General features: G+C 34.5%; 14 protein-coding genes, 1 long non-coding RNA gene and 1 other non-coding gene across 23 annotated transcripts; 8 read left to right on the top strand and 8 right to left on the bottom strand.

The window, feature by feature from the left end:
* Window positions 1-7,830: 7,830 nt before the first annotated feature.
* On the bottom strand, window positions 7,831-9,996 carry LOC109172478 (cyclin-D4-2-like). Its single transcript, XM_019321636.1, has 6 exons — window positions 9,685-9,996; window positions 9,326-9,412; window positions 9,099-9,197; window positions 8,789-8,993; window positions 8,304-8,434; window positions 7,831-8,031 (listed from the first exon to the last, which is right to left on the bottom strand). The coding sequence occupies exons 1-6, from the start codon at window positions 9,994-9,996 to the stop codon at window positions 7,831-7,833; spliced, it is 1,035 nt and encodes a 344-aa protein (XP_019177181.1).
* Window positions 9,997-23,992: 13,996 nt separating this feature from the next.
* On the bottom strand, window positions 23,993-25,498 carry LOC109172621 (putative gamma-glutamylcyclotransferase At3g02910). 2 transcript variants are annotated; one of them, XM_019321818.1, is made up of 2 exons: window positions 24,847-25,498; window positions 23,993-24,594 (listed from the first exon to the last, which is right to left on the bottom strand). In XM_019321818.1, the coding sequence occupies exon 2, from the start codon at window positions 24,541-24,543 to the stop codon at window positions 24,091-24,093; it is 453 nt and encodes a 150-aa protein (XP_019177363.1). In that variant the 5' UTR covers window positions 24,544-24,594; window positions 24,847-25,498; the 3' UTR covers window positions 23,993-24,090. The 2 variants fall into 2 exon arrangements, with proteins under 2 accessions (XP_019177363.1, XP_019177362.1); XM_019321817.1 differs by lacking the exon at window positions 24,847-25,498 and having other exon boundaries at window positions 23,993-24,633.
* A 5,896-nt stretch (window positions 25,499-31,394) lies between these two features.
* LOC109172616 lies at window positions 31,395-39,014 on the top strand. Of its 2 annotated transcripts, XM_019321810.1 has the most exons (23): window positions 31,395-31,676; window positions 31,896-32,363; window positions 32,466-32,677; window positions 32,773-32,829; window positions 32,946-33,080; window positions 33,460-33,578; window positions 33,673-33,978; window positions 34,150-34,237; window positions 34,325-34,430; window positions 34,518-34,631; window positions 34,705-34,868; window positions 35,136-35,256; window positions 35,512-35,736; window positions 35,859-36,046; window positions 36,250-36,417; window positions 36,506-36,611; window positions 36,985-37,122; window positions 37,212-37,373; window positions 37,482-37,682; window positions 37,872-38,066; window positions 38,168-38,239; window positions 38,370-38,559; window positions 38,600-39,014. In XM_019321810.1, the coding sequence occupies exons 2-22, from the start codon at window positions 31,950-31,952 to the stop codon at window positions 38,520-38,522; spliced, it is 3,444 nt and encodes a 1,147-aa protein (XP_019177355.1). In that variant the 5' UTR covers window positions 31,395-31,676; window positions 31,896-31,949; the 3' UTR covers window positions 38,523-38,559; window positions 38,600-39,014. The 2 variants fall into 2 exon arrangements, with proteins under 2 accessions (XP_019177355.1, XP_019177354.1); XM_019321809.1 differs by having other exon boundaries at window positions 38,370-39,014.
* A 271-nt stretch (window positions 39,015-39,285) lies between these two features.
* Window positions 39,286-39,367, bottom strand: TRNAS-GCU. The gene has a single exon. It is a non-coding gene; the product is annotated as a tRNA-Ser (tRNA).
* Window positions 39,368-39,444: 77 nt separating this feature from the next.
* LOC109172620 (IMPACT family member in pol 5'region) lies at window positions 39,445-42,900 on the top strand. 4 transcript variants are annotated; one of them, XR_002052770.1, is made up of 9 exons: window positions 39,445-39,824; window positions 39,932-39,973; window positions 40,311-40,426; window positions 40,579-40,684; window positions 40,828-40,881; window positions 41,135-41,418; window positions 41,569-41,665; window positions 41,947-42,204; window positions 42,489-42,900. XR_002052770.1 is itself a non-coding variant. In XM_019321816.1 (6 exons), the coding sequence occupies exons 1-6, from the start codon at window positions 39,519-39,521 to the stop codon at window positions 41,291-41,293; spliced, it is 783 nt and encodes a 260-aa protein (XP_019177361.1). In that variant the 5' UTR covers window positions 39,445-39,518; the 3' UTR covers window positions 41,294-41,532. The 4 variants fall into 4 exon arrangements, 1 of the variants encoding a protein (XP_019177361.1); XR_002052769.1 differs by having other exon boundaries at window positions 41,572-41,665; XR_002052771.1 differs by lacking the exon at window positions 41,947-42,204 and having other exon boundaries at window positions 41,572-41,665.
* Window positions 42,114-42,775, top strand: LOC109172479. The gene is made up of 2 exons (XM_019321637.1): window positions 42,114-42,204; window positions 42,489-42,775. Exons 1-2 carry the CDS (start codon window positions 42,114-42,116, stop codon window positions 42,773-42,775), a joined length of 378 nt encoding a protein of 125 aa, XP_019177182.1.
* Window positions 42,901-49,194: 6,294 nt separating the features above from the next.
* On the top strand, window positions 49,195-52,380 carry LOC109172480 (peroxidase-like protein 2). The gene is made up of 2 exons (XM_019321638.1): window positions 49,195-49,452; window positions 52,156-52,380. Exons 1-2 carry the CDS (start codon window positions 49,195-49,197, stop codon window positions 52,378-52,380), a joined length of 483 nt encoding a protein of 160 aa, XP_019177183.1.
* Window positions 52,381-56,463: 4,083 nt separating this feature from the next.
* On the bottom strand, window positions 56,464-56,832 carry LOC109172481 (RNA-binding protein 12). The gene has a single exon (XM_019321639.1). It carries the CDS (start codon window positions 56,830-56,832, stop codon window positions 56,464-56,466), a length of 369 nt encoding a protein of 122 aa, XP_019177184.1.
* An 8,537-nt stretch (window positions 56,833-65,369) lies between these two features.
* LOC109172617 (GPI ethanolamine phosphate transferase 2) lies at window positions 65,370-74,131 on the bottom strand. The gene is made up of 18 exons (XM_019321811.1): window positions 73,957-74,131; window positions 73,682-73,775; window positions 73,468-73,512; window positions 73,180-73,347; window positions 73,020-73,104; window positions 72,826-72,932; window positions 71,691-71,771; window positions 71,351-71,403; window positions 71,172-71,274; window positions 69,990-70,127; window positions 69,371-69,467; window positions 68,480-68,699; window positions 68,297-68,390; window positions 66,954-67,937; window positions 66,428-66,520; window positions 65,998-66,284; window positions 65,584-65,909; window positions 65,370-65,545 (listed from the first exon to the last, which is right to left on the bottom strand). The coding sequence occupies exons 1-17, from the start codon at window positions 74,091-74,093 to the stop codon at window positions 65,780-65,782; spliced, it is 2,916 nt and encodes a 971-aa protein (XP_019177356.1). The 5' UTR covers window positions 74,094-74,131; the 3' UTR covers window positions 65,370-65,545; window positions 65,584-65,779.
* On the top strand, window positions 70,136-80,413 carry LOC109172623. Its single transcript, XR_002052772.1, has 3 exons — window positions 70,136-70,789; window positions 72,766-72,772; window positions 80,400-80,413. It is a non-coding gene; the product is annotated as an uncharacterized LOC109172623 (long non-coding RNA).
* On the bottom strand, window positions 74,855-88,436 carry LOC109172614 (kinesin-like protein KIN-14B). Of its 2 annotated transcripts, XM_019321807.1 has the most exons (23): window positions 87,904-88,433; window positions 86,210-86,333; window positions 85,410-85,496; window positions 85,047-85,217; window positions 84,854-84,960; window positions 84,414-84,545; window positions 84,156-84,334; window positions 83,361-83,522; window positions 82,523-82,614; window positions 81,696-81,847; window positions 81,324-81,497; window positions 80,473-80,619; window positions 79,753-79,941; window positions 79,453-79,524; window positions 79,202-79,254; window positions 78,876-79,095; window positions 78,412-78,603; window positions 78,109-78,309; window positions 77,485-77,832; window positions 77,093-77,191; window positions 76,108-76,248; window positions 75,857-76,015; window positions 74,855-75,654 (listed from the first exon to the last, which is right to left on the bottom strand). In XM_019321807.1, exons 1-23 carry the CDS (start codon window positions 88,126-88,128, stop codon window positions 75,196-75,198), a joined length of 3,885 nt encoding a protein of 1,294 aa, XP_019177352.1. In that variant the 5' UTR covers window positions 88,129-88,433; the 3' UTR covers window positions 74,855-75,195. The 2 variants fall into 2 exon arrangements, with proteins under 2 accessions (XP_019177352.1, XP_019177353.1); XM_019321808.1 differs by lacking the exons at window positions 77,093-77,191; window positions 77,485-77,832; window positions 78,109-78,309 and having other exon boundaries at window positions 87,904-88,436.
* Window positions 88,437-96,191: 7,755 nt separating this feature from the next.
* Window positions 96,192-100,782, top strand: LOC109172619 (uncharacterized protein At1g04910-like). Its single transcript, XM_019321815.1, has 10 exons — window positions 96,192-96,533; window positions 97,548-97,610; window positions 97,713-97,794; window positions 97,961-98,031; window positions 98,152-98,240; window positions 98,382-98,585; window positions 99,121-99,385; window positions 99,680-99,907; window positions 100,012-100,209; window positions 100,407-100,782. Exons 1-10 carry the CDS (start codon window positions 96,408-96,410, stop codon window positions 100,614-100,616), a joined length of 1,536 nt encoding a protein of 511 aa, XP_019177360.1. The 5' UTR covers window positions 96,192-96,407; the 3' UTR covers window positions 100,617-100,782.
* Window positions 100,783-100,844: 62 nt separating this feature from the next.
* LOC109172618 (mechanosensitive ion channel protein 2, chloroplastic-like) lies at window positions 100,845-106,629 on the bottom strand. 2 transcript variants are annotated; one of them, XM_019321813.1, is made up of 13 exons: window positions 106,420-106,629; window positions 105,975-106,157; window positions 104,306-104,463; window positions 103,959-104,082; window positions 103,785-103,882; window positions 103,562-103,675; window positions 103,373-103,433; window positions 102,845-102,994; window positions 102,583-102,693; window positions 102,127-102,294; window positions 101,913-102,026; window positions 101,776-101,832; window positions 100,845-101,643 (listed from the first exon to the last, which is right to left on the bottom strand). In XM_019321813.1, exons 2-13 carry the CDS (start codon window positions 106,056-106,058, stop codon window positions 100,999-101,001), a joined length of 1,884 nt encoding a protein of 627 aa, XP_019177358.1. In that variant the 5' UTR covers window positions 106,059-106,157; window positions 106,420-106,629; the 3' UTR covers window positions 100,845-100,998. The 2 variants fall into 2 exon arrangements, with proteins under 2 accessions (XP_019177358.1, XP_019177359.1); XM_019321814.1 differs by having other exon boundaries at window positions 105,975-106,160.
* A 1,489-nt stretch (window positions 106,630-108,118) lies between these two features.
* LOC109172427 lies at window positions 108,119-110,905 on the top strand. Its single transcript, XM_019321578.1, has 2 exons — window positions 108,119-109,445; window positions 110,482-110,905. The coding sequence occupies exons 1-2, from the start codon at window positions 108,998-109,000 to the stop codon at window positions 110,529-110,531; spliced, it is 498 nt and encodes a 165-aa protein (XP_019177123.1). The 5' UTR covers window positions 108,119-108,997; the 3' UTR covers window positions 110,532-110,905.
* A 1,077-nt stretch (window positions 110,906-111,982) lies between these two features.
* LOC109172760 (kinase-interacting protein 1) lies at window positions 111,983-115,805 on the top strand. Its single transcript, XM_019322015.1, has 2 exons — window positions 111,983-112,333; window positions 112,706-115,805. Exons 1-2 carry the CDS (start codon window positions 112,240-112,242, stop codon window positions 115,564-115,566), a joined length of 2,955 nt encoding a protein of 984 aa, XP_019177560.1. The 5' UTR covers window positions 111,983-112,239; the 3' UTR covers window positions 115,567-115,805.
* Window positions 115,806-115,893: 88 nt separating this feature from the next.
* Window positions 115,894-117,889, bottom strand: LOC109172761 (nicotinamidase 1). Its single transcript, XM_019322016.1, has 5 exons — window positions 117,618-117,889; window positions 116,962-117,148; window positions 116,750-116,883; window positions 116,461-116,646; window positions 115,894-116,166 (listed from the first exon to the last, which is right to left on the bottom strand). The coding sequence occupies exons 1-5, from the start codon at window positions 117,780-117,782 to the stop codon at window positions 116,074-116,076; spliced, it is 765 nt and encodes a 254-aa protein (XP_019177561.1). The 5' UTR covers window positions 117,783-117,889; the 3' UTR covers window positions 115,894-116,073.
* Window positions 117,890-127,258: the final 9,369 nt, after the last annotated feature.

Here is a 127,258-nt window from a genome sequence, read left to right on the forward strand (position 1 = left end):
TAATTTTTTCTCTGCGCTTATTTTATTTGATTAATACACCAAATCTCATGGGATTTCACTCCGATATGGAAATAATATTTATTTTTGGACGTGTAATCGGATGTATTTGTAAATTTGTTTTCGACTTGTTAATTAGCAAATATGCATAACAAAGAAATTGCCAAAACAAGGAAATGACACAAAAAATGAATTGAAATTATATGGAGAATGAATAAATTGCATTGGTTAACCGAAAATATAGGTCAAATTATTGGAATTTGTCAAAGCAAATAAAACCAACAAATTAAATATAATATGGTTTTCAATGAATTATGGTTTAAGTAAAATGTCATTATCTACTAAACGCGCTGTTTAGTCTTTAAGTATTTCTGACCACATTTATGTTCATTAGACTTTAATTATAAACTTTAGAAAATGGCCGGATATATGCATGTGAACTTTATCATCATTTCACACGTAAGAAATGATTAAAGAGTTTAAGGCCACGATAACCTTCATTTCCCCGAAAGGACATCCTAGTTGTCAAACTAATTATTACACTATTCAATGTTACTTTGGAATGAGTTCTATTACATTTATTCTCAAATCTTACTCTTTCAATTTTACTTTTTGATGTGGCTGATAAACTATTTTTTTCATATGGGTCTCAATACAAGTGTCATCAATATTTTGTATGTAAGAGTAAAAGTTGAGAGTATAAAGTGAAAGTACACATAGAATTTTCACTTTGCAATAGAGGTTCCGAATTGAAGTATTGTATTAGAGGGTGTTGGGTGTCCATAACATTTTAATTATATATATATATATATATATATATATATATATATATATATATAAGAAGGAAGAAAGCTTTATATACAATGAAAGAGTGATGACAAATAAGAATGGAGTTTATACTTTATAATATACTTGGAAAGCAAATTATATTCCTTTTTGGTAGTAGGTCTTAATCTGAATTTTATCATATAGATTCCACTATTCCCATTAGATGAAAAAACATAAAATTAAATAAAAACAACAGACGATTTCAAGACACAAATATGTGAGATTATGTTCAAAGTGAGCAGATCCTTATGCGCATGACACTGGTATTTTGTCATATTTGCTGAGTCATTGAGTCACAGTGACATACATCCTCTCAAATATTCTATTGGGTCGGAGTGTGGGGACTCTTAACCGTTGGAAATTTAACTTTTTGAAAGAAAAAATTAATGATTATTTTCTCAGGTTTGAATTCCTAATAAGTGATGACTTGGTACCTGCCACAAAAGATTGAGACGTTATAATGGTTAGCATTTAAATATTATGTATATTCCACCCCATTAATTATCTGGATTAGCTGTAACTAGCTAGCTCTCTGGGAGGTAGATTATTGGAAGGACAGAAGTATTGTTATGGTTTATTAAAAAATAATAATTAATATTCATCCATGAAATGTTCTGTCATAACTCATAATAATAATTTAACAAAAGTAGAACATTCTTGTTGGTGGGTTCCCATACTATATTAAATCGTAGAGTTATTATCAAGTTCAGTAATTTTTTTAGATTTAATTATCGACAAATGCTTTCATTACATTTTAACCAAAACTTTTATAATTTTACTTTTTGGTTTTTTAAACGAAAAAAAAAATAAAAAATACTTAACTTAGTTCTTTATCATGTAATTTGTCCCCTTCCGTTAATTTTATAGGCAAATCTATAAATGTTATAAATGCCATCTCCTATATTTGATATAGAATGAGTGATGGTAGAATCCGATCCTTTGCACCATGGTTAGTTATGGAATTTTAAATTATTATTATTATTGGCAATTGGACAATCATTTTGGCCTTGTGTTTAAATATATATAGATCATTATTGATGTATGTTATTAGAGCATAATAACCTGAGGCTGGAGAAGCTGGAAAGAGTTGTCAAACACACCTAACATGAGCTATCTTATAATCATATCATATCATGTATAGGGATCATTATTGGCGTACAATATTCCTCTTTTTTTTTTCTTTAAAAATGATTAAATTGATAAAGTATGATTTTTATACATGTTTTATTGAGTAAAAAAAAATCATATTATGTGCTTTGTGATAAATTTTAATTAATTCTTTTTTTTTTTTTTTTTTTTTTTTTTACATCTGATAATTTTGTACACAATATCAAAGTACTAACCATATTCCTGAAAGGATGGAGCTTGCAAGTCCACATGACAATTTTTTTTTTTAATTTTACTTTATTTTTTGGTCATTTGGCTTGCAACTTGCAAACAAGTATAAAATTGCACCTTTTGTACTTGTTTTCAATTTTTTTTAATTATTATTGTTGTTAAAAAGTGAGTTTTTTTTTTTTTTTTTTTTTTTTTTTTTTTTTTTTTTTTTTTACATTTGATAATTTTGTACACAAGATCAAAGTACTCCATATAACATAATGCTAACTATATTCTTGAAAGGATATCCCACACTAGAGTTCAAACCTGAGACCTCTCATTTAAAAGGTCACAACTATATCGCTCAACCACAAGGCCTTTGACAAATAATTATTTAATTTAAATTTATTAAAACATAAAAACATAATATTTGACTAACTTTAATGAAGGTGGTGCAAATAATAACAAATTGTTCTATTTACACCACCTATAAAGCTAGCAAACTTATCAAAAGGTTGTGTAAATAGCAATTAGGGTGGTGCAAATAAAATTACCACATTAAGTATTGTGCTAGTCATGTGATAAATTTGAGGCAATTTAATAACAAATATTGTAGTTATTTGGCTATAGATCTAAACTCTTCTATAATTTTTTTTTTAATAGTTTAAACAAGCTTATTTTGATACACCAAGTTGGCACGCACGGAGATTGCACGCCCACTAAGAACATTTGTACATGTAACCATTTTTAATTAAAAATCGGAGTTCTCTATCTTATTGTATAACACAAAAAAGGTTTTTTAATCGTTTTTCATGAAAACGATTTTTATTTTCACTACTACATTTGTAAGCTTTTAATTTGGGAGTCCTACACAGCTCGTCATAATCTATCCGGCCCATATTTGCATTACTGTGGAAGGAATATCGATTTTGATTCTAACTACCATTCATTTGAAGTTCAAGTCGGCACTATTTATATAGGCAATGTGGCTTGGAAGTCTAAACTCCAATCATCATATTTTCCTAAAATACTGAAGAATATGAGCAAGGGAATAACAGTATTAACTATTAACTAGTGATGAAGCCATCAAAAATAGTACCCAACAAGTATATTGAATTGTGAAAGAGGAATGAGACTTCGATATAATAAAGCACAAAAGAAAACAAAAAAACATAATTCATCATAAATGTATAGAAGTCTCAATCATGAACTCCAAAAGTCATTGATAATTACATCTTTTGAAAGTAGTGTATGTTAATAAAAGTGACAATCTCTTGATTGAATCGGAATATGATCTTTTTTTTTGGTAGGGAATCGGAATATGATCTAAGAGCATCCATAGTGGTACATATTATTTGGTTTTTACTGATGAAAAAATTGAAGATGGGATTCAAGCTAGTGTGTGAGGATTTTTATTTTTATTTTTATTTTTATTTTTATTTTCATTTTTTTATTCCTGCAAAGGATGTATCTTTGTGGAACCCATTGGCAAAAATTAGGAAAGGCATTAATGAAGGTAAGTGCGCGTTCCGCGCACCTGCCGTGCGCCTAGCTGGCGCGTAAACTGTAAAGTCTGTTCAACATTTTTTTTTAAATGTCAGAATTTTTTTTTTCTTTTTTTTTTTTCTTTTTCTCCCACATCTTTTTTGTCTTTTCTAATCACACTTACAAAAACTATTCATGTGTTTCAATGGTTTTTGGCTATATATTAAGGATTATTGGTGTTGTTTTGTTTCTTGCATATGTATATTTTACTAAAAGAAGACAAAAAATGGAGGAAGGAAGTGGGGCTGGGGAGTGGGGAGGAGGTGTGATTGGAGGGGGGGGGGGGTGGGGGGGATTGTGGGATTGTGACAAAGTTGGAATGAAGATTGAGACAATTATATTGGAAATGGGAAAAAATATTTTGCATTTTAATTAATATGTATTACATAATTCATATGGTGTCACGTCTCACACGTTTTTACTTTCAACTATTGTCCTTAATTGTTTCACTTTTAAAAGTATAGGGACAAATTGAACAAAATTAAGGTAGAATGACTAAATTGAACAAAACATTATAGTACAGGGACCTCATAAATACTTTGACCCATTGTTTTTTATTATTTCAGTTTAACAATATTATAACTTATTTATAAAAATTCAAAGTAATACTTTTAGTACTATTCATGTGAAAATTTGCATAATCTCATGTGCAAATATCATGAATTAGAATATTGATTCCTTAAAATAAGGTTAAAATAATTCATTTATAGCTGCAAATATTGAGAAAATTCATGAAATCTCATGTTCAAATATGTAAATTAGAATATTAATTTCTTACATATTCAAATTATATGAATAGAATAAGAAAATATTCAAAAAATCATTTATATGGAAAATATAGAGATAATAATTTGCGAAATCTCATTTTCAAATTTCGTGAACTAAAATATTTTGATTGCTTAAAATCATGTTACGAATTCAACACAAATGTAATTTTAATAGGTTATTCCATACTAGAATTGTCAACACAAATGTAATTTTAAATCATCAATATTTCTTCTCACATTACTATTTAATTATTTGAAATTGTAAACATATAGGTCAGAAACTTTTGGGTGTTAGCCAAGATTGTGGCTATTGAAACTATTGGAGATTGGTGTTATCTATTCTGTAATAGGTGCAACAAAAAATTAAAACAGACATTGAATCGTTGTCATTGCTTGAAATGCAATAAGTATTGGGCCAATGGTACCTTTAAACATAAAGTTACCATAACAGTCACTGATGCCCGTGGGAATGCACCGTTACCGTTATGGGATTGTGAATGCACTGAGTTATTTGGGAAATCTGAATCTCAATTAAAAAAATCTTATGTGGACGTTAGAAATAATTATTGTATTATATTTAACTTCTTTTACATATATATTGATGTGTGTGTGTCTGTGTGTACGTCTATATATATATATATATATATATATATATATATATATATATATATATATATATATATATATACTATATTTAAAAACAAAATCATATTTATTTAATTTTTCGACCAAACAACAGTAAATACTAAATAGTAAAGGTAAATTAAAAAAGGAATGAAAAAAAAAAGAACAGAAATGTTTCACAATAATATTCTACATCATCAATTAAAAATGGAATGGAAATTAAGTAAATTGAAAAAAGAAATCAATATTAATAATTGACTGAAAATTAAAAATGAAAAAAAAAGGAACATAAATTATGTTAATTGGAAAAGAAAATGAATATTAATAATTGACTGAAAATAAAAAATGATCCATAATTGACTAAAATTAAAAAGGAAATGGTTAGATCATTGCATTTTAATTTTTCACAATAATATTACACAATATAATACATCAAATCACAATTATGTCATAAATCTTTCACAATTTTAAACAATGAAACATAAATTAAAAATGAAAGGAGAATATTTCAATAATAATACTCTACATCATCAAGGTAAATTAAAAATGAAAAGGTGAGTGATTTTTTTGATTGCTGCAAGGGATGTATCTTTGTGGGGCCCATTGGCAAAAGTTAGGAAAAGCATTAATGAAGGTAAGTGCGCGTTCCGCGCACCTGCCGTGCGCCTAGCTGGCGCGTAAACTGTAAAGTCTGTTCAACATTTTTTTTAAATGTCAGAATTTGTTTTTTTTTCTTCTTCTTCTTTTTCTTTTTCTCCTACATCTTTTTTGTCTTTCCTAATCACACTTACACAAACTTTTCATGTGTTTCAATGGTTTTTGGCTATATATTAAGGGTTATTGGTGTTGTTTTGCTTCTTGCATATGTATGTTTTACTAAAAGAAGACAAAAAATGGTGGAAGGAAGTGGGGAGGAGGTGTGATTAGAAGGAGGGAGGGGGGATTGTGACAAAGTTGGAATGAGGATTGAGACAATTATATAGGAAATGGAAAAAAAATATTTTGCATTTTAATTAAAATGTATTACACAATTCATATGGTGTCACGTCTGACACGTTTTCGCATAAAATCAATTCAAAGTCAAATAAAGTCACTAAATTTTACATAAAATGAAATTGAATCATTGAATTATAAAGTGTGATTGATTCTTCAAAGCAAGTAAAAATTATGCAATTACACAAAATAGCTGGTTGCACCATCTATAAGATTGTTGAATTTTTTGTCATTTTTACAATTCCAATGTGATTTACATCTACTTTTGACTAGAGGGTGGTACAAATAGCAACACCCTTGATAAAAGTGACAGTCTCTTGACTGAAATTAAACAGAATATGATCTAAAAGATGTGGGACCAAAATTGATACTCCGTAATATTTGTATTCTATTGTAATCCAATGAAGAAAAATAATGACTTGACAAATCTACCTTTAAATATTCCACATCTACAAATTATGTGACTGTTTTCGATTAAATTTCGTCGTTTAGTTGACTATATCGATAAAAATTGATAAGAGTTTAAAAATTGCGCACTTAAATTAATAAAATTAATAATTGACGACTATTGTAAAAAAAAAAAAAAAAAATACTAAAACTTATAGGATCAAAATGATAATTTTTCATCTAAGTAAATATAAAACGAAATGCAACGTGTTTCAAAAATGAATTAATTTCATTTTTAATATAATAACTTGTGTAGTGACAACCAGGACTATGTGGTCCAATGGTATCTGGGTTGGACTTCCATTTGGAAGATTATAAGTTCGAGCCTCAGTGGAGGCGTTATTGGTTCTTTGTGTTTCAGTAGGTTGAGAAAGTATATGAACAGATACTACAATGTAATAGAGCCAGTAACTTTCAAAAAAAAAAAAAAAAAAAAAAAAACTTGTGTAGTGACAATTTATGCCTAGTCCACAACTTTCAAATTTAACACATTTAATCCTTCACTTTTAAAAGTATTTGATATTTATTCATTATTCCTAAGTGCCTACAAGATCCTTACTTTATGGGCATTACACAAACGCAACCATAAAACATTTTAGACATTTTGAATTTAATATAAAATAATTTTAAACCACAAGATTAAATGAGTCAAAATAAAAATCTTCAAACTAATTTGAAATTGCAACGAACTACTTGAAAATACCAAAACATTTTCCAAAAGTTTACCACAAACTTTAATATAATCTTCTTATCCCTCCAACGCTAATATAATGTAATATAAAAACATTAACTATTTCTAGCTATTTACAATTGCTCTAATGCAAAAAAGCATGGACATATATAGTTCCCCTAGTACACCATCAAACAATGTGCTAGTCATGTGATAAATTTGAGACAGTTCAATGACAAATATTTTAGTTATTTGTTTATAGATTCAAAATCTTTCTATAATAAATATTTTCTTAGTTTAAACAAGTTTATTTTAATTTGATGCACCAAGTTGGCACTTGGCACGTACGACAGTCGCACGGCTATTAGAAACATTTGTACATGTAAGATTTTTTAGTTAAAAATCTTTGCTCATTGCTACCAATTCAACTACCATAACTTATAAAATGAGAATTAAAATTTTTAAAAAAATGCTAAAACTTGTAAGACCAAATGTGATAATTCTTGTTTCAAGTAAAAATAAACGAAAATACAAGTTGTTCCAAAGATGAATTAATTCCATCTTTAGTAAATTGATAAACCTTCCTGTTTTGTCTTTATCAGAGAGCCTCTGACCAAAAGTGATTGGTCATGGAGTCTGAAACTAAGTCTGAGAAAAATCAGTTCCAGGACTTTCTTCTCTGGCCCTCACTCTAGATTTTGTCATATCTGCTCTCCTCCTTTTATTGCATGGATTAGTATGTGAAGAATCTACAGATGAACTTTCATCAGCTTCCAACTCCCAATTTGGACCCAAACTTGAAGCCAAATCTTGGATCAGTTCATAACACTTCATCACTCTTTCCTGCATAAATCCATAAATTAGCTTGGTTCTAGAGTGTTATCTTTGTGGACATCACTTCATATAATACTTCTTTTCGGGAAATTAACGAGGGAAACCCACAGTCACTACTCACTACTTGAGGGTGTACACTGGGTAAATTAAATTCCGTTTTATGACCACAAGAAGATAAACCGTATAATCCTAAGTTACCCAGTCACTTACGGATAGCTAGCTAACTGGTTCAAACAAAAAGACGAATATATATGTAAGTACTTCTTTTTATGAATATATACCTTTAGGGCTTCTTGTGTGAAACAAGAAGAGAGGGCATTATCAAGGTCTATAGTTGATTGCATTTCCTTTGAAACAAACAGTGCTACTGCTGTAGCAACTTCAGATGGCCTGAATTCCAAGAACTCAATACCTGCATTAAAATTTTCCACCTGGATCAATACTAAAAGAAATTCGGGCCAAAATAGTACACTAAAACAAATCAATTCACATCAGTTTGACCTGGACCGACACAGCTGGAAATTATGAAATTTCCGACCATCTGAAAGATCTTAAATCAAGTTGAAAGCAAAAAGTGGTCGGAAATAGCAACAAAGGATTTTCCAGATACCAAAAGTGATCGGAACAAGACTTTCGACTTGATTTAAGATCACTCTCAGATGGTCGGAAATTTCATAATTTCCAATAGTGCGACCCTAACTAGTCATACATTTTCAAGTAGTAGTTCTCTACGTAGTCCCATTATAGGCATGGAATAAAGAAGTACCTTTCATTGTGCATGCAATGAGGTGCATTGATCTTGAAATCAAAGGCCCTGAAGTGATCTGACGATCACCATTAAACTTCTTCAGAAAATAGTCTATGAATGTGCATGGTGTACAAGAGTGCATTCTCCACTTCAATGTACTCATTACATGTAATTCCATTATCTGAATGGATTCACCTTCCAAAAAAACCTTGGGTTCCACCACCTTTTTCCAAGAACTCACATTATATTAAAAATCTAATTGACAAAACATATACACACAAAAATAATAATAATAATAATAATTTAATCATGAACATAAACTTTTCACCTTTAATTCCATAGCCCATGGAATATAAATCTCCTCCATTTTGATTGCCAGTGACAAACATCCCAAAGCTAACACTTGCACCGTCCAAGTTTGACCTCCCTATGAATCCCAAGAAGACAAAAATCAGTCAAAACAATTACCACTCAACATCCAAAAACAGTGTCAGCAGTTATCCCGAGAACCCGGGTCCACCTTACAAGAAATCTTTATAGTACAGAGAAACTTACATTCAGTTCATAAACAGAGAGAAAGCGGTCCAAGTACATTATTGACAAACAAAAGCTTAACACTCCAAAGCCAAAATGGGAATGAACCTGCAAAAACATATATATAATTCATCTATGTTTAGGAATAAACATGGGAGTTTTCTTTTTATAACTTTCTATTTAGGAAAATCATGAAAAATTCAATATTGACATCAAGAAAAAACAAAATTCCATTTTTAGAAAATCCTAGAAAACCAATGACATTAACAAATAACAACTTTAATAAAACGGAAACAAATCTAGTTCACTTTCTAACAAATAAAATAATCAGAAAAAATAGTGGAAACGAAAAAAAAAAAAAAAAAAAAAAATCAAACCACCTTCCAAATCCAATCAAAAGCTTCTATTCTCATACTCAACAACAAGTCAACACTTGTCAGTTTCCTGAGATAATCAGCTTGTGGGGAATGTTGGGTCTCCCTCTCCACCATCATCGCAAAGCTCTCTTCACTGAGACTTGGCAAATCAATGAATGGTTCTGATCTGCCATTGTCAGAGATGAAGTTTTCATCGCTATACGATTGATAGGAATGCTCATCTGTGGGTAGTGAATCATCATCATCAAAGCAAATACTCTTGGTCTCCATACATAGAAGGCTTGTAGAAAAATAATCATGGTTGTTTTCAGCCATTAAAGCAAAAAAAAAAAAAAAAAAAAAAAAAAAAAAAAAAAAAAGAAAGAAAGAGCCTCTTTTAGTGATGTATTCTATCAAAACCTTGTAATTAATTACAAAAAATTTAGTTTTGCTTCATATGTTTCAATGGTTTTTGGCTACAAAAAATGGAGGAAGGAAGTGGGGCCGGGGAGTGGGGAGGAGGTGTGATTGGGGGGAGGGGAGGGGGGATTGTTACAAAGTTGGAATGAGGCCGGATTGAGACAATTATATAGGAAATGGGAAAAAATATTTTGCATTTTAATTAAAATGTATTACACAATTCATATGGTGTCAGGTCTCACACGTTTTCGCATAAAATCTATTCAAAGTCAAATAAAGTCACTAAATTTTACATAAAAATGAAATTGAATCATTGAATTATAAAGTGCGATTGATTCTTCAAATCAGTAAAAATTATACAATTACACAAAATAGCTGGTTGCTATCATTACTATTCCGTTACATTGCTTACATGGCTGATCACGTGAAACAAACAAACTCCTATCTATCGCTAATATAGAATAATCTTAATTATAAATATATTATAAAGTAACCGAATCTCGAATGTGGAGATAAAGGAGGGGACAGAGGCGGCCAACACATACACATTTGTACATGTACGTAACCATTTTTAGTTAAAAATCTCTGCCCGAAGTTCTCTATCTTATTGTATATATTAAAAAAAAAAAAAAAAAAAAAAAACTATATGCAAAAAGTATGGACATACTTCCCTTGATAAATTTGAGATAATTCAATGACACTCTTTCTATAAATATTTCTTAGTTTAAACAAGTTTACTTTGATGCACCAAATTAGCACGCACGACGAACGCACACCTATTAGGAACATTTGTACATGTAACCATTTTTAATTAAAGATCTCTAGTCATTGCTACCAATTCAATTACCATAACTTATAAAATGAGAATTAAAATTTTTTTAAAAAAATGCTAAAACTTGTAAGACCAAATTAAAGGTGATAATTCCTTGTAAGACCAAATTAAAGGTGATAATTCTTGTTTCAAGTAAAAATAAAAGAAAATACAAGTTGTTCCAAATTAAAGATGAATTAATTCCATCTTTAATAAATTGATAAATCTTCCTGTTTTGTCTTTATTAGAGCCTCTGGCCAAAAGTGATTGACCATAGAGTCTGAAACTAAGTCTGATAAAAATCAGTTCCAGGACTTTCTTCTCTGGCCCTCACTATAGATTTTGTCATATCTGCTCTCCTCCTTTTATTGCATGGATTAGTATGTGAAGAATCTACAGATGAACTTTCATCAACTTCCAACTCCCAATTTGGACCCAAACTTGCAGCCAAATCTTGGATCAGTTCATAACACTTAATCACTCTTTCCTGCAAATCCATAAATTAGCTTGGTTAATCTCCACCCAATCAGATATCAATAATTGATGGTTCTAGATAGAGTGTTATCTTTGTGGACATCACTTCATATAATACTTATTTTTGGATAACGAGATAAACCCACAATCACTACCTGAAAGTGTGCACACATAACTAACTGGTTCAAACAAAAAGACGAATATATATATATATATATATATATATATATATATATATATATATATATATATATATATAATACTTCTTTTTATGAATATATACCTTTAGGGCTTCTTGTGTGAAACAAGAAGAGAGTTTCACTTTTAAAAGTATAGGACTAAATAGAACAAAATTAAGGTAAAAGGACTAAATTGAACAAAACATTATATTACAGGGACCTCATATATATTTTGACCCATTATTTTTTATTATTTCAGTTTAACAATATTATAACTTATTTATAAAAATTCAAAGTAATACTTTTAGTACTATTGATGTGAAAATTTGCATAATCTCATCTGCAAATATCGTGAATTAGAATATTGATTCTTTAAAACAAGGTTAGAATAATTCATTTATAGCTGCAAATATTGAGAAAATTCACAAAATCTCATGTTCAAATATGTAAATTAGAATATTAATTTCTTACCGATTCAAATTATATGAATAGAATAAGAAAATATTCAAAAAATCCTTTATATGGAAAATATAGAGATAATTTGCGAAATCTCATTTTCAAATTTCGTGAATTAAAATATTTTGATTGCTTAAAATAATGTTACGAATTCAACACAAATGTAATTTTAATAGGTTATTCCATACTAGAATTGTCAACACAAATGTAATTTTAAATCATCAATATTTCTTCTCACATTACTATTTAATTATTTAAAATTGTAAACACATACGTCATAAACTTTTGGGTGTTAGCCAAGATTGTGGTTATTGAAACTATTGGAGATTGGTGTTATCTATCCTGTAATAGGTGCAACAAAAAATTAGAACAGACATTGAATCGTTTTCATTGCTTGAAATGCAATAAGTATTGGGCCAATGGTACCTTTAAACATAAAGTTACCATAAGTGTCACTGATGCCAGTGGGAATGCACCGTTCCCGTTATGGGATCATTAATGCACTGAGTTATTTGGGAAATCTGAATCTGAATTAAAAAAATCTTATCGGGACGTTAGAAATAATTATTGTATTATATTTCAATTCTTTTACATATATACATATATTGATGTGTCTGTGTCTGTGTGTCTATATATATATATATATATATATATATATATATATATATATATATATAATCTATACTATATTTAAAAACAAAATCCTATTTACTTGATTTTCCGACTAAACAACAGTAAATACTAAATAGTAAAGGTAAATTAAAAAAGGAATGAAAAAAAAGGAACAATAATATTTCACAATAATATTCTACATCATCAATTAAAAATGGAATGGAAATTAGGTAAATTAGAAAAAGAAATGAATATTAATAATTGACTGAAAATTAAAAATGAAAAAAAAAAGAACATAAATTAAGTTAATTGGAAAAGAAAATGAATATTAATAATTGAATGAAAATAAAAAATGATCCATAATTGACTAAAATGGAAAAGGAAATGGTCATATCATTGCATTTTAATTTTTCACAATAATATTACACAGTATAAAACATCAAATCACAATTATGTCATAAATCTTTCACAATTTTAAACAATGAAACATAAATTAAAAATGAAACGGGAATATTTCAATAATAATACTCTACATCATCAAGTAAAGGTAAATTAAAAATGAAAAGGAAATATTTCAATAACACTCCGTAATATTGTAGATCATCAATAGTAAAGGAATAGTTTAAACAATAGTAAAGGTAAATTATAAATGCAACGAAAATTAAAAATGAAACAAAAATATTTCAATAAAAATATTCTACAGCGTCAATTAAAAATGGAACAAAAACTGGGTTAAAATATCACTGCATCTGATATTCTAATTGGCTAATTCACTAATTGATTGAAAATAAAAAAGAATAATTGGTTGATTTTTTGTGTGTGAGATTATGTAAATAATTGGCTGAAAATGAATATAATAGTATTAATTGGCTGAAAATATAAAAGGAAATGAATGTTAATAGTTGACTGCAAATAAAAAATGATCCATACTTGACTAATATGAAAAAATAAAGAGTTAATACCCAAAATCGTCCTCGACTATAGTGGTTTTTCTCAATGTCGTCCTAAACGACTTTGGTGACCTAATATCATCCCAGACTTTTGTGTTTCGCTCAATTTAGTCCTCCATTTGTTATTCCGTCAAATTGGTGTTAAATAAAGAGACAATTCAATAATGTCAATATTGATCTCTCTTTACTTTCAACTTGTGAAGTGCGAAATTCCTCTTTATTGTACGAATTACACCCAAAATTACTCCCGGACCTGCAAATTAAATTTTATATTCGCAGTTTTAGGAGTAATTCTGGGAGTAATTCGTAAAAAAAAAAGGAATTTCGCACTTCACATGTCTATGAGTAAAGAGATGCCAATATTAAAATTACTGAATTGTCTATTTATTTAACACCAAATGGACAGAATAACAAATGAGGGACTAAATTGAGCAAAAACACAAAAGTCTGGGACTAAATTGAGCGAAACACAAAAGTCTGGGACGATATTAGGTCACCAAAGTCGTTTAGGACGAAATTGAGAAAAACCACTATAGTCGAGGACGATTTTGGGTATTAACTCAAAAAATAAATGGTTAGATCATTGCATTTTAATTAAAAATGGAACGTTAACTAAAATTGGACGGAAATATTTCAATAATAATATTTTACATAAAAAATAGTAAATTCATATTTTAAACAATAGTAAAAGTAAATTAAAAATGGAACGGAAATATTTCAATAATAATATTATACATCATCAATTAAAAATGGAATGGAAATTAAGTAAAAATATCACTGCATATGATATTCTAATTGACTAAAAATAAAAAAGAATAATTGACTGAAAATGAATCTGATATTACTAATTGACTTAAAATATAAAAGGATCGCTAATTGAATAATATTTTACTATTATATATTTTCACCCGAGTCAACCATCCTGATGGACTGAAGGTGTTAGCTCTAGACGATGATGGACAAGATTGTGTTGCTACTATCAATGTCGTCTACAAATAGGTTTCAATAATGTGTAAATACAATCGTTGATATTATGTTTTTTTTTTTTTAAATGACAAGATTGCTATATATCTAGACAAAATAAAAATAAAAATATATCTCCCATATAAATGAATTAAGATAGCAATTCATTCCTATAACTGAGTTGCTAGAGAACGAGCACATTTGCCTAATTTATATAATAAAAAAATACTAAACAATGATAAATAAAATCTTCAAAGTTACAGCACCGCATGCGTACATCTACACATTAACTATTAATTTGAGCAATTATTTTGCTCAAATTGAAGCAAGGATAACATAAAAACACATAAATGATAAAAACCATATCTTCAATTGTACTTATATATTTGATGCTCTAATTTAAATAATTATATATCGATCCAAATATTCTTAATATATTACAATAAATCCATTTCGTGCATCGCACGAGCGACAATACTAGTTTTACATAAAAATGAAATTGAATCATTGAATTATAAGTGTGATTGATTCTTCTAATCAGTAAAAATTATGTAATTACACAAAATAGTTGGTTGCTATCATTACTAGCCAGTTACATTGCTTACCTAGCTGATCACGTGAAAAAACAAATTCCTATCTCTCTAATATATAATTATTTTAATTATAAAAAAACTATAAAGTAACGGAGTCTCGAATGTGGAGATAAAGGACGGGACAGAGGCGGCCAACACATACACATAGTTACCTTATCCCTAGATTAAAAATAAATAAATAAACAAATAATAAAATTGAAGGCAATCATGGTGGTGATTATGCAAAACACGGCTTTGAATGAGATCTTATAGGCTTGCTTCATACTCCCAATAGTTGGTACGCACGGCGATTGCACACCCACAATAAACATTTGTACATGTAACCGTTTTTAGTTAAAGATCTCTGTCCGGAGTTCTCTATCTTATTGTATAACACACAAAAATTTTCCAGTTATTCCTCGTGAGAACGATATTTATTTTCACTACTACATTTGTAAGTTTTTTATTTGGGAACCCACAACCGTTCGTGTAATCTATCCCATATTTGCATTACGGTGGGAGGAATATTGATTTTGATTCTAACTGCCATCCATTTCAACATCAAGTCGGCACTATTTATATAGGCAATGTGGTTTCGAAGTCTAAACTAGCTCCAATCATCATATTTTCCTAAAGAATATGAACAAGGGAATAATAGTATTAACTAGTTAATAAAATGGAAACAAATCTAGTTCACTTTTGAACAAATAAAATAATCAGAAAAAATAGTAAAAACGAAAAAAAAAACCATAAATAAATCAAACCACGTCTCATATCCAATCAAAAGCTTTTATTCTCATACTCAACAACAAGTCAACACTTGTCAGTTTTCTGAGATAATCAGCTTGTGGGGAATGTTGGGTCTCCCTCTCCACCATCGTGGCAAAGCTCTCTTCACTGAGACTTGGCAAATCAATGAATGGTTCTGATCTGCCATTGCCAGTGATGAAGTTTTCATCGCTATACGATTGATAGGAATGCTCATCTGTGGGTAGTGAATCATGATCATCAAAGCACATACTCTTGGTCTCCATACATATATAGAAGGTTTGCAGAAAAAGAATCATGGTTGTTTTCATCCATTAAAGCAAACAAAAAGAAAGAGCCTCTTTTAATGATGTATTCTATCAAAACCTTGTAATTACAAAAAATTTAATTTTACTTCATGTGTTCCAATGGTTTTTGCCTATATATTAAGGATTATTGATGTTGTTTTGTTTTTTCCATATGTTTTACTAAAAGAAGACAAAAAATGGAGGAAGGAAGTAGGGCTGGGGCGTGGGGAGGAGGTGTGTTGTGTGGGGGGGAGGGGGTGGTGTTGTTACAAAGTTGGAATGAGGATTGAAACAATTATAAAATGTATTACACAATTCATATGGTGTCACGTCTCACACGTTTTCACATAAAATCTATTCAAAGTCAAATAAAATCACTAAATTAAGGGCATCCTCAATAGTAATGAGCTTGCTGCTATTTTTGAGATGCATACTAGGAGAGAGAGGATTAAGGAAAAAAGAAAAAAAAAAACAAAAGAAATCTGAAAAAATACATATATAAAAAGTTGCACCAAACGCGCCCAGAAGGCGCGTGCATACTGGGCGCAAAAATTGTGCGATACGCGCTTGCTTTCTCATCTTTTCTCTTTGTTTAATATTTGATGGGGCCCACTAGGGTGTGCATTCGGACGATTCGAATGGCGGGGCCGGGAGGGAAATTCGAACGGATTTCAGTTTTATATTTTTGCATCCGAACCGATCACTACAAGTATTATAACCGTCGGATTTCTTAAAGTTCGGATGCGGACGGATATTCTCGGATTTCGGATTAGATTTGGTTTGAAATCAAACACCATCCACTCGCTGCTGATAAATCAGAACTCAAGTAAAGAGAGATGAGAAGAAAACTCAGATAATGAGAGAAATGGGAGAAGGTCGGAACGATGAAGAGAGCAGAGAGTTGAAGTCTAGAAGCTCTGCGACTGCGCTCAAATGAGAATAAGCGAAGCAATAGTTTATCATATATATATATATACAGGTAAAACGACGTCGTATGCAACAATACAAAAACCCTAACCTTATATATTTTCGGGTTTTCGGACGGGTCGGGGATAAAAATAGCCTCCCATATCCTAATTAAATAAACCGACAAACATACATTGATCGGGTCGGTTTTAGTCATTCGGATTTGGATCGAGTCGGGTAGCTGTTCTCCGGTTGTCGGATCAGACGGAAATGTCGGGTGAATCGGATCTTGCACATGCCTAGGGCCCACAAAGAACCCATTTTTGCAGGAGAAAAAACCACTAAAATCCCAACCACCACATTTGTTTAAAACCCAACCTCAAACTTTTACTATTCCAAAACCTATGTAAAATCTCCTTATTGGGGATGCGCTACACAAAAATAAAATTGAATCATTGAATTATAAAGTGTGATTGATTCTTCAAATAAGTAAAAGTTATGCAATTACACAAAATAGTTGGTTGCTATCATTACTAGCCGGTTACATTGCTTACCTGGCTTATCACGTGAAAAATAAATTCCTATCTGTCGACTGTCGCTAATATAAAATTATTTTTTTGAAATCAATATAGAATTATTTTAATTATAAAAAAGTTAAAAAGTAATTGAGTCTCAAATATGAATATAAAGGAGGGGACAGATCGAGGCGGCCAACACATACACATAGTTACCTTTAACCCTAGATTAAAAATAAATAAATAAACAAATAATAAGTTTGAAGGTAATCATGGTGACTACTTTCACCTCTTTCGATATAGACAATGAAGGGGATGAAGGCCGCCGTCATGATTGCCTTGAATCCTAAGAAGTTGATGGTCTCGATCAAAGATCGATATCGTTGTTTTCCAAATGGCAACCATGCTATCTTTATTTTTTTTAATTTTTTATAATTAAAATATTCTACCATACCAATGTTAAAGGCCTTATAATCGAGCAGCATAGCTATAACCCCTCAAATGAGAGGTCTTAGGTTTGAACCCCTCAATAAAGGATATATTGCTACATAAACCAAATCTTTTCACCAAAAAATTCTTCACTATCTGACGTGACAATAATTTTTTTTTTAAAATATTGGTTACCATGATTCGGTGGATCCCATCCAACATTTAAAAAGGAAATTCGTTTAATTATCAAATACGAATCATATCCTGTAACGCCAAATACTAAAAAAAAAATTAGGGTCCATTTGTGTTGGTTGTCTGCTGAATTGGCCGAGTTTAGCCCATGTTCGATTCGAGACGTGGTGTTGTGGCTTACTATTGAGGGATGTGATTAAATGGTTAATGTCCATCTATTTATTACCAATTAGTGATGTGGTTAAATGGCTAATGTCCATCTATTTATTACCAATTAGTTTTAAGCATGGTTGCAGTAGGCGCTAGGCACTAGTCCGGCGCCCGGACAGCGCCTAGTGCCTAGGTGGAATCTAGGCGGGCGCCAAAAAAATAGTGGCAGACTTACAGTTTAACAATTTTAATGAGGCTGTTTTCAACATTCAATCGAATAACACATCCAAATAAATGAAATAATGATAGTTCATAAGTCATAACATCAAAACAATATTAAAAAATAAAAATACTCAAATATTTCAATCATCTAAAGATTCAATGTATCAAACTAGTCTACAAACGCCTGATTTCGCGCTAGGCCAATTTTTACAACAACGGTTTTAAGTAGGATATATCAACCAGATAACTAAAGAACTTTGTGGTTAAGCGTGCTTGACTTACAACATCCAACTGTGCAAGTGAAGTGCACAATTACAAAATGGTGAACTGTGCAAGTTAAGTGCACAATTGCAAAATGGTGAACTGTGCAAGTGAAGTGCACAGTTACATAGTTGCAAAATTACACAGTTAGTTGCAAAATTACACAGTTAGGAGCTAAATCTAAGTCACAAATATTCAATGACTCTGCACAGAGTAGTAGCATATATATATATATATATATATATATATATATATATATATATATATATATATATATATATATATATATATAGATTTTGAATCAGGTGCACACCCCCCCTTTAGTCGAGCACATGGGAACTATTTTTAATCGTTGATCTGTTATTTTGAATGGTCCAGATTATATATAATATCAGTACACGTGCGTTGCTTTTATTTATTGGACAGGGGCGTTTGTGTAATTACATATATGGGGTGATTATTACATACACCAATGTTCGTCGGGTTTGGTGCGTGTGTTGTATTAAAAAGGATATTTTAACCATTCTTTCTCCGCAGTCAATTTTTGCTTACCGTAGACGATTCCTCTCTCGACCCTTCCTCTGTCTTCTCCGTTTCTTCTTCTCTTCGTCTCTCCGGGAGCTCTTCGATCGGCGACTGGTAGACATGGCAGGGTCTTCTAGGAGACTATCCAAGCGGCTTAGGGGGATATCCTCAGCTTCAAGTTCCGGTAATCCTCACTCCGATTCGTTGTCTTTCTTTTTAGTTTTGTTTTGTTTTTTTTTTTTTTTGTTTTTATTATTATTTTTGTGGTTTTCTGCCATGGGTATGTTGTTTAGGATTATTGTGATGAGTACTTCCAATCTAGGGTTTAGGTATGCTTTTGGTCGCAGTTCGATTTTTCTGTTTTTTCTTCGATGTCCGGTGATTCATTGCGGGTTTGGGGGGGGTGCACGGCGTGTGCGTTTGTGGTGTTGTCCGGTTGATGGGGCGGTGCACGGCGTGTGCGTTTGTGGTGTTGTCCGGTTGATGGAATAGGGTTGTTAGTTTTTTTTTTTTTTTTTTTTTTTTTTTTTTTTTTTTTTGGGTAAGTATTGCGGGGGGTGCGGTTGGACTGGTGTGGGTGTGGGGGCGGAGTAAATAATGTTGGGGGGTGGGGTGTGCGATTGATGGGTTAGGGTTTTGTTAGTTTTCCCCCTTTTTTTGTGTTTTTTGTTTTGTTTTTATTTTTTTTTTCTTTTCTGGTTCGCCTTGGGTTGGGGATTTAGATCGTTTATGGTTGGTGGGGGTTTTGGTGGGTTTTGGGTTGATGGTGTGTGTTTGGTTTTTATGGGTTTCGGGTGTTTGTGGGTGTTGTGTTTTTTTATTTTGTTTTTTTTATTTTATTCGTATTTGTGGTGTTTCTTGTTCCAGGTTGGATTTTCATTTGCAGTGGATATTGTGTGGGGTTTCATTTGTTTATCGTGTGTATTTTTTAATTCTTGTGGTGTTGGTTTTGATGCCAAAAGTGTTTTTTTTGTATTGTTTGGTGCCTTTTATTGCCCTTTTTTTTGTTCCGTACCTTTATGGGGTGGGGTGGGGGGGGGGGGGGGCCTTGGTAGGTTGGTTTGTGCGTAATTTGCTGTGTCTGTGTGCTTACCTGTTTGATTGCATATTATATTTGTATATATTGTTTGATTTGTTGCCTTTTGTATGCTTCGTTAGGGGTCAGTGCGTCGTTATACTATCTGTGTGCGTCATACGCTTTTTATTAGTTTTTTTGTGTTGATATCTTAAGTTTGGTATTATAGCTCATTGATGTTTATATTTAGGATGTTTGGGTTCCGGTCTATGCATACGGGTGTCCCACTGTTTGTGTGGGATATAAACGGGTGGCATTTTTACGTTGTTTTGTGGTGATTGGTTAATGTTGGGGTTGTAGATGATGTATGTTTATGATTACGTTGTTTGTGATCCGGTCTATGCGTACATGTGTCTCGTTGTTTGCGTGATAAGTAACGGGGGTGAGTGATATGGGCCTTTTTAAAATTGTGTTCATGGTCTGTGCTTATAAGTTTAACACTGTATGCACGTATGGTATTCTGGTTAGTCGGAAATTGGTGCTCTGCATTGTTGGATGTTTTTGTGTCCTTGATAAAGTTTCAAATGCTGGGTTCCCGGTATATGCGTACATGTTCATTGCGGTGTGCATTTGTATGCATTTGGTTTTTTATTTCTTTTTTTTTTTTTTTTTTTTTTTGTGTCTTGCGTATAATTTTTGGAACCCCCTAGGTGATTTTGTGGAGGAGCCTGTAGGTGTTGCTGTGGGGGAGCCAGAAGTTGTTGGCGATGGCGGGGTACCTGTGATGCCGCCTGAAGTTGCCCAATTGCCGCTGCAGCCAGCACAACCAACTGTGGATGCCGGAGGATCGCCTGAGATTCCCGATCAAGTTGATGAGACACTTTTTCCCCCTCTGAAGATTCGTGCTACTCCAACGCATTTGGTTAAACCGATGAAGAGGTTTTCTGCGTGCCAAAAGAAGGCGGTCGTGGAGTTGGGTTTGGGGGAGTTACTGAATCTGCAAGTCCGGGACATCCCGAAGTCGTTGGCCAGATGGTTGCTTGTCAATTTCAACCCCAAGGATATGTGTTTGCGTCTTGAGGATGGGGTTGTGGTAAAGCTTACGGAGGGTGATGTTCATTCCATCTTGGGACTGCCGGCGGGCGAGACTGTGATTTATAAAAGGGCGAAAGATGATGTCAGCGACGCTTTGAAGGATTGGCGTTCGCAGTTTGACAAGACCAATCATAATGTTATTTATGCTCTTGCTTTCCCACAGAGATTTTGTTTATTTCTATTTTGCACGGCAACATTGCGTTTTACACTTGTAACCCGAATTTTAGTACTACTATGTGGTTTCTTTTTTGTCTCTTCAATTTTTTAAAGTTTGTTCTTTCATGGGGGTCAGTCAGGGCCTAACCTTAGTTGAAATATGCAAGGCACACACTTTATAACCGCTATGCTATTGAAATTATCTGGTTGTTTACCTTCTTTGCTTATGTTGTGGGTTCGATTTGTATGTTTGTGCGCAATGGTCGCTCACTAAATGCGTGTCACGGTTACGGTCCGTGCGTATTTGTGGCCCATCATTACGGTTTGTGCGTCATGGTAATAATTTCTGAGACATGCTTGCCTTTATAATTTTCTGAGCTGGTGTTTACTCTTATCGCTTTATTTGCCTTTATAAATTTAGTTTTCCCAATATATCTTCTACGCTTACATTGTTCAATTGTAATAATCGACTAATAACTCTATTGTGTCAAGACATCTTCTATGCTTAAATTGTTCAATAATAATTTCAAATTATTCCCATTCCCATTTTTTCCCGACGCAGTACTACCCCTGTGCGTCGTCTCGTAACGGTTTGTGCGTCATAGGAATAAGTTGTGCACCATGTTTGCCCTTATAAATTTCCGAGCTAGTATTTAATCTTATCGCTTTACTCGTCTCTATTATTTTAGTTTTCCCAATATATCTTCTACGCTTAAATTGTTCAATACTAATAATCTACTAATAACTATATAATGTCAAGACATATTCTCAGCTTTAATTGTTCGATAATAATACCAAATTATTCCCGTTTCCATGTGTTTCTATACAATACTACCACTGTGCGTCGCCTATTATCAGTCTGTGCGTATGTTTGTATGTATGTCTACTATCACCTCAACTCACGTGTAAACTGTATTTTTTCTGCTTCAGCTGTATACTGGTTCTCGCACATGCATGCTGTTTTTTTTTTTTTTTTTTTTTTTTTAAATCACAATGTAATGGTAAGAATTAAATACATGATCCAGTTGTCCAAATATAATAGTTCGAATTAAATCTTAACGAAATGACTATTTTTTTCAAGTGTAATGCCAACTTTATTTTTGTGGACAACTCCTACTATTGTGGCCGGTTGCTAGTCCACAGGTCTTGCATGTTCGTTTCTTCTTACTTTGCTCATTCATTGCTATCTCTTTAGCAGTCCTCATGCGTTTTCCTGACCCTTTGTTGCTTGAAACGGGTGGTGGGTGCATATTGACTTCCTCAGGTTGTGGGACGCCGCAGTATGACTCCATAATCACTTGTTTGCCTTGGTTGGTGCATCACTAACAACCGGCCCTGTGTTTTTGGTTTCCTTAAAACCTTCACGTGAACAAACCATCTTTTTCCTCAAAATGGCCCCATACCTGTTCTTCTTGTCGGAACTACAACGCACATCAAAGCCAGCTATAGATGCATACTTCATGTAGAATTCAATACCGTCGTCTAACTTTTTAAACATTTGACCTTGTGCCGGCTTAATGTTGGGGTCGCACTCAGTTAACCAAGTCTCGTTGCCGCCTGGTGATACGTCCATAACACATTCTCGCTGCCCGGCATCATCTTCCATGGGTAATGGACCTGACAAACAACATACATTAGTAAACTGGTAGTCTGTTCACGAACCACTGTTAGCCCAATATGCACCAACTACTTATGTACCACGCACACGTCACAATATTCTGAAATCATGGAGTTTCTGACTGCTACGAATACACCTACACGCACACACCTGTTACTACGGTTACTATGCACTCTCACACTTCCTCACGCATTTTATCTCTTACCTGACATATGCACATTTATATGACCTATAATATCTTCCCTAATATCATGCTTAAGATTCCATAAATATAATGTCCATAATTAAACAACTAAATAGAATTACATTATGATCCTTGTGATTTCCAAATCTCATTACTTTATTACAAAATCTCATCTAATCTTGACCATTCATGAAAATGTAATCAATGGATATAAAGAGTTCTCATGTGCCCATATGTCATGGGGTGTGCACCGGATTCAAAGTCTATATATATATATATATATATATATATATATATATATATATATATATATATATATGATCCTACGAATATAATGGTGAACTTTTATCATTAGCCTAAGCTTCGACACCATTAACGCCTTTGTAGTGGCCAAGCTCGATGAGATTATTTCCTTTCGTCAGATCATCAACATCATGCGTTGTGTTGAGTAAACATGGAGGATTTGACCTAAACCTCAACAAGTTTAAGGGTCGGGTCGAGGAGGCGCAATTATGGAGGATTCACTCTCTCTCTCTGTATGTCTTTCAGATGCATGTGTTTTTATGATTTAGGGTCTTTACAAATGAGCATTGATATTGATTGAATACTCTGTATACATTGTTCATACACTAGTCATATCAAATGGAAATGAGAGAATTTAAAAAGTATTTTATTCAACACCAGAAATGAAAAGCTTGAGATCTTTCAGAAAATTGAAACCCGGAGGTCTCTCTTCCTTTCTTTGGTACTCGCTCGCCATTTCCGTCGTGAACTCTCCGGTCCCGACTCCTCCGCACCTCTTCCACAGCCCCTCGCCGAAGCTCCTGTGCGCAAAGTACGCCTCCGCCGCCACCGTACCCTCGGGGCCACCGCCACCGCCGTCGCCGGCCGCAACTATCAGCGGGAGCCTCTCGTAATGGCCAGCCTCGACCCCTTCCAGTTCGTCCATGGGGACAATGCCGCTATCCGTCACCGCGTAGAGCTCGCCCTTGACCCGGACGCCCGATCCGGGAAGATTTATCAGGTACGGGATCCCGTAGGGTCCGCAGACGAGCGGGTAGGCGTCCACGGTGGTGTACTCGCCGCGGAACGTAACGTCGCCAGATCGGATTAGGTTCGCCATTAGAGCGTGGTTTGGGAAGCCACGCTTAAGCGTTCCGTACGTGAAGATGAGGTTCTGATGCTCTTTACTCGCCATACAACTTGGAAGATAAGTTCTCTGAAATACAATAGCAGAAGCAATAAGCCTATAAAGAGATTTTGGATGGGCCTACCTTCTCTCTCTGGCTGTTTTGTATTTTATGGCTATTTGGACTCTTTCACTCTTTCATATCTAGTGTGCAGGTTTAGTTATTATGTCTAAAAAGTATAAAAACAAAACCCTAGCCCACTTCTAGTTATCTTGATCAAATCTATTGGGCTGCAATGAGCAGTATTGCTCCAGAACTATGTAGAGATCCTGTAGCCACACTCACCTCCCAATCTCCCATTGAAATTTTTTCTCCTTGTGGCCACACTCGCCCAGGTATTGAATTCTGCTGGCTTATGCTACAGCCAAAGTATCATTTTCGTCACTTCATCATCATATTAGGAAACCATGAAGTGTTTATGTTTGTTGAATATCTGCTAGAAAAAGGGAAACAGAAATTGATGCTATTTAAATATCTAGTGTCATTGTTGTTCTTTGTTATGATTTCTGCCATCAATGTCCTTATGTTTTTGGGATATGCTCTTTTATTCATGCTATACCGAGAAGATGTGCATATTTTACTAGGGAGGACTAAGGTTCTTGGTTCAAGGGGTACTAAATGCAATGTAAATTAATGTGCTTCATCACTGCAGGAGCTAAATGCAACTTTTAAATTTCTTGGAAGCTTTGTTGAAAAGCCATTTCATGTATTCCTGCTGTGTTTGAGAGGAGTTTCTTGATTCTATGCTGTCATACTGAAAATGAGAATGATGTTTCTTTTAGAAATTGAAACCAGAAAATGTTTCTAACAACTTTTAAGTCCTTTGGGAAATGCAAAGGAAATGATCAAGAATGACTTCAAGTTAAAGAAATCTTTTGGTTATTATTAGTCTCAAAACTGTTGTGGAAGTCACTATTCATAGAGGAAACGATTTAGAAATGATTTTGGTATTATTATTTTCCTTTTAAGGTTTAAGCCACATGTCAAGTAGAGGGAATTAGGTCATTGTTGATTTGTTGGCCATTTGCTTTGCTCCCAACAAAGTCAGCATCAGAGGATTTTGACAGGTTCCCTTTTTCGCTACAGGTGTGGTATACTATGCCAATTGTTTAAAAGATTGGGAACACTATATGAAGAATCTAGTAGTTTTACAAGTGCACATGTTAAAGATTATCGGCTAGCTTTTTTAACTATTATAGATTATAGATAGGTCAAATGACCAATAAAGTTCTTATGAAGTACCCAAGCAAGTAGAAAAATATGATGTTGGTACAAGGGGCCAAGTAGCTTCCCCTATGGACTCTTTATTTTTATTTTTATGTCATCTTAATATAAAGGCTTGGTTTTTATTCTCCATTTTCTTTTGTCTTATGCCTGTGGTTGTTAAATTGCTTTTATATGTAATCATGTCATTATTTTGGACATGATCTTGAGGGAATATGAGGTTTCTTTTAGAATTTACACCATAGTCCATCCATTGGATGCAAGAAGGCTCTAAAAGTTGAACTGTATTATCACGGTTGTTATTTTGTTTACATTTTTTCATATTTATTGGTGCCAAATTAGTCTTGTATGTATTGCTGAGAGTGCTGATAGAGAGAGAGATCGATAGATAGATACCTGATATATTATTCACGCTTGAGAATTGTTCATATGCTCATCTAGTTACTTTCTTGATGAAACTTCCTATTCGAGGTTTTGATAATTTAAAATTGCTGCTATGATGAAGTTAAGAACTTATTGAAAGCTATTGATGCTTGGTGAAACATCGACAGTACTGTTGATCCTGAGCGGTTAACTGAGCAGCTTCGTTCCATTTAACATTCCTGGTATTATTCATAGATTCCAATATTCCATACCACAACCTGAATGTTTTCTCTATTTGTCAGTCAACATAGAGTTCAATACTCTATGAGTGGTTACCTGAGCAACCTAGTATCTGTGTCTGTTAGTGTCAATATAATACACTATGTATGTGTGTCAAGTAGATGATGATATGTTGAATTGTTGATAATAAAATCTTTATAATGCATTTCATTTTGATTCTGGAAGTCCATCCATCCTCTGTTCTTCTCGGTGGTGGTGCTGTTATTCCTCTTTGGTTCAGTTCTGTTGTTGGAGGCGTTAAGTGTATTCCTTTGGTGTGGACATTGGAGTTGGCCTGCTGAGGTTACCTTTTCTGCTTCCCTTCACTGCTGCATAATTTTATGATTTTCAGTTCCCTAAATTGATGGAAGCTTCAAGTCTAGTATATATGATATGGTTCAGCAGCTGCTACCTAGTATTCAAGGCAATGTTCTTATGTTCCAAAGAGTTTTTTTTTTTTTTTTTTTTTTTTTTTTTAACGGAACAATGTTCCAAAGAGTTGTTCCTTTGGGATTTGCAGAAAAACAGAGATGAATCTACAGTTCAGCATTTATGAATTTATAGTTGTTTCAAACGGTTTAGAAATTATGAATCTATAGTATAGATTTTATGGATCTACAGTATAGAAGTTATGAATCTATAGTATAAAGATTATGAATATATAGTATAGTAATTATGAATTGGAACCGTGTGCATTTTGTATGGTAAGGTGGACATGGTCGCACAGCATAAAGTTTCATTAGAGCCTATTTGACCTTATTCTTTTATTTTTTTTTTATGAGGTGGATTAGAAGCGGGCGGTGGTCGGTGGAATTGAAGTGGAACCCACTCTAAACTCTCTTAGCATGTTCTTGTTTGGGTGTTGTATTTATTAAAATACATTATATATGCGCATGGTAATAGGGAGTTTATTTGCAACGTAACATTGGGTCCAATCAATTATTGAATTGAATATTGTATGTGTAATGTATATAGTAGTCTCAAATCTGCCGTTGGAAATGGCTCCGATTGCGTCATAATTTGCCCGTTATTCGCGCTTTGCTTTGTGCATTCCGTATAGTATGGTTGCACCGCCAGCACGCCCATGTAGACAACACAAGGATTGCATTCTTTTTACTACAAAAATAAAATCGAACTGTCTCCCGACAAGATCATTTGACAAATTATGCACAAAGAAATGAATAACTAAAAAGGAAATAAATAATATGTTTATTTTTACATTTATAAAATATAAATATAATTTATTTGTATATATATATATATATATATATATATAGAATTAGGTTCTAGTGCCGTTGTGCGGTTTAATATGGGCCATTTATCTTGCTTAAGTCTAGGATTACCAAAATTTAAAAAAAAAATTGTGGTGGCAATTTTGTAATTCTTGAATCTAGGTCAAAATTAATGTGAGCGGTTCTGTGATTAATGTGTGTGAGTCTTGTGCATAAGGTGCGTGAGTTTTGTGCTTAATGTGCGTGGAGTTGTGCATAATGTGCGTAGTTGGTAAAACTTAAAGTGTGAACTTTTGTTTTTAAGGTGCGTGAGATTTGTTCTTAATGTGAATGGAGTTTGTGCTTAATTTGCGTAGGGTTTGTGCTTAATGTGTGAGGTTAGTGATTAATGTAAGTAATTGTTGAAACTTAAAGTCTGTGAGTTAATACTTAAAGTGCATGGTTTTGTGCTTAATGTGCGTGAAATTGTGCTTAATGTGCGTGTGTTTTGTACTTAATGTGTGTGAGTTTGTGCTTAATGTCAGTAGTTGTTGAAACTTAAGGTTTGTGAGTTAATATTTAAATGCGTGTGTTTTGTGCTTAATGTGCGTGAGATTGTGCTTAATGTGCGTGAATTTTGTACTTAATGTGCGTGAGTTTGTGCTTAATGTCAGTAGTTGTTGAAACTTAAGGTTTGTGAGTTAATACTTAAATGCGCGTATTTCGTGCTTAATGTGCGTGTGTTTTGTTCTTAATGTGCGTGAGTTTGTGCTTAAGATCTAACACTTAAATGTGCGTGGCTTTCTTCCAGACACGCGTTTTTTTTTTTTCCATTGATTTGAGCCGTTGATCTATATTTGATCAACGACTCAAATCTAACCGCACGGGAAGCTATACCCGCACATGAACCCTTCCATATATATATATATATATATATATATATATATATATATATATATATATATATATATATATATATATATATATATATATATATATATATACTAGTATTTGTCCCGTGCGATGCACGGAAAATATGTTATAAAAATATACCCTATATGAGGTTTATTCATATATAAAATTTTTGTTATTTAATAATTATTATGTGTGAATTCCTATTATAAAATTATGAACATAAATATATTTACAGTTAAAATAATATTTAAGGTGGGTGATTACTACAAATCTTAAACTATATTAAAAATTTAGTACATAGTATTTAATATTACAAATTTTTAAGAATTTAGTAAACTACAATAGTAATTGAATTACAATTTTAGAGTCACCACGGATCAAAATTTTTAGACCTTTGAGATTTCTAACTCTAGATGTAGCAACATACAATTGACCTTTAAAGACCAAAATCACAATCTTAGTTCGAACATTGATTTTTTCTTCCAAATACTATCGAATTAAGTGTGTAATCAATAAAAGATGAGAACTAATAATTCGAGAATATAATCTTAATGTTACTAAGCCTACTTCACGTCAATTAAGTTGGAGAGTGTTGTTGGATAGTATCCGATGAATCCACGAATAACGCATCTTTGTCTCCGTAGTCCTCAATATGCACATCAACAATCTTAAATATTAGGCCGCCTAGCTATGCCATATATTAATTTCAAACTTATGAACTTTGGGGTTGCATGCAATAAAAAGTATATTTTAAATATACTAAGGGCACATTATATATGTATGTAAGGTACTTTCAATATAAAAATAATGTATTTTTAATGTATTAAAAATGTATTTGATATTCATGATCCATACAATTATGTAGACCATCGTTCACACAATAATTTGCTAGTAGAAATTGATATATATATATATATATATATATATATATATATTAGAAAGTGGAAATTATTATCATTATTATTATTGCAATTATTATTATTATTGTTATTATTATTATAATTAACAATATTATTATGGTCTTGTGAAAATTAAATGTTGATTATCACCATTTAATTTTCACAAGACCATATAGCTTTATTATATATATATATATATATATATATATATATATATATATATATATATATATAAAAGAATAAAAGAACGAAAATTTGTACAAAAAAAAAGAATAATGCTATTATTAAGAGTAATGTTTCACTTTATTTAATTTATGAATTCGTAATTTGTTTTTATTTACTCTGTATTAAATAAGGTTTCATGAGTTTTTGAAAAAATAAATAAAATACTCCGTAAAAAAAAAGGTAAAATTTAAGAGCGAGCAGTAAATTTATAGGAAGACCTTTCTTAGTCAATAAGGTAGACATTAAGAAAATGAAAAAAAAATGAAAAGATTCCAAAGGTGTTTAGTGTTTACAGATCCCAAGTAGGTTTGACAGTCAGACTATATTAGATTAGGTTTTCCAGTCTACTTCACACATTCCTACTTCGCCAGTGCCCAGTGGACTACTTTATTTTTAATTAATTAATTAATTAAATTGTAGTAGTAACACACAAGTTGTGTGCACCCCAAAGACGCGCCAATAAAACCACCGGCCGCTGCAAAAGACAGATAATAATTCATTTGGCGCCGCATGTGATGACGTGTCACCCCCATCCCATGTTACGCTCCTCTCTCTACTTTCTTTCTGTTTTGTTTTCTACTCACCACTCTGTACTTTTTTTCTCATCTTTTGTCCATTGCAATTAACATTCTATTATATATAATTATAATTAATAATTAATTTACATAAAATGAATCTTTTAAACGAAATTTGGAATGCTGGACATCTAATAACTCCCACTCCCACTATAATTCTTTGAAGAAACAAATAGTTTCTCTATATGGACATAAGAACCGCAATAGAGTTAGACTTAGATAATAAGATCATTAACAATATCAAAGAAGTTTCAGGTTCTCCGAACCAATTCGGTTTCAATCTTGAAAAACAGTCAGAGATTCAAGTTTCGTGTAACATTGAAAATTTATTTCAATGTCTGATTGTAATAATGTTTTATCATTCTATCGATCTTATTGCAAACTTTTTATCGTATAATTAATGAATTAGCTCTTTTATTTAAAAAGAATTATTTTTTCTAATGATTTATAATAAATATTAAATTTATATATTTTTTACTTTTACTTTTAAATATATCAAAATTCACGTTGATATGCATATCTTTCACAATTTAAATTTTCTAGTAGCTAACTTATCGTGTTTGCTTCCTCACCAAATACATGCATAAACCATGATTAAAGGATTGACATAACAAATGCGAAAAAATGCTTAAGCGCCGTGTGATATCCTGTATTTCTAGAAAACTAAAAACATAATAAAATAATGATAATATGTTATTAAATACGATTGAAATATAAACGCCCGTGTTTTAAGAATTCTTAACTCTAATTTGTATTTAAAGCTCCGTGATAAATAGAAAGAGTCAACTTATGTTACTTCATATTTTTATATTCTTAATTTTTAATTGTTATGTAACAATTATTTTTATGTTCAATTAGCACATAAACTTTTCGATTATGTACATATAATTTCAAATTAATTCATGATCGTACAAGTAATAATGACCATATAAAGTATTTTCTTTATATTTTATTTTCTAAAGTAAAAATAGAGATTGAGAAAGGGAAGCGGAGGGGTCTGCCGCTTAGTGCACTACAAGCTGTCCATTGCTGCTTGTACTGCAATTTCCATGCACCAAAAGAACCCAAAAGAAAGATTTATAAGGCTTTTTTAATGTACTTTTCTCATTTGCCAGTTTCCTTTTCTCTCTCTATTTCCTTTCATAAATTCATTTATGTTTAAGTGAAGCTAAATATGGTACAGCATTGAATCTGGGGAGTTTCCGGTGAAATTTTGGGAATCGGATTCACTTAATTGCTTTTACATTGAGTGTGCTTAGATCTTAGTCAATGCCATACGACTCAATTACTCTCTTCGCCTGTTATAGAAGAAATTACAATAGCATTGAAGAATCAAAGCTTTGCTTTTCGCCTTCTCCATCAACTTTTGCACTCTGTAAGTTTCTCGTACTACTGTTCTTGATTCTTTGTGTTTGCCTTGGCGATTTTCTTCACTACTGAGTGTAAAGCTGGATTCTTTGCTGTCAGGGTTTTGAAAGATTTATTTTATTTTGTTGTAATTTTGTTGATTTTGGATTTTGTTAGAACTTTTCATTAGTGTTCTTGTCTGGGGTCTTGGATTTACAAAAAAAAAGTTGTTTGATTTGGGTTTCAGGAAGGAGGGTTTTAGGGTAGTTCAAAGAAGAAGGAGAGGGCTTTGTTTTTGACAATGGCTACTCAGAGAAGGGCTTATGATCCTGTCATTGGGCAAAGAAATAGAGGCCGGAGTGGCGGCATGTCATCTCAGTTTAAATTTCAGAATGGTCATCTGCCATCTGGGTTATTCTCCGTTCCAAAGACTCATGTCACTACTGGCATTAACTATGAGGGTGAATCCGACATGGATACCGGTTCTGAATCTGATGAGGGTGGAAGGTATTCACTGGAAACTTCGCCCCAGGATGATAAGATTCCGAATGGGAGGCGAAAGGGTCATGCTAATGGCCCTTCTCGTCCTCGCTCAATTTTTAGTGATGGTGAATTGTCCGACTCAACCATGAGCTCAGAAGCAAATTCCTCTCTTCGTTTTGGGGCTCATCGATATGGCACAAATGTACAAACGAATGGGGGCAGTGATAAAAAGGTTTGTTAATGTTAAATTGTGTTGTGGGGAGGCTTAGGGCTGAACCTACTTTTAATCACTGATCTTTAATTAATGCAGTCTAACATTCAATTGTGGTTTCAGGCCTTTAATACTAGTATCTTTGATGACGATATTCCAAGTGCACCACCCTTCGTTGGTTCTTTTGATGAACATGATCGAGTTAAAAATTCTGAGGCAGATGTTACCTCCATATCTGGTACGTCACGTGGTTCTGCAACCACAGGTGAACCTATCACATGCTCAAGTACATCGCAAGATGCAACACAAAGTAGAATGCCCAATACATCTGGAAGGTATTTCATATTTGTGTTCAGCATTTTTACCCCTTTTCTTGATGTAATTCTCAGTGAATTGCATGAAGAGTTAAAGTTACTTTGTGCTTTGTCAGGACTGCTGCTGTATCGCATAACCATTTGTTTTCTCAGTATCCTACATTCCATGCAAGGTAGTTAATACAGCATTTGTATTGCTGTTTGGTAGATTATATTTAATGCAATCCAAGTATTTGATTCTGATAGTATTTAATCGGTATAATCTTTTGTTATTTGAAATTGTATACAGTGGAAGAGGTACTTGGCATACTTTTGTTTCTTATGAGGCATGTGTTCGGCTTTGTCTCCATTCATGGGCTAAAGGCTGCGTGGAAGCTCCTGTCTTTTTAGAGAATGAATGCGCTTTATTACGAAATTCCTTTAGGTGAGATTGTTGAAAATACCTGCTGCTTTTCTTTGTAGAATTGTTATATACTTTGCTAAAGTATCACTTATATTTAAGTGGGACTTCTGTATAGAAAGTTAATGTACTTGTGTCTTTTGTGGGCTATTCTTGTTTTAAGTACCCAAATTTTGTGCTTGAACGACATTACCCTTTGCCAGTCACCTTGAAAATTGAAGTTAGTGAACTTTTCGACAGAACAATGAGTTTAGGAGGATTAGAAGCACATGACTATATAGGCATAAGGCAGCCAAAATCTGTCATTAAGTTAAAAACACCAGAAGTTTATGTAGTATTGGTAAATTTAGTTGCTTTTATTTGTTTGTAATATGGAATCTTTGTCTTTGTTTCAAATTTTTAGCTTAAAGCAAGCGTTACTGCAACCTGAAGAAGATTTACTGAGGAAAATGTCCTCAGAGCTTGTCAGTGAGGGAGCTACCGTTAAGCCTAAGAAAACTTTTGGCAAGATGAAAGTGCAAGGTGCTTGACATGCCATTCCTTGCAAGCTCTGCTTCAATGAAAAGAATGCCCTTCAGTCTTCTAACGTCGTTTTGAACTTTTTGTCCATTTGCAGTTCGTAAAGTGAAAATGGGATTAGAACCACCAACTGGGTGCAGCTTTTCTTCTATAAAACCATCAAAAGAAAAAATTGATTCACTTCGCTTTCAGATTTCCAATATAAAGTCTACGGTCAGTTCTGAGTGGGAAGCAATAAGGAAAATTCGTGTTGCTCCTAGGCTTCCTATAAATGCCACTTTTTCACAGAAAAGCTTGGTTTATTTGCATTCTGGTACTCGGTATATGAAAGATGTGTCCGGGATTATAAAACTTGGTTTTACTACCTTTAGAAGCAGTTCAAAATCATATGAAGTGGTGCCAGGTATACTCCAAACTTAGAAGAAAGATACATAGCTTAATTCTTGTTGTCTTCTACTAATTATTAAGAGTATTCTTTATCATACTTTTACCTCAATTCTTGGTGCCAGGTAGTGCTAGTTTATGTACTTTGCTATGCCAAATTGCTAAATCATTTTTTGGCTCTTGATGACAGAAATCTATTCTTGTTCACTGCGGGTTAAGAGCTTACCTGAGGATGATGCTGTGAAAATGCAGGCTGGGTCCACAGAAAGTCATATATTGTTCGTTTCCTGTTTACCCGTTTTCATAAGCTAGAATCTGTATCTTCTAAAGATTGGCTGTTAAACTTGATTTGTCTTGGAATACAGCTTACCAGACGGAATTGGAGATGACTTAATCATTGAAGTGCATGATTCAAAAGGAGTTTATTGTGGCCGTGCAATAGCCCAGGTAGCTGATATTTCTGATGATCAGGTATGATTTTTCTCGAGCTTAGTGTCAAGAATTGAACTTTTTGTAATAATATGGTACACGAACACTATATTAATCGCATCATTGCAGGGAGAGAAGCTTCGTTGGTGGCCCATATACCATGAACCAGAGCATGATCTTGTTGGAAGAGTACAATTGTATATAAACTATTCTACCAGTGCTGATGAAAATCGCGATACTAAGGTGAGTTAAGTCTTTTTTCCTGTATGATCTTGTGAGTAGTCTTGCCTAAATGTTTCTTCGATTTTTCGTGTAGTGTGGGACTGTTGCAGAGACTATCGCATATGACTGTGTTTTGGAGGCAGCGATGAAAGTCCAACAGTTTCAACAGAGAAATTTGTTGCTTCATGGTTCTTGGAAGTGGCTGGTATATGAATTTGCATCATATTACGGGGTCTCAGAAGCATATACCAAGCTGAGGTAGAGTATGCTTTTGCCAAGTATATTACTTGTGTGAAGATTCAATAGATCCGTCAGCCATTGGAAAGAAACCCTAGCTTAACTGATACCAGATGAGAACTGATAGAATTGTATTGAATGAATGTTATTACAAATATACAGATGACAGGTAAATGTAAAGACTAAAGAGAGAGTCTCAGGGAGACTGGGATAGGGAATCATAATCTAACTCAAATGCATGTACTTATATTTGTTAATATAATAAATAGAAGTTCTATTGATTTGTAGGTATCTTTCGTATATCATGGATGTTGCCACACCAACTTCAGACTGTTTGGATTTGGTGCATGATTTGATCTTACCTGTGGTCTTGAAAGGGAGAACGAAAAATAGCTTAAGTCACCAAGAGGTTAGACATTTTTCTAATGCTACTGACTCTATTACAATGTAGTATCTGTTCATAACTACTTTCTCAACCTACCGAAGCACAAAGAGCCAATAACGCGCCTCCACTGAGGCCCGAACTCACAACCTCCCATATGGGAGTCCAACCCGGGTGCTATTAGACCACAAGGTCTAGGCACATTTTTCTAATGCTGATTTGTAGGTATCTTTCATATATCATATGTTTCTAATGCTGCGTGTCCTATTGATTATGGTCCAGAACCGTATGTTAGGAGAAGTTTCCGAGAAAGTTGAGGAGATCATTGCTTTGGCTTTTGAAAACTACAAGTCTCTCGATGAATCACTGCCAACTGGGATAATTGATATATTCAGACGTGCTACTGGCCTTGTACCTCCTGCTCTTGCTTCTGCTTTAAAGCTCTATATTCTTCTGCACGATATACTTTCTCCCGAGGCACAACTGAAGCTTTGTCGATATTTTCAGGTTTTCGAAACTACTTATCTTTTATACTCGATATATATGTTTGTGTATGTATGTATAACAAATTTAACAAAAACTGGACGTATCTAACATTCCTTACTCGATCTATCAATTTTTTCATCTAGACTGCTGCAAAGAAGAGATCGAAACATCACTTGACAGAGACTGATGAATTTGTCTCCATCAACAACGAGAAGATGATGGATCCTGTGGCAAATTCGACAGCTTATCAAAAAATGGTCTCACTTTGTCAGAATATAAGAAATGAAATTCTGACCGACTTGGAGATCCATAGTAAAGATGTTCTCCCAAGGTATTCCTTTTTTTTTCTTTTTTTTTTTCCTTCATATCATGGCTACTTTTATTTGTAAATCAGTAAATAGGGTTATTGAATTTTAATTGGTTGGCTTCATTGTATTTAGGTTTGTCATTGATGATTAGTGTTTGTTCACATGTTTTATTATAATAATGTCTTCTTTTTAGTACTTAACAGTGCGTCTTTGTCCTCTTTTGCAGTTTCTTAGACCTTCCAAACCTTTCTTCGGCTATATATAGTGCAGAGCTTTGTAACAGATTGCGAGCTTTCCTTGTTGCATGTCCTCCCACTGGCCCATCATCTCCCGTGGCGGGGCTTGTTATTGCGACGGCTGATTTTCAAAAGGATCTTATTTCTTGGAATATTAGGTTCTGATCTTCCCTCCCCGGGTCCCATACTATATTATTTGTTCTTCATGTGACTCATCTTTTCTTAATCGAAAACCGTCTTTTGTAGTCATGTCAAAGGAGGAGTAGATGCAAAAGAATTGTTCAACTTGTACATAATCCGCTGGATCCATGACAAACGCCTTGCTTTGCTTGATTTGTGCAAACCTGATAAGGTATAACATTGTTCTAGTTGAAGATGATGGCCCGACGTATTTATAGTGAGAAAGGTGTTATAATTTAAGATTGGGCCATGGTCACTTGATTGGGCTATAATGCACATGGGCCAAACCACAGTAAAAGATACCCCCGAACAGGCTCTGATACCATGTTATAATTTAAGATTGGGCCAGGGTCACTCATCTGGGCTATAATGCACATGGGCCAAACCACACTAAAAGATTAAATCCAACCAATTAGCTAGTCTAACCCATGACCTTATAAACCCATATGTTCTCTCTTATTTTATAGATGTGGGACTCTTAACAAAAGGTATTCATATATTTATCTTACAATGCATTTTGTACTGCTATTGAATTCGTTGCACAGATAAAGTGGTCTGGCATGGATGCACGTCTTTCAACAACGCCTTTTATTGACGAAATCTATGATCTCTTGAAGGAGACTTTGGGTGAATATGATGTTATCATCAGTCGCTGGCCGGAATATATTTTTCCTTTAGAAAGTGTATGTACACCCAACGATTTTAGTTCGGTTTCTCTTTCCTTTCGATCTGTTGTCTTAATTTGTTGATTCTAATTTGCGTCTTTCAATAGGCTATAGCAGATGTTGAGAAGGCTGTTATGGAAACTTTGGACAAACATTATGCTGATGTTCTATCTCCGCTCAAAGAAAATGGGATGCCGCTTAAAATAGGTTTGAAATATGTCCAGAAAATGACTAAAGGGACCGTGTGCCCTTTTACGGTTTCCAATGAGGTGAGCTATATTATTACGTTTGTGCTAACGTTTCTTTTTCCATTTTTGTTTTATCTGATTTCCAAGAAACGATATGTTGAATCTTTTTTGTTTGTTTGTTTCGATCAGTTGGGAATTCTTTTGAATTCCATGAAAAGAATGCTTGATATTCTACGCCCCCAGATAGAAGCTCAGTTCAAGTCATGGGGTTCTTGTCTTCCTGATGGGAGCAATATGGTCCCGGGAGAGCGTATCAGTGAAATAACAATAATGCTGAGAACCAAATTCAGAGGTTATATGCAAGCTTTGATGGATAAGCTCGTTGAAAATGTGGGTATTAGTTTATAATTGATTTTATTTACTCGACCAATTTTATTTAAAATATTCGCCCTATAGTTATAGAGTGGATATTGGTATCTATTGTCGCACCGAATCTACATGTTCTTATCGCTTTTGTTGCATAACGGAGTTTGGTGCCAGATCATATACGGGTTTTAACTATGCTCTTTCTGTAAATAGACGAAGTTGCAGAGTCCTACGAAATTGAAGAAGATAATCCAAGACGCAAAGGAGGGAATAGTGGAATCTGATTTGCGTAATAGGATGCAACCTTTGAAGGATATGCTGGAAAATATAATCGATCAACTTCACGCAGTATTTGAAACTCAAGTTTTCATAATTATTTGTCGAGGATTTTGGGATCGAATGGGACAGGTGGATGCCCGTTATTACTTGATAGCAATCTCAATAGCTTTACCTCGTTTTACACTTTTTTTTTTTTTTTTTTTAAACTGAATTTCCCTTTCTCATTTCAGGACGTCCTAAAGTTTTTGGAGGACAGAAAAGATAGCAGATCCTGGTATAAAGCCTCTCGTGTTGCCATATCCGTAAGTACAGCTTTCATTGATTGCGTATCTAACCTATCATCTCTTCATTAGACGACAAATGCTCTGTTAAAATAACGAATTTAGCCACAGACTACTAAGATATATGCATCGACCTTTTTTACTTGCACAGATTTTAGAAGATATATTCGCATCCCACATGCAAAAACTGTTGGGCAATGCACTTCAAGAGAGGGATTTGGAACCACCGAGATCAATTCTGGAAGTTCGGTCGATGCTCTGCAAGGATGCGGTGAATGACAAAGACAGCAACTTCTTCTATTAAACGATAGCCAGCATATACATACATATATATACATAATCTGAATGGTCCGTTGTCATCTTTTTCCTACTGGCCGGTTGCTGAAGCAGTTGGTGCAATGATTTTTGCTCGTAATAGCGGATTGATAACTGGAAACAGAAACACAAAGAAAGCACTGATCTCGTCTTCTTGCTGGTATCAGGAAATAGCGAATTGGTATCTGGAAACTGAAACATGAAGAAAGCACTGATCTTGTCTTCGTGCTGGTATCAACAAATAGCGGATTGATAACTGGAAACAGAAACACGAAGAACTCACTGATCTTATCTCGGTTTGAAGACAAGATTCGCCCAGTTTTGTTAGCTCTGAGGTGCAGAGTGTGGTAGAATCCATGTTACTAGTTTTGTATACTTGATTTCTGGGTTAGTATGGTGTAAATAATGTGATTGAACAAATTGAACTCTGGATTTATATTGCCAATATATATATTTTTTAAAAAGTATTATGAGCTTCCAAACAAAATTCAGTGAATAGCATTAACTTCCAATCTTCAAGCGCAAATTCAATGGAAAATGAAAATAGCATAAACTTCGGATAAACCTATATATATATAGAAATTTGCAACGATCATAGATTGATCTGGGAATACAAATTTCTAGCAGGAAAATGAATTGGAAGGAAAAGAGAGTTCTAAGGCTGCAATCTTCTGGTAGATTAGACTCTATAGAGTATAGAGTATAGGCTGCCTATAAACACTGTAAGTTTAGGGAACAATAAAAACAAGCAACGTCGCCTGAGAGATTCGAACTCTCGCGGGGAAACCCCATGTACTTAGCAGGCACACGCCTTAACCACTCGGCCAAAGCGACATTTGCTCTCTTATTTGGGAGCAACTCTACTCTTGTTAATATGAGAACACAAAAGATCAAAAATTCATGAATTACAAAGGGGCAAAAGTATGTAATGAAAATATGAAATTGAATAGGAACAAATCGAGAAGTGAGAGCGGCCCACAGAAGAATGCATGTGGCTGCCGGAAAGACTAATTTGATAATCTCCATAATCCCAATCCCTCTTCCACGGCTGAGCCACCACCGCTGCTATCTACGCCGCCGCCCCCTCCTCATTCTCTCCTCGCCTATAACATTCCCAACCGCCAAGAGATCAATGGTCATCGCTAGCAGCAGCTCCAATCCCAACACCCAAGGAGCATTCACAACAATTGAAGGCAGATTCACTTGCGAAAAGGAGATCAAGAAGAGCAAATTCATCGCCATTGCTGGCCATATCTCCGACCAACGCCAAGCCGAATCCTTCCTTTCCGAGGTAATCTTTGCAAAATTAAAATTTTTTTAATGACGGTTCTTTATTTATTCATTTTTAAGTTTATTTTTGAAATGATCTTTACTTCAGTTTTTGTTGTACATACATAGGTTGGGGATCCTCGTGCCACACATAATTGTTGGGCGTACAAGGTAAACTTCTTAACCCTAGTTTTGTACTCTTCTTTTGTACATAAAATTTTTAGAAATCTTGCTTCATTGACTCAGTGTGGCTAATTAGTGCAGGAATGAACACTTTACTGTTTGTGATTTCAGTTAAATATTTCTATTCCGAGCTTCAGCTGCTACTTATTTTAAAATAAATGCAAGTTTGGGAATTTTGCCCAAGGAATTGCATGATTGTATATTACTAGATTGTTACCCTAGGTGTAAAAAATAGTAACCATTTTCTTGAATCTATAAGGTTCCTGAACAATTGAAAATTTGTTACAATATCATTGTTATTGAGTATCGACTGTCTTCAATATAGGTCGGGGATCAATACCGGAGTAATGATGATGGTGAACCATCTGGTACGGCTGGCAAACCGATACATTCTGCAATTGTTTCTTCGGGATTAGACAGAGTCATGGTTGTTGTAATCAGGTAGTACATTTTTTGTGTGTGTGTGATTAATGGTGAATGATATACGCTCACTGTAAAGTGTAAACTAGAATTTTGAAGTTGGGTTGGATGAAGGATATTATAGGGCACTTCTTTCCTAGTAGAAAACAGTATTTCACCTCCGTTTATTTTAGGTATTTTGGAGGAATTAAACTTGGTACTGGCGGACTAGTTAGAGCTTATGGAGGAACTGCTGCAGAATGCTTGAGAAATGCTCCTACGCAGCTTGTAAAATCTAAGGTATGGATTGCTTCGGGATTCTTCTTTCTCCACTTTCCGTGGAAAATATTATGTTCTACTCTAAAACTATGCAATGTATTTCTTAAATTTCGATCTTGTTCGCTTCAGTACTGTTGTTGATGGAAATGATCTTCAATTTGCAGGTTCCTATGGGTGTAGAGGTTCCTTTTGATCTTATAGGGGTTCTGTACCACCAGGTAAGTTCAGTGTGAGCTTGAAACCGCTAAATTCCTTTCTAGTATTTGTCAACATATTCATTTCCAAGGTAACAGGGTCTCTTTACGTTATGATTTCATATATTAATATCTGAATGTAGTATGAGCAGCAATTATAAAGTTGATTTACGAACCTTTGCTCTCTCATAACTATAATAAACTGTTACGCGAGTTTTGATTCTCTTGTCTTTCTCATTTCATTAATTTTGCCCTTCTCCATGGTGACTTGCTGCAGCTCCAAACTTATAAAGTTGAAGACATTAAACAGGATTACGATACAGGGAAAGGTGGTGTCACGATGGTTACTTTCAAAGTTGATTTTGACCGCATGCAAAGTTTAGAGGAAGCTATCAAAACCAATTGCAGTCGGGATATTGCAATTTTCAAGCGCTGAAATATTCTTACGAGCTCACTCTCAAGGAAGCACGCTCTGTCTTACAGAGAATTGAGGCCATGTTCTGTATTCCTGATTCCAAGTTACTATAGTTTTTTGGAGATAGCACCCTCCTAGAATCCTAGGTAGATATATACAACAAACTTTTTTTTTTTTTCTGTATCCAAATATTTCCCGCAGATTGGACAAGAATACTTTATCGTTTATAATAGAACCAGAGAGTTTTATACGATTGACAATTTACTTGCACCTACTTCCTATTTCCCCAACTGCAGTAGGCTCTTCCCATTTCCCCAACTGCAGTAGGCTGAAGGTTGATCCATGGAGTTGACCATCCTAGTGATGAAGAAGAAGTTGCAGACATATATAGCGGTACTCCAAGACTCTTTGACTCAACGTATTATGATTAGTTGATTCTTAAATTTATTTTTTGATTAGTTTAATTAATTAAATGATCGACTAATTATTGTTGCGTACTTGCATTAACAAGTGTTTTTTGCTCATCTCTGGGAGTATCTATATCTATATATAGTATTATTACTCATTTCATGCTGGGTGAAAGAAGCTGAACTGTTTTGTCTTGTCGGTTTCAATAAAATAAAAGCCTTGGTTTTCCATATCAATGGCCTCAGCTGCATTTATATCATCTGCAGATCCGCTACCAATATTACAGTTCTTGACTTTTTAGCAAAGCTTTGAATAGTTTGCGTCCCACAGTGAGCTTCTTCTTCCATTATAAATTGGGACTCAAGACACCCTACTTCTTCATCTGTATTTCCATTAATCTTTCTTGAATTCATACCTTCTCAAAGAGCTCATCATGAAGCCTGACACCAATTTGGTTCTCCAAGCTCTCTTCTTTATAGCTCTTCTGTCCGCTTCTCCTGCTTTAGGTGCTGAAACACCAAAAAGTAAGTCCAATGGTAGTATTTTTACTAATTTTTTGGGTGCTTCTCCTGCTTTAGGTCATGTCTTATAACCCTAGCCGACAAATTAAGGAATTTAAGGAGGTAAACCAGCCTAAGTTGCCGGTAGCTGACCGGCTCAAACCAAGAAGACATAGGCTAATGGGCCGTCCACAAGTTGTGAAACCTTGTGGTTACTGAGTTGAATGGTTCGACCAACTTGACTGGGTTGCTCCAGATAGATTACTTTTGTATGTATAATTATATGGTTTTTTTTGTTGTTTGTGCAGCGATTGAGGGTGGTGAGGCGGCAGCTGTTGGGGCGGATGGGCAGCACACCGGTGACATGAAGCCGGTAAATTATGGGTACAAATGGGGTATAAAAGGCGGCGCCGGTCATAGCATCGGCTATAACTGGCCATATAAGGGGCATGGTTGGGGTTGGAAGGGTGCGTTTGGGGGATGCAAGCTGGGCTGCTGCTTTAACTTTGCCGGAAAATGTAAATATTGCTGCCGAAGCGTTGAAGAAGCCAAAGCTTATAACAAAAATTATGAGCCCAAGCTTACTTCTCCATAGACGACGAAGACGTACTATACATTCATGAACCAAACCAACCGTCACAGTACGTGTTTCCACTTGTAATGGAAATCAAAGAAAAATCTGTGATTAATAAATAAAATTTTGGTTCTTTCTACATTTAATTTCCCTGTTAATATGGCAATACACTACTAATAATAGCTAGCCAGATAGAAGAAGTCAAGAAATTGAGCACGAAACCAAATCTTCTGTACTTTATATAACAAACAATCAACACTCTTACACGTACTCGCACAATCAATGAACACAATACAGGTACAAACAAATGCAATATATTAATGACAAACTAAAGCATGCACTAACAACAGTAAATGGTTTATAATATCTTGAGATCAACAAAGTCTTGTCCACAATCTGTCTCAACCAAGAACCAACTGAGCTACCCGTGCTGGTCTAACATGAATATTCTGGGTATGATATAAGAAATGATGAAAGGTGGACAGGTGAAAATTGATTAAATCAGTTTGATGGAGGTGGAGAAAGAGTGGGAATAGCCGCCGGAAAGTTGGGAAATGAGGTTGGGAGAGGGATGTTAGCCGGCATGGGAGGAAGAGTGAGTTTTGGGGCGGAAGAAGGCAAGGTTGGGAGAGGTATATTAGGCAAGTTCAAGGTGGGCATGGCCGGCAAAGGTGGAAGTGTGGTGGTTGGCAAGTTAGGAATGGATGGCATTTGTGGTAAGGTTGGTTGAGGCAGAGAGGGAATCGTCGGCAATGGTGGGGCGCCGGGAATTTGCAGGAGGCGGCGAGTGGCGGAGCTGGTGTTCATGCTTGCTAAACACAATGTTATCATCAGGGAGAGGAGGAAGGTGTTCTTGAGCGCAGCCATCTTTGTTTAACTAAATTTGAGGTGTTTAGCTTAAAGTGATGAATAGGTTTTCTTGAATCAGCTGTTGTTGATTCAATGGTACTTTGAGGTAGTGAGATAAGAGGTTTGGAAAGGGAAATAAAGTATATATAGGGGGAGATTAGAGACCATAGTCAACGATTTGATGAGTTATAGTTGTGCATAAACATTAATCTATCCTAATTGGCTTGTGTTTGTTAGACTACATTTGAATACGTACTACTTCTATAATTTCCTTGTCTGGTCAGAAGTTGAACAACCCATGCATATATTTTCCAACGAACTACACCATTATATTACACAACTGTCTTCTTATTCTTTGGCTTTAACTAACTCCAAATCACTTTGAAGTTTTATCTTTCTTAATTAGCTTGATCCAATACTTAGGTGTTTAGTTGGAAGGAGGAAATTAAAGGGAATAAAATTATAATTTTGTGAAAAAAAATAAAATGAGAATACACTAAGAATTCAAATTTCATTGATTGGTAAGCATGAATAAAATTACTAGAAATTAAAAGGGGAGAAGGGAATAAAAATTAAAATACCTTTGGTAACAACAACAACAATAATAATAATAATAATAAGAGCAAAATTATCATTTACTATGAAATTCTAATTTCGTAGGCTCTGGAATTGCAATTCTAAAATAGATAATATATGTTACAAATTTATTTACTTTCCTCAAAAAAAAAAAAAATATTTACTACGTACTAATTCGATTATTTTCCAAATTAACAAAATTAATTAATTCGGTTAACAATGGCTGGAAATGAATTTCTATTTATTGAACATACACCACTAAGAAAGGGAAATTAAAGTAAACGACATTGTTATAAGGTGTAGTTTCTCCTGTTTGTGCAGCTAGCAGCTGAGGGCTGAGGCTGAGATGATGAATGGCCTGCAGGCTGCATGGCGATGATGGCAAGACCGTAAATCATGGCTACACTTTGGGGTATTAATTAATGGCAGTAGTGCTGGCCATAGCGTCTACAACGTAACTGTAACATAAGGATGCCATCAATACCCACACGGATTTAACTCAATGGTTTAATGGACAATATTTGGGGTAAGAGACCAAGGTTCGTGATTTACATCCTCCTGAATAAATTTGGACCATACAATTTTGTGGATTAATGAATAAAGGCAGAAGCGTCAAATAAGCTCATCTACTCCACCGGACACACTTACCTCTTAAAATTGTTCGATGAACTTTTTTAGCAGGTTTCCTCCAGATTGTCAATCCATATAGGTGACCTGTAATTTTATTAAAATAAAAGTGTGTGTTGAGGTGAAATTTAGTTCCTAAATCGGTGTTAAGTCTTCGTTGGTCGGCGCCACGGAGCTTGCCGGACACTTGGTCCAAGCCCATGCTTACAACCACAATAATGAGCCAATTAAGTCTTAAACTGATTGTTATATCATAGACTGTGTTACATTGCGAATGTGTCTTCCGTTAATAAATTATGTGTTGTAAATAAATTTAAGACATAGTAGTCTGTAGTTAACATATTATATGCTATAATTAATAAATGAAAATGGGTTATTTTTATATTTTCTTACTAACTTGCAAGTGTCTTGTAATATGATATCCCAAAAGATGTCGTTTTAATGTCTTACAATGAAATATTGAACAGTATGTATAGTTGAAGAGTGAAGACAATATGCGTGATCAAGAGACTAAGCAAGATAAAGACGAAATCTTCCTTATATTACAAATAGCCAACACTCAAATCAATGAAAAAACATTACATACAGCAACAACATAATTCAAATACAAAGAAATATAGATGACAAACTAAGGCACTAATAACAGTAAATAGCTTAAAAACATAAATATATGAATCGGTGCAACTCGAGCCGTTTGATATAAGAAATGATATGATGAAAGGTGGGCAGCTGAAAATTAATTAATTAAATAATTAATTTGATGGAGGTGGAGAAAGAGTGGGAATAGCCGCCGGAAAGTTGGGAAATGAGGTTGGGAGAGGGATGTTAGCCGGCATGGGGGGAAGAGTGAGCTTTGGGGCAGAAGGCATGTTAGGCAAGTTGAAGGCGGGCATTGGCGGCAAAGGTGGAAGTGTGGTGGTTGGCAAGTTAGGAATGGATGAAGGCATTTGTGGTAAGGTTGGTTGAGGCAGAGAGGGAATCGTCGGCAACGGTGGGGCGCCGGGAATTTGCAGGAGGCGGCGACTGGCTGAGCTGGTGTTCATGCTAATTGTTAAACACAATGTTATCATCATCATGGAGAGGAGGAAGCTGTTCTTGGCAGTTGCCATTTGGTTTAGCTAAATTTCAGATGTTTGGCTTAAAAGTGAATAGGTTTAATTTTCTTGAAGAAGTGTAGATTGAATGGTGAGATATGGCTAATTTGTAAAGGGGAATGTATATATAGGGGGAGATCATAAGCAGTGATCAAGGATTTGATGAGATATAGGTGTGCATAAGCATCTCTGTCTCACTGATTGGCTTCATGGCTTGTGTTAGTTGTACCACTGCATTTGAAAAACTTTTAAAATTATATATATTTATATAGGCGGTTTGCAACTTTTTAGATGTTGAACAAACCATATATACTACGGAGTATTTTCCAACCTTGGCCAACCACATCCCATCCAGTTATTCTTTGGCTTTAACATAAAACTGTACTATATATTCTATATATGTTGTCAAGGATAAATAGATTGTTATTTATGGGAGAAAGTATAATACTTATGAGAAAAAATGTAATATGACAGTATTGAGCTGGGTGAACAACAATTATTGTTGCATTTGGAATTAGATCAGATAAAAATAGTTACTCCATATTATTTATTTAGCACTTAATTTTAAATAAATAAAATCAATTATATATCTATATGTTATTATTGTTGAACAGTGGTTTGGAGGGCCAAATCCAACATTCTGTCATTGAAACATGTCGCTGAATGATACACAAGTATAAGGAAATAAAGTTGTGTCTTCGCTATTAGCTAATTATATCTAACCCAACATTCTGTCATTGAAACATGTTGCTGAATGATACACAAGTATAAGAAAATAAAGTTGTGTCTTCGCTATTAGCTAATTATATCTAATCCTAACATTCTGTCATTGAAACATGTCTCTGAATGATACACAAGTATAAGAAAATAAAGTTGTGTCTTCGCTATTAGCTAATTATATCTTTTGGTATAGTGGTAAACACTTGATTCTAAAGACTATATTTGTGTATTTTTGTGAATGTGAAATTTGACACTCTTTAAAATTAAAATAAACCTTCTATATTATATCATAAAATTAGTGTAATTCCAAGCAATACTTGTTGGTGTCGATTTAATATCGTAAAATAATATTTATATATACACACATGAAAGTATATAAAATATTATTCGATATGCATGTCTATCCGAAATATATATATATATATATATATATATATATATATATATATATATATATATATATATATATATACATACAAATATATATATAAATCAGACTACCATGGTTATATGCATGAATATCTACAGAAAAGATATATACATATCAACCAAATGGAATTTATAATCCACAGATTATAATTCCAACCAAACTAAAACAGAAAGGAAGGATTTTTGTTTAGAAGCATAATCCAAAACTGAAAGAAGGAAAGATGGCTCGTGTTTGGGTAAGGGTTTTTAGCTTGAGTCAAGAGACCACTCTTTCCTTAAAACCTTATTTGCCACCTCCCAAAAGTGCTAGGAGTGTCGTGGCCTAGGTTTCCCAGGATAAAACGCGCTACGGTTCGACGTTCGAGCACCCAAACGAACGAACCCGTCGAACGGAGCAAAGCCATGAACACAGTTAGGCTTAAGAAATGAGTAGAAGCAGAAGTGTTTTGAAGCTGAAAAACTTAATTTCGTGTTGTGTGTTCTGCTACTTCGTGCTTAAGAAAATCTGCTCCCTCTACCCCTTCTTATATAGGGATCAAAGAATGAATAGCATTCATCATGGCATTTAATTTGGTGTTAAAACCAATTTTTAATTTGGTGTTAAAACCAATTTTGAAACTCCTGAAACAGCAAGCCAGTACCTGAGGTTTAAATTCAAAAATTACATCTGGAATTAATTCTGTAACAGAGCAATTTAATCCCACATTAGTCCGTTGGCCTTCAACCAGACATTTGTGCTCGCGCACACGAGCTCGGGCTTGAATCAAGCCTATCCGATCTCGTTTCTAGTTGGAATTTGATTTGCACTGCCCCCTGCCCCCGCAAGAGAGAGCCTCTATGCTATACAATTCTACAAGCTTTAAAAGAGCTCTTGTATATAAGGGGGGTCAAATCCTCTTTCCAAACCAATGTGGGACAAAGCTCACTTTTCCCTTCATTTTTCCAACTCAATGGGTCTACTTTGAGAATCAATATCTCATTCACCCATTATCCGTTTTGAGCGTACAATATATCAATCTCTTCGTCTCACTACGAAGAACCCGAATACACTTTGACCCGATCCAAATCGGAAGTGGACCCCACTGATAATTGTACCATTTTAATGCTATTTTTCCAACAATACTTTGATAATATTTTATATTATTTTTATGAAATTTTAATATATTGTATTTATTATATATAATTAATTTATAACTTTTAAATTAATAATATGTTGATACATATCATCCGATCCGTACATACTTATCTCTCATGATAATTATTATAAATTCTATATACTGTGTGGTGTGGAATGATAGAAAATCTTTCATTGATATGTAACACTCATATATAAAATATGATGTATATATTTTATTTTTACCAATTATGTTAAATAAAGCTCCATATAAATATATATGTTCTTCTAAAGTAAAAGTAGAGTTTCACCCAAAACATGCATTCCAATAGCAATTGTGGACATTTTTTGTAAATTAAATTAAAGTATCCAATAGTGCCAAATTCTAGGGAGTGGAAATTGGAGGGGATTTTCTCCATTAAAGGCAAGAGAGAGTTAAGATACTTAGCTTCAAGATCAATATAGGGAGCAAAGGTTTGGAACTTAGGATTTCACTAAGTTTTCTCGATCTATTTCTTGCTGTAACTTAAACTCTTGATCTATATATATAATTTGAATTTGATGAATTTTGCTATTTCATTCACGTGTTAATAATTCATTAATATTTTAATGAATGACTAGTTTATTAGTAGTTGTGTAGAAGTTATATATATATATTGATACATGTATTATGTTTGAAAGAAAATTTGGCATGATTATTGGAACACACCATTTAATTTTTGTATTACAGGTCAAAATTGTATGCATGAAAACTATATAGATTAGCCATTAGAACATTTAAGTAACACTTGAAAAAGAACATTATATTATATATTATATATATTATTATATAGTAATAGTAATAGCGCGCCAAAGAAGAAGTCAAAAGATTCAGCCAAAATATAAAATAAAACTAAAGAAACCAAATCTTCTATATATAACAAACAGGCAACAATCAAAGAAGGCTTGAAAAGAGCATTACAGATACAAAGTACAAGGATATTGATGACAACTTAACATTAAGCGCACTAATAATAATAGTATATGTCGAGATGAACAACTGTAAATTAACGTCGAATATAATCAGTCATCAGTTTGATGGAGGTGGAGAAAGAGTGGGGATAGCCGCCGGAAAGTTGGGAAGTGAGGTTGGGAGAGGGATGTTAGCCGGCATGGGAGGAAGAGTAAGCTTTGGGGCGGAAGATGGCAAGGTAGGGAGAGGCATGTTAGGCAAGTTGAAGGCGGGCATCGCCGGCAAAGGTGGAAGTGTGGTGGTTGGCAAGTTAGGAATGGATGGCATTTGTGGTAAGGTTGGTTGAGGCAGAGAGGGAATCGTCGGCAACGGTGGCGCACCGGGAATCTGCATGAGGCGGCGACTGGCGGAGCTGGTGTTGATGCTAATAGCTAAACACAATGTTATGATCATGGAGATGAGGAAGGTGTTCTTAGCAGTAGCCATCTTTGTTTAACTAAAATTGAGATGTTTGGCTAAGAAGTGAATAGGTTTTCTTGAATTGAAGTGTAGATTGAATGGTGAGATATGGCCAATTTGTAAAGGGAAATGTATATATAGGGGAGATCATAAGCCGTGGTCAAGGATTTGATGAGATATAGGTGTGCAACGACTACTGTTCATAAGCATGTTTGTCTAATTGGCTTAGCTTGTGTTAGTTATACCACATACATGCATTTGAAAGCTTTACAATTTTATAGGTTTGCAACTTTTTAGATGTTGAACTAACCGCATACTATTTTCCAACCTGCCAACCATATCCCATCAAGTTACTTTGTTTTGTTCTTGTTTGGTTCTAACTTAAAATTTTATTGTGACAAAAGTGGGATAGCCCACTCACTTTAAGCGCCCCCACATCTTTACCCGAGAGTTTGTGGAGGCTTTTGCTCAGTGTGTACATGCAAGAAGTTTCTTCATTTTGAGAGGTTACTCCCACATTGTCACGGGTGAGATTTGATTGTTAATCTTTTGTAACGAATTTTATCTCTGCAATTAATTGAGTTGCCTATAAGGGCAAATTAAAATTGTATTATATTCTATATTGTTAGGTTTATAATATATTCAAGTTTATAATAAAAGAAGCTAAGGTAGTACGGAGTAATATATTATATGTGTGCGCGCGCGCTGTGTGACCTTCTTATTGAAACAATAAAAATTAATATAATATTATTCCTTAATTTAAAAATGAATGTCTCCCTTGTGAGATTGTCTTAACGCACGGCAAGAAATTTCGCTATTTTCGTCCAACGGAAAACGGGAGTTATTGGTCGGAAAATGTGTTTCCGACCAAAATGATAATTCGAAAAAATGTCATCGGTATTTTAGTCCAACGTCAAATGTTATTCTCGAGACAAGTTGAGTCTAGACGGAAATGTAATATTTATGATTCAAAGTGTAATACTATTTAGGGATCAACCAATTGTTACTTATGAGGAAAATTGTTGTACTTATAAGGAAAAATATGATACTTTTGAATAAAAATTTAGGAAGTAATATTTTTAAATCAAAATGTAATATTTAGGAGTTGAAAAGTTATTTACGAGAAAAAAAATAATTTAATACTAATCATGGATAAATTCATTTTTCTATTGTTTACCCACTCCAAAATAGCTATTAGTTAAATTCTAGTATCGTGTACACAAAAAAATTATTGTTGTATTTGGAATTAGATACAAATAGTTATTTCATATTATTTATTTACACTTAATTTTGAATAAATAAATCAATTATATATATGTTACTATTGTTTGACAGGGGCTTGGAGTGCCAAATTCAACATCTTAGTAGTGAAACGTGACGCTGACTGATACACATTTATAAAGAAATATAAAGTTATGCATTTGTTATAATTTTTGACCTAGTAATAAGCACTTGATCCTGACACACTTAATCCTGACAACTATATTTGTATATTACTATATTTTTTTTTTTGAAGGAGTATATTACTATATTTTTGTTAATGTAAAATTTGACATTCTCTTTAAATTAACTTGAACATTTTATATTTACAACTACAAACTTAATAAGAGCCAAAAAAGTTAGGCGTCTAAGAGAAAATAAAAAATGTTGGTGTAATTATTAGTTGAAATGAATGGTTCATATTATTTTAATTTTAGTAAAAAAAATTATTATTTTTTTCTACTTTACCCTCTATTATATCATTTACTTTTCGAATATCAGATGCGGACTTCTTTGTAAATCAAAGTATCCAACATTGCCAAATTCTAAGGAGAGTGGAAATTGGAGGGGAATTCCTCCATTAAAGGCAAGAGAGAGTTTAGATACGTAGCTTCAAGATCTATATAAGGAGCAAAGGTTTGGAACTCAGGATTTCACTAAGTTTTCTCGATCAATTTCTTGTTTTAACTTAAACTCTTGATCTATATAATTTGAATTTGATGGATTTTTCTATTTTATTCACGTGCTAATTCATTAATATATATTTTAATAAATTACTAGTTTATTCTCTATTACTTGGTGTGTACAAGTTATATATTGATATATATGTGTACGACAATAATGATCAAGTTACATGTATTATGCTTGAAAGAATATTTGGCATGATTGGAACTAACACACCATTTATTTTTTGAATTACGGGCAAAAATTGTATGGAAACTGTATAGATTAACACTATTAGAACATTACAGGAACAGTTAAAAAAGAACATTATATTATATAGTAATAGCCAAAGAAGAAATCAAAAGATTAGCAAAAAAAAAAAAAAAAAAAACAAATCTTCTATATATAACAAACAGCCAACAATGAAGGAAGGCCTGAAAAGAGCATTACAGGTACAAAGTACAAGGATATTGATGACAACCTTAAACACACTAATAATAGCATATCATCAGATGATTTAAAATATATGTATGTGGAAATCAACAAATAAAAGTTTAAATGTAAAATATATGATCCAGTGCAGTGCAGCTTATCAATCCGCTTCACATAAGAAATGATGAAGTGAACAACTGCAAATTAACGTCTAATCAATCATCAGTTTGATGGAGGTGGAGAAAGAGTGGGGATAGCCGCCGGAAAGTTGGGAAATGAGGTTGGGAGAGGGATGTTAGCCGGCATGGGAGGAAGAGTGAGCTTTGGGGCAGAAGGCAAGGTTGGGAGAGGCATGTTAGGCAAGTTGAAGGCGGGCATTGCCGGCAATGGTGGAAGTGTGGTGGTTGGCAAGTTAGGAATGGATGAAGGCATTTGTGGTAAGGTTGGTTGAGGCAGAGAGGGAATCGTCGGCAACGGTGGGGCGCCGGGAATTTGCAGAAGGCGGCGAGTGGCGGCGCTGGTGTTCATGCTAATTGCTAAACACAATGTTATCATCATCATGGAGAGGAGGGAGCTATTCTTAGCAGTTGCCATCTTTGTTTAGCTAAATTTGAGATGTTTGGCTTAGCTAGAAGTGATGAATAGGTTTTCTTGAAAGAAGTGTAGATTGAATGGTGAGATATGGGCAATTTGTAATGGTATATATAGGGGGAGATTATTAGCCGTTGTCAAGGTTGATGAGATATAGGTGTGTATGTCTGTCCGATTGGCTTGTGTTAGTTATACCACATACATGCATTTCAATACTTTAATAATTTATATGTTTGCATCTTTTTAGATGTTGAACAAACCGTATACTATTTTCCAACCTTGGCTAACCATCTCATCAATTAAGTTACCTTGTCCTGTTATTCTTTGGATTTGACTTAAAATCGTTCTATATTCTATATTCTTAGGTTTATAATACAAAAAAAATATTCAAGTTTATAATAAAAGAGGGTTTTGGAAAACCTATTTTGAATAGTCAATAGTAAGTAATAAGAGTTAATGTCATATGGGTATAGTGATTTTGACAGGTTTAGGTTAAACTTTCAAATTGACCATTCGTGATTCTTTGACTTTCAAATTTTAACCAGTTGTGGTCTTCCTAGAAGGACCATGTCGGGTTAAAATTTGATTGTTGAATGACCATGTGTGATTAACTTTGACTACAGATAGTAACAATTTAAAAGTGACCACGGGTGGTCAATTAAAAGTTTAAAATTATACCTGGCAAAACCATTATACTCGAGCATCAGTGGCAAGAGTGCGTGCAACAAGCGTGCATTGTTTGCCAATCAGATAGTTCTTTTGCCCCTCAGCTCCCCACTCCACCGTAAAGGATTTCGTGCCGAAACAGCCCAGGTTCTGAGATTTTTTTTTAGAAAAATTGAACTTAGGCAGTGTGTATATACATCCGTTTTGATGTGTGGAATTGCAGAGAACTCAAGGAAATTGTAGCAATGAAGCTCCAGACTGTACTGCTGATGGTTTTGTGTTAAGATAATAACAAAAAACCCCAGCCATAGTTGTTGGTATTGTCTCTGGGATGGTAAACCTGCAAAATGGACATTAGTGTTTTGTCTACCACTTCTCTCCCGAATACTCGATGGTGCTTGTCTTCTGAACACGGGAGCTGTGGGAGGACTATTTTGCTTAGAAGCCTACATGCCATCAATGTAGGCAGATATTCAGTTAAAGCTTAACGGAATATCCTGAGTTGGCTAACATACTAAGTCACTAACTGACTTAATATTCCACTTGCACCACAACCACTTAATTAATACAATATATTATAATATATTATATTAGGGAAAATACTTACATTTTGTGCTTAGCTTGTTGTGCTAGCTTTGGTAACTCAAACAACTTGGTGTTGAACTTGCACCATAAGTCGTCAAGGCATAAAGCAAGGAGACCCTTAGCTTTATCACCATACCTATTCATCTTGATACTTGAAGGGCATATTTCTATTTTGAAAAAACAAGAGAGGGATGGAAGAATTGATGGGGTGTTGATTGCCAGAGATGCTTAAACATCTTGTAATACAAGTCCTTAAAGATAATCTTTCTCAATCCACAGTGGCGTCCGAGCAAACAATCAATTTCTCCAAATTTTCCTTTTCCTTTAGTAGAAACGTTACTAATGCAGTCCAAAGGGGTGTGAGCAATTGTATGGGGGTAGGAATTGAAGTGGACATGTAAATATTTGGGCCTTCCTTCTCTCATAAATAGGAATAAGAAAGAGATATTGGGTTTCATTAAGGATAAAGTGATGGGTAGAATTAGAAGTTGGAATAACAAATTTTTATCTAAAGCGGGAAGAAAAGTGTTACTCAAAAATGTCATTCAAGCTATATTTACGATTGCCATGAGTGTGTTCCTCATTCCTATTGATCTTTGTAAAGAAATAGAGGTCATTATGAATTCCTAGCTATTGGTGGAGTTATGAAGGTAGTAAGACTAGTAGGATTCTTGGAAACACTCTCTCGAAAACAATGAATTGGCTTGGTTTTAAGAGACTTAGAGAATTTAATTTAAGCATGTTTAGAAAATAAGCCATAGCAGTTTATGCAATTTCCTAATTCATTATATTGGTCTCAAGACTTTTTAAAGGTATATGCTTCCAAAATGTTTCTTTTTTGGATGATAAAATTGGTAACAATTCATCATTTTTCTAGTGGTCAAGAGAGACCGGCACCCCCAAGACCGTCGCTATATCAGCATGAAGTTAACCCGTAGTATTTCAACTGAATGTAATAGTGAATTTGCTAAAGTTCATTGTCTGTCCCGACGTCTTTTCATATGTCCGAAGGATTTGTTTAATGGTATGTAGTTGCTTCATGAATGTCAACATTGAAGAAAAAAGAGATTGTCATCTGCAAAGAACATATGGCTAATGGATAGGGATGGCAATGGGTCGGGTGTGGGTCGGGAGGGCTACATCCACCACCCGACCCACCTTATATTTTCTCCACCCACCCCCACCTCCAACCCGTATCGGGTGGACTTTTTCAGAACCCACCCCCACCGGGTGTGGGTGCCCACTACGGATACCCACCACTTATCATCTTATTATGTTTTTCAAAAAATAATATTTAAATTATTTACACATAATAAAAAAATAAAATCCATTAGTGATACTAAAACATAAATAATGGAAATATTTAAATATAATAACTAAATTGTTAATTTTCAAAAATAAACTTAGTAGTTTTGATATAAAAAATAGTAAAAAGATACACGAAGTTATATAAACTTTTATAAATAACTACATACTAGTACTTATTTTACTATTTTATATATATACACACATGGTGGGTCGGGTGGGGTTCTAGGCGGGTCTTGTACATGGAACCCGAATCCAACCCGACCCACCGCGGGTTTGCTTTTTTAAGATCCACCCCCGACCCACCACCCACCGTCCCACCATCACCCAAAAAAACCCGATCCATGCGGGGTGGATTCGGGTGGATATCCACGGGTCGGATTGAAATTGTCATCCCTACTAATGGATGGGACATTTCTTGCAACTTTCAGACCTGAGATCCTACGCTGGAGTTTCATCCTTTGTAGAAGTAGGGATAGTCCTTCCGCACATATAATAAATAAATAAATAAGGGGACAGCAGATCGCCCTGTTGAATGCCACAGGAGGGAGTGATAGTGTCAGAAAGAGTACCATCCCCCAGAACCATGTAACTAACCGTAGTCACACATAGCATAACCAGATTAATCCATCTACCATCAAAACCCAGGACCATCAACATATCTTTTAAGAAATTTCATTCCATCATGTCATAAGCCTTAGTCATGTCTAGTTTCAAGCCAGCCCAACCAACGTGTCCCCCTCGCTTACACCTTAGATAGTGACTGGCCTCAGCAGCAATGAGAATGTTGTTAGTAATAAACTTATCAGGTATAAATGCACTTTGAAATTCTGAGATTACGACGTTCTTGAATATATTCTTCATTCTGTTTGGCACATTATCTTATATAGTACATTACAGAGAGCGCAGCTATTGGCCTGAGGGCTATTGAATATTATGAATTTGTACACTAACATGAAAATAAACTTGATTTTAAAGATTTATATTGCATTATATATGATTTTTATAATTTATTAGAACATTATAGGAACAGTTGAAAAAGAACATTATATTATTATATTATTATATAGTAATAGCCAAAGAAGAAATCAAAAGATTGAGCAAAAAAAGAAAAAAAAAAAACAAATCTTCGATATATAACAAACAGCCAACAATCAAGGAAGGCCTGAAAAGAGCATTACAGGTACAAAGTACAAGGATATTGATGACAACCTTAAACACACTAATAATAGAGATCAGATCAGATGATTTAAAATATGTATGTGGAAATCAACAAATAAAAGTTTAAATTGAAAATATATGATCCAATCCGGTGCAGCTTATCAATCCGCTTCACATAAGAAATGACGAAGTAGTGAACAACTGTAAATTAACTAATAATCAATCATCAGTTTGACGGAGGTGGAGAAAGAGTGGGGATAGCCGCCGGAAAGTTGGGAAATGAGGTTGGCAGAGGGATGTTAGCCGGCATGGGAGGAAGAGTGAGCTTTGGGGCAGAAGGCAAGGTAGGGAGAGGCATGTTAGGCAAGTTGAAGGCGGGCATTGCCGGCAATGGTGGAAGTGTGGTGGTTGGCAAGTTAGGAATGGAAGGCATTTGTGGTAAGGTTGGTTGAGGCAGAGAGGGAATCGTCGGCAACGGTGGGGCGCCGGGAATTTGCAGAAGGCGGCGAGTGGCGGCGCTGGTGTTCATGCTAATTGCTAAACACAATGTTATCATCATCATGGAGAGGAGGGAGCTATTCTTAGCAGTTGCCATCTTTGTTTAGCTAAATTTGAGATGTTTGGCTTAGCTAGAAGTGATGAATAGGTTTTCTTGAAAGAAGTATAGATTGAATGGTGAGATAGATATGGCCAATTTGTAATGGTATATATAGGGGGAGATTATAAGGCGTTGTCAAGGTTGATGAGATATAGGTGTGCATGTCTGTCCGATTGGCTTGTGTTAGTTATACCACTTACATGCATTTGAATACTTTAATAATTTATAGGTTTGTATCTTTTTAGATGTTGAACAAACCGTATACTATTTTCCAACCTTGGCTAACCATCTCATCAAGTTACCTTGTCCTGTTATTCTTTGGATTTGACTTTAAATCGTTCTATATTCTATATTGTTAGGTTTATAATACAAAAAATATTCAAGTTATAATAAAAGAGGGTTTTGGAAAACCCATTTTGAATAGTCAATAGTACGTAATAAGAGTTAATGTCATATGGGTATAGTGATTTTGACACGTTTAGGCTAAACTTTCAAATTGATCACTACTCGTAATTCTTTGACTTTCAAATTGTTACCATCTGTGGTCCAAGTTAACCACCCATGGTCATTCAACTTTCAAATTTTAACCAGTTGTGGTCTAACTGGAAGGACCATGGTCGGTTAAAATTTGATAGTCGAATGACCATGAGTGGTTAACTTTGACTACAGACGGTAACAATTTGAAAGTCAAAGGAACACGAGGGGTCAATTTGAAAGTTTAAAATTATACGTGGCAAAACCATTATACTCGAGCATTAGCGGTAAAAGTACGTGCAACAAGCGTGCATGGTTTGCCAATCAGATCAGTTCTTTTGCCCCTCAGCTCCCCACTCCACCGTAAAGGATTTCGTGCCGAAACAGCCCAGGTTCTGAGATTTTTTTTTATAGAAAAATTGAACTTAGGCTGTGTGTATATATACATCCGTTTTGATGTGTGGAATTGCAGATCGAGAACTCAAGGAAATTGTAGCAATGAAGCTCCAGACTGTACTGCTGATGGTTTTGTGCTTGTTGTGCTAGCTTTGGTAACTCAAACAACTTGGTGCATGTTGAACTTGCACTATAAGTCAAGGCATAAGGCATAGGACCTTCCTTCTCTCATAAATAGGAACAAGAAAGAGATACTGGGTCTCATTAAGGATAAAGTGATGGATAGAATTAGAAGTTGGAATAACAAATTTTTATCTAGGCGGGAAGAGAAGTGTTGCTCAAAAATGACATTCAAGCTATATCTACGTTTGCCATGAGTGTGTTCCTCCTTATTGATCTTTGTAAAGAAATAGAGGTCGTCATTATGAATTCCTAGTTATTGGTGGGGTTATGAAGGTAGTAAGGGTAGTGAGATTCTTGGAAACACTATATATCTTGAAGAGAATGAATTGACTTGGTTTTAAAAGACTTAGAGAATTTAATTTGGTCATGTTTAGAAAATAAGTCATAGCGGTTTATGCTATATATTGGTCACAAGACTTTTTAAAGATAGATGCTTCCCAAATGTTTCTTTTTTTGGATAATAGGATTGATAACAATTCTTCATTTTTCTAGTGGTCAGGAGAGACTTGGCACCCCCAAGACCGCCGCTATATCAGCATGAAGTTAGCCCGTAGTATTGCAACTGAATGTAATGGTGGATTTGCTAAAGTTCAATGTCTGTCCCGACGCCTTTTCATATGCCCGAAGGATATGTTTAATGGTATGTAATTGCTTCATGGATGTCAACATTGAAGAAAAAAGAGATTGTCATCTGCAAAGAACATATGGCTAATGGACGGGACATTTCTTGAACTTTCAGACCTGAGATCCTACATTGGAGTTTCATCCTTTGTAGAAGTAGGGATAGTCCGATCCTTCCGCACATATAATAAATAAATAAGGGGACAGCAGATCGCCCTGTCGAATGCCACATGAGGGGATGATAGTGTCAGAAAGACTACTATTTACCAGAACCTTGTAACTAACCGTAGTCACACATAGCATAACCATATCAGATTAATCCATCTATCATCAAAACCAAGACCATCAACTTATATTTTAAAAAATTCCATTCCATCCTGTCATAGGCTTTGGACATGTCTAGTTTCAAGCCAGCCGAACCAACGTGTCCCCTTGCTTACGCCTTAGATAGTGACTGGCCTCAGCAGCGATGAGAATGTTGTTAGTAATAAACTTATCAAGTATAAATACACTTTGCGATTCTGAGATTACGACGTTCTTGAGTATATCCTTCATTCTGTTGGCCCATTATCTTATATAGTACATTACAGAGGACTATTGAATGTTATGAATTTACTGGGATTCTGAGATTATAATTCATTTAAATTACTCAACTACAAAAAGTACTTGTATAAATAAATGTACGCTTTTTTCTCCGATCCCCCAACAACTGCTTTCTCTCCAAACAAGTGCTTTCGTCAATAAAGGGCCTGCAGCTCCATCCTTTCGTTGCCGGCTAACGCTCTGATGGAGGGTTGAGCTGGCAGTGCCATTAGTAGATTCCTTTCTCTGGCTGTTTTAGGAATAAGCGTTAGATCTCAGATCATCTCCGATTGTTTTCTCTGAATGCAGAGACTCTCCAGATCTGACAGGTTTTCTATCATCTTTTCCATTTATTTTGTTTTCTTTTGGTTCTACGTTATCCATTTGTTCCTTTGACTAGTTTGTTTTCTCTCGTCTCTCTGGCGAGTGTTTCTCTCTCGTTTCTTTGGCGAGTTCTCCTCATAAGCGTGGAATGATAAAATGGTCACATCAGAGTCAAGCTTGGCTATGTTTGACCAGATCTGTGAAGAAGTGCCGAGTTTATCCAACAACTTCGGCTTCAAATTTATAACAGAGTCTGCGATCCAAATTTTCTATAACATTGCTAGGAAATTTGTTTCTATGTCTGACGGTAAAGAATGCATTACCATTCTAACGATTTGTATTGTAAACATTTCTATTTATGATTAATGAATTAGCCTTTTATTTAATAATAAAAAAAATGTGTCTCACTTATTCCAAATTTATAATCCACCTTGACCATCTAACTCCATATGTCCCCATAGACCATAGTCCATAGATAATAAGCACCACTTCAAGTCCTTAAATATATATATCGTTGAACATGATTCAAGTAATACATAAATACATCACCTCTACATATAATTACACAAGTGAACATGCTGCATATATGCCCTGTGATGAATAATATTCATCAGTCAAACTACAATGAACATTTGTTCAAGACTGCAAATTGCAACATTGTATTTCAATTTTCTGCTCTTGTAGAAGCAGTATAAAGAGATTATTTTCATGAAGTCAACAAGTAGAATCTGGGGAGCAGCTAATTCCAGTCAATGATTGATAACCAAGAAAGGAAAACAATCAACATTCTTATATCCCAAGCATGACTAGAAAAAGACTTCAGTTTGGGAGCTGAGGCATCTAAAACTAGTTCTTGATTACACAAGAACTTGATAAATCTTCAATGGTGGACACCACCGGGCCAATCCAAGAAATTAACAAAGGAAACAGATTGAACTACATTTCAGTTCATTTAATGGCAAACCAATCAAGTAACCACATTAAAATTCACATAATTTAAGAAAAACAGAACACATAATTAGCAGCAAGATTCCAAACTTTCATAACTAGCTACCCATTCATATATATTTTCACTGTAATTAGTCTGAACCATACTTTTAATTAATTCTCTCTCAATTCCCTATAGTTGCTGCTCTAATCTGCATTCTAAATATAAGAAATTGGATTGAACTCCAATCAAAATTTGGGGTGGAAACCAACACAAATGTCATCACCTTCCTCAAAAAACTCCAACTCTCCATTGATCAACTCTGATTCTACCCCAGTCCCAGTGTAATTGTTTACAGAGGCTCTATCATCAGCAGTACTACTCTCCAATGGAGCAGCATTAATCACCTGAATTCTCACCCCCTTACCCATCATCTTCTTTGTGCTCTTTGCCACCATTTTTCGCTTCTTCACAACCACATTTCCACCATCACTCTCCATATCACTCTTCATCCTTTGATCACTGCCATGCCCATTTATCTCCACCTTATGTGATCTCTTATCATCCCCTTTACACTCATTCTCATTTCTTGTCTTAGTTTCAGCAAATGCACCCAAGCCAATGGGTGAAAATGGAGTCCAAGAGTCCATGCCATTTCCACCGTAGATCGGCATAAACCCTGCGCATAAAAACTTACCCGCTGCCGCCACATCTGGCGGCGGCGGCGGAATCGCCACCGCGTGAAAAGCCCTTCTGCATTTCTCATTCTGACACCTCATACAATACTCTTTGAAAACGATAGGATACTCGTACACATAGTAGCAGTAGGGACACATAGTCCAGAAGTTGTGAATCTCCGACCCGCTTCTAAATTTCGGATTCATTTTCAGCTCCTCGTCGAACAGAGCTCTCTTCGCCGGCACAGAAAGCACTAACCAGGCATCAACGACGAGCCGATACGCCTCTTCCGCTAAAGCGAAGTGGTTTTCCCTAGGGCTTAAAATTGCATAGAGTTTTTCGACGCGGGCTTTAATGAGGTTAAAATCTCCGGTGAAGCGAGGGACGCCGAGTATTGAATAATAGTCGGGGCGCTGAGCTGAGGCGCCGTCTTCCGCCGCGGAGATGACGGCCGCTATAGCGAGCAGTTGGGTCGGACCGGGATGGATTGGGTCCAATGCTTGTGCCCGACAAGCATTTTTCCGGCAGTCCTCGAAGTTGTTGGCTTGGAGGAAGAACTCGGCGGCTTTGAGGTAGAGCTGGATTCTCGATTCGGGTCTACCGTTTTGGTTGTCGGTTCGGGTCGCCATGATTTCAGATAAAGAGAGTGAAATGGCGGAAGAGATCATGCAGGGAAGGGAACAGAGGATTGCATAACAAATACGGAAACCACGGAATTTATGGACAATTTAGGACATGGGTATTTTGTATTATTACAATATTACCTAAGACTTTCTTTTCTTTTCTTTTTATATGTGTTAATTCCATTTTTTATCATGGATTTATAAGTTACAGTTCACTTTTAAGTTTTTTTTATTTTTTATTTTTTTATGAACATCCACTTTTAGTTATAGTATTACTATGGCATGACATTTTTTTATCCTTTATCAATAAACAGTTTAAATATGGTTAAATATAAGAATATTTCGATCTTCAATTATGAATTTTTTATTAAAAAAAATACATAAAAATATAGTTGTTCAATCTACTTTTATTAAAAAAAAAATTAAATATATTTGTATTTAACAACATTTTAACTATTTTGTTGATGAAAGATTAAAAATAATCATATCACAATAATACTAGGATCAAATAATGATTTTCTAATAAAAAAGGTTAAAAGTGAATTGTCATAGGATCAAATATAAAATTAACTTTTTTTGTATGGTTGCATTAATTTTGTAAATTATATTATTAAACCAAAATGGTAATTCATTAATGAATTATTTTCCTCTGTTTGTTTCCTTTATAGGCTTAAAAACTAAATCCTGTTCTTTATCGTGTTAGATCAGATTATGCATTAACGCAGCTTAAATTTATTCATAATTTAATTTAATTGGATAATATAATATTTTATTAAGATAACAAGTGAAAACCACAACACTCTATGTGAGGGTATGCACTATGTATACATTATATAACAGATGACCTTTAGATACGCAATAATCATGTTCCACTTACTCGATCACCCCTTTCAAAGCTAGATAATATAATTTTGAAAAAATATGTCTACTTACACATTATTTCTAAAGAGAATCTCATACTCTGTCCGTCCCATTTTATGTGTCTGATTTGGTTAACGAGACTTGACTAAAGTTATTTCGAATTCAATTTTTCTTAACATTAAATTTAGCATTAGTATATAAAATTTATATATTTAGAAACTACATTAAAAGTACTATAAAATAATAATAAAAAAATCTAAATTCAAAAAAAAAAAACAAAACAAAACAAAACAAAGAAAAAAGATTTGATTTGATTAATGAATAGTAAATATGATAGATAAAATAAGACATATTGATTTTTATTTTTATTTTACTTATAAATTGTTCTATGATAATCTCTCCTATCATCATGGACGGAGCCAAAGGGGGCAGGGGGGCAGGGGGTTAGCTACCCCCTCCCCCCATCACCATACTCCATCCCATATATAATCTTTAAATGTATATATGTATATATAGTACATTTTTTAATATTAGTATAAAAAAATTATTAATTATCAATAAGAAATGAGTTAGATTAATTGGTAGAGCATGTGTTTGGTTATAATAATGAAGGTCAGGGGTTTGAACTCTTAAGGTTGTCAATATAGTTTTACAGTTTTTTTTTTTTTGCTCCTTCCTTATGGTTTTAACACAGTCACGTTTTAATAGTTTTTTTAATATTTAATACACATACATACATACACATATATATTAAAACTGTTTTAATATTTAATACACACATACATACATATATATTCAAATTATTTTATCAAATTAATTATGTTTCATATTTTGTTATGAATATTTTTATAAAGTTTCGATGTGTTTTATTTTTCGCCCATATCCAATAATATTTACACTTATATTTCTTAGGCAATTTATTTATTTTTTTTAAATATCTCTTTTATTTTAATGTGTTCGCCTTAACTGGAAAAAATTTCTAAGTCCATCCATATTCTCCCCCCCCCCCCCCCCCCCCCGGCCTGAACAGAATTCCTGGCTTCGTCCCTACCTATCATTTATGGGGTTTTTGTTAACAATGTTTGATGTTTGATTTGTTACGTTGTAAAAATATTATGGTTGGTGGCCATTATCCTATTTTCTATGATCATGGATAGTGTACAGTTTTTACTCATTGTGTATGTATTCTGATAATAATGGAAAGAAAATGATTTTCATGTGTTTTGCTTTTCTCCTTACTCCTCTCTCTTTTTAGTTGTATAGTTTAGATGGTATAATGATGTTTGTTCACACGAGAATATATGATTTTTCACAACACATTATCAGCACAATGTTCTGCATCAATTTTCGGTGAATTGACATGTACTGATTTTGAGGTTATTATTTTGATCATCTCCCCTATACTTATATTTGGGAGTTGCCATTTGCCCCTCAAAAATGGCACCCATTGCTTACCATTAATTTCAAATCTAATGGATGGAATTTTTTTAATCTAATTTTTGATTTATTTTTTCATTTTAATTGCCCTCAATTTTTAAAGAAATAACAACTTTACCATTACTTTTTTGTCAATTCCTCTTTGGCTTGATGTGATCTTTGTCTTCTTTTTTTTCCATTATTCCAATACTCCATTCTTTTTTTTTTTAACATTTTTTTTAGAAAACCACTACATTATTCTAGCTAGCATCTCCATTCTCTTCCTCAAAACCAAATCTAATGTCCTCCCGCATGTTCCTAGCTAATTCAGTTCTTGTATATCATGTTGGAATCTAAATAACTTATTTATGTATTCTTATTTATTTTGTCATATATAACAATTATTAAAAATTATATATATTATTATTTAAAAATTAGAACATACTCGTTTTAAAAATAAAATATAAAAAATTAGAACATACTAATTGATTGGTGGGCGACTAGTATATATACTAAACAGAATGTAAAATGAAAGCAGTAATTTATTCTTTCCTAGTAAGACTCGATTCCTAGTCATTCTTTTTAACTTTCACCTCTCTCTATGACTAGTTAAGCTGCCCATTCAGACTGAAAGCAATAATTTATAAATTTATGCTAGGTGGAAAATAAAAATCTTTAAAATTTAAAAACAAAAAAAAAAATGCTTGAGTTATGGGTTAAATTATAGTCCGTAATTCCGTAAATAACAAAAGGGGGCAATAATGTCATTCAACATGGTAATGGACGTTGTACGTACTAGTGTACTACCGCATGCAAATAGGACAGGTGGGCTTTTTGTTTTCCGTCTCGATCAAGTAAACTAATAGCATCCATGTGGCAATAGAAAGGCGAAAATCAATCTCGTTTAGCCAACTATTCTCACATTATTCTTTTACATGCACACAAAATGACTCATAAACATTAATATGTTCTATAAGTTGTCTTTTTTTCAATGACAATAGAGATTTTAGGGTCTCTTTTTTCTCTTTTTTATACATACTTATTCATTGCATAAAAAATAATTTAAGTAAATAATTGATTAATATCTTTACTTTTTATCAACAATTCCTACTTCTTTTAGAATAATCAAATAAAGCGAAAGTTATTAGTTACTATTAAGATCATCACATTGAAAAAAATATGAATATACAGAGTATGAGTTTATAAGGTTATGAGTTAAAATTTTAGCTACTTGATTAAATTCAATCTTTTAGTGTAATTTAACTCATTGCATTATAGCCTAGTTGAGGAACATTAACTCAATTTTAGATTATAATATGATATCATAGCATGTTCAAAGACTAGCTAATTGATTAAATTCAATCTTTTACCATAGAGCCCAGCCAAGTAATATTGGCCCAATCTTAGGTTATAACAATTCCAATATCACATATCAAAATAAGCTGTTTGTAACAAATACTTAGATTTACAAGAAAACCGGCAACTGCTATTCGAATGTGCAATTGTAACAAATACTTGCACATTGCATTAGAAGGTCAATAAAAAGATATTAACATACAAAATGGGTTTCACAAAAACCCCTATATGTGTATGGAAACTGGAAAGTAGAACTCAGAACACAGCTCTTTCAAAAAAAAAAAAAAAAAAAAATCCTCAGAACACAGCTTGCAAGTAATCTAATAATCCCAAAAAGCCTCAGAACCATGAAAAAGGGTGCTGAGTGGAAAGAAGTGATAAGCTAAGTAGTACAAGAGTGATCTTTTTTTTTTCTCTTTACCTGCCAGAATTTTAGAAAGATGAACAGTTGCAAAGCATGCTCATCTTGAAACATTGGAGTCAGTTGGCACTACATCCTTTTTTAATCGGGTTTGCAAGACCCGTGCATCTTCACGCGTAATGCAAGGACCGACGATACATATATTATAGTCGAGGCCACAATAGTTACACCAAAACACACGCAGGCCGTAGTAGCACAGACATACAAGTACCTAGAGAATAAACCACGGGATTTAGAACAGCCACAGGTTGACGAGTGAGATTCAAAATATGGACACAAATCTTAAAAGGGATACTTACTTTGGGGAAAAGACACTCCAGACAAACAAATGATTCCTCATTAGCAGCAATACTATTGTATAAGCGATCAAAAGAATGGAATTTAAGCCCAAAGGGACGAGACAAGGAAAACCAATTAGCGTCTTAAGCAAATGTCCAAAATCACATTCCTCCTGTGAATTTTTTATCCCCATCGTTTCCTTCATAGCAATGTACACCACCATACTAAGCACAGATAAAATCGGGGAAGCATATGTTATGATAAACATTAAGATACCAGAAAGCAGCGTGGAATGATTCAAGACGCCCTGGAAATCATATAAGAAAATAAACTCCATCAGATAATATTATGGATTTCTGTCAACTTGTCAAGTATACACATCAGAATTTCGCATTAAAATAATTTTTTTTTAAATAAAAAAAAAAAAAAACACTCTGGGAAGTGACATACTATAAAAGCCCCAGCAACATCAATGGTGGCGAGAGTGTTGGTGTTACCAAGACCAAAGTGACCCGCCATTCCCACAAAATAGAGTGCAGCAACCTGAAAACCAAACAAATTTACATACGTGTATGAGGGTATAGAAGATTTACTGTGTTTTCTCTCTAACTTTTAAGTTCCCCACTAAAAAGAAACGTGTCATTTTCATTCATACCCCCAAATCACTTCAAAGCACGAGAGATCTGCATTTCAGATATGAAAACCTAAATACCTAATTCCAGATCATCTCTCCTTTGAACAATTACTTATGTAAGGTTGTAATATGCAAATCATCATACTAATAACCATTTCATATAGAAGCAAAGTACATATTTCTAGTCCTTTACCAATAATTAGTATATTTTCATCATTTCATGCATATGCATACAAAAGCTGTTAAGTATAATCATGAATCAACAAATAAGAGGAATGGGTATGCTGAAGAAACAAGGTACGACAGAAGAAGTATGAATGAATGTTTATAAATATGACTGACCTCAACCCATTGTCTAAAAAGATGGTCGGAATTGGAGAAGAGCCAAATGCTAGCAAAAATTTGCATGAAAAGCAATAAAAAGGCTACTGAGTTGATAGGCTGCTGAAGCAGAAGCTGTAGAAGACACCAACAGTATATATAAATATAGCCAATCATGTAGCTCGAATCTCTAACCACCATAGATAAAGAATTTTGGAAGGTACTGGACAAGGAGATATGATTTTTGAGGGGCATAAGCCATGGAACAAAAACAGTAGTCCCAACTGCAGAAATAATCAGAACTGCATATATTATCTGGGCCATTAAAGTAGCTTCAAAACTGGACACCGTAAAGGTCAGATCTTGATATTTAGTAACATACAGCAAAACCAACAGTCCAGGGAATGAGTATATCAATGAAACCGCCATGGCGTATTTTCTTTTTGACCATTTTACCCACAGTAATGAAACTAAGTTTATGCTGATTACAAGGACAACAGACACCATCTGCAACAGCTTTATATAGGTGCTTCCTGCCTGCTCAAGCCATTTTGCAATGTCAGGAAGATGAGCCCAATTAACACCACCTTGATGCCACCCCCTCAAAATTCTTCCAGAAATTAGAACTACAATAATCAAGGAAATCTGAATATATCTTCTCTTATAACTCTCAGTCGTATTATTTGTATTTTGTACAGTTCGTGATGTAACAGACTGCATTATTTTTCGGAGTACCACCAAATAAAATGAGGTGGTAAAAAAATACCATATATATTGCTCTTCCTCTATCATTGAACTTGATCCCATGCTAATAACAAGCATTATGATAATAAACAAAATAAGCATCTCATCCAAAAACCAGGAGTTCAAGCTAGTATTAACATGACGCAGAGATCTTTTCTCCCCAACAAAGAATTCTTGGCATAGAAAGAACAGAAGACCCAAGAACATCACACATGACAGGAGCATAGCTGCAACTCCAGACGCAAGAAGACCTACAGGTTTCTGTGAAAAATCAAGACATGTGAAACAATTTCATTGATAATCAGTCACTTGTATCATTTGCACATGCATTTATTATTGGGCCAAGTGTAAAAAGCTTCTACATTCCTGTTATTAGTATATGTCATTGTGAAGTGGCAATATATGGCACAACAATACTGCTTTTGTAAATTGTCATTTGCATAGCTAGTGCAAAGTAAGAAATCTCTACATCTAAAGAAGAACAGAGATAAAAGTTCCGTTATAGCATTCATGTTCACCTTTCAGTCATTTGTGCATAGATGATTAGTTGCATAAGGTTTACATATGCTATGTTACTTCAATCCATGGATAAAAATTGATCTTGACATTTTTATACTTACATCAGTTGCTCTGCGAGATAGCCACTCACTTGCTGCTCTTAAAAAGTTATGATATGCTGCAATGATTACGCTAGAGTTTTCTGCATCCATAGACCTATTCAAGTACAAGTTGAAGCAATATAAGAACTTGAAGTTATCACCAAATAAAGTATCCTTTTTCAACAGGTACAAAAAGAAGTATACATGGAGCCTCTTCGAGATTTCCAGGATTCATGAAGAGATGCAGCCTCCAGATACAAGCAACAAAACATTTCTTCTAGATCACTTGTCACAGAATCGTCATCCCTGGAGGCATTGCATGAAAACTTTTCACATACTAAATCAGGCAATTGTGCATGAAGCAACCTCAGTAATTGCCAGGAATTCAATTCCAATAATCTAAGATGTTGGTCATTTGTAACACCTGAAAAATAAACAAAAGATAAGTTATTTTATAATGCTGTTATTAAAAAAAAAAAAAAAAAAAAAAAAAAAAAAAAAAAAAAAAAAGAGATAAAAGATTGCAAGCAAAAACTTCAATAAAATAAAAGAGCATTGAGATTATTCAAGGTAATGCCTTTTAAATGGAAAAATCAACTGAAACATCACCTACAGTCCTACACTGAAATTATTAGCATGGTTATGCTTCTCACTACAATAAAGGTTCTTTATATGCTATTTTAGACTTTCACATTATGAGCCAATAAATACACACAAAACACACACACACACACAAAATCAGCAGGTTATTAGATAACTAAAATCACAACATCACTAGTATCCTTGAAAAAAAAAAAAAAAAAAGTCGCATCTGATATATATAGCATGCTACAGGAAACTTGAAGCTAAAAAGGGGGAAAAAAAACTCAAAGCCATTATAACCACTTAAAATAGAGAATTAGAAAATTACATCTTATCCTACTCTTCAGTACTGCCATAGCCAACTCAAGCCATCATTATTACTTACAAATAGGAAACCACATTCTAGCAGTAGATGAAAAAAGTAACACTCAAGTTCCATTTTGTTCCATTTTTACAAGCTAAATGAAAAATTAAAATTATATAAAAAAAAAAAAAACCTCTACGGAATCAAACCTGTCAAATGTTTTAAAACTTCTCCCATCAGCATGCCAACATTATTTTTGGGAATGGGAACACCAAAAAGAAGAGCTAAAGATGAAGCAATATCGACCTGGAAACCAAATTAAAAGCAATTCTTTATAGCACATATTCACTTAACATAATCTTTCTCAAAATTGAAATGAATTCTTTTTTCTATACATGCACATAACAATATAACATACGTACATGCATATGTGTGTGTGTGTGTGTCTAGGGGGTGGGGGGTGGCAGCAGATTGAGTTAGGGATAGGTTTAGGTGACAAGTGTTGAGATTTGAGAATACTGTACTATTATTACTCCATAAAAACAAAACCGTATAAACTTGGATTATGTATGAGCTTTAAGCCACAGGCCCACAACCATGCCAAACTTGTAAAACTAAAGGAAATGACTCTAATATTATAGATAGTGAGCCACTTGTAGAGTTGTAGTGATGTGAAATATTCACGATATAACAAACCAATGACAGATTTTTCTTTAAAAAAAAAAAATCAACAAATAGTACAATGTTTTGCATAACTTATTGCCATAGTAGTCATGACATCATTGTTCAGACTCATTGTAGCCCTGTAGGATCAGATACTCAAAATACCTGGTTAACTTTGTTATGGGTCACTTTGAAACCACCAAAATTTCTTGGACCAATAAAAAGTGCCAAAGAGTCAGTTTCTTCATATGATGATCCTCCATGATTACCACTTTCAGTCATTCCATGGTCACTAACCACCAGCTGCATATTAGATACATAGCACAGAATAAAGCATGAAAAAGAGCATATATTAAAGTGAGAAAACCAGTATATTCTCAGTCAAATGTGTCTACGGAACAAATACTTAAGAGCTAGAACAAACAACAACCTGGTGAGTATACATATTAAAAACATTTAGACATGAAACTAAATAACATATCAAATCAATTTGTTGAATTTAGGGTTAATTACCCGTAAAATCACAAAGTTTTCCCAAATTAATAATAATGGCACAACCCTCTAATAATATGACAAATTGAGACGCAAAGTTACAATGACACTAACAAACATAGCACATGTGTTCAAATTTCTGTTAATTCCTTGTGTAAATGAGATACTAAAGCATTTGAAAAGACCAATAAAAGAATGGTATGTAATTTAACATCTCTTTCTAAGCTACTAAAGATTGGATAAAATCAAGCATGTGTGTATCTGTTTGATCAAAAACTTCATCTTTGATTACTTAGGACTTTAAAGTTATAATAGTTTAGTTTTTAAGGAACTTACTAAAAATATTTATCTTTTTATTTTTAAAGAGAGGAAGATTGGATGAAATCTAGCATGCGTGTATCTGTTTGATCAGAAATTTCATCTTTGATTACTTATGAAGTTTTCTTTAAAGTTTTAATAGTTTAGTTTTTAAAGTTCAAATTTATCACTCTCAAATCTCGAGTCAAAATTTGATCAATTTGATGATATGTTGACTCATTTATGGGATCAGTTTGTGCCTAGTTTGGTAATTGACCTTGAATTTATAAGACCCCTTGAATTCGATAACTTCTCTCAAATTAGATGCCATGTTTAACTTGAAACTACATTAAAAAGAAGATGAAAGATGAATATTTTTAATTAGCATTCCACCCAAAAAAAAAAATAAAGTTCCCAAGTGCTGCAAAAACTTCTGAATTCTGATTCTTAGCTAGACTGAACATATGCTTCGCCAACTAATGAGGATTATGTTGTTTATTATGAAAAGGAAGTTGGAAAACAATAAATACCGGATAGCTAGAAGAAAGCAGCACGAACCAAGAGTGTCCGTCCTCCATCATTCTCTTGAGTTTGTACAATTCCTTGATCAATCATTTTAATTGTTTCATCCATCTCTCTCAGTTTGGGGGCCATCAGCACACTGGAAATAAAAGTAGAACAAATCAGATAAATCATGAATCTTTGAACAAGTTAAAGAGAAATGGAAATGTAAATACCTCTTGCGCCCACCAATATGTCCAACATGGTCCAAGCCAAGATAATGTAGAATCTGAATTAGGACTTTTAGAGTTTTAGTTATAATAGATGGCATGATGGGCAGACGAAAAAAAAAAAAAAAAAAAAAACATAACTGAGATTTGACAATGGTTGAATTAAGGACTGTCGGTTGGGGAGTTCCTTCTACAGTAAAGACTAAGCACTGATTTTTGGTTGGTTCTCTCTTTTTGGGCTGTTGTAAGTATGACCCGAACCAATATTCTCTTTACCATTACATTGCATGACATGTACAAAAGCTCTAAGTCCATACAAAAATAAATAAATAGAAAATTACAGTACCAGAAGACTCCAATCAGTCTGCTTTAGTTCAAAACCCAAATGTCGCGACACATTATGATCTACTTGGACAGTATCCTTAACCTGCAAGATGAGAACCCAGACAACTTATATTGAGTTCATGGTTTTGGAATCTGAAAAACAAGACAAAATCAAGAACAAAATTTTACACCATGATCAAATTTCCATGCATGATAATGCAAAATGCATATCCCTTTTATAGCGTATATCTCCTAAAGAAGGCTGGACGTGGTTTAGTGGTCAAGTGTTCAACCATTAAACCATTAGGTAATGGGTTAAAGCCTAGAAAAACACCTCTTTGAAAACAGAGACAAGTAAGCTAACCCTTCTTTTCTCAAATACTGGCGTTTCGCACACTAAGCCTGTTATGAACTAAGATTGGGCTAGGGTCACTCAATTGGACTATAATGAACATGGGCCAAACCACACTAAAAGATTGAATCCAACCAATTAGTTAGTCTAACCATGGCCTTATAAACCCATATATTCTCTCATATTTTTTCAATGTGGGACTCTTAACAAAGCCCAACCCTTTTTATCATACATTTCCTCCTAATACTATTTCCATCTGTAGCCATCCACCATAAACTTATTTTATATCAAGTCTATGCATCTTACTTGTACTCCATTATATTAGTTTATATTCTTTATTAAGAAGGGAAATATCATAGGTATGGTCACTTCGCTTATTATAAACTATAAAGAGAAATAAAGCCATATGTTGCATGGAGTCTTTACCTTGCAACATATCTGAACAAAATAATCCATATAAAGCACCCACACCAGAGTAGTTAACGAAAAGTTCCTCAAGACACCTCATACTCAGATAATAATAATAATAATAATAAAAGAAATCCAGTTGCCAACCTTAAGTTTGGTGCAAGAACAAGGAAGATAAAGGGCACATGATGTTTCCAATCCCAAAGGGGAGATTTCCTACTTGCAATGCAATTTTCGAGAGGTTGCATTACAAACCACACAAATTTGTTCCCAAAAATAAAAAAGTAAAATAAAATAAAATTCAAACCACATATATGAAGAACCAATGAATAGAAAGGAACTTTGTCCGTAAGCATGGTTGAAAATACTTGGAAATAGAGTGTACTAGTAGACTCACAAAGAAACTGCTAACTCCATCATGTCTCGCAAACATTCCAGGAAATAACTTAAGCCATGTTTCATCACCGTGCATCACCATCTTCCAACCAACTCTAAGAAATTGAACTGCATAGCAGAAAAGTTTAAAAAGTTAAATTAAGGGGTACAACTAAATCAATTTGTGAGCTAAAATTGACAAAACTATTCCAACACCAATAATGTTATCATCCAAGAGGGCTTGTGTGTTGAAATTGAAGGCAACATCCAAAAAACCCCCAATTGCACCAGAAACCATGGCCTGTTTGAAAAGAAAACATGTTAGACTCCAGCATACAATACACTACAAATAAAGAGAGAGCACAAGTTGATCTACCTTCAAGCGAGGCATAGTGACAGTTGGAGGTGCAGCCTTCGCATGGTAGCCAACTGCTCTTCCTTGATTCAATAATGACTGAGTATATGGCATAGCCTCCTTAAAAGCTTCAGGAGGAGAATGCCCATCTTTTCCAAGCACAAATTCCGCAGGAAGACCGTCAATTACCTAAATTTTTAAAAATTGTGACAAAACGGACAAACATCTGAGCAGACCAATAAGTGATAACAGCCAGCAGATTCATCAAACAATCATAAACATTTATAATCAAGAACCCAGAAGTTCTACCATCAGTATCAAACGGTCAAATAAAGGAGGCACCCCAGACAACTCCTGCATTTACAGAAACGTGCAAGTTATCTAACAGCCATAAATGTGATAATTCTCAATATCCCAAACAGCTAACTTGCATGACTTAGCGGATTATGCAAGAAATATAAAAAGAAATGAAAAAATAGGAAAAAAAAAACTGATCTTTCTACATAGAAGAAGTATTAAACACCTGATATAAGGATTTGAGCTGATCAGCTGACAAAATGGTTGCATTTTGACCTTCGAATGAATTCGAACCCGGGGGATAAAAACTCTCCAACCCGCTGTAATCATCAGAAAGAACCAATAATCAAATTTCTGAAAGGAAAAGGAAATTAGTGGATCTACTAGCATTTGAATTTTATTTTATTTTTTGGAGGGAAGTAATTTTCCTTTTTGGATTTGTTCTTCTCTTTCACCTTCGTCCTTAAGATTTGAATATTTAGTCAAACGGAGCGTACTTACCTGACGCCGGAAAGTGTAGGCTTGACGGGAAAGAAGCCCAAAACGAAGAGAGAGAGACCGATGATTTGTATTACAACTGCTAACACTGCCAACAACGTTATTTTCGTGCATGTCAATGAAGATGAAGGATTCGCCATTCTTCAGTGCTTCCTACTCGACTGGAAGTCATATTCTCTACTCGTATTTGTTTTTCAAGAAGAATAAAAATTAAGACTTTCGCCCCAAAATTATGAGCTATTGCAATTTGACCGCAGGACTACATGTTTGTCTACTAACTGAAAATTTTTCTTACTTTTCTAAAAAAAAATAATAATAATAAGAAAACTGGAGGATGAAAATCATTTTGAAAAATATTTTTTTTTTAAATATTTTTTACTTTAAAAAAAATGGAAAACTTTGAAAAAGTTTTGAAAATCCACAATAAACAATAGTTTTTTTGTTCCTAAAAGGACAGAGTAACTCAATTGAATATAGAGGTTAAACCGTCTCCCTCACTTTAAAAAATTGTTCTTATATTGTCGTTTGTGAGACTTAATCTAATAAACAATAATTTTATTATTACAGATGAAGTATTTTATTCTCTTCCCGCTTCCTATCTCTTCTACTTTGTTTTCTCCAAATCTTCCATTGAATTGAAGGTAGACCATCTTTATCTCGAAGTATATTCCTTTAAATTTGATTTCTAAAAAGTTATGTCCACCGAAGCTTCAACTTGAGGTTCAAGCATGGCCAACTATTCAAGTCAAGATAAAAATGTAACTAATGTAAGCAAATTTTGTTTGTATTATTGTATATATCACATCTTTCAACATTTAATACAATTTGACATCTTTTAATATTATATGATTATCCCTAAATTGATCCATCCCAATATATATAAATTAATAATTACATCAAATAATCAAACAATACAAGATTATATAGATAGATCAACTCAGAGCATATCTTAGAATAATATTTAGAGAGCAATGGAGTTTTACAAGAGCAGTATTGCCAGTATTATATACATAACAACATGCTACATAACGTACCAAAACTGGAAATTGGTCACAAGGGCAACGACTGTAACCAAGATTACATTAAACCCCCCAGAGGTTACTTATCAATGTCCCAAACAAATAATGGCACAAGACGTGCAACATGGCAGATCTTCAAAGTTATACACACAAGCCGTGGAATTTAACAATACAAGGTGGTCAAACGCACCTTATCGTTTCGTTTGCTCTTCAATACTTGCACTTACGATTTCATGTCCTTCAGCACTCCACCCTTCTCTAGCTCACTTATGAGGTCCCTCAATGCTGGAACCTTCATAGCAAGTGTCCTGTATAATCTAGAATACCTAGCTCGGGTTCCATCTGCTGTCCGAGCAAGTGCGAGAAGGCTTAGGGCCTCGGGAAGCTGTGTGAATAACTGCTTCATCTCCTCCAAGCTCATATTTTCAAGAACAGTTGGTCTTGGAACAACTCTAACAATCTCACCCCCTTTGGGTTCTTGAACTCGGGCATCAGCTTTGATGACCAGTTCAGAATTTGAGTTAGCTCCACATTTGATAATAAAAGGGGATGTTGAACCTGTGTTGAACTGTAGAACATTCCATTGCGCCACATCAGTTTCACCACCTGACCCCGCCGCATCTGCACTGTTCAGGGAAGCATTTACAGTGTCATGAAGCCGGTCATCTTCTTCAGGTATTGACTGCACCAAATCATGAGAAGATAAATCTTAAAACCCTGATCTGAAAGCAAAGACATGTAACTCCAAGTAGAACACATTTTGGCAAGTATTATCAGTAACATAGTCTTGGCCTATGAAAATTAACACATTAATGACAACAAATACACACATCATGCACAATTTAGACAACTTGAATTGACTATTGTGCAGCTTTGTTACATACCTCCACTATACGGCGAGCTTCTTCAATTTGCTTTCGGGCACATGGATGATCAATGTCAAGTAACGAAGGCATACGTTCTGCAAGCTCATCTAGAGATGAAAGCGTTGCTTTCTTCCTACTTCTACCAAGACTGTTAACAGATGATTGCCTCATAATATCCTGTCACAGTAAAACATATTACATTTCAATTGTTTCTTGATCCAAGTTCACATTAGTAATGAAATGGACTCCAGCAATGAAAAGTGAAAAACCTTGACTTGTTTCAATATGCCATCAAGAGAAACCAGTGATGCAAGTCGAGCATCTTCGGCTGCAGTTGAAGGATTTCGAACTGGTGAACCACCATCTTCTAATGTAAACAGTGCCACATCGGTCCTCATTTGTTGTAAAATCTGGTTAGAAGTATATAGTTATGCTATGGCTTCCAATCAGTTCGTAACTTAATTGTGTAAATAGGGAAAAGTAATTTTTTTTTTTTAATTGTGTAAGCACCAGAACGATGATATATCTACATTATGCCATAAGCAGATAGATTAACCCAAGATCATCTCATGGATCTTCAGCTCCGAGAATTTACATAGAATATGTGGACCACCAACAGGATTTCATTTGGTAGTACAAAGGATATCTTAACACTTGATTGATTTTGTATACACTACTCTTGAACAGCAAAATGAGTCGATTAATTTTGGACAAAGGGAGTAAAAGTTAATGCTGGATCTATAACTATTTGTACAATCAACAACATAGTAGCCCAACACAATTTTCTAGATGGTATCAAAACACAGGTGCTCAATCATTTGTTACAATCTAGTGTTTTATCTTTCATTTAGTGTGCTCATGAAGGCATACTTCTGTGCTTCTGTGGAATGAAGCATTGCCTTTATTTTGTCTCACTGCCAGAGGAAGACTATAAATCACACATTGGCTATTGTGTTTACAGATAACATTATGTCTCACTGCCAGAGAAGACATAAGGCCATTCTGAGGATAAATCAAGTAATCTAAAAGATCAAATGTCTGTCCTTAGCATCAAATCCTGTAACATTGCTATTACAGATTTACAGTAACCCTCTCACAGCTTTTCCTTCTACCCTTTTTAAGAGTATTTTAGGTTTATAGCTGCTGAAATCTTTGCAGTGCTTTGACTTAATAAGAACTTGATGAAAGCCATTTTAAGATTAGTATTCTAGGAGCAGCTTAATACAATTTGATATCTAAACACAAATTCTATACCTTTCTTCTCTTGTGATCAACAGATTCCAAAGCTGAACGCAGCTTAGCAACATGTGCAGAGTCCTCTGCCACCTCAGTTGCCAGGGTACCTGCAATGTCCTGATAAAAAACAGAAGTCAAATCACTAGATGGTTTGAAGGAAAGAAGGATCAAAAAGGATGCACATTGGAAAATGTAATATCTATGCTGTGCATATGAAACTCTGAATTATAAAAAGACAAAATAGCACTATGGGGGCAACTTACCAGATAAATGAGGTAAATATATGGACCCAAATATACAACTTGGAAAGAAGAAAAATGCAGACATGGAACAAGTCAACAAATAAATTAAAGTTCAATTTGGGAGTCACGTCTTATTTACCATAAGCAAAATGCAATATCTTAATATACCTTCAAGTGCTGAAGCTGAGAACCATAAACTCGCTTTGCATATTCAGACAAAAGCTGACCCAGAGCATCAGTATTAGGAGGCATTGCAGCACCAAGTCCAGCCATCCAGCCATCCATTATTGCAGTAGAAAGAAGTTCCAGCTGACCAGTAGCTCCCCCAACTGTGTCGTCAGTAACAGAAAGAAAATCAAAGTTCTCAGCAAGCCAATTTCTAATTTGACGCTGCAGTTCTCCTGCTGGAGTATGAACAAAAAGGGCAGCAAGAGCCTTGTTTCCAACTGCAAAACTTTTAGCTTCCTCAGTTATCTCTCTGAGCTTTCCTCCTGTAACATGCTGCCTCCATGTTTCCTATACACATGTTTATCTTAATAGTCACTAACATACAAGCTCAAATGACTAGCACAGATGAAGAAAAGATATAACAAAGCAGCATAAACACCCAAGAGTGGGCAGCATAGACTACACTGTAATTCACAAGAACTTAAATTTCATGTTATTGTAAGGCATATGCAAAAGTAGATTTTCTGCAACCAGAACCAGGTCCAGTCAATACATTGAAGAGAAGACACTTAATAGTCATGAAAGCCAAGTGAACAAGGATTACAGCTACTACACAAGAGTTACCTGATCAATACCACGTATCTTAAGAACCACAGACGATAATTTTGACTTTTTTTCTGGCTTTAAATTTACTTTAAACCCATGAATCTGTTCATCAACCAGAGAGTTATAACGCACAGGAGATCTTCCAGGGCTACTACCACGGCTAGAGCTTCTACTCCGTCCAGTATTAGCTTTCTCCAAAAAACGTTCAACAGGGGAAACCTAAAGAAAGTAGTGACAGAAACTGTTATTAGCCCATTATGGAGCATATGCATTCATGTATTGAGCAAAGTACATGAAGAAAATGGCCAAGTATTCCATTACCTTGATAGATTGGAGCTCTGGTGACCTAGCAAGCAAAGATCTAATATACAAAATCCTAACACGGGAAACAAGCATGGTATCCATTACTCTCTTTGGCTCCATTTTACGAATGAAAGCAAACACAGCATCTCGAATTTCAGCAAGTATCTCATGTTCTCTAGATGCACCTGCTTTAATGACAGCTGCCAGAACCTGCAATTCTCATGGTCAGATTGTTGAAGAAAAATAGGAATTATTTTTGAAATCTTAAACTAGATTTAAAAGAATCAAACACTAAACATCTGAAATATTAGAAAACAGAGGTAGTAGTAAAAGGGGTTTCTTTGTAAATCAGAAGAATATAGAGAACAAAAAATTGCATTTTAGAATAGATAGAATACTAAGAACATTACACCAACTAAAATTAGTATAGTACTTTAGTCAAAATTACTAAATGAGTAAATGATAGAGTAAAATAACCATACCAGCATTAAAAGCTTGTTTGCTCCATCAGATATGGCAGCAAGGCTGTCGTATTGTTCAGGATCAAAATCATTTAAGGCAGATGTGAGATATTCTCCAGCTGGGGTTCTCTTAATATTTTCAGTACCAGCCTTAACCAAAGCAACAGTTCCTTCAGACTTATTTGACACCAAAGGCAAAGGTACCTCATCCACACCTCGTCCTTTAATGTTATTATCATTTCTGTCAAGTACAACCAGAAAAATAAATATATTGAGCAATGAAAAATGATAACAATATTGCAGATAAACATCACGTTTAAATGTTAATGGTGGACTATAGCATATACCTTCCCATGTCTCGGCTCTGTATAGTTGGCTCTTTGGGAGATGGACTTGACACCTGAATTACAAAGCACTCTAATGAGATTCATGAACGACAGTATTTAGGTGAAACTATAGGAACCAACTCCAAACCAAGCACAACTCCAATAGAGTAATAGAGATATCCACCAGGCCACACATTAACAGGGAAAAGAAGAAAGCAATAATACAACTGAAAGTTGCAACTTGCAAATTAGGTAAATGTATCGCTGATAACCTGTGGTGATCCAGCTAATGAAGCTTTTTCTGTCAACCTGTCAAATAGCTTCTCATTCTCTTCATGCAACCTCTGCAATGGAACATGTCAACGTTTAGAACTAAAAACAATGTGCTTTCAATTTGCAAGGAGAAAAGGGTGAAAATAGTTTTCTATTTGCTAAACTTAAGTGATCCCAAAACATAACTGGACACCTTAAACTAAAGTTCATTGTTGACCCAAGTGAAGTTTACAAGAGTGCCTTACAAACTCTTTACCGTTAACCTAGTCCCTTTGGAAAGAATTGGCGTAACAGATTACCTCAATAAGTGCATCACGTTTTAAAAGTTCCTCTTCAAGTCTTTTAGTAACAGCTGTAGAATCCATGTTGTCAGTTGTTGGTTTGGAACTAGTCTGCACTGTAGGCTTTGATTCTGAACCATTTATTGACCTTTTCTCACTAGAAGAAAGGGCTTCATTCAGTTGCAACTCAATGTTTTTGAGTTTGGTCTACACAGTAGGCACCAACCAATTAGTGAAAGCAATCAGTATGGAATTATCATTTTTTTTCTAATTAGTAGAAAGAATATAATCATCAAGGCACTAAGGGAGAACCAACCGAAAAAGTACCTGATTTACATCAGGACTCTAAACAATCTATACAAGCTTAAGCCAATCTAAGAAAGTATTAGGTACAGATTTATCATATAAAAAGGAAAATATAACTAACTTTTCTGAGTACCTGTAAATATAAATACTAAACAGAGACAGAATGATTTCTTGATTTGAGTACATGTAAACAGAGATGACAACAAAGAGTAATAACAATCACAAAATGGTGGAAGGATTTAGAGAAACTGAAATTACCATGCAAACAATACTCCTATATGGCTATATTCCAAAGTGCATGACAGAAATATAAACAGCATTTTCATGGAAAAGCAGAAAATGATAGCTCAGACTAAAAGCTAAAAATATTTATTAAAAAAAAAAAAAAAAAAGATATAAGCAACCATTTGCTTGGAAGTGCTCTGAACAAACCTGTAATGCTTGAATAGTAGAATCGCGTTCTTTTATCTGCATCTTCTGCTCTTGCTCCAACTGCAAGAGTTGAGCAACTTGATTCCTAAGCTGTGAATTTTGTTCCTTCTCTATATTATGCTTATCAACAAGCATAATGTTCTCAGCCTGCATCAAATGGAAAAATGAAGTGCCTTACAACATGCTTCCTGCCATTAAGCACTCATTTTATCTAACTTCTAAGAAGCCCAATATATGACATGGAAGAAACCAAGGAAACAAGGTCCTATTTTTCATCTTAAACATGGTCACAAGTTTGACTCCTACAAGGAGTAAAAAGTACAACCATCTGCAATTTTAAGTGGCTGGTTAACATCTTAAGGGGAAAAGTTCTAAATTCAAATGTATGTACACACACACACGTATGTACAACAGCCCTAAACAAAGTATACAAATAAGATGTGTAATAAAGTGTCTTGGGTGTCTTTTATGCATAAAATACATCGGTAGTTTCCCCAGAAGTCAAGAATGCAAGCAGCCAAGCAGAACTAACTGTAAAAGGATAAAATACAAAATTGGGAAAAAAAACATTCCAGAACTCAGGTTCCTAATGATATAATTGTTCAAATAAAATAAAATAAAAAATAAAAGATCTAGAGAGTAAATGTGTAATTGCTTCTGTGCTAAATCAAAGAGAATATTCACTTTGAGAACAATCAGATATCAACTACAAAAAGAACATCCATCTAAGTATTTTAGCAGTGTACTCTTTATTTCTTTCGTGCAACCCAAGAAAGCTAACACTATGCTTCAGGATGTTGAGGCTGATGAAGCAAGTAAATGTGGAAAGCTAAAGCACAAGAAAACAAAACCTTTAAATCTGACTGGAGTGTAAAAGACACTTTCCAAGCCTTCTGAACTTCATTGAATAGTAGAACACACTGATCATTGGCATGTTTCAGATCCTGTTTCGTTGCCGTAACCTCCTGCTTCAGATCATTGATTTCCTTCTCCTTCTCATAAAGTTCCTTGCGAGCATCATTGGCCTATAGCATAAAATGAAAACTACAGTTCAGAAAACTGCACTGACATAGGCAATGCATGAAGATCTGAAAATGAAGAATAACATATTGAATTACTCAACCCACTAATTCCAAACATGAGTAGAAGAATAATTAAGTGGAGTACCAAATCCAACAAATATCGGACTGCCAGTCACAAGAAAAGGCATTAAAAGAACTTACAATATCTCTCCATTTCTTGATTGTATCCCGATTTCCAAGACTTAGTACAGCACTCCTAGCTCTGGCAGAAAAATTGAGGGATGATAATGTCTCCGACAAATTTAAAGCATTTGGACAGATATTGACAATCATTACTGTCTTTGCATTTCCACCTGCATTAAGCCAAGCACAATGAAGAGAAATTGATGGACACTGTTTGAACACAAAAGGATATGACATATTAAGTAATGAAGTACAAGTACTTAGCAAGATATGAAAGAAATCACAGCAACAATAACAGCCTTACACAAACAAATAAGACAATGCATACAGTTAAATGGAGACTGTTAGAAACCCTCAGAAGCCATGACTTCATCAAGTATTGTAAACATGCAACTGATGAACCAGATAACACAATAAACTTTGGAGATTGAAATATTATCAGAAGGTAGAAAGGAATCAATACTTTATGCATACAATGCAACTTCCACAGGAGGAAATATCAGCATCCATTAATTAATAACATTGATTGGGAATGGTATTCACAGACATCAAACTGAGAAATCCTAAGAAAAATTGAGAAATATGCTTGCACAGGAGTAATAAGCAACGCACCCCCCCCCCCCCCCAAGCAAAGTCCATGTGAATAATTATGTCAGGTGTCAACCAACTATTTCTTGGTGAGTATGCAGCTTATGTGTCCTCCCCATTTATAAGTCTTTGATGATCAAATTTCCATTTAGAAATAAATGTCACAACACTAACTAAAGCAGAAAAGAGTATGAGAACACACAGAAGCATTGAAGAAAATTAGTTCACGTTTTGCCTGCAAGGGAATGAACCACTACCTATTGAGTCTGCAAATAACTTTGTAAGCATTGAGTTTCCATATGGAACACTGTCCTTCTTTGAAGTCAATGAATTTAAAACATCTCCTAATCTGCATGTCCAGCATCAAAACAGTGAGTACATAGTCAAGAAGAGACAGCAGGTCCAATAAATGAATGAATGTTTTCCACTAAAGATGTAGTGTTAAATACTACATGTTGAACATTGAGTCAGACATCGGTTAAGAGTTTAAATCAATTATTCAGTTCTTGACAAGCAATATAGATAACAGGAAAAATGAGATAATCCATTTGAGCAACTAAAATTGTATAACTTTGTGGTCAATAACTAGCTGCTAATAATTAATTAATAGCCAATAGCAGTCCAATCAAAAGCTGAATGCAGTTTTCAAAAAAAAAAAAAAAAAAAGCTGAATGCAGGATCTGCCACTCTGTTTCTTGAATCGTTTTCTGAACAATGGCGATGAGCATTGTGAACTCGGAAGCTTCTCCTTGTGATAAAATCAGTAAATCTCAGATCCATAAAGATAGCGACACAGACTTTCAGTATGAAACTAAAATTGCAAAGCAGTAGTTCTAATTTGTTTTTTAAAATGTATATACTGTAAAATTTCCAACCAAACAAAGCAGTTGCTTATCTCACAGTAAAGGGAACAGGTTTAAAGGACATATAGCAAATCCAATGGAGAATAAACTGGTTTTAAAGTTAAAACTTACTAATATAATATAAATAATTGTACACCAGCACCCAAAGATACACATATAAAGCAATATTTCAAAGTTTGGCCATAACTTTCAGTGCTGTTGGCAAAAGTATGGGCTCAAACACAGTACTTACGCCGATAGTGAATTCATGACATGCAGCAAATCTGTCGCTTGTCCCCCACTATCATCTTCTACAGATGCACTTTCACTTCCAGCCAAGTCAATGAGTGAAAGCTTGCTGTAAAAATTCTCACCAGTGATCATATTCTCATAATATATATGTACGCAGATTATCCTGAGAACAAAAACAAAAAAAAAAAAAAACAAAAAAAAAAAAAAAAAAAAAAACAAAAAAGATAAGTAATAAAAGGCGCCAAGATTAAGTAAAAAGCATGGCTCATACTCAAAGAAACACAGGAACAGGCACATAAAAGATTATGATGCATATCGACATACCAATTGAATGTTTCTTGAAGTAAAACATGTAACAAAGCAAACATGTCAAAAGCAAAGTATTATAAGTACTTCATATTAATTAGTTGCTTTCTTACTATATAGCTTAGGCCTTAGGAATCCTCGAGATCTGGAATCCATGTTCCTCTATTATGTGTCCCCTAGTTAGTATAAATACCCTAGATTTTAGTATCACAATACATTCAATGAAATATAATAACATTATTGATATTCTATGTCTCTCTTTCCCTAGTCTATACTAGCTTCTGCCTTGCCAGTTGGTTGTGGCTCTTTGCCCCCCTGCCAGACCATTGCCACATGATTTCTTACATGCATGACACAATACATCATGCACTGCTCCAGCAAGTAGAATGATGCATGATATTACAATTCCAAAATAAGCCAAAAAAAAAAAAAAAAAAAACACACAAATGCAATGCAATATTTATCATTGGAAACAAAATACTGATCATACAGATGAGTGACATTAAACTTTGATGTATTGCTTCCTCGATTCTGAAATGCTACTTTGAGGATTCTGCAAAAATCCAATGGGTTCTCCACCTTTTCCTGTACAAGTTCCACAAAACAATCTGGTAACCTGATGCCAGTTTTTGGAAGATCACCGCCAGATTCCAAAAGCAAATCTCTTATCTGCAAAATAATCAGGGAATGTTTAGCCCAAGCACTGAAAAGGAGAGAAAAGCTATCACAATGAAACACAGTATAATACCTGTTCATTGTAGAGCTCAAAGACTGAAACTGAGAAATTAAACTTAGATGTTGAAGTTGCATCCGAATTCGATAAATCAAACAGCTCCTCAAAACATCTAGCATATAAACCACGATCATGACTAGACCCTTCCTGCAAGAAGGTTTAGAACTCATCATAACTATAATGAAAATCAAATTGCTGGTCACATATGAAAAATCTCCCCTTTGAACCTATTTTTATGCTGTTTGCAGAACTTTGACTGTCAAACTCAATCCAAAAAAAAAATTCAGAAATGGATATATAGCATTACACTAATAGGAAAATACAATGAAGACAAAACGTATATGTATTCTTAAGACAAATAAAATTCACAAGCCGCTATATATACTGAATTATGACACAACTAATAGTTTGCCACAAGTATCAATATCAAGTGAAGAGAAGAGAGAGAGAGAGACCATGGTGTGTGTCTTTCCCGAGTGTGTTTGACCATAAGCAAATATAGAAGCATTATATCCATCAAAGGCTGACTGAACAAAAGGCTGAATATCAGTAAATAGTTCAACTGCACAAAGAAAAAGTCAGCGAGTAAGCAAAATCTAACATTGCACAAGAACTGAGCAAGGGGTTAAAAAATGATTTTTGGAATACCTTGCCCAACATGAGGACCATAAACTCTATCAAACTCAAAATCCTTCTTAGGATTAGATGCACTATCATCACCAGTATTGACACGAATAGTAAAATCATCAGGGAATTCAACAACAGATGGACCTTCATCTTCAAAAAGTGGTCTTACGCGGCAAAACACTTGTATGTTTCCTGAGAGAGAGAAATCACATCATGTGTATATCATAAATACACTTATGTCTTTATAAATGATAGGATATATTTGTCATGATAGTGAAGGACCCTTTCTTTCAAGAAAATTTATTTAAGTGCATTTATTCATGCACACTATTGTAAGGAGAAGAGGTTGGGGTGGGGGGAGGGGGAAGATAAAACTATGCATACCTTTGGAAGTCAATAAGTCATTAAATAATTTTTTCTTCTCAGATATCAGTGGAGAAATCCTAGCTTCTGATTCAAGAGCAGCCTGATCTGAGAGTAAGTCAGAGATTTGGTTGTAGATGTATCAGAAACATATAAATAAAAATGCACATGTTCTTATTGCAACATAAGAAAAATTAAATTTGCATACGCTAAACTTCAAAACAAAAACAAAAACAAAAACAAACAAAACCAAAAACCAAAAAACAAAAAAGAAGAAAGAAAAGCAATGAACTCAAGCTTTAGAATATGTTACTAGTGGAACTAGGAGTAGCAGGTAACTGAGGTAGTATGTGATTTTCTGCTAAGATATGTCTACACTCTGTTTTGTAACCTATTAGTGAAACGAACATTTACTTTCTCAAACAATATGAGAACATCTAACTCTATGTTTTGTTATGAAGTCAAAGAAGATTGCATCAAATGATCTAATTTAGGCATTGCTTTTTAAATGTTAAAAAATTGGTTAACAATCAATATACATTATGTACCCATGTTTATGAAGTTCTCAAAATTAATAAGAAAATAACAGAAACAAAAAAAAAAAATTAAATAATGATAATAATAACAATAATAAAATATAAGATTTTTTAAAAGAATAAGAATTTTATAGAATCCCCTTAACAAATCCAATGAAGAATTTTGGCAATACATAAAAATAAAAATGCACAGGATAATTTCATATCTTCTGGGCTGTACCCATATCCCTCCAAATTTTGTACATGGCCAAGCCGTTGAAAAACCAAAATACAAGTTTTTTATACCTAGCTTACGGGTCTTATCAGCAAGTACACCAAGGTAGCGCGTCACACGGTCAAGTTTTGCATTGGAGTATTCCTGCAGATCACTGGCTTCTTGTCGCAACTCTGCATAATCCTCCCTAACAAGCTGTCACGAAAATTTCTAATGCTTTCAGAAGTAGAATTTTATTGATTTGATACCTCAAGATGGGTGTAAACAGGAAGAAGATTAACCATGATGTCCTGAGTAGGATAAAGGAAGCAGTATTTTCTTGCATTTTATTTTTAATTGTAACATGTTTGGCATTAAAGTATGTTATTACTACACAACTGTCAAGAAACATAGACAAAATTCCTATAAATTGTTCAAGTAAAATACCCATAATGGTTATTCCACCAAATTACAAACTGCATATAAATTGGAACTCCTGTTCCAATATATGCATTGAAAAATTATGTATTCACAAAATTTGGGGTTGGAATCAGCAAGTTTGATCTTTGTACTCGGTAATAAATTAACAAGGCCTATTAAAAGGTATAGGTTTCAGACTTGTAGTTAATGTGATGTGTGACTTAAACCCAGTAGTGCACAGCAAATATTTTAACGAATTAAGTTCAACAATTCAAGCCCCCCACACCCTAATCCCTAGTTGATGACTTATAAAATCAGGGAAATGAATAAAGAGGCTTCAGAGTCCAACACTGGTTAGAAAATTATTGGCACTAAATCCATCAAGAAATGGAAAAATCATCATGTTATAGAAAATCCCAGATATAGTGGTAGTCTATATGTAATAATTGTTTATTAAAACAATATTTATTTAAATCTAGCACAAAATTGTTAAACTGGTGTGACGCTTATGTAACATCAGTTCAATATCTCATAAAGGTTATCCAAAATCAGTTAATTTTAATGATTAACTAAAATACCAGTTCCATTACCATAATGTTGCTTCAATATTTCATTTAGTAAATGCGATTTCAAGTTGTATTCACGCACATCACTCTCTTCGGTAATGTTGTAGAAATCGCTGGATGCCCATCAAGCATTTAACGGGCACCTAGGCGCACAACTAAAAAAAATTATTTTTGTGCATATTGCAACGTGATTTTTTAGACTTCTAACAAGTATTCCTTCAATAAAATATAAATGTTCAATAGCACAAACAAACAAAATTAAAATTTATTTAAAAAAAAAAAATAATAATAATAATAATAATAATAAGGCGGACTAAGCCACATAGTTGGCCGATATTCCCATTATATTCGGCCTAGGGATGCCTAGGCAAATTTTTACAACACTACTCCTGGGAATTTTTAAACATTGAAGTAGTCGCATTTGCAAAATACAATCTTGGAGTCTCATTAGGGTAATGGGATAACATATGTAAACAAAATAAGGGTCAAAGATATATTTTGCATCTCAAAAGTTTAAACACTCATTGGCATTTGGCAGTGGCTAAGGCATAAACACAGTTTACTCATAAGCATCGGCGCTTTGCTGCATTAAACGGATATAACAATATTACCTATGCTTCTACAAATATCCACACCAGGCTACAACAAATTTGCTGTGAACATGAATGAACATAGCAAAATTAAGGAAATCAGCAAGAGAGTTTTCATTATGCTTCGGCCGAAATTACCAAACTCCACAACATAGCGCTTGAAATTACAAGGGCATAGACGAAGTAGTTAAAGGGAAAAGAAATGGTAACCTTGAGGTTGTCCTTCAATCTTAAGAGGCCGGAGTTAAGAGCGTGCTTAGATAGCTCCGAATGCGAGGGAATCGATGAGGAGGAGATGGAGTACCTCCGAACCAAAGGCGCAGGCGGCTTGGGATGATACTGACCGTCGTGCTCCGCCGCCGCCCTCCTAGGTTCGAACCCCGGAACATCCCAACTCCATCTGTTGTAACTGCCACTGCTCTTCTGCTCCGACATTTCCCAGTCGCCCAATGCGAAGAAGAAATTTTGAGTTTTCGGAAGCGTAGAAGACGAGAGACGGAGAGGTCGCGACACTCTCTCTCTCTCTCTCTCTCCCTCTCCCCCTCTCTCACTTTACACTTCCTCTCTCTCTCTCTCTCTCTCTGTTTCTCTCTCTAGAGCTTTTCAAGTGCTTCTCCTTCTCCAATGTGATGTGGCCTCACTGGACTCAAAATTTTGTGTGGTGTTTGATTTTCGGATTGGGGGAAGGGGAAACGACGCCGTATCGCACCGTGTGATTACGAAAAGGGACACATCTGGGCTTTGGTGTTCACAAATCACACAAAAAGAATATGAGACAGAGATGAGTTGGACGCTCGCTCTCGCGATGATGATTTCATTCCCTTTGGATATATAAAATTAAATAAATAAATAAATAAAAAGGTTTGGAGGGAGAAAATTTAATGTTGAAGCGAAAATGGGGCCCACTCGCCCCGTGGTTTTTAAAGATAAAGCTGGAGGGAACGCGTGAAGGTCTTGAGTTTTCCATTTCTTAAAATTATAAAACCCTGAGTTTGAAGTTCGAACGTTGTTGGAGTGTTGGACCTTATTCTTTGGATGGGCTATAAAAGTTTGCTGTTTGGTATTAGGCTACTAGCCCAATAAAATTATCTCGGCAAATTATTGTATGGACCATGGTCCACACAATGTTATGTGGACCATAACAAAAAATACATTTTTTATATACTAAATGTACATTATTTTTGTATTGAATGTACATTATACAATATAATGTACACTCAGAACAAAAATAATGTACATCCCCTGAATACAATGTACATTATTTTTCTACTAAATGTACATTATTTTTGTACTTTCAGTACATTATTTTACAGTAGACAAAATATGGTCCACACAATTTGTGTAGACCATGGTCCACACAATAATGATTGAATTATCTCGCGATTGATCATAGGCAAATTATTGCAATCTTTAGAGCATCCGCATCCGTTGGAGAGATTTCAGGGAGAATGTAGAGGTGATTAGGAAAGAGAATGTGAGAAGGGGATGAAAAAACAAAACCAAAAAAAACAAAAAAAAAAAAAAAACAAAAAACAAAAAAAAGTATGTCAGGCGCGCCTGACGCGCAGCCGGGCACGTGCCATGTTGTGCGCCAAACGCGCACAGCATGTGATCTCTCATTTTTTTTATTTTTTGTATTTTTCTTCCATGCTCCCCATACTTGTAGACCTATTCTTTCCTCCATTTTTTCTTCTCCACACTAGTTATTCACCCCATCCAAAAGAAAGCATCTGACATTATCTTCACATTCTTCCCTTAGTGTAGATGCTCTTATATCGTGCACGGCACACGATATAATTTGCCAAATTATTGTACGGGCATTTTTTATATACTAAAAGTATAATTTTGTATATATTTTTAAGGTAAATTATTATATGGATCCAAATCTAAAGATATACAATTTACATACTAAATATTTACAATTTACTTTTTAAAATTCACAATTTGTAATGATCCTATATTCATAGATCCCTAAAACTTAGAAACACAATTTGTATTCTAAAAGTTCGCAATTTCAATACTAAAAATACACAATTTAGAACCCGGGTCCACCTCATGGTATAACAAATGTATTTTTAATCTGTCATGAATGCAATATACATTTTTAATATACTAAAAGTGAGTCTCAAAGTTAGATTGACTTGATTTAGATCATCATGTGCCTATGGGTGGATTCATGAGGTATATGTTATAGTATGACGAACTCGAAAAACTTGAGTTCTCATCAATAAATAAATAAACTAATATATGTTGTCGATGAATTTCCTTACAAAATGAGAATAAAAGTAATAAGGATTTTGAGAGAAAATGATATAAGGACTCCACATGGCTAGCTCAATTAGTTCAATCTATCACCATAAAATTTGTTCTAGTGCAGTGTATAGTCAAGTGATGGGAACTTGAAGACTAACAATGCAACTTGCAATTGATCTCTTCTAACAAGCGACTAGGGACAATACCATATACCATATTTCAAAATGGTGAACATATAATATATAAACGTAAATATGCATTTCAACTATCAAGTATTAATTTATGTTTTTAGTTGAGATGGAATATATGCTTCAGTTTAGTATAGAGTTGTAATGTTCTTGTATTAATATATTACGGTTGAACATACTCACACAAATTTTCATGATTATATTATGATTCTCTCTTCTTCTTTTTTTCTTCTTTATGTCCCTTTCTGTCTCAAATTGGCATTTTCTTGATGTCAATTTAGGTGTTTCAAATGTATCAAGAAAAACAACAATTAGCGTTTACCTAAATTCAAGAATTGGGAATGGCATTTCTAAATTGCTTAAAGAAAAGTATATATGATAGTTAGTTCAAAATACTTAATTTTACTTTCGAACTACTTTTCATGTATTATTTATTGGTATTGCCTTTTGTACTAAACTACTAATTGTATACATGCTTGCTTACCTTATAATATAATTTCGTTATCGTGGAGTTAAAGTGATGCAAATTTGGCGTGAGTGGTTTCTTGATTATATTCTTGAGAAGTCTTCATTTTGAGCTGGCTTTATATGTATCCTTAAAGTTGATTAATGTAATATTCATGCTATTTTGTATTATTATAAATAAATTAGACGATGATAATGAAAAACGCCATTCATTCACATTTACAAGGCTAATTGCGAGTTTCTAATGTAGGTGGTTAACACGATTATTATGTTATTTTAATTAAAATAAATAAATAGTTTACAAAGCATTAGGATTATGTGGTCTAATGGTACCCAGTTTGGATTTTCATTTGAAAGGTTGTGAGTTCAAATCTCAGTGGAGACAGTATACAATAAACCATAGTCTATTTTATTATAAGGTAAATCACCGACAAATAATATATTAAATATTCATTTTTGAAGCTACATCATTTGTATGTAGAAAGTTCATTATTTAATGTACCATCAAATATCAAATAATGAACATTCATACAAATAATATAACTTTAATATATTTTGGCACAAGTGTCAAATAGGCTCATCTACTACTGCAAAGTGTTCAATTCCCACCCTAAACTAAATTAAGTGTCAAATAGGTCTATTTACCGGCTAAATTTGTTCAATTGATCTTTTTTACAGGTTACCAACAGGTTGCCTATTAATTATTAAAATAAATAATTTAAAAAATTAAACAAAAAAATTTTTAAAAAAAAAAAAAAAAGAAAAGAAAGAAAGAGAACAGCCACCGGCTGTCCGGCAAGGACAGCCGGTGGCTGTTCTCTCTTTTTTTTTTAATTTTTTAATTATTTATTTAATTAAATAGGCAACCCGTTGGTAATCTGTAAAAAATGCCAATTGAATGAATTTAGCTGGTAAATAGATTTATTTGACACTTAATTTAATTCATAGTGGGAATTGAGCACTTCTAGTAGTTGATGGGCCTATTTGACACTTGTACCATTTTTATTTTTTTTTGATTCATATATGGCGCTCAAATTATTTAATCAAATGAATGGCTCAGATTGAGTAGATTTTAATTTTTCTTTAATATTTACTAATTTATCCTTAATGAATATGATTTTCCGTTAACTTTTCCGTTAAATATTATCTTTTCTGTTAATTTCCGTTAGTTCACCGTTAACTTACTCATTGATTGCAATAAGAAAGGTCTTAGGTTCAAACCACATCCCAATCGAAGTTGACATAATTAGTACTCTATTTTATTCTTATTAAATTAAATAATAATTTAGTAGCTACAACAAAAAATAATACATATATGCATTTCTTTAATTTAGAATTATGTGTCTACAATGTCTTTATTCAAAAAAAAATATTCATTGTCAATAAATTAAATAAGATAAATAATTTCATTAGTTATATTGTATTTATTTTTCTTCAATATAAAAATTCTTTACATTCAAATTCATCAACTGATTATATTTGCTACATTATCCCTACAATGTCTTTATTAAAAAAAATTATTCATTATCAATAAATTAATTAAGATAAATAATTTTATTAGTTATATTGTCTTTATATTTCTCCAATGTAAAAATTCTTTACATTCAAATTCATCAATTGATTATATTCACTACATTGTCTATTATCTTTTTTGTACACTATTTTTAATTAAATATCAAAGTTATAATACAAAATAATGCTATATATTTATTTACCAAGTATTTTATTAATACCATGAAAAAATTTAAAAATATATATATAATTAATAAAGTCAATCATATTAACTACTTGAGGGATTTGTTGACAAAAAGAGTATTCAAATCACACAACAAATTGAAGTGAGAATTACCTCGCAATGTCCTTGTTTGACAATCAGCAGTTAGCGGATTATATTAGCGAATTTGACCAGTGAATTACATCAACGGTTGGTAAAAAGATATTTGAAAAAATTAGTTGTTTAGATTAACATGTAAAATGACCGAAGGGTATACATGATGATGATGATGACAATAATAATAATAATAACAATAATAATAATAATAATAATAATAATAATAATTGTTTTAGAAAAAAAAAATAAAAATATATAATTAAACCAATCATATTAACTACTTGGGAGATTTATTGACAAAAAGATTATTCAAATCACACAACAAATTGAAGTGGAAAACTATCTCGCAATGTTCTTGTTTGTCAATCAGCAGTTAGCTCTTCAATATTAGTATATATTTAATATTTTATGCCTTAATTTTTATTTTCTTTCCCTTATGTCCCGTATTTGGTTTTAACCATACCTATACAATTATTTTATTGACAATTATAATCAATCTTGACTATATTATCTTGCATTTGTAAATTTAGAATTGCCTATTTAAATACGCAAATTTAACATTCAATTATCTACGCATGAACAACTCCAATATAATTTTGCATTGATATACTTTAAACTACTTATTTTAAAAAAAAAATATTGGGCATTATCCCAATCGCGCAATACGCATAAAAAACTAGTATTTGTTATAAAGTTTGCACATTTGTTACGTTTTCTTAAGAGATATACGAGTTCTTTATAATGCATGACTATCTCAGAACTTTTTTACAATACAAATCTCCCTTGATTGTTAGAAATGATAAACTATTTCCATTGCATAAAATTTGATGAATCCTAAAAATTCAATAAAATTAAAAGGGTCTAAATGATTTAATTCAATGCCACTACTTTGATCACTCCAACTTACCATAATTATTAGACTGAAAATATTGATTGCATTTAGAAATTAGGTATATATGTTCTGTGTATTATTGTAAAGAGTTGATGGAGGGCACAGCTTACAGTAATTGAATGGTTGCACCTGCAACCTGACTACTGGTAAATCTCATATACGGAGTAGGAATTTACAGAAACTGACATGTGTCATATTGTTAGGTGTAAATAGCTGCAAAAATGAATAAATTATCATTTTCCGTCAATGCTACTCCGTATAAATTTTGTTTCCAAATTCTTCCTACTTCGTATTTAACAATTGTATTACACCATTACATATATGATGCGTTTTTGTTTGTTTTTTTTTTTTAAATATTCAAGTTCAAGTAAGGTTACATTAAAAAGTCACTTTGTAGGCAATTGAACAATAAGAAAAGTTAGATTGCAAACAACTTGATAGATATATGGAAATGACCCAATAATAATAGAGACTTGGGGTCCATGATGTATAACACGAGCATTCTGAGAAGACTCTCAAGCCCGGAGCCTGCTTACGGAGCCAGCATGATGGGCCTTGACTTAGTCTCACGGCCCACCACATGGGCTTGGACTTAGTCCTACGGCCCACCGCATGGGCCTTAACTTAGTCTTTTGGCTCATCGTAAAATTAGCGAGTTAGTTAGGGTTATTTTGTATAAATAGACACGTGTTTGTCCTATTAAGGGATCACCATCTATCTTGTCTCAATCTTCTACTGTAATAGTGTTACACTTGTTGTAATCCGCTTATCAATTCACTATATCCATACCTCTATTATCATTTCAATCCGTACTTGTTATATTTATTTATTCATTCGGGTTAAATAATCTGGACCTCCAATTTATTTAATTCCATCACAACTTATGGACCAAAAAACAGTGAGAGTTTAATTAAGAGAGGAAATAATAATAGTATTATATTGTTGTATAATTTAAGGAGAAAAAAAATGACTTTTGACCCTAAAATAAATGAAAATTGTATTAATGAAGTTTTAAAATTTGTAATACATAATTTTAACTTGTTATCATAATATATTATTTTTTAATCTTTATATTTGTTTATAATTTATTTTTTTTGGGTAAATTCAGGATTTTCATCGTCGGACAGTGACTAATCCCATCGTTCTTTTAAGGTTGTTCCACTCCTAAAGTCAATAATCGAATCTTTGACCTTTAGTTAAGGATTGATGTGTCATTTCCATTCAACCACACTTTTCCAGGTTATTTGTTTATAATTTATTATTCAACTTTATTACATGGACAACATACCACTTTAAATTAATAACGTCCTTAAATTAGAAAGAAAGATGGGTAACATTTTTGAAAAATTTTATATGTACTAATATGCTATTGATTGACAATCAGCAGAAATAAGGTATATTACCTTATAAATGTAATTAGGAAAATAATTAACATTAATGTGTAATTTGTAATTATGATAATAATGTAAATGCATGCAAAAATCAATTATATCAAAGAGTTTTTCATTTTTTTCATTACACTGTTTTTTTTTTTGGAGTTACCGTAACTCGAATACAGATTGGAGCTATAAGAATGCTCGAAAGGATTTTTTTGTTGCGTACTAAATTTGAGTACTTTTATTTTTTATTACATACATAACATTTTAATGTAAATAATGAGACACATAATAAAAAAAAGTACTCCCTCTGTCCCATTTTGCATGTCTTACTTTCCTTTTTAGTTTGTCCCAAAATGTTGTCCTCTTTCCAAAATTGAACATCACCATCATTCTACTTTTTCCCAAATTACCCTTATGACTTTTGCTTTTATTTCCAAAAGTGAAAAAGTGAAGGGCATAATTGGAAAATACATAACATTTACTTTAATTCCTTAAAAAGCGTGCAAAAAGCAAATGAGACAACCAATTCGGGACGGAGGGAGTAATTTATTAGTAATATCCGTCATATTAGAAAGTAAAATTTAACGAGTATTCGATTTGCTGAATTATTAGTCCGTAGTCCGTACGTCAACTCGTGAAGAAAGCAAATCCCAAATAAATCTAGCACCGAATGAATGATTGATTGACACCTATCGTTCTTCTCACATCGCCATCATCTTTTATGGCTTTATCAATCAATCTAGCTAGCCGTTGCTGGCCCAGCTTCGAAAGCGACACCTTTGTCAACACTTGTTCTTTCTCTCTCATCCCTATTTGTGCGCATTTTGATGCGGATGTCCATCGCTGCTTCCAATTTTTTGCGTTTTCTTTGTTTGCTTCGATGACTTTGTGGCACTTGGAATAAGGCTACGTATTCATACTCACATGCCCACCACACCAAACTCCAAGTTTCGTCCCTTCACTGCAGCTGTAAGCCAAGTTTTTCCCACTTCCCCACCAACTGTTTGTTCTAATGTCTCTACAAATTATTTTACTGCCCATTCATGCATTATTGTTGTGTATTTACAGTGTATTATAATATTGTGCAAATTAGTAAGTTGCTCATACTGTTAACTTGTTAACTCGTAATTACAATATTAAAAGTTTTATTTATAACTGAAACTATCTAATTGGTCTTCTTAATTTAAGGTAGTCTTATTAAATACTTTTTTGTGGTCTTTATTAACCTTCTTAATTTAAACAAATTAGCTATAAATGATTTAGACTGATTTACTTTCTTGTAATTCTTTAGACAACAAAGTGAAATTGACTAAATACATGCCTCAATTATAAGTTTTTCTCATCAGTAAAAATTACAGTCTTTTTTGCATATACGGTATTACTGTAAAGTGTATAGCACGTTCTGTATTTAATAAATGTAGATGTAGATTGTAGACTACGGATACAGAGTACTGGAGTAGAGAGGTGTGGAGATAGGTGCCCCATGTGAGATGCTTTTACTGAGGCTGACAATGATGATGGACCCGCTTTGCTTTTTTCTCTCTCCTCCATGAATAGTGCTTTCCTTGTTTTCATCTTGTATTGTCGTCAAGACTCTGTTTTGAGGCTCATACAGTCCCCCCCTCCCTTTGTCCTCTCCACGCCACCCGCCAGCGCCATTCTCTCCTCCACCGACACTGTTGCCGCCAACTGGATCCGTTACCGTCATGAGTGTTTATCACTGCCACAGTAGCAGAGGGGGAGCAATGGCTGCCCTTTTTGTCCTGCTTTTACCCATTTTCTTCCCCAGCCTCTTCACTTCGTTGAGCCATGCTTCACCATCTATTCTCACGGTAATCTCTCAGTCCATTTTTTTTTTTTAAATTATACTTTTAATTTTAATTCTTCTTTTGTAAGGGTGTACTTTCAGCATCATGTTAAATGTGTTTATACGCAACCCACATGAATATGTTCCTAAATTTCATTCTTAGTTGTTGTTTTTTCCACCTTCCCGACAAGTGGCTCTCTTAAGATCAAGCACACATGGTTTCTGAAAAAGAGTGGGAATAAAGTGAAGGATTTCAGAGTACTGGCCTAAGTTAGTTTAGAATCTTGTAATCTAGTGGGAGTTATAGTTAATAATCATTATTTTGTCTATATTTGGGCAAAGGTATGATTTTTATTTTTGGAGGTTTTTTTGAGTTCTTTCTCTAATCAGATTTGTAGAAATTGTTTTTTTGTAAGAGTGGCTGGTGGAACAGTGGGATGGTAATATCTGAGTTAGTAGTGTATAATTCTTGGGATTCAATTTGGGGTTTATTCCCGGTATGGCAGTTATAAAACAGAGTTGATTTGCCTATGATGTGTTAAACAGAGATTAAAAGGGGATTTACTAGTCTTTAGTATATTTCTGCAGTATGCATTGTGAAACTGAAGCAGAAACAGGCTTATTTACCCTACGCCTGGCCTGCCGGCATGGGACTGTAGTTTGCTGCTATAAACATAATAGGCTAGTGCTGCTTGAGTGGCAGTAAAGAGTGCTTCCATCAAGTAGGATATGAAAGTTTGCAGATGGGATAAAACAAAACTATGAAGAACTGAGGCAGGAAATAAAATCTGTCATTAGATGGTATCAATTTCCTTGATGCAAAATCTTAAAAATAAGCTGGAAAGGTACAATATTACAATTATAATGAACTGTGCACAAAATGGTGTCTTTTTCTATATTTTTAATGTGAGTAATTTGGGTTTGGACAACTGGAAAAATACAAGGCTCTATTACTGCCTAATTGTTTCAAATTCTGTTTGTTGGGGCTTGCCTTTTGGGGGATTTCCTAAATTCATCAGTAATTTGTTTGTTTGTGCAGGAATGGAATGCTCCAAAAACTAGGCACTCACGCCTTTTCAAGAGTGCTTTGCAACGCCAATCTGTTAGTAAATGTTTCTTAAGTTACTTTTCTTGATGCAGAGAAACTGTTTCTTTCTTATTGTGAGCAATTATTTTCTATGACGGGTTCTTTTTTGCTGTTTAGACCCATGAAGAGCAGTCTGAGTTATGGATGCCTTTGTCTAATCAAGGATGGAATCCCTACACTGAATCCGGTGTTGTCTCCAGTAAGTGATTTCGAATCTGTTAATTGGTCAATTAAATTCACTTATTCAGTGTTCTGTTTAGTTTCAACTATTTGCATTAGGAGCCCAAATTCAATCAACTTGATGTTGTTGTCACTTGTCATGGCTTATATTGTCTTTCTCTAATTTAATTTTCATTCTCACGCAGCATTACCTGGAAAGTCTGAGGGATACATTCAGGTGTTCCTTGATGGAGGATTGAATCAACAGAGAATGGGGGTAGGTATCGTATATGATGTATCTTTATGAGTTCATGAGGATGGAGATGAATGTGGTTTTTGAGTTGGATGACAATTACTACTCAGCTCTATTAATGATTTGCATAATTTGGTTAAACAGATTTGTGATGCAGTTGCTATTGCAAAAATTCTTAATGCCACTCTTGTGATTCCTTATTTGGAGGTAAATCCTGTTTGGCAAGATTCAAGGTACCTATCATTGATCCATTTTTATATTAAATTGATAATATTAGTTCTTGTTTTAAGCTATTAAGTTGTAACAATTCTAAAGTGTAAGACCTAACCTTTTTTATATTTTACTGTTACTATTTTTTGGTGGGGGTCTTGAAGCTCTTTCATGGATATCTTCGATGTGGATCACTTCATCCATGTTTTGAAAGATGATATATCTATAGTAAAGGAGCTGCCCGATGAATTCTCTTGGAGCACAAGGGACTATTATGCCTCAGCTATTCGACCTACCAGAATCAAGACAGCGCCAGTTCATGCTTCTGCAAATTGGTATTCAGAGAATGTGTTGCCAGTCCTTAAGAGGTCAGTTAAGATGATTGATTGGTTACCCAAAGTTCTAAGACTGCATGTCGCTAGTTTATTTTGTAGTTGAGAGCTTTCTGTATCTATGCTTGCACGGGAGTAAATGTTACCCACTTTAATTTTAATAAATAGTGTCAGATATCACATAATTTATTGCTAATAGTTGATTTCAAAATGTTATATTTGAAGAGAGAATGCTTGTATTGCTCATGATATCTATAGAGGTGTGTTACGCCTCTATATATATATACATGAATATGAGAGGCACAGCCACAGGAGAGTGGTTCAGAGGATTTAGTGGCAACAACCCATGACTGTCTATAACACATGAAAGATAGACGATAGAGTTGTTTTTAATGGTGATTTGAAGATCATGCTGCGAGTAATAATTTACTGATCTTTTCACAGGATTAGTTGACTTCTGCTGAGAAAGAAGTTTATTTAATTATCATTTTTAGCTTCTTTTGTGTTTCCTATGTTTTATACTTGAACAGTTGAACCTTGCTTAGATATGTAAAATTTGTGAATGTCACAGTTATGGGATCGCTGCCATTTCACCATTTTCCCACCGCTTGGCATTTGACAACATGCCCCAGGAAATCCAACGTCTACGCTGTAAAGTTAACTTTCAAGCACTAGCTTTTGTGCCTCACATTACAGCTCTTGGAGATGCTCTTGTTCATCGCCTGAGATATCCTCCTAGTAATGTTGATGAGCTTGGTGCTAACTACCTTGGAGAGAAGGATAAAGAGAACAAAGGAGCGGGGAAGTTTGTAGCCATTCACCTACGCTTTGATAAGGTGTGGTCTACTGTAGAGGTTTTCAGAATTCTAGACTAAAATTTCGGTTTACTTGATTATACCATGGTAAACTACCTTGAAGAAGTCATGGCTCTTTTTCCTAAACAAATTTGTTGATTGCTTACTGGTCATGTTATATTTTCTGACTAATATCCTGATAAGAATAAGTAGCATGATCCACTCTTCCTCATTTCATAATTCATATTGCACTTCCCTTTTCACTTGAAGTTTTATTGCCTATATAAATATCATCATGCATATGTTGGAATTCTTAAACGGGTTGTTTCCTTTCAGGACATGGCTGCTCATTCAGCTTGTGATTTTGGTGGAGGTAAGGCTGAGAAGTTATCTCTAGCTAAGTATCGGCAGAGGATTTGGCAGGGAAGGGTCCTAAACTCTCAATTTACTGATGAGGAGTTGAGGAGTCAGGGCCGCTGTCCATTGACCCCAGAAGAAGTTGGATTGTTGCTAGCTGCTTTGGGATTTGACAACAATACTCGATTATATCTTGCCTCCCATAAGGTCTGGAAAAGTACCCCTTCCCTCTTCGTGGCGCTGGATTGTTTGTTTTAACATATGTAGTTCTCTTGGTGTTGTTTAATTGTTGTTGATGTCACATTTTCTAGGTTTATGGTGGGGAAGCCAGGATTTCACCATTAAGAAGTTTGTTTCCATTGATGGAGGACAAGAAGAGCCTTGCCACTTCGGAGGAAAGAGCCCTTATAAAAGGAAAGGCTTCCTTGCTTGCTGCAGTAGATTACTATGTTGGCATGCATAGTGATATTTTCATTTCGGCATCACCCGGAAATATGCATAATGCAATGGTAAGCACTTGATTCAAGAAATGAAAAAAGAAAAGCACTTGATCTATATATCTCTATTTTTCTTTCCTTTATTTGGATTTGGATTATTACGCTTAGATGTTTGATCTTAAACAGATTTGACATCAATAGTCTTATACTAACAAAGACTAAGACTAGGTTTGCATATTGCTGTTCTCACTACATTGTGAAATTTACAGGCGGGACATAGAACTTACTATAATTCAAAGACGATAAGGCCCAACATGCAACTGCTAGGTCAGCTTTTCCTAAACAAAAACCTGGGCTGGCCGGAGTTCAAAGAGGCGGTGGTTGAAGGGCATACAAACCGACAAGGGCAGATCAGACTTCGCAAACCAGGTCAATCTCTATATACGTACCCTGCTCCCAATTGCATGTGCGAGGCTTGAAGTTACTTTCACCAATGGATGTGTGGTTTTGGCCGTATAGATGTTCTATTATTTATTACTCCTTGTTATTCGTGGCCGAAGCATTTTATTTTTGCCGTGTAATAGTCAGAGAATAAAACACCACTCTTAATTCATTTATATAGAAAACATTCATCTGTTACTATAATTTCAGTGTTCAGTGGTGGGAGAGATTGTGTATACTTAGGTTTATTGCTTGATACACAAATATTTCATTAAATAGCTTTTCTAGATTGTCACAATCAAACAAATGATCTTGAATAAACCTAAATCTGCAACATCATTAGATTCACATGCTTAATCATGAAGCACCAATATAATTGGTCGCTGGATCTATAAAGAGTAGCCCAGTGCAAAGCCTATGCTATTCCTGACTGTCTGGATATTGATGATTCTCTTGCTTATCTGGTTTTGCAACAATGGAGCCATTGCTACTATGAGAAATAGCAAGTTCCTTTGCTTCTGCCTGGTATGGGGATGGCTTCGTCCCCTCTTTGATGGGGAGGGTTTGTTTTGAACCCTGAAGAGCAACACCAAGAACTATATTGTCTTCTAAGGCTGGCTTTGATGATGGCTGCGATGATAATGCTTCTCTTCTTCTACTATCTGGCAATGTGGCTGAGGAATTGGCTGAAAGAACACTTTCCCTGCTTAGTTTCTTTAGCAGTTTGTTGACGGAGATGTCTTGTGGATCACCAGAATCAGAACTTGACACAATACCACCAGACTTTTGGTCGGTTTTGGAGATTGCTTTCAGTGTTGCATTACTGTGCTGCTCGGCATCAGATGAAGATTTGTTTGTACCTTTATGGTCTTTTGTGGAATGAGCAACTCCATTCGCGATACCAGGCTTCTTGTCAGATGCTGCTCCATGATGGGCAGGATCAACATATGGAATGTAACCTAAATCTGCATCTGCATCGCTAACTCTCTGCAGTGTGTGGATGGGAGTAGCAAGTCGAGCTTGGTGGTGTCGAATAACTCTGAGTAGATCCAACAATATTGCTTCCTAGTTTTTGTTAGATGGAAAAACATAAATAAACAACTCAAAATTTGACAGGTTTTCCAATGTTCTTGGCCAAAACAATTAAAGCTACCAAATATAGCAGTAAATTTGGCAGGACAGTAGGAATGTGCTCACCTTGACAGAGAGGTACTCTTCTGCGCGTGACGTCTTAACAAAGCAAGATACCAGGATCTGCACATTTCGGGTAAAATATGAAAGCAGGATAAACTTTAAAAGAAAGAACAAAATGTCATATTAACATTTAAACTGACCATCAGGGCCTGGTTTTCAGGGTTAATATTATCCAGAAATACTCTTTTATGCAACTTCTTTTGTTCTATTTGAGGATTCTTTGCCAAAACTTTCCGCATGTCAGCAACAATATTCTGCACAAAGATAGTATCCCAACGTAATATGAGCTGTAAATTCATCTTACTGTCCTTGAGCAACCGTAACTCAGTTCAAATTCTGTTTTAACAAACTTACATTAATCTTACTGAAATCCAGATGACTGATAGCTAGGTGAGTTTTTATACGCCAATGGCTTTTACGGCTAAGATTCCTCACAATATTAACTGTGAACTGGTGGTTTGGAATATAAACAGCTTCACGATCTTCACCTCTTATAATTGTTGGTGACCACCAACCTATGTGCTGCCAAGAATAGTGCATTTTATTTTAAGAACTCACAGGAAAGTGGCACATGGAGAATGATGTTTTATAGAGGCATTATGGACTCCTAACTTAAAGTCATCAGCAAAACGAATTGCTTTATATTTGCTACTTAAACAATATAACATAACTCACATTCTAGAAATTAAAATAGGAGTTGTAGAGTAAATAAGAGTAAATAATCTCTTTTCCATTCTAAAGCTATTTAAATTTGGATGCATAATCAACTAAAGCAGTTGTAATACAAGAATAGTAGATTAGTAGACAAACCTCAACAGCTCCAGAGACCTCACAGCCTTCAATCTTAGTTTTAATCACATCATTCACGACAAATGGCCGAGTTGCATGGATCATTATGCCAGAAAGGAAATTGGTGAGGATCTGGACATGACAAAATAATTGAACCAACATCTTCATTAACAAAGAGAACATAACAAACTAAATATCCACATGCCCCTGTTCTAAGATGAGCTTGATTGAAGCTAATGGCTTAATGCTAGTCAAATACGCAAGAATAAGGTTTAAAACATACCTCACGACCAGCAAGAGTCAGAAAGACTGTCCCAAGCCCTCCAGCAGTTAGCAACTTCTGGGTAGAGAAACCTAGCAACTCCATAAACAATGACACTGCTGCAATCCATACTGCAGAGTATACAGCTGTTCCTGCAAACTGGAATCCCATCTGCAAACAAGAACACATTAGACATACATATTGTGAAAATCTGTAGAGCAGTATATTCATGAAAATAAAGTTGAATACTTGAATGTGCAAGCCTTTCAAGCAGAGAAATCCCCACCCCCCAACCACCACCACCCCACCAGAAAAAATGGTCCAATGTTCAATGGCACAAAACTTAAGCTAGTGATGAAGGTTGCAATAATATCAGATTTTATATTTAGTTTTTTAATACATCTGAATGTAATGATGATTGAACCTGAGACTTCCTACCTAGTGCTACAAACTAATACTGTTAGACTACAAGGTCTTTGGCAAGTTTTACATTTAGTTGATCAATACATATGTATATGAAAGAAATGGATGAAAAGCTCTGGGATGTACATTTCTAGTATCAGTGGGATCAATCGTAGCCATGAAAAACTTTTGCACCTGCTGAATTACACTGCAGTAAATATTCAAGATGCTCAGTCCTCTAAAAAGTGAAAAACTTTATCAGAGGACCAGTAAGTCTAATGATTTAACAAGTTAGGAGCTTTCAACATGAGAACCACTGAATGCTATATCTCTCACCTAGATAAACAATAAGCAAAAGCTAATACTGTCGATAGTGATCTGATAAAATTCAGAAGTCGTTGCTTAACAATTTGGCTAGCTTCTGTTGGAAGCACCATTGGATCCAATGCTCTGTAAGAAGAAAAAACCAGAGAATAAAGTAGCCAAAAGGCAACGCTATTATTTATGTATTTACTTTTTTTGCATGAGACAAGGCAACAATGCAATTGCACTAACTGACCTGCAGAATAGCATTGCTCCAGTCCACAACACCAAAGGTTGAAGGTAAGAAGTCATAAAGCGATATGTGCCACTCTTGCCCCAACTACTGTCACTCTTCTGCAGATATAAGACACACATTGTAATCTAAACTGGGTTATCCAGAAAAGGAGTGGATTTGAAGACAGAGACTTACCTGAAGGAATACATTTCTACTTTGGTGTAGAAGTGGTCCTAGACCCCATATACCAAAAACAATGGTACCAACTGCTGGAATCAACTTAAGAAAAAGACTGCTAATTTGTAAATAATTACAAGGTCTGCATGAAATCATGAATCAAGAAATGCATTTAGTTAAAATAAATTGGGCAATGGCATGAAATGTGTTAATCAAATTCTGTTCTTGCCATAGCAATCCAGACACAATGCACTGTTAAGTTGTAGATAACAAATCAATCAAGGGCTTTTAACAATGAAAGGATGAAATCAAAGCCTATCTAATGTAAGCATAGCCCATGTATGTTGATACAAAAGAAGAATTACCTTGTTAATGTTACAACAGCATTCTTTATACATGGAATGTCAACAGGTTGACTTGGTGTTAATAATGAATTACACCTAAACTGATAGTATCTGTATTGAAGAGCATGTCTTTGAAATTGTAACCTCTTTGGGATATGAATGCTCCAATGACACTGCTTCTGAAAATGTAGGCAACAATTTATCAATTGCATGCAACAAATAAAAAATAAAAATCAGATGTCTTAAAACTTTTTCTCAGTCCAAAGACCATAGAATACAGAATGCTAGAAACAGTTATTAAAACCCAGTTTCTGTGTCAACAAGTCCCCAAGTTTACTATGGATTCTAATCCTTAACTTCAAATGGAATTAGGGGCCCTAAACTGTTCACAGTTACAGTGGAAATAATGTCAATATTACATTACCAGCCACAATACATGCATAAATAATTCTCATAGTCATCAAAGTATAGATTACAATATGGTCATCAATGTTTCATACCTTAAAAAGCAGTCACTAATATTTTGATTTGGTTTTAATGTCATCACCATCCAAATTGTCAATCACAATTATGCTAATTTGAAGCACATGTCAATTAAAATAAACATATTCCTAGGGAGTATAATGCTTTGTAATCGTAGGGAGTATAGCAGTATAGCAGTTGCTTTATGTTGGGAGTAAAGAAGATTATAGATTTATAGTATTCCTAATCTCCATGCTAATCTGAACTTCAGTAAACACTAACTAAGAACCATTTGATTGTGAATAAAATTATTAATACATATGAAAAAATGACCTCATATGAAGACCTTGACAAGGAGTGGATCTGCGGAGGGAGGGGGGTGGGTGGGCAATGGGAGCAGTTGCCCCCCATTATATATATCTGTGTGTATACACATAGTGGGTGCTTTAATAGAAATAGATTATATCTATCTATCTATCTATCTATATATATATATATATATATATATATATATATATATATACACACACACACACATACACACATACATACATACATACATACATACATACAGACATATAGTGGTAGTGGCCACGTTGTTGTCCTTAGAGATCTACTAGTGAATTCACTGCTACACTAATATTATGCAGCATATTTATTACTCTGCTTTTCATTATTTGTTGTTAATTCTGCAAACCGACTATGACAGTACAAAGAGTAGCAACTCGTATTGATACTCTTTGAAGGCTATTACAATCATACAAGTATACATTCTTGCATTATAAATTAACACTACTGATGAACTATCTAATCAATGTAGTCTAGAAATTTCAATTGTGTGTCATCATATTCAAATTAATCTATAAATACTTCAAGTTAATACAATTAAAATAAAAAGTATTTATAAATATCATATTAATAGAGACGATATGCGATTTATTCCAACAATTTTATCCAATTAATCGTGTTTCATATTTTATAAATGAATATAGCATTTGGAAGTTTTTAAAATTTTCGCCCCCGTTTAATAGTATTTCTGGCACCCCTGACCCTGACAGGCTATCACCCTGGCATGAAAAGCATACCACAGCAAGTGGTGACAATTTATTGCTAAAGCACTGCAATTTACTCTTTCCAATCTTACTTTGCAGCAATACAAACTAAGTAAACTGGGCAAAGACACCAACGTATCATGCTAAAACATCAAAAAGCACGATAACAATAATACCTGTACAGAGAATCGGTGATGCCGCCCCCAATTATTGCAAATTCCCAAATCATGGGATAATTTAAAAGAATAAACTGCCTGCATTATCACACTAAAGTAACGGTGCAGTAGAATTTCAACAGCATAAGATGATAGTCTTCCCACCACTCAACGTTCAGTTCCAATTCATGTGAAGAACTAGACCTGCTTCAATTTCACAGGCGTAAAAAAAAATTCCCAAATTTTTAGCTGCATTATTTTAACTTGGGGAAAAAAAAAAAGGCAGTACGTATTTCAAGTTTTCAGCTGATAAGCCTTGAGCTATAAACTTCGATTCTTCTATTCAAATCATGGCGTTAAACTTTGTTAGTTGCTTATGTCGATTGTGGATGAGATATAGACAAAGAATAATGAAGTTAATATTTGAAGGAAAGAAAATGAAGGGGAAGAAGAAGGAAGTACGGACCTTGAGATTTGGGGTATTGTCGAAGGAGAACACAGAGGAGATTGTAGAAGAGGCGATGATGGAGCGAGGCAAATGGCGATCAGTAATTGCGAATTGATTAATTGAACAATAGTTGCTGAGATGCTGGAGCTTGCAGATTTGCAGGGGAGGCGGAAAGTGCAAAAAAGAAAAACATTGAAAACGGAAAATGACTTTTCTATTGGAAAATTCCAAAACGTGTTGGTTAGGTATAATTTTATTTTATTTTATTTTTTAGTTAATTTCATTTTTCATTTTAGATTTATAGGTGATCTTTCTCTCTCTCTTTTTTTTTTTTTTTTTTCTTTCTATTTTTTTTTTTTTTTAGTATTATTGTAGTATGACTATATTTTATCATTTGTCAATAAAATTGGTGAAATATCGTTAAATACAAAGACTTTTCGATCTTTTTTATTCAAATTTAAACGGTTTTGTTGATATAAGGCAACAAAAATGATACGCGTATATATATGAGCAGTCATGCCACAATAATACTATGACCAAATATATATGTTAGCGGCAGTGTGGGAGCTACCTCTCAAAGTGAGGGGGGCTCTTTGTGCGCAGTAAGCAAATGTCTAGCCTCTGTGGTTCATCTTTAGTTGAGTTACTATGATTTACATCCTCACAAATGTTTTGTCGCGTCGGAGTGTGGGGCCCTTAGGGTTGGGGTTCAACCTTTTGGAAGAATGACCAAATATATATATTTTGAAAAAATGACTAAAAGTTGTATTGACATCTATAAATCTATGACAAAAATGTAATTAACCCTTAAAAAAAAAAGTTAGATAGCACTGTCAAAGTATCAATTATCAATTATATATCAAAATAACCATTTGGCGGTAAAAGTTGTCATTAATAAGCTTACTAACCACGTGTACAATAAAATTTTTTTATTTTTTTCACGTATTGACTAGGATGAGGACAACCTTAGCAGCAAGTATACTCCTTACAAATATATTTATCATTTTTTTTTTTTGCCCCACCAGCCCACCTTCAAGTGTAGATATGCCATCAAAAACATTAAAAAGGTTAAGCAAGCACTACAATCTGTCAATCCATAATCAAAATCATTGAAAGGGTCAGACATTACTCTCAAAGTCCACATTTCCGGACAATAAATTGATGACAAGATGTGCACATTTTGTACTGGTGAAGAAGATAAGATGTGTACATAATGTCCATTTTAATCCATATAAAATTTGGTTGCTTGGCGTTCAAGATTATGTTTAGGGCAAGCTTGTGATATAATAAAACCATAATATACGCACATAAATACACAATCATTTTAATCGCCGCAAGTAATTATAAATAAGATAAAAAAACTCAATACTCGAGAGATATTATTAACAAAATTAATATAACAATTAATTTGATGATCACAAACTTTTTTTTTTTTTTTTTTGAAGCTGATGATCACAAAATTTTAAATTAACTCATTTTCATGTTTTAATAAAAATGCGGAAGCCAATAAAAGCTCGGCAAAAACCTAATCTTGTTAATAATTTATATATGGAGAGTAATTTTTTTTTTTTTTATTTGGATTGACTGATTGGGATCCTTGGAGAGCAAGGAAGGTCAGCCATGTCATCAAATTCTTCCATTTTTGTAGTCTTGTTCCAATCCGACGGTTCACCGGTTTCCAATAGTCAATATAATGCAGGTTTTCGATATATTGGCAAATGATTTGACAGATAGTATGATCTCATCCCACGTTCATAACTTCCTTCTTTAAATATTGTATATACGGATTAACGAGTCATTGTTTTTCCTTTTCTTTATTTAATCTCTAAATAAATATTTCAATTCACAAAAAAGTGCAATTGGCAAAAAAGTTAAGTGGATTTGTGCAAAATATTTGTACACGTCTGATGCTGATATATATGAAGACTCCATATCAGTAATTGCAGGGGTGGTTGTGGTCTCCGAGAGAAGAGAGGGACTGGGAATTGGGAATGGAGGTTTGAGGGAGAAAGATAGGGTTTTTAGTCTCCGTTTAGTGTTATAATTACATCGGGTTTGCTTTCTTGTCCCGTGAAAATTTTCGGTTTTCGGTTCACTTCCAGGCGAGAGTTTCATTGTTTCCGGTGGTTTCACCGTCTGAAATTTTCCAGCTTTCTGCTTTGGGTTAGTGAAAGTTAGAGTCTTTGTTGATGACCTGAATGTGGGATTTTCCCAATTTTTCCCCCTTTAACTAATTCATTAATTAACTAATACGGAGTATAATTTATTTTTTTGTCAATGTTTCTCAAATCCTTTCATTGTTACTGATTTGCTTTTTGAATTACTGAATTGAGCTGGTCTGTTGAGGGATTGGAGGTCAATTACTGCAAAAATTTGCCTGAATTGGTGGATGGATGAATGATTTGGTTTTTGAAGTAGCTGTATCGTATCATCTTACTGAAACCCTACTTTTTCCACGATTTTTTGTTGTCTGATAGTTGTTGGTTTCTTTGTTTTGCTCCATTGGAATGTTTTGTTCATGATCATGGAATCCAGTTCTTGGGACTTGAAGAATTTGGATTGTTTTTAAACACGAATTCTATTCATATCTGAAGTAATGGCTGTTTCTCTGTCTGGTTTAACATGGTGGTGGTGGGGTGGAAAAGATAAAGAGCCTGCACCTAGCGGGTCTTCTGTGAATTCTTTGCAAGATAGTTTGAAGTTCCATCCGGTGAGGGGTCCCAATGTGACCTCTCCAACTAGGAAGGTGAAGAGAAAATGGAAGAGTAGGGAAGATAGGAGAAGGATTGATAAGGAGTATGATATGGTGTTGGTGCCATCTGATGGTGCCTGTTTAACTGGATCTGAATCTGATGACTCGGACTGGTCAATTGGGTGGCTAGAACCTCATGCCCCCGGTTTCCAGAGTGATGACGAGGCAGAGGATAGTTTTGGGGTGCTGGTTCCTTGCTATCGCCATGGATGCAAGGCACTTGAGGAGGAGGAAGAGTCAAGTAATCGGTTTTCGAGTGCCATTAAGAGCCTTCCTATTCAGTACTCTACTGGTAGGAGCTGCTTTCATTTGTTGTTATTAGATGCTTTTTTGGGTTAATATGAAAAAGTTACTATATTTTCTATATATACATGCTGCGAAAACATATTTACTAGAAATCGTGTTATACCAAGCTGCAGAAATCACAAAATTTTATGCTACTTGCTGCTATTTATGTCTTGATAGTTGAAACATCTTATGGACTTTTTATTGGTGTAATGTTGAACTGTTCGGCTTGCTTCCTGCATTATATATCTATGATGATGATGTCTAAAATGGTGCATACTCCTTGTATGAGTTGTCCGTACTCCTTGGATAAAAACTCTGGGTCCTTGTATGAGTTACGAGTAAATTGCATGTTGATCTTGTACTATTCCTACTAAATTTATCGTTTCATCTTTATCGTTATTGGTTTTGTTTTTATTTTCATCCTACATGTTACTGCTTTGACCTGCCAAGGTAGTATCGAACTATATTTGTTGGAGAAGGTTTACGCAAGACTGAGCTAGTTTGGAGCTTGGGTGATGTTATCTCATTGAATTACATACTCAATCCTTATAATTTTGGAGGTGTTTGGCAAATAGCTGTTAGCTGGTTGGGTTAGTGGGTTTTACTAGTTGATAACATTAGCTGATTGTAGACAGATGTTTGATAAATTAGCTGTAAGCTGATAGTTGATTACATACAAAATGCCTTTCTCAAAAAACTGATCGAAAAAACTGCTGGTTTTATCCAACTCAAAATTGTGGTTCACATTCGATCAAGATGAACATGTTGTGTGAGAGTTGAGAAGGGACCCCGCTTCTTTTTTCATTACATTGCCAAGAATGCGCTTTTGTCTTGTGTCATCAAATCACTTTGGTTCTTGAAATGTCTCTTGCTTTTGCTGAAAAGCCATTTGATGTTTCCATCATTGATTGTTGAGTTGTTGGTGGATTTAATTGATTCTTGGATCAAATCTTCACCTGTTCCTTCTTCTTCATGATAAATTCGGAACACACTGCCATTGAATCCTCTCAACTAACATATATTTTCCACGCTATGTGCAGATGCCAAGGAATACATGGAGCAGTGGCTTTCCTCCCTAAATAATTTTTGAAGCCGCTGCACGGTTGGTCTCCACACTATTAGGACTTTATTAGATTCGAGTTACAGTGACCTGTCAGATCTGCATCAATGGCAACGGTTTGTGAAGGGACCGACGTCTCATCTGCAGAGGAAGGGATGGAGTGCTTTCGATCTAGTGATGAACATGCCTGAACTTGTATCTCAGGACTGCTTGCAGTATACTTTGATTCTCCCAGATTACCCTGTGTAGATTGGATGAGTGGAAATTGGCAGATGTTGATTCTTTAGTGTGAATACAGCTGCTGTAAATATATGGAAACATGCCTACGCTTGAGACTTGTTACTTGTTTTGTGAATACAACTCTTTCTTCTGATCTCAGGACCAATGAAACAACATTGCTACTATCCTTGTTATGTGTTAAAAAAAAAAAAAAGAACTATGTCCTATACTCCTCTCAAAAAGGATGAATCCTCAACTCCAAGGATTCTTCACATTCCGACTTGACAAAATATTTAGGAGGATGTAAATCGTGACATGGTCAAATGTCAGTGCGTACAAAGAATCTGTCAACTTTGCGTATAATTTTCACACTGTCACTGTCGAGTTTCGAACCTTATTAAACCAGTGAGTTAAGCTTATACGAGTATGTTCTATACTTCTATTACATATGAGTAGAAAAGGTTATACTTTGGTTGTGAATTACTTTCGTCACTAAAAAAAAAGAACAGGAGATTGAAAAATGAATCATGAATAGCTTTTATGACTACTAAAGAATATATGAATTCGATTTAAGCAAACAATCATGGCAAATGAAATAAATTCAGTGTCTAACCAAACACCATCTAAATCAGTTTTTACATAGACTAATTCCATTAATGACATGTAAATATAATTCTTTACACACATAAATTTGAGTTTGAATTTCACATCCTGTTCTTATTTAACATTCAATGTCACTCTTATAGTTAAAATTATTATTTTTTGTTGTAAATACATTTTATAATTGTGGAGCTTCAATAAAATCATAACACGTCTTCTTAGTTTATCTTTAATTACTATTTCACATATTACTTTGTTAAGAAGTTTATCTTTAATTACTGTTACACCTATTATCTTGTTCATGCAATTGTCTATGTAAACTTGTAAATGGATTTTGTCTTATTGATTATAATCTTATGTGAGATCATCTTATGGTGAGAAGTGTAATACATTTTAGTTAAATGTAGTACTTTTTATAAATGTATAAAAAAGTATTATATTTAAAGTAAATGTATTGCAGGTTTCACACAAGATTTACTCTATTGATTATTATCAATGATTAAAAAAACAGATTTTCATAGAATTTGTCCCATTTATTAAAATAAAATTTTCAAATAGTGTTATTTTCATTTGGATATACCTCATTTCTTTATACAATTTTTAAAGAAAGAAAGTTTGACAAAAATTGAAATTATTAAAGGCATAGTTCCCATTAAGGGTAACACACATATTTTGGAGCAAAAATTACTCCACACCATCAGGGGTAGTTAGCCAAAGCTACCTTACTGCAATCACCATTTTCCTTCTCCCAAAAACAAATCTAGCTTTGATATTTTTGTTTTCTTAATTCTCTTGTTTCTTCAACTTCTTTTCTTCCTCTTGTTTTTATATGATGGGGGAAGAATTTCAATACATAATTTCTCGTTTTGTTTAGATTGAAAAAAAAAAAAAACAGAAAAAAAAACAGGAGACTGGGAAGATGTTACAAAGGGCTGCAAGCAATGCCTACTCATGGTGGTGGGCAAGCCACATTAGGACTAAGCAATCCAAATGGCTTGAAGAGAGCCTTCAAGGTACGCTTACACGGTACTTCTTTGTTCCGATCAAATTTTCTTACAGAAAAAATTTTAAAAAATGAACTATAAAATTCACAGAAAATGTAACATTGAAATGAATTTCGAATTCTGTATTTGCATTCAGAATCATTGAGGATGCTTGTGGAAATTGATGGTGTTGTTTGGATTAATGAACAATAAGGATTAAGATTAGGATTGCAATCAGGATTAAGATTAGATGATTATTTTCTTTTTAATTGTTCATTTTATATAAGAATCATGTGAAAATCTTCATGAAACATTGTGTTTTTAGCTGCTTCATCATCATCATCATCATTTACTTTCCCCCTGGTTGGTATACGTGAAAACCGAGGTTTGATGGCAATGCAGATATGGAGGAAAAGGTGTTTCACATGGTGAAGCTCATTCAAGAAGACGGAGACTCGTTTGCCAAAAGAGCAGAGATGTACTACAAGAGACGGCCGGAGCTTATAAACTTCGTGGAAGAATCTTATCGCGCTTTTAGATCGTTGGCGGAGAGGTACGACAAGTTATCCAAGGATTTGCAGAGCGCGAACCATACTCTGGCCACTCTCTGCCCTGAACAATTTCAGATGGAGATGGATGAAGACGACGAGTACGGCTCACCTAAATCCCGCCGGAACTGCCGGCCAGTCCAGCGGCCGGGGACGAACATCCCGAAGGCGCCGGCTAAGAAACTGAAAGTGGTTATAACAACCGCGGCTGTGTCCAACAAACTGCAGCCGAAGAAACCGGAGCCGCCGGAGGTTGTGAAGAAAACTACTCCGAAATCGGGCCTGACGATGAACCAGGCAACCGATGAGATCGATAAGCTGCAGAAGGAGATTCTGAAGCTGCAAACCTCGAAGGAGTTCGTGAAGAATTCGTACCAGAGCGGGCAAGCCAGGTACAAGGGGATGGAGAATCAGATCACGGAAATGCAGCAGAGAGTGGACAGATTGCAGGACGAGTTCGGGGTGACGAAGGCGATCGAAGACGAGGAGGCGCGGACTTTGATGGCGGAAACCGCGCTGAAATCGTGCCGAGAAACCCTAGCGGAGCTGCTGGAGAAGCAGGTGAGAGCCGCGAGAGATGCGAGGGAAGAATACAAGAAGCTTGAAGACGCTCGGAAGAGGATGAATGCTATCAAGATTCCGGATATCTTTAATCAGAAGAAGGAAGCAAATGAAAACAGTAGTGATCTGGTTTACAAGTCAGACAGCTCGAGGAAAGCAGTGAGTGAAGCCATAGAATCATTGCAGGAGAAAATCAAGGAACAGCTTGATGGAAACTCCATTGAATCTCTGACTGTGACTCAACTAGTAGAGAAGATAGACGGGCTTGTGAATAAAGTGGTAGACATGGAAACTTCAGTTTCTACTCAGACAATTCTGATAGACAGATTGAGAGGAGAAGCCATTGATTTCCAGAAAAAGATTAAGAGCTTCGAGGAGGACAACAAGGCAACAACAGTCCCCAATGAAAATCTCACCACCCAAGTAGAGGATATAGAGAAAAGGTGGAATGATATCAAGAATATAAACCAAGATCTTGAAAACCACAACACCACCCTCAGGAATAGCATTGCTGAAGCACGCTGCAATCTTGATCAATTGTCTGATAAACTGAATACTGTGAAATCAGACGAGGAAGACGAAGAGGAGGAGGGTACAGATTCACCACAAAGTGAAGCCGAGTCCCTTTCTGAACTCGATCCAAAGGAAAATATTGAAAAGAAAGCAGAAGATCCTCTGGCTTCAGGCGATCGTTCTTTAACTTCAACCTCCAGTGCCTCCTCTGTAACAGGAGGAGAGCAAGAAGTTAAAACAGAAGCTGAAAAGCAAGATCCCGATGCAGATGCCACTGTTGCTAAAAAGGAAGAGGAAGCTGCTAAGAAAAATTCGTCGCCTGTGACTGTGGATAAAGCAGCATCAGAGAAAATTGAGGAGACAGTGGATAAAGCAGAAGAATCAAAGAAAATTGAGGAGACAGTAGATGAAGCAGAAGAATCAAAGAAAATTGAGGAGACGGAGATGGAGAGGGAGACGAGTACTTCGCCTCAATCTGGAGATAGTGATTCGGAGAAGGAAGCAGAAATAATCTTGGATAAGGAAGATGAGGCAGACTGGCGGGAGGCATTTTTGAACGGGATGGGGGACAAAGATAGAGCTATGCTAAAAGAATATAAAACGGTTCTCAGGACTTATAAAGAGCTGAAGAAGAAGATGGCAGAAATGGAAAAGAAAGGTAGGGACAGCGAGTTTGAATTCACATTGCAGATTACGGACTTGAAAACTGTAATTGCAAAGAGGGATGAAGACATTCATAAATTACGTCAAAAGGTATTTGCTTTATCAGCAGCATCAGGAAATTGTGCTGGCAACAAAGGATCAAAGGAAGTGAAGCCATCAGCAGTACCAGTTCAAACTTTAAAAGCAGCAGAATCAAGAACCCAGTCCTCAAGAATCCAGTCCTCAGAAGATGATGATGATGATGATGATGACTTCAAGATACCCACCTTGAATAAACCTGTGCTCTCCCCCGTAGAAGAAAAGCTCCGGATGGAAATTGATGCAATACTAGACGAAAATTTGGAGTTCTGGCTAAGGTTCAGCTCCTCGTTTCATCAGGTACAGAAATTCAAGACAACAGTCCAGGATTTGCAGCATGAACTATCCAAAGTCAAACAAAAGAAAACAACGCAAGAAAACAGTGTTGAGACACAAGATCTCAGAACAGAGGTCCGCCCAATATTCAAACACCTTAGGGAGATACACACTGAACTTACGGTATGGTTAGAGCAAAGCGTGAAGCTGAAGGATGAAGTTAAGCGCAGGTCGTCATCTCTGTGTCACATCCAGGAGGAAATCACGAAAGCTCTGAAAGAAGGAGTTGAAGGCGAAGAAATCCAATTCAGCAGTCACCAAGCTGCAAAGTTCCAAGGTGAAGTCCTGAACATGAAGCAAGAAAACAACAAAGTCAATGAGGAACTGCAAGCAGGAGTGGATCATGTAACCATACTTCAATTAGATGTGGAGAAGACACTCAAAAGATTGGGTCAGGAGTTTGGGCTTGGTGGAAATAAACCACAGTTGTCACACTCAACAAGTAAATCAAAAATTCCTCTAGGCTCATTCATTTTTGGAAACAAACCCAAGAAACAGAAGAAATCTGTTTTTTCATCCTTTAATCCCAACAAAAAGTACCAGGGCTTGAAAGAACTGTTATAGATCTTTCTTGATCTATTCATTTTTTTTTTTCTTTTTTAACCTTTTAAGTTTTAACCCATTCCTTGTTGAGGTTCTTATACATTATATATTCATGCATAGATGTAAAACCCTTTTTTTTCTTTTCTTTTTTAAATTTCATAATTTTCAACACATTTGGATACTGAAACTACAATATCATCATGTAAGTTGTTCAGTAGTGAAAATAGATGAGTATTTGCATTCCTCATGTTTCATATTAATCTGAGCAAGTAGAACAGTACACTGAAATTTTCGTTACATTGTTGTTCCAATAATATCAAAGAACAGCTTAACCATGAAAAACAGAGGTAAAAAAGAACAACAATTTGATGCTATATAGAAATTGGGTTCTTATATTAGTATACCATCATTCAAGAGTAGCAATACATGTTTAGACATTTCTCATATCTTAACTTAATCAGGACAACCAAACCAACATTAGAACATCTGTGCAAGAAGCAGAAGCAGCCCACTTCCATTATCTGAGGATTAGGTTTCTTCCGGGGTCTCAAATAAGACTTCTGATACTATCTTTGCTCCCCTCCCTTTGGCCATGTAAAGGCCTATATGATGCATCATTTCCTGCAATGCAAAACAACGCATTTAGAAGCACTGAATTTGTAAACGAAAAAAAATAAAATAAAAATTGTTCTGATCCAAAAGTTAAACAAGTTCACTTCTGTAGGCAGTGAAGAATTTAAGGAATGGATGGAGATCGAAATAGAATGAAGGTACCCAATCCGAACTAGGTAGAAAAGGAATCATGGTATCTTTTGAGAATCCTTTCTTTCTTCAAAGTGTCGGGAGAAAACAGTTTGTGACATGATGGCACCTAAATACACTTTAGATTTTAAAAACTACTGAGATGAGGTTTACCTGTGGATGAGGCAACGCCCCTTTGATATTTTTAGCAACATCAACCGGAAGATCATAAGTAGCACAGCCAGGGGAATATACAATCACATCTTCCAGTGGGGAGAGCATCCCACTGTTTCTTGCAGATAAGGTAGAACACACGAAATCAAGAACACAGATGTCTGTACATATTCCTAGAACCAATATCTTGATAAAGAAGTACGTGTCAGAAAAGGTTCACATCAATAGAACAATAATGCAATTAGGGACCCTTTCAGATACACTACAGCAAATACAATACAATACTCACAGCTTTGATCCCGTTGCTCTTCACCCAGTTTACAAATACATTGGAGCCATCTCTCTCAAGAGAACCAAGGAATCCATCAATACAACCCTTACGGCGAAGCGTCACGTTAGGTTGATCCTCCAACCACACCAAATCTGCAAGTCATTTGAAAAATGAAATTCAATTTCAAGCAGTCAAACTAAACTAAACTCATGGGTAGATATAGAGTTTACCAGGAACCAATTCAGATTCAGGAGTTCCAGCTATGCAGTGAGGAGGATATGGGTGCTCAGGAATGTCAGGATGATGAGTGTCAAGAAAAGCAAAAACTGGCCATTTCTTTCTACAGCAGAACATGGTGGCAAACTTCACTGCCTCACCCACCATTCTATCAATTTGTTCATCCTGCTTTTGTGGAGCCTATAGTCAACCAAAAATTCACATTACTCACTATCCATACTTGAAAATGAAAAATAAAATAATTCCAATAAATTAAAAATCATATACTTGATCAGATAATAAATTACCAGGTTGAAAGAGACTAGGCTGTATGTATGTATGTATGTATGCATGCATGTATAATATTGTATATACACAGAAGAATACAAAATTCCAAATATTCTGTTTATTTGGAGTTTTAGACCACCTAAAGCAAGTATTTATAATACAAATTTTGTCATTTTTTTGCCTTCTGCCATCCTCAACGTTTCCGGATCAGGAATTAAAAACTCATATTAACAATCCGACAAACAGATCAGAACAGCGAAAAGAGAGAGATACAGTCCCGCATATATATATATATATATATATATATATATATATATATATATATATATATATATATATATATATATATATATATGTATGAGTATAACGTTTTTAGGTTTACCATGTTTCCAGCGCCGACGGTGCAGAAGCCGTTGACGATGTCAACGAGCACGAGACCAGTCTTGCGGTCGTCGGAGAGTAGCAGAGGCCCCTCCTCCTCATCATCTTCCACCGGAATCTGGCCCCTCAGCCAATCCATCTGCGCCACCTTCGCCGCCATCCCCATCTGCCTTCTAATTTCTCTGGATCTCTGTGCTCTATTGGCGTAGACTATGGAGTATGGTAGTTGCTGACTTGCTGGTTCGTTAATTGGTATTTGGCCGTCAAAACTCAGAACTCAAAATATATACGCTTATTCGGTCCGGTCAACATCCACATACGATTTTTTTTAACACCCCGTCAAAGGGAAAACACTTTAAAATTATACTCAGTATTGTATTATCGCATAACATAATCTTAGTTACGATTAATATTTATTTGAACATAATACGATATTTAGCAACTAACATGATTGGCGTGATGGTTCATCATCTTGTCCCTTAAGCATGAGATTGAGGATTTGATCCCAATTCATAGGCTGGGGTAGCTAAAAAAAAAATACAATAATTAACAACCAAGGAAAAAGAATACAAAGAAATACATGGGTATATTTATAAATTTTTCCTTAAGGTTATCCGTATGCCTACAATAGAAAGGCTTGCAAGATGAGTTAGAATTTATTTATTTTTGGAAAAGGATAAAGAATTGTACGGATGGAGACTAAAATCAGTGAATAGTAAATAATTTCAATTGTAAATTTAGTGATATGACATTTTAAAAATTAGAAAATATTGTAAGGGTAAAGATAGCTTAAAAAAAATGCTTTTATAACTAAAAAATTACACAAAATTACTAATAAATAATTAAATGCGTTGCACAACCCAAGTGTAGGTTGCACAATCCACAACAACGGATTGCACAACTCACACTATTGGGTTGCACAACCATCACATCAGAATGCACATCCATATTATCCCGAATGCTACATATACATACAAATATAGGTGATATTATACAAAAATAAAAAACAAGCGAAAAAATAAAAATATATTGATCACTTTTCATGGACGAACACTCGATCATGATGAAGAAGTTACTGCTCTAATTCGCAACAGGGATGGTCCACGAAAATAAGAAACAAAATTAAGAAAATCTGAAAAAAAAAATAAACAGAAAGACACTACTACCCCTATTTAAAAAATATCAATCCATGTGATTTTATAGAATCAAAACTAGGCTATCCAAAAGAAAAAAAAAAAAAAAAAAAAAAGGCATGAGATTAGTACATAATTCTTGGGACTAGTTTTTATTTGATCTTTTATATATATATATATATATATATATATATATATATATATATATATATATATATATATGTATGTATGTATATAGATTCAGGTGCGGTGGACAGGCCCAAGTGCGGTTAAAACAGAGCCATTGATTCTACTTAAATCAACGTTTAGATTACCAAAATTAAATTAAAAAATGCGGTGGCATTTTGATAATTTTTTGCATCTAGGTAAATTTAAGGTGTTTGTGTTTGGACTTAATGTGCATTAGTTTTGTAGTTAATATGCGTGTGATTTGTGCTTAAGGTGCGTGTGGTTTGTGCTTAAGGTGCGTGAGGGTTGTGCATAAGGTGCGTGAGTTTTGTGCTTAATGTGAGTAGTTGGTAAAACTTAAAGTGCGTGAGGTTTGTGCTTAAGGTGTGTGAGTTAAATAGTTAATACTTAAAGTGCGTCAGTTAATGCTTAATATGCATGATGTTTGTCCTTAATGTGTGTGGGTTTTATGCTTAATGTGCGTGAGTTTGTGCTTAATGTGAGTCATTTTAAAATCTTAAGTGTGTGAATTTTGTGCTTAATGTGTTTTGTTCTGTGCTTAAAGTGCGTGGTTTATATACTTAATGTGAGTGATTTGTATAAGGTGCTTTGTTTGTGTGCTTAAGGTGCGTGATGATTTGTATACTCAAAGTGCGCCATATTAATGTTTAAGGTGCGTCCAACCACACGGGAAGCATCACTCGCACCGGAACCATTCCCTATATATATATATATATATATATATATATATATATATATATATATATATATATTCACACACACACACACAGATTGAGGATTATATGATATTAACCTTTACCCTTAATATATATATATATATATATATATATATATATATATATATATATATATATATATATATATATATATATATATATATATAGTGAAAGGTTCCAGTGCGGTTGAATGCTTCCCGTGCGGTTGTGCGGTTGATTAATGTGCGTGAGTTTTGTACTCAACGTACGTGTGTCTTGTACTTAATGTGCCTGAGATTTGTACTTAATGTGCGTGAGTTTTGTACTTAAGGTGTGTGAGTCTTGTGTCTAAGGTGCGTGAGTTGTGTGCTTAATGTGTGTGAGTGTGTAATGTTTAATGTGGTCCTGTACATATACGGCTTCGTCTTCGTCTTCGTCTTCCCTTCCTACCCTTAATCCTCTCTTCCTCTCTCTCTGTTCTTCACCATATACGTCTTCGTCTTCTCTTCATATTCCCTTAATCCTCTCTTCCCCTCTCTCTGTTCTTCATTATATACGTCTTCGTCTTCTCTTCCTAATAAAACAGTTTTCCTCTTTTCCCTTAGTCCTCTCTTCCCAGCTCTGTTCTTCATCGCTTCCGTTAGCGTGAGGTGTGAGTTTGTGGTCTGAATGTATTTTGTTTATAGCTTCCTGTGCGATTGTGTTAAAACTCACGCACATTAAGCACAATATTCAGGCACATTAAGTACAAAACTCACGTACATTAATATTACACACTCACACACATTAGACTCACACACATTAAGTATAAAACTCACGCACGTGATGCCTTCCCTATATATATATATATATATATATATATATATATATATATATATATATATATATATATATGATATTAACAGATTGAGGATTATATGATATGGATAGTTATGCTGTGCATCCATATGCACCATGCATGGTGCATACGGATGTCAAAACGACGTCGTTTTATTAAAAAACGCGTGTCTCCCCTTTTAAAAAAATTCAGGTTCGATTCCCAGCAATAACATTATATTGTTCATTCATTTTGGAATTTTAGTTCATAGATTATAGAATTATAGTTCAATGATTATGGAATTGTAGTTCATCGATTCTGAAATTTTAGTTTATAAATTATGGAATTTTAGTTCATTCATTCTGGAATTTTTAGTTCATAGATTAGATTATGGAATTATAGTTCATCGATTATGGAATTTTAGTTCATATGTTGTTGCTGGGAATCGAACCTGATTTCTTTTTTTTTTAAGGGGAGACGCACGTTTTATTAAAACGACGTTGTTTTTGCATCCAGCATAATTTGCCCAATGATATTAACCTGATGTAAAATGGGTTTCGACCCGTTTCATTCAATCAGAAATTCAGAATCCATATGAAGTAGGGGTGTGTGGGGCCCGTAACCGTGGAGTTGGTCAGTTGGTACATGAATCCAATATTAAACACCATTATCGCAGATTAGTGCTCATTCCACAAACCATTTTAGCGGCAAAAGCGTCGATAGCCCGACCCGATTTGCGAGAGAAGATGTGTTACGGCGGTCAGCGATTGCCGTCGAGGGACGACTTAACCGCCCCGACCCGGGCTCGAGCAGCCACGGCCGCAGCGAATGAAAACGCTGCAGTTGTGGAGAATCTCCGGGACCGGTTGGCGGAGACGGAGGCTCGTCTTGAGCGTGCCAGGGCTAGGGAAGCGGAGCTCAACCGGAAACTCGAAGAAATGAAGCGCTTCGTCTGCGTCATGGAGATCCTCGAGAATTACCTCAAGCGCCGATACCGAGAACAGCAAGACCAGTACCTTCGTCTCTACTCCTCTCCGGTACCCTCAAGCTAGTTCCAAATCCCAATTTAAATTCTGATAAAATGATCACAAGTATAGAAGAAGAAATAAAACTGTTTTTGTTTTCCTTATCTGCTGTTCCTTTTAAGATTTCATGTTCCGAATCATTCATAAACCATGTTTTCCACTGTCAAAAAAGTCCTATGTAGATAGAATGTGTTTGTGATTTTGATTATCCTCTTGGATAAGTACTGCAGCTTATTGAAATTCATGTGTGTATTTGGTGTAAGAGTTAACTTTGATTCTGCAGCTGAAAAGAGTGAAAGGAACTAAGGAAGCATACTATGATCTTTGGGGAAGGTAGGGCATTGAATTTGCCATTGTCCAGAATTGAAATTTTTTTAAGAGTTTAGAACATAGAACTAATTTTGGTCAATCATGTAACCATATCTAAATTCTTGAGCTTATGTATCAGCATTGATATGTTGAGTTCACTGCTAATGAAGATATGCTCGGAACCTTTAATGCTCTAGAGTTTTGGCTTATAGATATTCAATTTGGGCTTTTAGAGAGAACCATAGCATTGAGCTCAAGAATGCAAATCTTGGTGGTATAATAATGCAAGCTTTCTCAGGGAGTAAGTTGAAAGGGCTCTAGCAGCTATAACTTGAACTAAATATTTTGAAGGCAGTTAATGAAAACTTTGATAGAAGGAAAGTGAATCATCTGCCAGAGCACAATGGACTGACTAAATGCATAATAGAAGTGAATTATTTCAGGCTGTTAAATTGCAATGTTGTAATATGTATTTTCTTTGATTTTGGTGGGGGGCGGAAAGACAAGTATGGAGTTGGAGTTTATTATAGGAGTTTGAGTTCCATTATCCAGTTGTTCTACAGAGTTCAGAGATACGTTTATTGAAATCAATAAATGATTTGCATGAACAAAGTAAAGAACTCTCTGATCATTCTACTTCAATCCCAGGCAGCAGGCAGCAGGCAGCTTGCATACCATGAATGAATTTTTTATGTTGTTGTACAAAAAGGAATGGAGAATAACACTCTGCCTATTTGCTGTGCTTAAAGTTTTTCTTCCAAGCATAACAATTAATTATTCCTAACAAACCAATGGTTGACAGAGAATTATCTAGGTTCAACCTGTAGGTCATGTGCTTAAATGCTTGAATTTTTTTTTTTTTTTAAATGGTAACTGTTGCACCTGCTCTTTAGCATTTCTGCTTGTTGTTCAAAGAGAACATGGTTTATGGTCATTAATAATCCAAACAGGACTGGCTTGTGTTTTTGGTTGGTTGTTATTTGGATGAAATTGATTTGATGCAATTTGGAATTGCAATCAAATAGCATGTGTATACAAGTCAGTTGTCACAGAGAGGAGTCCATCTTTTAGAGCTAATACTTTGAAGTTCGTTCAGTTGCATAGTCTTTCTAGTTATTATGTGGAAAGTGAATGGCAATAAAAGCTTACAGTTCCAGCTTTTGTTTATGTTTTAGTGAATGAGTTTGGGTCTTGTGACTTTGTCCCTGTGGTTGGGTTGTTGATACTACTTTCACATTTGTGAACTCACCCCATTCAACCATCATTGTGAAAAGTTTTTCATCTTTCAGTCTGCCAAATTATGGTAGCAGTTTAGGGCAAATGTCCATTACATGTGCCTCTTAATCTTTCACTGTAGTGCTCATTATCAAAGCTAAGTAGATCAGTTTTATAGTAGATTAGTAGTGTTCAACCTGATGAAATGTAGGTGGACAAGGTGAGACTAAGTACCTGGTTTGTTCAACCTCTAAAGTAGTCCAACAAACACCGGCCAATTAAGACACAAATGCTTCTGCAAAGCCAAATTTTATAAAATCATTGACTCCTACTTCAAATCTCCCCTATATATACACACATCCCATATAGATGGTCATATCTCACCTCAAAGCCCCATTCACTCTAAAACCAAAACTAAACAAAAATGGCTGCAGTCAAGAATTGCTTCCTCTTCCTAGTCATAACTTTGTGTTTAGCAAGCGTCAAAACTAGCGCTGCCGCTCGCCACCTCCTGCAAATTCCCGGCATGCCACAATTGCCAACAATTCCTTCTCTGCCTCAGCCAACATTACCACAAATGCCTTCCATCCCTAACATGCCAACCACCACATTGCCACCTTTGCCATCTTTGAACTTGCCAAACATGCCTCTTCCGACATTGCCTTCAGCCCCCAAGCTCACTCTTCCTCCCCTGCCGGCCAACATTCCTTTGCCCACCTCAATTCCCAACATTCCGGCTATTCCCACTCTTTCGCCACCTCCATCGAATTGATTTTGGTTGCCCATTTTCATCATTTCTTATATCAAGTGGATTGAGATGCAACAACTTATATATTGGATTCAGACTTTGTTGATTTTGAGATATTCTATATACCTATTGTTTATAGGGCTTTAGTTTGTTGTTGTACTCGTGATGTTATTATATCTACGTGTTCCTTTATTGTTCAAGACTTGAGTGTTAGCTGTTTGTAATATATGAATTTTTTTTTATTTGTTTTGTTGTTCGATCTCCCCTCTCCTTTTGTCTGGCTATTCCTGTCTTAAACATGCATATTTTGTTTCTCTATACAAACATGAATCCATCATCCAATAAATGCGCTAGTACTTTGTAAAAATCAAACATTTGCTGCTTACCGAATTCAAAATCGAACAGATCTAATCCCCTTATAACCCTATTTACATGTTAACTACTAATAACAAACAATTAATTTTATCAAATTGATTAAAATTACTAACATAATTTACTATTAACTAGCATCTAACTAATCTACTAGCAAGCCGCTAATTGGTAAATTAGACCAAAATCTAAAGCTTCCCAGATGCTTTTGACACGGTAATTTATATCATGGACCAGAGTCCACATAGCATTATGATCTCTGAATCGAAACGACGATGAACAAAATTTCATAACACAAGATACAAAAAATCACAACACAATACACATACACATATTATATATTTACTTATTTTTGAAATATGATTTGGGTACATAATTTGTGTTCATAGACACAAAATTTTACAACATAAGACACACAAATTCATAACATAAGACACAATTACTAATTTGTTTTAAGTACAAAATTCATATTCTTAATGGCCCGTTTGGTTCGCGGAAAATATTTGAGGGGAGATGGAATTGAAATTCCATGAAAAAGAAATTACTGAGAAAATTAATTACATTGTTTGGTTGGTGGAAAACAAATTACTGAGGATATTGATTTCATTGTTTGGTTGGGTTTGGAATTGTAAGGAATAATGATTATAAAGATAATTATACGCCTACACAATAATAATAATGGTAATTAAGAAAAGTTGGTGAGTGTATAATTGTCCTACTTGTTTTTCAGGGAAAACAAAATACCTAGGGGCGGGGGCAGGGAAAATGTTTTCCATGAACCAAACAAATAAAAAGTCAGTTTTCCTCAATATTCATTGAAAACATTTTCCAGCGAACCAAACATGCCCTAGGTACATAATTTCATAACACAAGGCACAAAAACTCACAACATAAGACGCATACACATGCACCAAGGTCTAGTGTGCTGCTCAGACCACTTCGGCATAGTTACATGTATTTTTTTTAAAGTCCACGTGGTTTCTTATGTCAGCATTAACAAGAAGGTTACAAGTAAAATGGATGAATTGCACTAATTTGACGAATTGAGGGGTTCAATTGAAACTTTTTATAGATTGAGGGTCTAATTAATGTTTGGGTATATTTTGAGAGCATATTTAACCCTTATCCCAAGCAAATATAACTTTAATTATCTTATACGGATTAATTTAACTTGAACCAAACACCTCTAAATTACTTTATTGTTGGATACAAACATTTGAAGATCTTCCATAAGTCTTGTTTTGTGCAATCCTACTTTTTTGTTGCTAATTTATATGTAGTGGGGTTAGATGTTTCAAACTTGAAAGCAATATGCAAATTAAAATAAAAGAATGAAAAGATAAAAGTAATAATGTTCAACTTTAAGGAATGTGGTTGGGGGAAAATATAGTTTGTTCAACTTCTAATTTTGTACATTTAAAAATTTGAAAAAGAAAAAAAAAAATTCAATTGTACGTAGCCTAACAAAGAAATTTGGACAGATAGGTTTATATGCACAACTAAATCCCATCAAACCCTTCATTCCCACTTCAAATCTCCTCCTATATATATACATACATTTCCCTTTTATATGCTCATATCTCATCACAAAACCATTTAATCAATATTTGCTTCGAGAAAAGCTTTGATTATATTATATAGCAAAAATGGCAACAGCAAAGACCTGTTTCCTCCTCTCCCTGATGATAACTTTGTGTTTAGCAAGCATCAACACCAGCTCCGCCGCACACCGCCGCCTCCTGCAAATCCCCGGCGTTCCACCGCTGCCGACAATCCCCTCTTTGCCCCAACCAACCTTACCACAAATGCCATCCATTCCTAACATGCCAACAGCCACTCTGCCACCTTTACCAGCAATGCCATCTTTGAACTTGCCAAACACGCCTCTCCCGACCTTGCCTTCTTCAGCTCCCAAGCTCACTCTTCCTCCCATGCCGGCCAACATTCCTCTGCCCACCTCCCTCCCCAACTTTCCGGCGGCTATTCCCACCCTTTCGCCGCCTCCATCAAACTGATTCCGGCCACCAATTCTCAGTTGCCCATTTTTCATCATTGTTTCTTATATCACACTATGTTGATTTTGAGATATTTTAATATATATTTGTACCTGTAATGTTATTTCCAAGTGCTTCTTGATTGTTTGAGTACTGTTGGATGGCTGTTTATTTGTAATATAAGAAAATAATTATATTTTATTTTCGATCTCCTTTTGTCATTTTTTTTTTTGAAAGTTTATTGGCTCTATTACATTGTGGTATCTGTTCATATACTTGTTCATATACTTTCCCAACCCCTACTGAAACACTCGAACTCATAATCTTCCAAATGAAAATCCAACCCGGGTACCATTGGACCACATAGTCCTGGTCCTTTTGTCATTCAAGTCTTGCATTTTTTATTTTTATTTTTTTGTTTTGATTGCTATACAAATTAAAAGTGAATACATCCAATAAATTCATCCGAATTAATTAAAATAAATAATATTTGGATTAAAGATTGAAACTTGGAAGTGTTCGAATCATTCGGAGTGACTTAATTGAGAGTTAGAGTGCATTGTGGGTGGATTGATGAATTGTGAGCAATTTTTCAGTACAAAGAAGGGATACTTATAGAAAAAGAATTTAAGAGCTTTGGCTAAATTTATGATCTGTTATAATATACTTTAATTTCTTGAGATTGATGATAAGCTTGATAGTACATGTGCATAATTTGTTAATTACAGGGTGTATAAAATATATATCTAAGTCCATAATAAAAACTTGCTAATTTTAAATTAAACATATGTTAAAACTATACCATAATTATGATTACATGTCCAACATTCAATTTTTAAACTTTTAGCTTTAAGTTTATTTACCTACAATTCACTTATTATGAACTTAGTTAATAGATTATGTACTTATAGATTTAAGTTTATGTAACTATTAAAAAGTGAACAATGTTGATAAAAGAAAAAAAAAAATCCTGCTAATTAAACAATGCTATTTTAAACCAAGATCTACAATGTGCTTTACAAGTAAAATTGTTATTGAAAAAATTAAATACATTTAAAACTTTGCATAATTGCATCTGTAAATGTTATTTAAACCACTACTATATTTAGCCTTTTAAAAATACGGTCAATTGGCACATTTGTGACCCT

The sequence above is a fragment of the Ipomoea nil genome, unplaced genomic scaffold, assembly GCF_001879475.1.
Source record: "Ipomoea nil cultivar Tokyo-kokei standard unplaced genomic scaffold, Asagao_1.1 scaffold0418, whole genome shotgun sequence".
Taxonomy (NCBI): Eukaryota; Viridiplantae; Streptophyta; class Magnoliopsida; order Solanales; family Convolvulaceae; genus Ipomoea; species Ipomoea nil.

What these genes read in the sequence shown, in the direction of transcription:
- LOC109172478 (XM_019321636.1), bottom strand. Translation starts at nt 9,996, where the DNA reads ATGGCTGAAAACAACCATGATTATTTTTCTACAAGCCTTCTATGTATG. An exon ending in CATTGCATGCACAATGAAAG is followed by an intron (nt 8,435 to 8,788) that starts GTACTTCTTTAT and finishes ATTTTAATGCAG; the next exon opens with GTATTGAGTTCTTGGAATTC. An exon ending in TCACACAAGAAGCCCTAAAG is followed by an intron (nt 8,032 to 8,303) that starts GTATATATTCAT and finishes GGATTTATGCAG; the next exon opens with GAAAGAGTGATGAAGTGTTA.
- LOC109172621 (XM_019321817.1), bottom strand. Translation starts at nt 24,618, where the DNA reads ATGGCGAGTAAAGAGCATCAGAACCTCATCTTCACGTACGGAACGCTT.
- LOC109172616 (XM_019321809.1), top strand. Translation starts at nt 31,950, where the DNA reads ATGGCTACTCAGAGAAGGGCTTATGATCCTGTCATTGGGCAAAGAAAT. An exon ending in CTGATATTTCTGATGATCAG is followed by an intron (nt 34,431 to 34,517) that starts GTATGATTTTTC and finishes GCATCATTGCAG; the next exon opens with GGAGAGAAGCTTCGTTGGTG. An exon ending in ATGAAAATCGCGATACTAAG is followed by an intron (nt 34,632 to 34,704) that starts GTGAGTTAAGTC and finishes TTTTTCGTGTAG; the next exon opens with TGTGGGACTGTTGCAGAGAC.
- LOC109172620 (XM_019321816.1), top strand. Translation starts at nt 39,519, where the DNA reads ATGCATGTGGCTGCCGGAAAGACTAATTTGATAATCTCCATAATCCCA. An exon ending in ATAATTGTTGGGCGTACAAG is followed by an intron (nt 39,974 to 40,310) that starts GTAAACTTCTTA and finishes TCTTCAATATAG; the next exon opens with GTCGGGGATCAATACCGGAG. An exon ending in GTCATGGTTGTTGTAATCAG is followed by an intron (nt 40,427 to 40,578) that starts GTAGTACATTTT and finishes CGTTTATTTTAG; the next exon opens with GTATTTTGGAGGAATTAAAC.
- LOC109172479 (XM_019321637.1), top strand. Translation starts at nt 42,114, where the DNA reads ATGAAGCCTGACACCAATTTGGTTCTCCAAGCTCTCTTCTTTATAGCT. An exon ending in AGGTGCTGAAACACCAAAAA is followed by an intron (nt 42,205 to 42,488) that starts GTAAGTCCAATG and finishes TTGTTTGTGCAG; the next exon opens with CGATTGAGGGTGGTGAGGCG.
- LOC109172480 (XM_019321638.1), top strand. Translation starts at nt 49,195, where the DNA reads ATGAACAACTGTAAATTAACGTCGAATATAATCAGTCATCAGTTTGAT. An exon ending in TGGATGGCATTTGTGGTAAG is followed by an intron (nt 49,453 to 52,155) that starts GTTGGTTGAGGC and finishes ATCAATCATCAG; the next exon opens with TTTGATGGAGGTGGAGAAAG.
- LOC109172481 (XM_019321639.1), bottom strand. Translation starts at nt 56,832, where the DNA reads ATGGCAACTGCTAAGAATAGCTCCCTCCTCTCCATGATGATGATAACA.
- LOC109172617 (XM_019321811.1), bottom strand. Translation starts at nt 74,093, where the DNA reads ATGGCGAATCCTTCATCTTCATTGACATGCACGAAAATAACGTTGTTG. An exon ending in AGCTCAAATCCTTATATCAG is followed by an intron (nt 73,513 to 73,681) that starts GTGTTTAATACT and finishes CTGTAAATGCAG; the next exon opens with GAGTTGTCTGGGGTGCCTCC. An exon ending in TGGAGTGTCTTTTCCCCAAA is followed by an intron (nt 65,910 to 65,997) that starts GTAAGTATCCCT and finishes TTTATTCTCTAG; the next exon opens with GTACTTGTATGTCTGTGCTA.
- LOC109172614 (XM_019321807.1), bottom strand. Translation starts at nt 88,128, where the DNA reads ATGTCGGAGCAGAAGAGCAGTGGCAGTTACAACAGATGGAGTTGGGAT. An exon ending in TTGAGCTCTACAATGAACAG is followed by an intron (nt 84,335 to 84,413) that starts GTATTATACTGT and finishes ATTATTTTGCAG; the next exon opens with ATAAGAGATTTGCTTTTGGA. An exon ending in CATTAGCTGGATCACCACAG is followed by an intron (nt 79,255 to 79,452) that starts GTTATCAGCGAT and finishes TTTGTAATTCAG; the next exon opens with GTGTCAAGTCCATCTCCCAA.
- LOC109172619 (XM_019321815.1), top strand. Translation starts at nt 96,408, where the DNA reads ATGAGTGTTTATCACTGCCACAGTAGCAGAGGGGGAGCAATGGCTGCC. An exon ending in TGAATCAACAGAGAATGGGG is followed by an intron (nt 98,032 to 98,151) that starts GTAGGTATCGTA and finishes TTGGTTAAACAG; the next exon opens with ATTTGTGATGCAGTTGCTAT. An exon ending in TTCACCTACGCTTTGATAAG is followed by an intron (nt 99,386 to 99,679) that starts GTGTGGTCTACT and finishes GTTTCCTTTCAG; the next exon opens with GACATGGCTGCTCATTCAGC.
- LOC109172618 (XM_019321813.1), bottom strand. Translation starts at nt 106,058, where the DNA reads ATGCAGGCAGTTTATTCTTTTAAATTATCCCATGATTTGGGAATTTGC. An exon ending in GCTGTTGTAACATTAACAAG is followed by an intron (nt 104,083 to 104,305) that starts GTAATTCTTCTT and finishes GATTTCATGCAG; the next exon opens with ACCTTGTAATTATTTACAAA. An exon ending in TGGATTTCAGTAAGATTAAT is followed by an intron (nt 102,027 to 102,126) that starts GTAAGTTTGTTA and finishes ATCTTTGTGCAG; the next exon opens with AATATTGTTGCTGACATGCG.
- LOC109172427 (XM_019321578.1), top strand. Translation starts at nt 108,998, where the DNA reads ATGGCTGTTTCTCTGTCTGGTTTAACATGGTGGTGGTGGGGTGGAAAA. An exon ending in TCCTATTCAGTACTCTACTG is followed by an intron (nt 109,446 to 110,481) that starts GTAGGAGCTGCT and finishes CGCTATGTGCAG; the next exon opens with ATGCCAAGGAATACATGGAG.
- LOC109172760 (XM_019322015.1), top strand. Translation starts at nt 112,240, where the DNA reads ATGTTACAAAGGGCTGCAAGCAATGCCTACTCATGGTGGTGGGCAAGC. An exon ending in GCTTGAAGAGAGCCTTCAAG is followed by an intron (nt 112,334 to 112,705) that starts GTACGCTTACAC and finishes ATGGCAATGCAG; the next exon opens with ATATGGAGGAAAAGGTGTTT.
- LOC109172761 (XM_019322016.1), bottom strand. Translation starts at nt 117,782, where the DNA reads ATGGGGATGGCGGCGAAGGTGGCGCAGATGGATTGGCTGAGGGGCCAG. An exon ending in CCGTCGGCGCTGGAAACATG is followed by an intron (nt 117,149 to 117,617) that starts GTAAACCTAAAA and finishes GGTTGACTATAG; the next exon opens with GCTCCACAAAAGCAGGATGA. An exon ending in GGGCGTTGCCTCATCCACAG is followed by an intron (nt 116,167 to 116,460) that starts GTAAACCTCATC and finishes TTTGCATTGCAG; the next exon opens with GAAATGATGCATCATATAGG.